This window comes from Phyllostomus discolor, chromosome 6 (genome assembly GCF_004126475.2).
Source record: "Phyllostomus discolor isolate MPI-MPIP mPhyDis1 chromosome 6, mPhyDis1.pri.v3, whole genome shotgun sequence".
NCBI lineage: Eukaryota > Metazoa > Chordata > Mammalia > Chiroptera > Phyllostomidae > Phyllostomus > Phyllostomus discolor.
Genome location: NC_040908.2, coordinates 29,561,115 through 29,705,293, shown reverse-complemented (window position 1 = coordinate 29,705,293; position 144,179 = coordinate 29,561,115). Strand labels below are relative to the sequence as shown.

Sequence of the window (144,179 nt, the reverse complement as noted above, 5' to 3'; positions counted from 1 at the left end):
GCGTCACTGGCTTATTACTCTCAGGTGTTATGCTCTCTACATACAACATAATGAGGACTCATATAATGAGAAAACACCTCCCAGAGGGTAATCAACCTGCAAGAGGGCATTTATTCAGCACTTTCCTCCCTGTTCAACAAGTGGGGAAGAGGTTGGAACTTTCTGGCAATCCTATCTGGACCTAGTCCCTCCCTTCTCCATGTTTCCTCCTCCCTCATTTCTCTGCCTGACAAATCTCAGTTGTTCTACTGCAAGGGCTTGAGTGGCTAAATGTTGAAACAGAAGGGTCTGCACACCGCCCCTGAGAGGACAGGCTCCCTCTCTGGGGCTGCAGGCCGCCCTCCTCTGCGGCCCTGGAGATAACACAGCCAGGAGTTCACGGGTATGCTCCTGGGAGAGCCAAAGCCCCGGGTTCTGAGGCCTCCAGGAAACCCCATGACAGCAGGGCAAGAGAGTCTGGAACAGAAATGGAATTTTCTTCAAACTCTGAAGAGAAATCTTGTAGAGTCATTCAAAGAAAGGTTTTTAATGATATCACCTCATTGTCCCTGAGCTGAGCGTCCAGGTCACCTGGTCATAATTGTGATTCTGCGGCAAAGAAGGGGATATTGGCCGGTGTGTCAGGCTCAAGCAATAGCTCACAGGTGGCGTGAAGGAGGGTGACTAGCCAAGGTCTCATAGCAAGTGAGTGGTAAACTGGCCCTGGACCTCGTTTTGTATTTCTTTTACCTTTCCTCGTGACTCTGGGATATGGCTAAGTATTTTTTCAGACTGTAACCCTATAAGGCCCATTTTAATTGATCCAAGGGCCCAAGCCCACAAATGCCACAGAACAGGAGACTCGTCCGGGAAGTCTGCTGAGCCTGCAAGTTCCCAGGACCAGAGCCCATATACTGAGCTTCTGCAGGTCTGGGCTGGGGCCCTAGGCACTGCATATTCGTGGGAGCCCCAGGAAACTTGGATGCAGAGGCCCAGAACCACATGGAAATAGAACACAGTCCACTTCAAGCCCAGCCAATCCAGTGGGCATTTGGGTTGGTGAAGATGCAAATGCAAATGCAAAAAAAAAAAAAAAAGAAGGAAAGAAAAAAAGAAAGAAAGAAAGAAAGAAAGAAAGAAAGAGAAAAAAGAAAGAAAGAAAGAAAATATTGCAAATGCACAGAAGTTGTCATTAGTTCTAATGGCCTCTCTGGGCCTAAGCTTCCCTATCTGCTATTCCAACTGCCCTCGAGGCACTCCCACCCTCCTTCCTGCTCCATCCTAAAATAAAGGCAACCTGTAATGAGTCAGAATCCTTAATAGAATATTGCCTGGCACAGGGTAAATGTTTAGAAATATGTGTTGCATAGGTGGAAGGAAGAAAGGGATGGAAGGAGGGAGGAAGGGAAGGGAAGGGAAGGGAAGGGAAGGGAAGGGAAGGGAAGGGAAGGGAAGGGAAGGGAAGGGAAGGGAAGGGAAGGGAAGGGAAGGGAAGGGAAGGGAAGGGAAGGGAAGGGAAGGAAGAGGGAGAAATAAAGGCAGACTGACCACACTCAAATGTTCATCTCCAGAGCAGACCTTCTCCCACAGGGAACACCGCTTCCCCGAGAAAGCCCTACTGGCTGACATAACACCTGGAAAAGCATCTTCAAGACTATTTCCCCACCCCATCCCCACACTCTATTAATCCCACCTCTCTGGACACCAGCCCCATCTCATCCCTCCTCCAATCTCCCTACCCACCAAGGCTCATTTCTGGGCTATTAGCAAGGGAAACAGTTGACTCATTTCCCTGTCAATCCTTTAAGTTGAATGTAATCTGTGCTGTGATCCATCTTCAGCATAGGAGATTTAATTTTTGTCTAATGAACAACTCTCTTGTCTTTGCACATGTTTCACAACCCATAGACAAGTTAATAATGTGAAGAATGGTCTGGTTAAAAGAACAATTGCTTCCAAAAACTGCCTGGCCTCCGATGCCGCCTTCCGTTCCTTTCTCCTCTTGGGCTCCACCCTCTTTCTTCGAGTTGCCTAGCTAAAACGAAGGCTCTAATCCCAAAGACCAGTGCAATATTCTTAGACCTCTGACTCATTTGAACAAGGAGATATTAGCTGGCAACCCCAAAGCATCTTTCTCTTTGTGCCCTCCCCTTCTGCTTTGTTTGTGCTTGTATTTCTGGTAACCTAGTGTTTTCAAATTTCAAAAGTTGCTGACATTTCGGTTCTCCCAAATGCAAGAATATGGAAGGATCAGGTGGGGAGGAAAAAAAGACTTCACAGGAAAGTCAACCGTAATGAGACCACAGGGCACAGACACCCGAGAGAGAAGGGGGGCGGTGTTGGGGAATGAGAGGGAGAAATTGAAATACATGAAGGAGCAGGCCTGTCGCACAACATGTGAAGGTCTGAATTCTTATCACAGACTGATTTTAAGTTGGGACTTCTGAATATTTGGGATACTAATGAAAGAGATTGGGCAACAATGGATTAAACACATCAAGGTTAACTTTCCTCCATAAAAGAAGACTAGAGACAGGCTTTCCTCTGTTACTCAAGCTCATTTCATCATCCTGCTTCTCCACAATGTGGCTTGCATCTTCAAAGTCACCTCATGGTTCAAAATGTGATAGCTGGAGCCCCAGCCATCACATCCATATTCTAGTAAGCATGACTGAGGAAGGAGAAGTGGTAAAAGGGCAAAAGGGCACCTCTTCCTGTGGAATTAGCCTCCTTTACACAGCCTTCCTGGAGGTCCCACCTAATATTTTACCAGAACTTAAAAACACAGTCTCACCTAAGTACAAGGCAGGCTGGAAAATGGAGTCTTTTAACTGGGCACATTGACACCCCAAATGACATGGGTGTTCTGTTGCTGAAATAGAGATGGAGAATGGATTTGAGTGGGAACCAGCAGTCTCACTGAGAAGCCAAACCCAAACATTTACTGATACTTTCATGGGGAAGGGAAGAGTAATGAGAAAAAATACAGGGGAGAGGAAAGAAGAGAAGGAACATAAAAAAATCCAGGGATAACTACAATGTGAAATTTAGCTAAAACTTCCCCTGGAAAGGCACTATACCAGCAAATAATACTCTCTCTACATATTAAAATAATGTAAGATCCATGATGAAGACTCAATCCCAGGTACCTGGAACCATTCTTGGCCCATAGTATGTGCTCGACAAATATGTTTTAATTGAGATATTTTTGAACAACCTATAATATTAAATAAAAAAGTAAGCCAAAAGCATACTGGGTATCACATGGTTGCATGCACTGAAGTCATATTGAGAGGCTGAGAGGCCAGCCCGTGAGGTCATGGGTCACAAAAGCCAGAACTCTTCCCTCTCCTCTCACCCACACCCCTCACTTGAGGGGTGGCTGCCACAGTCACTTGAGGGGTGGCTGCCACAGTCACTTGAACACAACATGCTTCTACATTTGCACCCACGTCAGTTCTTCTCGCTGGGATATTCCTTCTCTCTTCCAGCCCATTTGAACTTTGTCATGCCTTCAGGACCAACTGACACCTGCCTTTGGCCTGCAGCTGCTCCTGACTCCCACAGCCCCCACCACAGATGCCGTTCTCTGACCTCTCACGATCAGCTCCACACAGTCAGCTCCTGAGTGTTTTTGTTATGTCATAGTTCATGCTGCTTCATAGATGTGTGTCTGGTCTCCTCAACCAGACTTTAAGCTCTTGCAGGAAGAGCAGAGCTACACACACACACACACACACACACACACACACACACAACACATACACACACAATTTATAGCACACTTTTTTTACCTGATAAGTTCTCAATAAATATCTATTCTTTAATTATTTGGAAATATACCAAGAGGTGATTGCATCTGACTTTACATTTTTCCTGGTTAAGACTCCGACTATATTTGGAAATATATTTGGAAATATATTTGGAAATATATTTGGAAATATACCAAGAATAGTATACTTATGAATAACATTGCAATGAACATCCATATCCATGTATAAGTTTTTGTGTGATGTGTATTTTGACTTATTTGGGGTATATTTCTAGGATAGAATTGCCAGTTGATTGCATCTGACTTTACTTTTTTCCTGGTTAAGACTCCTGCCATTGTGTTTTCTTTCATAGGAGAGAGAGAGGAAAAGGCTGTAACTACTTACGTGTCATGTCTGAAGTGCTTGAGTATTTGAGGGCATGGCAGAATCAAATGAAATGATCTTAGGGTGGCAATGATCGCATCAAAGTGATTGGGTCAAAATATCCTACAAAGAAAAGTTTAGCCCTGGCCAGTGTGGCTCAGCTGGTTGTTGGAACATCGTCCCATAAACTGAAAGGTCGAGGGTTTGATGCCCAGTGAGGGCACATGCCTTGACTGTGGGTTTGGTCCCCAGGTGGGGAGCATAGGAGAGGCAACCAGTTGATGTTTCTCGCATCAATGTTTCTCTCCTTCTCTCCCCCTCCCTTCCTCTTTCTCTAAAATCAATAAGCATATCCCTGAGTGAGGATTTAAAAAAAGAAAGAAAAGGTGTACTGGCAAAAAGCTCTAACCTAAGCCGAGCCGTGTGTGTGAAGAGCTAGAGAGAGGAAAGAAGATGGCACTCCAGCAGGGGCCACGACAGAAGCAAAGGGCTGCTGATTGGGCTGAGTGTGCAGTATGTGGGGATGATAGGAGGCAGTGATTTGTTGGGAATCACCACCTCAAGGGTTTAAAGACTGAATTTTGTATCGCTTTGGAAGAGCCATTGGAGACTGTGGCCCAGGGACATCCGTCATATGATCAGATCAAACAGGCATGGTCACAGCAGTGACAGGCAGGTGCCGGCAGGACGGACCTATGAGTGGAGAGAACTGAGAGAGTAAGCCCCTATCCTCAGAAAGCTATACTAGCGATTCAGGGCTGAAGCAAAGACATTAAGGATAGCCAGCTGGAATTCGGTGACTTAAATATTGATTCAGTGGACAAAAGTGTCATTCATCATGGGGCTGATTCCCCAAAGGACCTATGCCTATGTGCAGGGAACTCATCATTTTGCTATTATAAAAATTCATTCAGTCATTCAGAGTGGAGATTGATGCCAGGGGTTTGCTGCTAATCAGCCTAGAATAACAAGCTGGGGGAGAAGACAGGAAGGCCCTCTGCCAGCTGGGCAAGGAGATGGCCCAGAGGCACAGAACACTGCAGCGGAGCACTCTGTCCCTGCCCTGGGAGTCTGGGCAAAGAAAGCCACTGAGAGGTCTGGCAGTGCCCTTCTGGAGATTCCAGAGCAAACTCCTGGAATGACACTTCTCAGGGCTTCTGTCAGAGCTTGACTAGTCAGGTGGAATCCGGCCTCGGAGGTCCATGGCTGGGCTATCCTCCCTGCTGCAGGAGCTTGAAGAGATGAGGGTACGTATGGACGGGGGAGCAGGGGCGTGACACCAGTGGAGAGCCTAGGGGAGGCAAAGTCTTGGGGAGGAGGAGGGAGGGAGAGAGAGAGAGAGAGAAGTACATTTGACAATAACAACAATAGTCTGCAATGGCAAGAATTCGTGCTTGTATAAGATTCCCACCATGGATGGGATGTTCTCTCCCTCACACAAATGTTCCCCTGCCCCTTCCTAAGAAGATCGTTGCAAAACTAGCCACATGCCACCCAGTGCCCAGAAGGCTAGTTCCGAGTATGGTGGCGCTGGATCTCTCCCCATCTGTCCCCTCCCTAACACAGAGAGACTGCAGCTGGCTCCATCTACAAATTGGAAAAGCATTTCTAAGATGACCCAAGACTCCAATGTGTCCTGGTTTGGGAAAATCAACATCCCAAGTCAGATGCCTTTCAACTCTGAGACCGCTCCTGTCTCAACCCCGCTGTCTGCACTCGGGGCATGGGGTCAGAGGGCCCAGTGAGTGGTGGGCGCTTGTTCAGGGGCCACTTCGAGCACCCTGAGCCTTAGGGGACTGTCGCTGTGTGGCCACTTTGGGTGGATCTTAGCTTGAGTGCTCTACGGTGGAGGCCAGACAACCAGGTATTTGGCGCGGGAGGCCAGGACTGCATTTTGCCGCACTTCACCCACCCAGGATATCTAAGCAGTCACCATTTATTTTGTCATCTATGTCGTCTCAGCATCATCAGGGTCCCCCTGTCCTGTGGAAGGGGAAGAGACGGAGAAGGGGGCTGGCTTCCGGAAGAGGACGGCGTTCCGTCTGTACCAAGGGCATACCTCACCGTAGAACCTGGTGGCCCAGCCTGCGATCCACCAGCAGAAAAGCTCTTGCAAGAGCGCGGAGTACCCGCAGGTTTCCCGGTGGCAGCAGGGTGTGGGGGGGCGACGATCACTACCCCCCCCCCGCCCCCGCTCAAGAGCGTACCCACCCACACACCTGCACGCGCGCGCTGGGGCTGGGGGGTGGGCGGGAGCCAGTGAATGAGTTCCCCCTACACCTCCTCCACCAAACCTGCCGCGTCCACGTTCCTATCCAGACTCCCCGACCCTGAGCTGCTGGGTTCGGGGAGCTGGGGTGGCGAGAGGAGATCCAAACAGCAGGGTGGGCCTGGACGCTTCCTCCTCCCGTGGCACCTCAGTCCCCACCGGCTCTTGACTCCTCCCCTGTCGCTGTACCGCAGCATCCCCGCCCTGTCAGCGCGCGGCTTCAGTGACCGCACCTGCTCCCGATTGGAGGGAGACGCAGGAGGTGGAAAGGGAAAGAGAGCGTTTGGGGAGCTCAGCGCAGCCGGCTGACTGGCCTCGCCCTGCGCCGCGGCCCCCGCAGCCCTAGAGTCGCCCGCCCCGCGGCTGCTGCCGCACCGATGCGCTGTCCGCGGTGCTGACGCCGGCGCCCCGTTCAGTGGAGGGGGTGGAGACGCCCTCGTTCCTGTCGCCCCGACGCCTTCCCAAGCGGGATCACCCCCACTCCTTCCAAAGCAGGACAATTTCCTCAAAGGAACTCTCCGAGACCTAGCACTGCGGATGGATCCAGGAAGAAGCGAGCGAGTGGGAAGTTAAACTTCGGATCGGAGCCCGAGAACCCGGTGCCAGGAGACGCGAGTCTGGCGGCCCCCAGCCCCTGAGACCCGAGGGCGCCATCAAATTGAGCAAAGTTTGGCTGCAGCTTGGAGATAAGGGAAGGATTCTGGAGCAGAGGCGCAGTGAGGGGCCGGACCGGGTTCCCTGGCGGGGTGGTAGCAAGCCCCACATCCCGACGCCTGCTTCGATGCCCGCATTAGTGGATCCGGGACGACTGGGAGGCGGGAGGCGTAGCGGCAGCCCAGCTCCCCACTCCTTTCCTCCCTTCCCGACTCCCCCCACCCCCACTCCAACTCCCCGCCCCGGGCGCTGGTGACTCCGCCTCTCCGTGCCCGGCGGCTCTCCCGCTGGAGCTGGAACGAGTGCGCTTCCCCGGACTCAGCTCGCTTCTGAGGCTCCGAAGCCGACGCCGCTAGCTCAGGCCCGGGGGCGGGAGCTGGACTGCCCGCGCAGCCTGCGCCTGCAAGCTGCCAACTCTGGAGCCCCTCATGGGACGCCCCCAGGGGCTCTGTTCGTGCCCTGCTGCCCAGTCCCAGTCCTAGGCGCCCCGGCTCACAGCCCGCCCGCCCGCAGCCCGCGGCCTGACTGGACAGGAGTATGAGGCCCGGGGCCCCGCGGACGCGGGCCACTGGGCGGCAGGGGCCTAGCTGCAGACCCCCGCGCCCGAGGGCGGCGAGTGGCGAGCCGCGGGAGCCGGCGAGGCGTCGGGGCACGGAGAGAAGCGCCCCAGTCCGGGCGCTGGAAGGGCCGCGGGAGCCGTGTGCGGCCTGAGCGCCGAGTAGGAGGTGGAGGCGCCCCGCCGTTCGGGGGAGGCGGTGCGGGGCTCCGCGGCGCCCCCGACCACTGGCCACCATCCTCACGTTTCTGCTCCCGCGGGGGGGATGTCGCGGCCCGGGCCACGAGCGCCGCCCCGGCCCCGGGGCTGAGCTCCGGACCATGTCCTCCCGCAGCCCCCGGCCCCCGCCCCGCCGCTGCCGCCGCCGCCTGCCGCGCCCCTCCTGCTGTTGCTGCTGCTGCCGCCGCTCGCACCTCAACGAGGACACGGGGCGCTTCGTGCTACTGGCGGCGCTCATCGGCCTCTACCTGGTGGCGGGCGCCACAGTCTTCTCAGCGCTGGAGAGCCCCGGCGAGGCGGAGGCGCGGGCGCGCTGGGGCGCCACGCTGCGCAACTTCAGCGCGGCGCACGGAGTGGCGGAGCCGGAGCTGCGCGCCTTCCTCCGGCACTACGAGGCCGCGCTGGCCGCCGGCGTCCGAGCCGACGCGCTGCGCCCGCGCTGGGACTTTCCTGGCGCCTTCTACTTCGTGGGCACCGTGGTATCCACCATAGGTGAGCGGCACGCCCCGCGCGCGCGCTTCCTCTCCGAGCCTTTCACCTGGCGCCCTTTTCGTTGTTGGGTAGCTGGGTCCGCGTCCATCTGCTACCTTCTCTTTTAATACCCCATTGCCCACTTTCGTCCTTCCCTCTCCTCTTCGCGGTCTCCCTCCTCCGGCCCCTTCTCTTTCTTAACTGGTATTCAGTGCGAGAAGTGATCAGAGAGGCCCATTCCTGGTGCTTACCCAGCGGTGACTCACCTGGCGGTGTCGCCAAATGGGGAGAACCCTCACCCGGGCGCTGGGCAGACCTGGGGGCCGTCTGCGCTCCCGCACTTGCCAGCCCCAGGACTGAACCTCTGGGCGACTCAGCTTTTTCCTCTGTGAAAGGACTTGTGAGCAGATTTGTCAAGGGCCTTCTGCTTCCCTCCTATTTCTCACGCCCCCTGGGCCTCAGTTTCCTCACACAATCGATTTGGAAAGCCTCTTCTCTCCACTCAGGGCGTTTTTTATCTGTTCTTACGGCTCCTTTTAAAATTTTTTGCATGCATTCTCCCTCAGCATCCTCTTCCTGGGGTGTCCAACCTTTTGGTGCCTCTGGGCCACACTAGAAGAGTTGTTGTCTTGGGCCACACATTAAATACATTGCGACATTTAATCACAAAAAAACTCATAATGTTTTAAGTAAATTAACAATTTTGCGTTGGGCCGAATTCAGAGCCATCTTGGGATGCATGCGACCCTCAGGCTGCAGGTCGGAAGCCCCTCGTAGCCCTTTTACCTGAGGGAGTGCGACCATTTTCCCCAGATTCTCTTTCCTAGATTCCCTTCCCACCTGCTTCTCCTGGAGTCTACATGGGCCCCTCTTCAAAGAAAAGCTGGTAAGACTTGGAGGCCGGGACTGCAGCTGCTCCTGTCCTGGTCGCCCCTTGGTTTTCTCCCCCTCCTCCACATCGCCTTCCCCTCCAATTTCCCGGCCTCTCTTCCTTGTTACCTTGCCATTTTTCCCAACCTATAGTGGCACCAAGGGGTAACTTGGGCCGGGTGGGGGTATTTCTATACTTTCCATCAACCCGTCTGTTTTTGGTGTAAACGGCTCATGGTTTCACAACCTTACAAAAAAATGCTTTGTAAATACTCCTTGAAGCTCCTCGCCCCACTACTCCCCTCCCCCCTCCTCTGAGCCTCTTCCCTAGAGATCCTAGAATCACCACTGCTCCCCATTTCACCCCTACCCTCCCTTCTCTGCTCACCCACTTTCCACATCCCCATTTCTCCCTGGGCCGTGGGTGTCACAGGAAACAGGCCCCCTCCCCAGTTACTGTACAGCCTGCAGAATAAACACAAGATTCTTTCACTTTGGCAACATTTTGTGAGTGTCCCATCCACTCCTGTTTGGAGTCCCAGGGTGAGAGAAGGCACTCAGCCGTTCGGACTTCTAGCCACCCCAAGTCTGGTGGCAGTTTTGGAGAAGGGGGCTGGACTCACTGGGCTGAGGAGTGAGGGATTTCATAGACACACCTTCCATGGGTGGGTTCTGCTCTGGCTTGGTAGGCCAGCTTAGAGACAGGGGCATGGACTAACTGACCCGCGTGAGCCGTCACACATGGCTGCTGGGAGGCCGAGAGCAAGACGGTGTCCATGTGCAGGGTATGGGCAGCTAGAGATGTCTCTCTGAGTGTGTGTGTACAGTTTACTAAGGGGCTTCCTTTGCTTCAATGATTTTTAATGTGTCATGCTTGATCTGATTGCCTTAAATTTAAAAAAGGCAAATGTGGCCCAATTCCAAAGCACAAATTGGATTAAAATACCCTTTAAAAGCTATATCATGTTGTTATGGTGATTGAAGATATAAAATGACCCCCTCAAAAAATCCCCTTTGAAGAGCTGCATCAAGTTGCCATAGCAACTAGAGGGGTTTTTTTTTTAAGTGCTTTAAAAGTACTAAGGATGTTTAGTCCTGAAGGATGACATCATGTGTTCATAGCTCATTATTGACTTGGGCTCTTCCTTTTGTAAACACACCTTTTTGCTCTCTTCCACCTAGATGCACACCTGTGCACATATTGGAAGGCCACAGCTTCTCTCTCCCAGTGACAAAGGAAAAGGGGTTAGCAGTGTCCTCTTCCCCTGTGGGCCGTGAGTTCATGCAGACGGGACCCCATTCCAGTGACCTGTCATCTCTGTGCCTCTTTGATGAGCTCCCATCATTTTGTTCATTCATTGCCCAGCCATAGCTTCTAAAGCTTCTCTCAGCTCTTTGCACAAAAATCAAGTCAGTGCGTTGGCAAATTGTTCCAAGCCCCAGCCTTTAATCTACTGGCAGGAATGGCTGTTCCTCAGTCAAGCGGAAAAGAACTATGTTCTCTTGCTTGATTTGTGTTTTTGGATGTCGGCAAGCAGTGTAGGAGGACTACACTGAAGCATGTGGCTGTGTTACGAATGACCCAACACATTGTTTTCCAAAATCAGCTACCGAAAACATTAATCTCTGAGAGGAGCTGCACTCGGGGAACAGAGCCAGCCTGTGGACAGCTCTGCACGGAGCTAGTCCCTTGCAGGGTGCCAAGGTGGCAGCTGGAGCAGCAGGGTCTCTGCTGTCCACCTCCTGTCATGGTCTGGGGCAGTGGTTCCAACTGGTCAGATGGGTTCTGCTGAATCCCAGATAGCACGATTGTCATTTCAGCCTTCTTTTGCAAAGTGTACTTGGATGAGATTTAAGTAAAGACCTACTTATGTTAGCTTCTCTTCTGCTTACATAGTTCCTTCCCCTTAAATGCCCTGCATCTTCAAACACAATAATTACTATTCTGGTGCTTTTATGGATTCAGCAGCTCAGGGAGCCAAAACTAAGTCCAAAATGGGCATCAGGAGTCTCTATCTGCTACCTCACCCGGTGAAGAGGAAAATTAGCATGCACTCAGTTATATCTGATCAGTGAATATCACAGTGCGAATGGTCCATGCAGCAGTGTGAACTTTGTGTGTGTGTGTGTTGTATAGGGCCCGCTAAGTGATTCATCTGGACTTTAGTATAAAAACCCGTCCTTTATTCATGGCATAAAAATGAATTGTGCATGTCAGGTCCGGCGCTAGGTTTTGAAGAGAGAAAGCTTATTCTATAAGGCAGAAGTGAAAGCACACGCCAGTGTGGGCCATTGGAGTGCAGCATTTCTGGGCAGCATATCTCGGCTTCCCTTACTAAAGATGATTAGAACAGGGAAAGGGGGACCTTCTGCCCAATTCCATGTGGCTCAGAATCTTAAGGGACCTGTCTTCAGTCACAGTTCATTATATGTTTAGCTGGATGCAGAATCCAAGTTATGCAGTGTTTGTTCTACCATCTTCATGCATATAATTGGTGGGTACATTCTTTTTTGAGATGAAGTATTTAATAATGGGGTGTGTGTGTGTGTTTAGGGGAGGGAAAGAAGGGGCAGAAACGGGCCTTTGTCTAGAGGGAGACCCAGAAGAAAAGTTCAGGAATGGCTGTGTGTACCAAGGGTTAGAGGGAACATCGTGATGAGATGGAGTGTTTGTCCTGGCATTTGGCGTGAACGGGGTTCCGTGTCCAGAACTAGGCCATTTGCAGTTGAGGAGACAATGTGGGTGTCCACATGGCACAGACCCAATGCAAACATTTGCCAGTGATTGTTCACCAGTAGCTAAGACTATATAGAAAGTTAATCTGAATAGCTCAAGCAGAATAAAAATCAACTTTGCGGTCTAATCATTCATATTGATTACTTACACAGAGCCAGAATCCTGAGTAATATTATTTCTCCCACTTACGCCAGGTCACGTATTCCCAAGGGGTCAAAATCAAGTTTACTTTAATAGGAAGGTATCCATTTGTTCATCCCTCATTTCACAAAATCCAAAGAAAGTGTAAGTAAGTGATCATAGATGCACGTGTGGCCCTTGGCATGTCCTTGACTGTGTGCCTGTGACCATATGAACACCTGAGGATAAAGATGGCGGCTTGTGTCCTTTTAGTACTAAGCAATATTCTTGGAGGCAGTGCTCTTGCTCAAAGATAGTTAAACAATCTGAAGAGTATTAATCCATCACTTGACATCCTAAAGGATGTTATATTGGCTTACTTTGAAAAGATTAAAAGGAAACTCTCCAGTGGGGTTTTAATTATGCAACTGCTGTCAGATTTACACATAGGGAAGAACATATTTAAGTCCTTTTCAAATGGCAGCTCGATATAAACAGAAATCTTTTTGCTTCCTTTTATTAGGTTTTCTGGCAGCATATTTCAGCTATAAAGCTAAAACCATGGCTCTATAGACGGGATGGTGTAGGTATGAGACTTGTCACTTTCGGCACTGAATAATTTAGCTTGCTACTTTCAGAATTAGGCACACTTAATTATTCAACTGTGAAATTAGTAACAAGTCCTAACTTTTTCCCTTTTTAAAAAAAAAAAGATTTTATTTATTTATTTTTAGGGAGAGGGGTAGGGAGGGAAAAAGAGAGGGAGAGAAACATCAATGTGCAAGAGATACATTGATCAATTGCCTCTCACATACCCCCAACTGGGGACCTGGCCTGCAGCCCAGGCATGTGCCCTGACTGGGAATCGAACCAGTGACCCTCTGGTTTGCAGGCCAGCACTCAATCCACTGAGCCACACCACCAAGGCCTCCTTTTTAAAAAACAAAAACAAAAAACATGGATTTTTAAATATATTTTTGCTTCAAAAGAAACATTATGAGACCAAAATGTCACTACCACATTTACAATGGACTTCATTCTAACATGTATGTAATCCAGCTGGAAGTGGTTCAGGATGGAAACACATTGCCCAGAAGGAGAGGAGCACCTTCCCTGGCTTATTTCCCTCATCAACTATTTTTTTACTGAAAAGTGATGCTATGACAACTTAGAAGGACATTTAGGAAAAAAAAAAAAACCTGTAGTGTTTGAGTTGAAGCTGTAGATAGAGCAGGAAATGCATTCTCATTCGTTGCTCCATCCTCAGCGCCCTGCACTGGACCCGGCACAAAGTAAACACCCGGTCATTATGTGTTCACTGAGTGAGACAACAAGCCACTCATGGCCCAGCTTCCCCAGCCCGCTCTTCATCTCTGCAGGCTCCCCTGCAGTTGTCTGGCATACCTTCTGTAGGAAAAGGGGAGGCGACGAACTGATCTGTACCAAGTTGTTAAAACCTTTTTAATGGGAGATTTTTTAAAAAATGTATTGATGTTTAGAGAGAGAGAAACATCAGTTTGGTGTTCCACATATTTATACAGCCATTGGTTAATTCTTATATGTTCTCTGGCCGGAGATTGGGGTGATGCTCTAACCAATTGAGCTACTCGGCCAGGGCCCTGAGTTGTTAAAATCATCATCAACGTTCCCATGTTTCCACATAGCCTTCACATACTAATTTTAGTGGGTGCATAATACATATTCCATTTGGTTGATGTTCTATAATTTACTACCCCTACTGCTGCGGAGCTGGGCGGTTCCCTTGGAGCTATTTTTAGTAACGCCACCGTGATCATCTTTATGCAGATGGTCTTTTCTTTCCGTATTGCCTCCTTGGGTTGAATTCCCAGCAGGAAAATTGCTGAGTCAAAGGATACTGCTGCCTTCATAACTCTTGTGGCCGGCCCCTTTGAAGTGAGGGACTTCCTGGTCTCTCTCCGCCAGAGCCTGTACCTCTACAAAGCCTACCGGAGACTGGGCAGATACCCAGCCAAATGTTTCAGGGAAACAGGCCACAGATCCACTTGGTTCTCTCCAGGACTGCCCTCAGCGCCAGGGGCTGAGCCGCCCCTCATTCCACTCCGTCCTCAGCAAGGCTGTGCCTTCAGCGTCCTCGGCCTTCCGTGCTCCGATGAGAGCCGCTTCATTCGGGGAGTTTTGGATGAGTGGAGAAGGGCAGGAAGGAGCAGCGGACTGGAACAGCTTCCAGGCCATCGAAACTGAGAGAGAAGGCTACCAAGACCCTCTTTCCTCCTGTCACCTGTGCTTCCAGGTTAATCTGCCCCCCACTCCTGGGTCAAGCCAACTGAGGGAAAGCATTGTCCCCGAGGTCCTGACAGTGCCCAGGTGCCCCAGCCTGGAAGAGCCCAGAATTGTGCCCAATGGAACAAAGATCTACTCCTAGAATATCCCACCTGGATAGCACCTGGTTGCTGTAGGAATCCTCCAGAAATGTCCCCGGGCATTTCAACCAGGGGTGTCCAACCTGCGGCCCGTGGGCCGCATGTGGTTCAGAGTGGCTATGAATGCAGCCCAACACAAAATGGTAAATTCACTTAAGACATTATTGAGATTTTGTGTTTGATTACATGTCACAATGTATTTAATGTGTGGCCCAAGACAACTCTTCTTCTTCCAGTGTGGCCCAGAGACGCCAAAAGGTTAGACACCACTGAGCCATTTTGCCAACAAAAGCCAGCACGTGGCCCACTGAGAAAACAGGGGAGCAGAGCTGCTCTGGCTGGGGGTACGGGCCAGAGCCCTGCCTACCAGGTTCTCCCCCGAGATGCCGCATATTCCCCAAAGGCTTCTCTGAGGAGCAGTAGAGATCCTCCAAGACCAATCTGAAAAGCCTAACTTAGCTTTGTTCCTCGTTTTACATGAGATTCAGAGAAGAGGAGAGGTTGCCCAAGGTTACATAGCAAGTCAGAGGGGCATTTGCTGCAATCGGAATCTTACCCAGAACTTCCCTGTGTGGATTCTGAGGTCCTTGACCTCAAGGTTTGAGCTCTCACTCTGCCCTGGAAGAGTGTCCTGAACTAGACGCAGCCATGGTTCTTCTGAGCAGGTTCCAGGTGTCCCAGCAGGGGTGGGCATAGACACCCAGGAGAAAGGGGAGGAGCTCGTAGATAGTAGGTGGGGCACCTGAGGAGCAGCAAGTCAGTGCCTTGGAGGTGTGTCCTCCAGGGAAACGCTCCTGCTTCATCTTAAGGCAGTGGCAGAGCCTCAGGTTTGTTTGGAGGTGGAGACCAGTGCCCCCGCCACCCTGTCAACTGCAGTGGGACTCTCCTTGCCATTGTGTATCTGCCTCAGATTTAGAGGAGCTGAGAGACAGAGCAAAGGCCATTGTGTCCCTGTGGTCGCCCCCCACCCTGGGCTCCCTCAGTCGTCTGGCCACCCGTCGCTTCTGCCCAGCCCCACCGACTTTCTCAGGATCCAGGGCTGGGACAGGGGCTGCCAGCCAGCAAACCAGGATGTGGGCAGTGGGGAGATGGGGGAGCTGAGGTGAGCACATTGGGCAGTCTTGGCCTCTGACCTCACCCCGGGCAGTGGCAGGACCTTTATGCAGGGAAGGTTGGGAAGGAGAGAGTCTTGAGGGTCTTATGAAGGCATAAGACTTTCCATGGGGCCAAGAAAAGCCTTTGCACAGCACAGGGCAGGTGTGGGAGAGGGTGGCCGCAGCCCAGGCCGCTCCTGGTTGCTCCTGCTGCTGTCAGGCCCTGGCCCTAGAGGTTCTATCCTAAACCCTGCCCTTCCCCAGCCAGCCACCAAGTTTAGATCTCCTTCAGGGGAATCTAGGCTTCCTCTGCCATCCGCTTGTGGTTTTGTTGGAGGATGTTCAGGACCCTGTCTGTGAGTGTCACCTCCTCCCTGGGCTTGGATTCCAGTCCCAACTCTGCCACTTACAAGCCATGTGTTCTTGGTAAGAGGGTGCACCTACCCTCCCCGGAGTGTCTTCTGCAAAGTGAGGGTGACAGTGGCTCCTGCCCCAGGGGGTAACTCTAAGGACTAAATGAGCTAATCCATGTGCAGTGCCTGGCCAGCCCTCAATAAGCACTAGCCGCTCAGAACTGCACTAAGCCGGTCGGTGAGCCCTGTACCGCCTCACAGCACAGGGGGGAAACCGAGGCACTGCTCATCGTCCCCCTCCCCCCGCCGTAGCTCCCTGGCCACACCACTTTGTGCACAGCCCTCTGAGTCTCGGCCACCCCTGCAGCGTGGCATCTGCTGCACTGTCATTGGCCACTGTCTCTGGGGCATGTTGCTGTCGTATGCTGTTACATAACTGGCCTGGGAGAGTGCTTTTAAAAATGCATTTTCTTTGGTTCATCAACTAGAATGTCTTAATAATTCCTCACATGTGCGTGCTCTTTTATCTCTTTAAAGAACACATTTGGCAAAGAGCTGATGAGTGATTCAGTGGTGGGTTAAACCAGTGTCCCCAGTGCTTCTCTGTTCCCCACCCCCAGAACCGAGCCTGGGGAGGCCACCCCTGCCCACCCTCTTGGTTTCCAGGTGGGCTGGGGCCTCTCGGCTGTGCTTGGACTTAGGGGGAGGTTGTGGAGCTGAGACCAGCAGAGAAGCCAGAGGTGGCCGAGGCCAGGCCCTGCCACACCTCTGAGGTGGATCTGGTGTCAGGACTGCAGTGAAGGTCGCTGGAGGACGGCACTGTGGCAAACAGCCCCCTTGGGACGGGAGCTGAGGTGCTGGCCTGGGGCCTCCAGGCCCGGACTTCACCCTACACCCTTTGTCCTGGGGCTAACACGGCCCCCAGGCAGAGGTTTTCCGGGGTGGAGGAGGGGAGGCTGCAGGGCCCGCCAGCATCTCCCCTCTCCAGATTCCGCCATGCCGGCGGCAGGGCCTTTGTTTTTGGAAGTGGGAGGAATGACCAAAGTATCAGTGGTCTCATGGACTGTCCCCCCCCCACACACACATACATGTGTGTCCAACTTGCCAGTTTACTGAGTTTTCACCTGTGCTTACTCAGTAACCTCCCCAAAACCCTGGGACAGCAACCAGGATTCTATTATCCCATTTCACAGATGAAGAGATAGACTCAGAGAGGTTAAGTGACTTACTTGGGGTCACACAGCAAGTGAGTCAACGCCAGGATACAGAATTCAGGGTGCCCAGCATCTTCTCTGCTGCCCCTGAGCATTACCACCAAGGGGGCAGAATCAGGTCTGCTGGGTGGGAGGGGTGGAGGAGAACATGAGGGTGTGAAATGAGGGCTCAAGTGCAGTTTAGGGACTTGGATTTGGCTGTGCTGTGCCCCGTGCAGCCCCAGTGGCTAGACTGAACTGAAGGCTGCCTTCTTTCCATCCTTTACAACCCTGCACCTGTCCCCGAGGGAGGCTGCCAGGCAGGCAAGACAGGGTGGAAGAGCGAGGTGCCCTGTGCAGTGCTCACTGGCGCTCTGGAGCCTGTGCTGAAGCGAGCTTTGGAGGCCCCCTGCACCAAGCTCCTGCCCAGAGGAGGGACCCTGTGACTGGAGAGCTCTTGGCCTTGCATCTAGGGTAGCAGCAGGGGACATGGAGAGGGAGGAACAGAAAACCAAGTAACCAGGAGGTCTGCACTTGAGCATACCAACCAGGAAAATCTGGGGACCCAGCCAGCTCAGGCCTGGGCCTCCCAACAGCCAGCTGGTTTGTGAGAGAGGCTGCCCAAGGTCATGTGCTGGAGGCAAACCTGCCCAGATGTTAGGGGAACACAGGAAACCAAGCACCTGCCAACGCACCACTCTCTCTAATCACTCAACTTCTGGACATCCCCCCTTCACCCCAACCCCTCCCAGCCACCTCCACACCCCCCACCCCTAGACCCTAGGCATCTTAAGCCGCCAGGCCATTGCTCATGCTGTTCTTTCCACCTGGATTGCCCTTCCCTTTCTCTCCAATCTTCTACTGAGTGGACTTGATCTTCAAGGCCCAGCTCAAATGGGGCCACTAGAGAGAGCTTCGGTGAATTACTTACAGTAATTTTTTGTTTCTACGCCAGCTTCTCTGGCAATCACTTAAACCCCCGTTCTGTGGGGTAAGGTATGTCAACAGCTGGCGCAGGACCCAACACATCGTAGGTGTCAGAAATTCCTTTCCTGTCTTCCTCGTCCCGGTCAGGAGCTGTGTCTCTTCGGTGTCTGTCACTGCCACAGCCGATAACAATAGCAGCCCTAATGGCAGCAGCCACACACTGAATGACTACTATGAAGTGGGCCCTGTGTCTGGCAGTGGAGATAATTAAAGCAAAGAGGTAGTTTCTGTAAATCATGGAGCATAATGCTTGGCACAAAGTGGTGATTAATCAACGTATGGTGAATGGTTGGAATAAATACATGAGTGTGACTGCTGGAAATAATTTTAAAAAGAATGGAAAAGGCTGGGTCCAGGCTGGGCTCCAAGAACCTCTCCGCACCTCACTCTCCCTCTGGGCCCCTGGATCCAGAAGGGCTGTGCACCGGCCCCTCTGCTGGACAGTTGGTTTAACAATCTCTCAGCTGCTGGCAGGTGCGCAGCAGGCAGGCAGCTCATTCTGGCTGGGACTCCCCTGGCTGCCAGTGCTGTCTCCGTGGCTCTCTGAGTCAGCTTGGTCCTTGTCCCACCCTGCCTGGGGCCCAGCAGAATCCTTGCAGTGAAACCACGTCAGTAATTCTGAGCCTCAGCCCCTATCGCCCCAGGAGTGGTGGGAAAGGTCCTGAAAAAGGCCAGGCTTCTGGTCCCAGGTCTCCCACCGACTCAGACTCCGCATCTGGCCCTGGCCTTGGCCGAACCCCCCAGCCCTAAGGAGCCTGCTGAGTTCTACCTCTTAGCCCAGTAGTTCCACCTTGTCCCTCACCTGTCCTTAGAAACCAGATGTTGGCTCACAAATTGGACAGAAGTTTTATAACTAAACACAATTCCACAAACCAGGAAATACCACCTCCACCCATGCAACCCAGCACCACCACAATGCCTCCAACAGTACTTGGGGAGGCTTTTATTGGAATCGGGTGTCCTGGCTTTCTGGAAAGTCACGGTTGAGATAAACACAAACCCCGAATCCCACTCCACGTGACTTCTCCCAACTCCTTTCCAAATGGCCACAGTCGCATTCCTGGCTGCCAAGTGCTCTGAATTCTGAACTGCTAACACCAGGACCTGCCAGCAATGCTGCAGGGACTGCCCAGGCCGAGAGGGAAAGGAAACCACCACTCTCTGCCCGTGCTGAGTTGGTTGGCATTTCCTATGGAGGCAGGGTGCATTTTGGAGGCCACGCAGTTTTTCATTATTGGACTCTATTTTTAAATGGAGAGGGATGAAGGAAAGCTGAGATGGCACACGAGCCAGTTCTGAGGGAGGTCTGTAGGCCCCAGGAGGCAGGCAGGAAAGAGGACGCTGCCTTTGTGAGCCTTGGGGTGGAACTGCGGAGCCTGACCCTCCCAGCATCCAGGATCCTGGCTCTTCTGCTTTCCACTGTGTCTCCCAGCGCCTGGCACAGGGCTTGGCATATGCAAGGGGCTCCAGGAATTTCTGTGGAATGAATGTCTGTTTCCCAGCTTCTCAACTTTCCCTAGGCACCCACTTAAGAAAAAGTAAAATGTGAAAATCCCCATTTACAAATCATGATTCACTTTGTAAAAAAGCTTCATTTTTCGGAAGAATTCATTCCAGGGCTTCTGTAAGTAGCCAGGCGCCCAAGGGAGGTGCGACATGCAACCAGTGTGTCAGACACCCAGCAGCTGCACACAGTCCCCCTGACGGCCATTGCCGCCTTCACACAAACCTCGAATTCCTAAGGCAACACAGTCCCTAATGTCAAGGGATTGTGGCTTAATTAGTAAGGAATACATGTGACCCAGCGGGCAGTTTAGAAGCGTGCAGGACAAAACCTCAAGGAGGTGGAGTGCCCTGCACTGGCTGCAGCTGGTCAGGCAGCTGGAGCAGACCAGCACACTGGGTTGTGTGCTAACCTAAAGCACTGGACAGAGGCCAGGCAGGTGGGTATTGTTCATATCTCCATTTTAAGAGGAAATACATCTGCATCACCAAGAGACAAATTGCAGCGTGACATAGCCGTTCAGAAGAGGTGCGGGGGTGGGGGGTGGGGCCTGGGCCTGGCTTTGAATTTCAGCCCTGTCACCTATGAGCAGGGCTGCCAGAGCAGAAGTCGGGCTCTCCGCCTTCCCCTGGGCCCCTCTCCAGCCTCCCATGTGTGACCCGTCCCGGACCTGGAGCTCACGTTCCTGGACCATCTTGCCCACAGCAGTGTTTTTCTCCAGGCCACTCCAGGAGGCGCTCTGTTCTACCTACATTCTCTCTCTGACCAGTAACTGCACTCCCTTCAGTGTTTGGGATTCCAAACATCTCTCCTTCTGACTGTCCCCTCCCACCTCTGCAGCTCCCCAATGCAACAACTCTTGGACCTCAAGACCTGCAGTTTTCTACTTTTATGTTTCCTTCATCTTTTGGGGGCCCTTACTTCTTTTCTGATCCAGCTTAGACTTACTGTATTTCCTCTGCAAGGACCCCCAACTTCCTTGCCCTTCTCTCCTGTGCCATACCTCTGTCCCTACTCTGCCACCATCAGAACTCCAGCTTTCCACCTGCTCCTCACCGGCACTCAAACTGCTGAACGTGGCTGGAGTAAAGCATGCACAGATGCTGACTGGTGCAGAACTAAATCAGTGACCCTGGGTACCAGCTGGATGCTCCAAGTGGCAGGCCCTCTTATTACCTTCCTTCTATGTACTCCCTCTTTCCACCTCTGGCCTCCCGTACCCCTCATTCTCTGCTCAGACTTCATTGAGAAAATTAAAGTAATCAGACAAGGGCTCTTATCTTCACACCCCTAAGTCCACTCATCCTGTGGAGTGGTTTCTCTCTTATGATAGCAGATGAATTGTCCACTTTCAAAGGCCTGCTTCACTGGGTCCTACCCCTGCTTACTTCTCAAGGACTCTGTCCTTGTCATTGCCCACCCCCATGCTTTGTTAATTTGTCCTCCTTTGGTACGCAGACATGTTGTATTCTCTTTCTTCTTAATGGAACCCTCTCTTGACCTCTGCATCACCCTGTAGCTACCTCCCTATTTCTCTGCTTTCATTTACAGGGAAACTTCTTATAAGATTAGTCAACATCTCCCTTCCCTCACTTCTCTCCTGGATCCACATCAATCAAGAGTCCACCCCAGCCCCAACTGGTGTGGCTCAGCTGGTTGGGTGTCACCCCACAAAGCAAAAGGTTGGTAGTTCAGTTCCTGGTCAGGGCACATGCATGTGTTTGTGGGTTCGGTCCCCCACCAGGGTGCATACAAGAGGTAACCGATTGATGTTTCTCTCTCACCTCAATGTTCCTCTCCCTCTTTTTCTGTCTCCCTTCCCTCTCTCTAAAAATAAACAAATAAAATGGTTTTTTTTTTTTTTAAACAAAAACATATAGGAAAACGTTAGGGAAAAAAGAGTCCACCTCACCTTTCCACTGAGTCTGCTCCAGTGAGGTCCCTAATGGCCTCCTTCCTGCAGACTCAGTGGTGACCTCCTTGTCCTGCCTTCTCGGCACTTCAGTAACATTTGACTCCGCAGACCATTCCTCCTTCCTGATATCCACTTTCCTCTTGGCCTCTGGGACTCCGCACTCTCCTTAATCCTCGCTGGCTGCCGTCCTCAGTTTCCCTTGCTGGACGCCCCCGTCGCTGGGACCTCACTGTCGGGACGCCCCGTGCTTGTTCCTCAGACTCGTTCCTTGGGTGAGAGGAAGAGCTTTTTTTCTCTACCCTCTCAGGTTCCATCTCTGGGGTCCTGCAAATTAAACTGACAAAAGCCAGAGTAACAGAAAAAAGGTCTTATTGTGTGGATATGGGAGCCTTTATAGGAAAGAATTGAATACCCAAAGAAATGGTTAGGTCGGGGGCTTATATACCAGCTTAACAGAGAGGAGTGAATTGTGGAGAAATGATAAGACAAAGGAAAGGGGGTTTGAGCTCTGAGGAGTGGTACATTGTGGAAGGGAAAGATGTGAGGAAACTAATAAAAAACAAGGGTTGTTTCAGTAAGGTTTGTTTTTCAGACTTAATCTCACTCAATCTCAGGGCGATTTAAGTTTTCCTCTTCCTGGTACAGTTGAAGGGAGGGGGACATCTTTGCAAGGGGAAATTTTTACCCTACATTTAGGCAGACGGGGAGAGTAGAGAGCTTTTCCTGTATCTGCTGTTTCTCCACTGCCTTCAGCTCAAAATAATACTTATGCCAAAGCTATATATTTTAGGTTGGCATATTTTGATCCCTTCACACCTGTGGTTTTAAATCTCATTTATCTGTTGATGACTTGCGGGTGAGTTACCCCAATCTTCCACAGTAAACTTCAAGACCATAGGTCTAGTTGCCTACTTGATATCTGCGTGGAGATATCTAATATGTGTCAAAACTTCAAATGACCAGAATAGAACTCTTGACTCTTGTTCTATCACAATCTTCCTCATTTCAATAAATGGCACCAACAAAAGGAATGGTCTTGATTCTTCTTCCTCCCAAATGTTTCGTATTCAATCCATCATCAAAATCTCTCAGTTCAACCCGCACAATACATTCCAATTCCACGCACTGGTCTGCATGCCCATCGTGCTGCTCTCCTCCAGCCATCACCGTCATCTGTTGCTGGGGCAACTACATCAGTCCCTTAACCAGCCCTTAGCTCCCTCTCTGCATCCTGACAACCTCTTCTCCACACAGCAGCCAAAAAGATCTTTCAAAATATAAATCAGATCAAGTCCTTCTTTTACTTAAAAACTTTTGGTGACTTCCATCATAGGAAACCTGGCTCCTCACCACGGCCTGCAAGGCTGTGCAGATCTGGTCCTGATCCCTTTCAGCCTCATTGGCACTGCTTTACTTTTGCCCAACTCGCTACAGTTTAACTGGACTTTATAGACCCCAGGGCCAGCAAGTAGGAGCACTTGCTGTTCCTACTCCCTAGAGCACCACTTCCTGACTCTTAGCATGACTGACTTCTCAACTGCATTCAAGCCTCAGCATCTACAACTAAAACGTCACCCCTTGAGGAGCTTTCCCTGACCACCCTGCCTATAATAGTATCTGCCACTCACTTCCAGCCACTGTCCATAGTGCATAGACTGTTTCATTTATTTTTATTTTTACACCAAGGGGAATGGAGGGAGAAAGAGAGAAACATCAATGTGTGGTTGCCTCTACACACCCCATACTGGGGACCTGACCTGCAACCCAGGCATGTGACTGGGAATCGAACTGGCGACCCTTTGGTTCACAGTCTGGTGCTCAGTCCACTGAGCCACACCAGCCAGGGCAAGAAAGCTTCGGTTTTAACATCTGCAAAGTGGGAATAATAATAGTGCCTACCAGAGCAACCCTCCCAAACACCCAAAATTTATTAAAATTGTGCATTCAGTCTTAAATGTTTAAACTTCAGTCACCTTCAAAGTACTCACCATTTGATGCAATACACCTATGGAGACGTTTTCTTCCACTGCTCACAACAGTTTTGAACTGGCTGATTTTGATACCTTTTTGTGCTGCTGACATTTTTGTTTCACCTCTTCCACATCAGCAAAATGTTTACCTTTAAAGACTTCTTTCATCCCGGGAAACAAAAAAAGTTCCTCAGGGTGAGATAGGGTAAATAGGAAAGGTGGGGCATGGGGGTCATGCCATTTTTGGTCAAAAACTGCTGAACACTCAGCACGGTGTGGGCAGGTGTGCTCATAAATCACCCATCATGAAATGGGCAAATGCGTTGAAAGAGTCTTAAGAAAAAAATTCATTGAAGCCGAACACAGCGTCTCACAACAATGCCAGCTGGTACACTGATTTAGATGGGTTCCTAGAACTCTCACCTAGTGGGGGAAATTTGTACTGCAAGGGGCCCAACCTCCAGTAGATGATTCTGGGGCTTTTTTGAGGGATGCCCCTCGTATCTGACATGGTTGTTGGGAGAATTATATGAGACCATGAATGGTCTGGCCCTGGCATTTAATAAGCACTCTAATGTGAGCTAGTGTTTTATAAATAAATAATTTGGGTGAGGCCACAAAGTGAGTGGCAAATCTGGACCCTGAAGTGAGGTCCCTCATTCCACTTGTCTGATGCCCCCTCTTGGGCTGCAGGGTAGGTAGGCCTGGGGAAACGGTATGAGCTAGGTCAGGACCAGCCAGGCATGTTAAGGAACAATGACAGGTAAAGCAGCTTTGGTAGGTTCAGGTCAGATCAGAGGGCCTTGAGAGCCAGACAGAAATGTTTTAACTTGACCATTAGGAGCAATAAGGCTTAGCTATTCCTCTTGAGGAGGAGTGTAATGTGATGATGAGTGTTTTAGAAGAGCATTCTGGCTGATTAGTCACTATATAGTTACACCATTAAATCAGGCATCTAGTAAGTCTGAATTGTTGGTCAGAGACTGCCTGGAAACAATGAGGCGATAATTGTGAAATCCTTCATTTGGGCTGTCCACCTCGGACATTTCAGTCAGCCCACTACCAGCTGTCCTCTCCACTTCACAGGAGCTCATGTGTCTCTATGGGTGGTAGATCCTTGAGGAGTGCATACTCACCTTGTATATTCAGCTCTGAATTGCCATCTAATTCCAAACTCATTCAGAACGATTACCAGTGTGTTGTTACCTCATGAGCTCTAAGTAGCTCATGTTCTATGATAGTTATAATTTTATTTTATAGCTACTGGCGTACGCACTTGGAACAAAGAGCAGAATTTGGCATGTTAGACTTAGTAGCTACATATAACTCTTTCTCACAATGATGTATGCCTCACAGGGTCATGGGGAGGACCCTCACATAGTAGACTGAAGGTCAATAAATAAACAAATGTTCCTTTGTCTACATGGAAACCCAGGATGCTGAATGTTTATAATGCAGAGTGATTGGACAGAGGGGGCAAGGAATGGGGCCAGGGATCCTGTGGCTTTTGGAAAGGAACAGGAGTGAAGCCATGAAAGATGTTTCCAGGAGCCTCATGGCAGGATCTAGTGAATGGCCCTCAACAGGACTCCACACAACCTCCACTAATCTCGGGTCTTCTTGTTCTCTGCTCCTGCCCCATTTCTTGATATCAAGGCCCTCATACAAAGGTCCAGGGAAGGGGGCTGACTGTGGGCGTGGGGACCTCTATGACACATCCAAGGACTTGTTTGTGCATCTAATAATGGCAGTTGAGAAGGCTGCAGCCACACAGGAGGTGGGGGATGAAGCCAGGTTGATGCTGGAAGAGAGAGCCCCTCCCCTCCCCTCCCAAAGGCTCAGAGATTGCTGAAGACAGCCCCTGTGTGCCGAGGGAGAGAAAGGCACTGGGGGAGGGTGGCAATAATGCAATAGAGGTTGGTATATAAATAGCAGTGATCCTTAATTCATGGCATCTTTGTCCCCAGAATCACCTTCACCTCCAACTGAATCCTGGCTTTATTTCCTTTTTAATGTTTTTCTGTAAAAATTCTTCTTAATATAGCTGTTTATGGCTGAAGGGCACACTAGCTGCAGTCTTAGAGCTGAGTACTGATTAATTCCATCCCAGTTCCTGACCCTGTCTCCCTCCCCAGGGCAGAGGAGGAAGGAAGGAGGTAATTCAATTCATAACCTGCAAGGGGAGGCTCAACTCATCTATGTAACATGATCCAATGAGCCAGCATCTGCAAGGCCCTAGCTCTTCTCCCTCGTAATGTTTCCAGGGTTTCCAACCCCAGACCCGTGGCCACTGCAGTAGTGTAACACATGTCATTTAGAGCTCCTCCCAGCCCCTTTGAGCTATGCACAGGGCACCAAAACGCTTTTATACATCAAGGAGTCTAGAACTGATGAGTTCCAGAAAAACTTGAGGTATAGATGCTGCATTGTGTGTGTGTGTGTGTGTGTGTTTCTGATTTCGCATTGTACATACAACGGTGAACAAGTAGACCCATTCCCCACTGTATGGAGCTAATATTTTAGTTGGGGGAGATGTTCAATAAATGAATAAACGAACATCCAATACTGATAAATGCAACAAAAAGAAAAAAGCAAGGTAAGTGAATGGAGAGTGGTGGAAATGGAGGTGTTATTTTTGATAAGGCGATCTAAAACAATCTCTGATGACATGACCCTTGAGCAAAGATGTGGCCACCTGGCGGAAGATTATTCCAACAAATGCCAAGGTCCTAATGCAGGAGTTTGCTTGGTTTGTTACAGGAGCTAGGAGCCAGTGTGGCTGAGATAGTGTCTGGAGAAGGCTCAGGCGGGAGAGTGTTCGAATATGAAGTCAGAACAATAGCCAAGGACTAGATCGCGTAGGGCGTGTGGCCCATGGGAAGCCTTCGGATTTTATTCTGAGCCAAACAGGGAGCCCCTGGAGGGTTTTCGGAAGAAGAGTGAGATGATCTGATACACTCTAAGGTCGCTCTGTCTACTGTTGAAGGAAAAGTCTGTATGGCAGCAAGTGTAGAAACAAGGAAGGCTTTTGAAGTATCCTAGGTGAGAGATGGTGGTGACCTAGACCAGGATGTGACTGGCAGAGCCAGGGACAGATTATGGGATCTTTCAGAATATCCTTCAGACAAGATATATTTACTGAGCATAAAAATCTAGGGTGAAGTTTTTTTTTTTCTCTTTCGGCATTTTCAAGACTCCCTCTGGCTTGCATAGTTTCTGACAAGAAGTCTGTGATTCTTATCTTAGTGTGTACATAAGTAATGTGCCTTTCTTTTTCTCTGGCTGCTTTTAAGATTTTCTCTTCATCCTTGATTTTCAGCAATTTGATTTTGATGTACTTTGATATTGTATTCTTTGTGTTTATCCTGCTTGGGACTTACTGAACTTCTTGGATCTGTGTTTATAAATTTTATCAACTTGGGGAATCTTTTGACCATTATGTCCTCAAATATTCTTATTGCTACCCCACCATCTCTTTTTGGACTTCAATTACACATATGTTAGACCACCTGATATTGTCTCACAGGTAACTGATGCTCTTCTCTTTGCTTTCTATCTTTTCAGAATTTTTTTCCACACTGTGCTTTACTTTTGGATAATTGCTATTACCATCTCTTCAGGTTTAATCTTTTTTTCCCCCTACAGTATCTAATCTACTGTTAATCCTATCTGGTGACATTTTAGTTTCAGATATTATATTTTTGTATCTCTAAGAGTTCCACTTAGGTCTTTCTCATTTTGTCCATTTATCTCATTATGTTTATCTTTTCCTTTATGTCCTTGAGCATATCTAACATATCTAACATATTTATAACCACTGTTTAAATGTCTTTGTTGTTAATTTTCTAATCTTTAGCATTTTGGAGTCTGTGTCTATTGAGTCGTTTTTCTTTCCTCTTATTTGTGAATTACATCTTCCTGCTTCTTTGCATGTCTGATTTATTAGAGACATTGTACATTCTACATTGTTGACTCTTGATTATGGTGTACTCCATTCAAAAGGGTTGGACTTTGTTCTGGTGGAGAGTTAGGTTACTTATAGATAAGTCTGATATTTTACAGGTTAGTTTTTAAGCTTTTTACAGGCAGATCTAAAGGAGACTTTTCACTGGAACTAGTGTGGTCACACTATTAAGTCATAAGCTTTCTGGGGTCTCCACTATTCAGTGCATTTAGTGAAACGTGGGCACCCTGGCAGGTGGGAACTCGGGTGATTTCTGGATCTGTGAAATTTCTGGGAATTGTTTGGCTCACAACTCTAGCAATTGTTCTTTCCTGGAAGTTGTTTTTTCTTGGTCTTGAGGAATTTCACCCTATACCTGCACAGACTGTTATTTAGCTAAAGATTCAAGAAAGCCCCTAATGCAAGTCTCTGGAGTTCTTTCTCTGGGTGGTTTCTTCCTTTCTGTTACTGCTTTTGTTACAGCTGCCCTGTCCTTCTTGAACTCAAACCTCTATGTCCTCAGTTCAGTGAGATTGCCAGACCCCTCCCTCTACTGCTGTCTGAAAATTGCCTTTGGGCAGAAAATCAGGGCAATCAAAGGCCTCAACTTTTTTGTTTCCTTTCTTTCATGGATCATAACCCTATACTAACTGCTTTTCAGTATCTGAAAATCATTGTTCAGTAGACCTTGTCGGGTTTCCTGTTGTTTATGTTAAAGGGAAGCCTGGATCCAGTACTCCCTCATGGCCTGAGGCGAAGTCCGTGGTTAGATTCTGGGCCTGCTTTGAAATTAGATTGGCAGGATTTGCTAATGGATCAGATATAGGAACAAAAAAGGACTCTTGAGACTTTTGGCCTGAGCAATTGGAAGGATGGATTTGCCATTTACTGAGACGAGGACGGGGTGGCTGGGAGGGAGATGAGAATCAAGAACTTAGTTTTGAAAATATTAATTTTGAGCTGGCCCTTAGACTTCAAGTTGGATGTCAGCTGGATAGCTGGATATGCCAGTCTGGAACTTAAGGGAGCGGTCAGAGCTGAGATCCAAATTTGGGACTTTTTAGCCAGTAGACCACTGGTTCTTAACCCTCACTGCAGTGATGTTAAAATCACTCAAGAAACTTAGAAAAAAAAATCAATATCCAGACTTGACCCTAAGCCCATTCAATCAGAATCTTTGGGGAATCAGACCATGGAATTGATATTTTAAGAAGTTCTCCGGATTATTCTAACATGCAGGCAGGGGTGAGAACCACTCATAAGTGTGATTTAAAGACCCACCGAAGATCAGCTAGGACAACCTGGGCAGCAAAGTAAAATTACCTGGGGAGTTTTAAGAAGTCTTTTTTTTTAAATATCTTTTATTGATTATGCTATTACAGTTGTCCCATTTTCCCCTCTTCACTCCCCTCCACCCTGTACACCCTCTCCCACCCACATCACCCCTTTAGTCATGTCCATGTGTCATATTTATAAATTTTTTAGCTTCTACATTTCCCATACTATTCTTACCCTCCCCCTATCTATTTTCAACCTACAATCTATGCTACTTATTCTCTGTTCCTTTTCCCACTCTCTCCTCCTCCCACTCCCCTGTTGCTAACCCTCCATGTGATCTCCATTTCTGTGATTCTGTTCCTGTTCTAGTTGTTTGCTTAGTTTCTTTTGGTTTTGTTTTGGTGTGGTTGTTAATAATTGTGAGTTTGCTGTCCTTTTGCTATACATGTTTTTTCTTTATCTTCTTTTCTTAGATAAGTCCCTTTAACATTTCATAAAATAAGGGCTTGGTGATGATGAACTCCTTGAATTTGACCTTATCTGAGAAGCACTTTATCTGCCCTTCCATTCTAAATGAAAGCTTTGCTGGATAGAGTAATCTGGGATATAGGTCCTTGTCTTTCATGACTTGGAATACTTCTTTCCAGCCCCTTCTTGCCTGTAAGGTCTCTTTTGAGAAATCAGCTGACAGTCTGATGGGAACTCCTTTGTAGGTGACTGTCCCCTTATCTCTTGCTGCCTATAGGATTCTCCCCTTCATTTTTACCTTAGCTAATGTAATTATGATGTGCCTTGGTGTGTGTCTTCTTGGGTCCAACTTCTTTGGGGCTCTCTGCGCTTCCTGGATTTCTTGGAAGTCTATTTCCTTTGCCAGAATGGGGAAGTTCTCCTTTATTATTTGTTCAAATACGTGTTCAATCTGTTGCTTTTCCTCTTCTCCTTCTGGTACCCCTATAATTTGGATGTTGGAATGTTTAAAGATGTCCTGGAGGTTCCTAAGCTTCTCCTCATTTTTTTGAATTCTTATTTCTCCATTCTTTCCTGTTTGGTTGTTTTTTTCTTCCTTCTGGTCCACTCTATTGTTTTGAGTCCCAGTTTCCTTCCCCTCACTATTGGTTCTCCGTGCATCCTCCTTCATCTCTTTTATGGTAACCTGCATTTTTTCATCTAATTTGCACCCAAAATCAACCAATTCTGTGAGCTTCCTGATCACCAGTGTTTTGAACAGTGCATCTGATAGATTGGCTATCTCTTGGTCACTCAAAAGGATGAGTCCTGGGGCATTGATCTGTTCCTCTGTTTGAGACATATCTCTCTCTCTCTCTTTTTTTTTGGTCTGGTCGCTCCTGTTACAGTGAGGGGTGGAGCCTTAGGTGTTCACTGGGGCTGGGCACCCCAGTTGCTAGATTGTGACGCTGTATATGGGGGTGGGGGGAAAACAATGGCAGTAGCTCTGTTCTCCTGGGACCTCAGTCCCTTCTCTGGGATCCTGGGTTGTGCGCTCTACCCTGGTCCACAATTGCCACCTCACTGGGTCTGCCAGCTGCCACTGGCATACTCAGGGTCCACCCACTGTGATCTTTCGCACCCCAGATGTCTTACGCGCTCCCAGTTGCCTTAGGTGCCCAGTTCTCCCTGTTCTCCGTGCGCCGCCACCCACGCCTGCTCCTCTAGCCCCTCCTACCGGTCTGGATGAACAGGTCTACTTCAACTTCTTGGCTGTCTGACTTCCATTCAGATAAATTCTCTGTCAGTTCTGGGTGTTATTGTGCCTCTAAATTGCTGTTGTTCTAATCTTGGTTGTGCGTGGAGGTACGGTGCGTCCACCTATGCCTCCATCTTGCCAGAAGTCTCAGTTTTAAGAAGTCTTAATGCCCAGGTTCTCCCCTCACCATCCAATTGCATCACACACTCTGGGGATGAGGCTCAGGAATTAGTATTTTGTTAAACTCCTCAGATAACTCCAATGCACAGCCAGGTGGGAACCACTGGGTTCCAGGGAGCCATCGTGGGACCCAGAAGGGAAGAGGTCTGAGGACTGGGCCTCAGTGTCTGAAAGATGGAGCGGCTACGCTGGGGGGAGAACCGAGGGAGAGACATGGCGGGCTTTCCTCAGATGTCTGCACTGTGGCTGTCCATTCATGTTTAAGAATTAAAAATAGAAGATTAGACTGGAAACCCAACGTGCACAGGTGGGGCTTGTGGAGTCGAGTGTCTCCATAGGTCAGTGGGTGAGCAGCCAGACATCCTCCCTGCGGTGTTGCTTCCCTGGGTTCCTTGGGCACCTCATCACCTTCCCCTCCTCAGCTGTTACCTTCTCTGAACTGCATGCACCTTCATCAGTCGCCGCTCTTCCCCCTGCTGTCCGCCTTCCAGAAACATGGCGGAATTCCTCATCCACCAGAACCCTCCCACCCCATCCTCGGTGGTGCTGTTGGTTTGCACCTTTATGTCCCTTTGCCCTCATCATAGTGGGGTCTTAGAGGGACAGCAGATAAAGTCAGGGGATGAGATAATCATCTGGAACCCGAAGTCTACCAACCTTTCATAATCTGAGGATCACTTTAAATGCTAGAAATATTTTTACACAATCTATATGCTAGAAGTTACATATACTTTCAGTTTCCATTAATAGGGAAAGTACATATTGATAGAAAGTCCTCTGAATTAATTCAGCACCACTTTTAAATGCACTAATGGTTTTACATTTACATATATTTGGAAACTAATAGCACAAGCATGTAGGAGACAGTTATGGCTGAGAAGTATGTTCGGCGAACAAATACATCCAGACGCCTTTGCAGTAACTGCAGAGTCGTGGGAGCCAAGTCAGATAACTGGGCCTCGCAGCTCCAGGCCCTGGGAAGCCATCGGAAGTTTTTGAATGGGGCAGGGGCTGTTCCCAGGGCACTTAAGTGCTTGCTCCCTTTATGGCTTTTCCTGTCCATCGTGGCCTCTTTCTCTGGGAGATGAAGGTGAGGTGGGCTACTCAGGAGAGCTTGTAGATAGCGCCAGCTGGCCTCCAGAGCAAATTACCTACCAAAAGAAAACAAAAGAATTTTCATAAAGTTGAGTCTGGGGTTTTTATTCTCCCACTTTCCTCTTCTCCGTTCTTAATCCGATACCGTCAGAAATTCTGTTCCTTCTTCCCTAGCAGGACACGTGGTCAGCCTTTCCCAGCCCTGTGCAAAGCCCTTGATGCACCTTATCACGTTTACTCCTCACCACCGTCCTGTGGAAGTGGGTCCAATTCACATGCTTACTTTACATATGAGGCAACTGAGGCAAAGAGAAGTTAAAGGGCTTTCTCAGATGAAAGAGCTCGTGAGCCCTAAGGCAAAGTTGGTGCTGCCCCAATGATGAGAAATTTAGAGATAAAACATACTTAGTAAATGACTGAATCGGGAAAAGACTTAGAGCTGTACCCAGGCCTACCCAAGGGTCCACCCTCCAGCAGCAGCCTCCCTGGTTTCCTCCAGCATCCCACACACTGGCCCCAGACTCTCCGGCCCCAGACTCTCCGAGCCTGAGTGCAGTTCACGCTCCCCTGAGCTCTGGTCAAACAAAACCTGGTACTGTACACCTCTGGGTCTTCACTTATAGCATGGCCTCTGCCAAGAACACCCTCTCCTGCCCTCTCCCCTTCAAGTAACCAAGTTCCATGTAGCATTCAAGGGCCACTTCCTCCTCAGGGCCCACCTCGATGATTCAGGCTCACAGGCCCACCTTCTTCGTTTTGTTCTGCCAGTGGAGGCCCGACCACACACTTACGACTTTGCTCCCCACCAGACTGTTAGACTCTGCCTTTGAAAAAAATGACAATACCAAAATGCCAATTCAAAAGAATATATGCACCCCTATGTTCATAGCATTACTTACAATAGCCAAGATCTGGAAACAGCTCAAGTGCCCCTCAGGAAATGAATGGATAAAAAAGCTGAGGTTCATTTACAACAAGGGTGTCAAACTCATTTTCACCGGGGGCCACATCAGCTTTGCAGTTGCCTACAAAGGGCTGAATTAGTTTTAGGACTGTATAAATGTAACTACGCCTTAACTGTCAAGGATTTGAAATTATATTTGGCCCTTTGAAGGCAACTGTGAGGCTAATGTGGCCCCTAGAGAAAATGAGTTTGACACCCCTGATTTACACAATGGAACGCTACACAGGAATAAAAAAGAAGGAACTGTTACCCTCTGCAACGGCATGGGTGGAACTGGAGGTTATTATGCTAAGTGAAACAAGCCCGTCAGTGAAAGATACCATGTGATTTCACTTATAGGTGGACTCTCATTAACAAAATAAATGAATGAGCAAAGTGGAAAAAAATAATGACAAAATAAAGTATTTAAGATGTCTATAATGAGCAGACATTATTTCGATAATAATGTCTGCTCATTATGGAACATCTGAAAAGAGAAGCAGAAAGAAGTGGAAGGAAACACCTATTTCCACTGCTAAAATAGAACTACTGAAGAGATTTTCCTACAAGTCTTCTTATGGGGATGAAATTGGGAGTCTTGCTTTTCATGTATGATATGTGATGTACACATGAACTTTTAAAGCATCCCTGCTGTTGGAAGCACTGTATTCTTGGAGAAGATGCTCCACAGCTTGTCAGAAACACAACTGCATCCCCCACAGGACTTGGCCCGGGGACCCCAAGGAGGGCCCTGCTGAAGACCATGTGAGTGACTGAGTGAGTGATTGGGTTGTCTGGGGGTGGAAAGAGGGTGGGTTATGTTTGGTACATGGTACGTGCTAGTTACCACGTACCATTTAGGGGGTTGGAAAATTACAGAGTACTCGTTACCATGTACCATTTAGGAGGCTGGAAAATTACAGAGCACTCACGGACCCATGTCTGCCAACAAAGAGCATTTAAAACAAATCTCGTGAAATTATAGCTTTTGCGATCTAGGAGTTACACAGGCAGGAAAGTACATAGGACTGATGTGTTCAGGGAGAGCCCTGGGAGCAGTGGTGTAGCCATCTTGAGGGTCTGGGAAGGTGGGGTCTGAAAGAGAAAGGCTTTCCCAGCTCCTTTCCCAGGGAGCAGTCCCTGTCACTCAGAGATGACAACATGGAGGCCCCTCAAGGAGGAGCCAGGGCTTCCGCAGGGTGCAGAGGCCTGACTGAAGTGCAGACCGAGAACTGACACAAAGAGAACTCCTTGGGCCTAGCTTTGTCCCTGAGACACCATGTGCATGGTAAGGCGGGCAGGGCACAGGGCAGTGCAGGAGGCGTGCTGTCTGTCCTCTGGGTGAAGGTCAGTCTTTGCTTTCTTCTGAAACAGTAGTCAGTCCAAACGAAAGAGAGGTGAAATTGGTGGTGGTGGTTCTAGAATGTTGCTTGGCCTTTCGCTGCCGCCGGGAGCTGACAGAGGGCAGGCCCTGTGGACTCGGCACCACGTCTGGGGGTCCCCTGCTCCCAGGAGCAGTGATGGAACATCTCCCTGCCTTGGTGGTGGGAAGAGCCCCTGCCCCCCTCCCATCAGCGGCAGAATCAGCTATGAGAATCAAAGCTGAGTGGGCGATGCTTCATTCCTTGGCAGAGAGATGCAAAATAAAGACTGTAAAGACGTTACACATCCTTTTACAGACCTCCAGAATCCCAGCAGCAGGGAAGAGGAGGAGGGACTGACCCATCCCCCAGCCCAGCTTGCTGGCACAGCTCCCACGAGACCAGACCATGGACAGTGTCCACAGCCATGTGACTGTCCTGACCCCCCAGTGTCCTTTCTCCCCAAGAGCCAACAGATCACACGCCAGGCTGGGGGAATACTCCCCACTGCCTTTTGGGGAGTCTGTCCAGCCATGGGGCAGGAGCACCTAGCAGGACAGCTGAGCTTCTGACACATTTCTACTCTGAAAGTCCTGGGCAGTGTTGTCAGAGACCAGAGACCTGCAAGGGAAGGGTCAGCCCCTGTGGGGTCACCGAGTCCTGTTCTGACACCGCCTCCCCCACTTTCTCAGAGCAAGCCTTTCATGCACAGGCTCAGATCGTGCCTCTGAAAGCTGAGGATAATAGCACCTGCCTCATAAATAATTAGGAGGAAAGGTAAATAAACTGTGTGTAAAAATGTCCTTTAAAACCATAAATCCTGCCCTGGCTGGTGTGGCACAGTAGATTGAGTGCTGGCCTGCAAACCAAAGGGTCGCTGGATCAATTCCCAGTCAGGACGCATGCCTGGGTTTTGGGCCAGGTCCATAGTTGGGGGTGTGCGAGGGGAAACCAATTGATGTCTCTTGCACATTGATGTTTCTCTCCCTCTCTTTCTCTCTCCCTCCTCTCTCTGAAAATAAGTAAATAAAATCTTAGAAAACAAAAAACCACGAATCCCACAGAAGCCTAGTAAGGAAAGCAACACGATGCAATGATCAGAGCTGAGGAACGTGGTCGTCGTCCGTGCCTGTGGCTGTGGAGGTGGCTGTGGCAGGGGCCGTGATGCAGTGCTCTGGCAGCCCTCTTTTTCAGATACACTGACACACCTACTCAAGTAAATTCAAGTCCCCACCTCGAATAATCCCTTTAACAACGTCACTCTGCATTTCAGTGTGTAGACAGACCCCAGCTCTCACCCACCCAGGAGTGTGAGGCGTTTCCACCAGCCAGCACTGAAACCCTGCAGCTTTTCTATGTCCTCTCCGGCTGGCCACCGTGACCTCACTGGCCCCCGCACACTTGAGTGCTCGCAGGCAGCAGGAGCCTGAGCGCCTGGCTTTGGTGCTCTCACTGTACACACCGTCCCTGCGGAGGACCTGGAGTCACTGGGTGGCAGTGGTTTTCCTGATAAAACAAGAGATCCATGCAGTGCGTGCGGTTAGGGTCCAGCTGAAACCTCCCACAGTCTTCTGAAAGCTCAGCCTGGCTGCAAGACCCCCAAGCAAGCCCAGAGTGGCTGGCCCCCACTCCCAGGAGATCCTCCCCTCAGATCTCCCAGGAAAGCAAGGTGGGAGGACAAGGGGCAGAGACACCACCTTACAGTTTATAAAGGTACGAATCTAGACTACAGTGGCCCCCTCTTATCACAGGGGACATGTTCCCAAACCCCCAGTGGATGCCTGAAACTACGGACAGTATTGAACACTGTATATGCGATGCTTTTCTTCACACCTGCATCCTTTTCACTTACAGGAAGCACGTTAGGACTCCTCTTTGTCTTGTCTGAATTGCCAGCATCACCACTCTTGCACTTGGGGCCTTTATGAGGTAAAATAAGGGCAACCTGAGCACAAGCTCCGCAGTGCCCTGACAGCCGGGCAGATAAATGAGAGGGCCGCAGCATGGTTGATGGGCAGGTAGCGAGTACAGCCTGGATGTGCCGGACGAAGGGCTGATTCATGTCCTGGGCGGGACGGAGCAGGATGGTGTGAGATTTCGTCATGCTACTCAGAACGGCGTTCAATTTAAAACTCATCAATTATTTCTGGAATTTTCCTCTTAATATTTTCAGACAGTGGTTGACCACAGGGAACTGAAACATTGAAAGTGAAGCTGTAGATAAGGGGGGACAACTGGAATTTTAAAAATACCAAAACCCTCTTTTTAAGATATTTTTAAATTTATTCTTGAGACAGAGGGGAAGGGAGGGAGAAAGAGGGAAACATCAATGTGTGGTTGCCTCTCACATGCCCCCCACTGGGGACCTGGCCCCCAACCCAGGCATGTGCTCTGACTGGGAATTGAACCAGCAACCCGTTGGTTCGCAGGCCGGCACTCAATCCACTGAGGCACACCAGCCAGGGTCCAAAACCCTTTCTTATTCTGCCTATTGAACACCTACCAAATACCCAGTATTGTGTTGGATCTGAGAGAGACTAGAACTGTGACTCGTTTACAAAGGTGCCAGTCCCCGGACTGCGCACACTCTGGAGAGCTCGTGAAGAGTGGTCGGCCTCTATGCAATCACGCTGCACTGAAGACTAGACTCCACCCTGGAGCCCAAGCCCAGTGTGGGGATGAGGGGAGCTGGCATCAGAGGGACCTGAAGGGAGGTGGCCCCTGAGAACCAGAGGGGCCTGAGCGGGCGCGCCCGCCCGTCTGGAGGAACCCAGCAGGCCTGACGGAAGCAGCTGGTTCCTTGGCTGCCCCCATCCTGCCTGGAAGGTTATTGCTCTGGATATAAATAGTCCCCTGCAGTTAGCAGGATAAATATAAACACAGCCTCCTGATCAGGGCTCAGAAACTAAGCTTTGCTTCTGAGCTCCCTGCTGCCACCGCTGCTGTAAAACACAGAATGAGCAAGGGGCGGCATGCGGGCTTCTGCAGGCAAGCCAGCGGGCTGCATCAGTCAGCCTGGGCTGCCATGAAGAAGCGGCACTGCCAGGGGCGTGGGGGCGGCTTCTTTACCACAATCCTGGAGGCCAGAAGTCCAAGCTCAAGGTGTCGGGATTGGTTTCTTTTGAGGCCTTTCTTCCTGACATGTAGGTGGCCGTCTTCTCCATAGTCTTCCCTCTGTGCATGTCTGTGGCCTAATCTCCTCTTCTTAGAGGAGGACCAGTCATATTTAGGGCCTAGTTATGTGACCTCATTTGACCTTAACCAACTGTGTAAAGGCCTTATCAACAAACACAGCCCCATTCTGAGGTACTGCAGGGTTGGGGCTTCAACATATGAATTTGGGGGGACAAGAGGTCAATAAGGCCATCCCTCTGCCTTCAGCCTGAGACATATCAGACCTTCCTGGGCGAAGGAGAGTCAGTCTGCATTTTAAAGGCCACCCTGGAGAAAAAGGTTCCGTATATTTAGTGGGACTAGGATGACTTGAAGATTTCTGGAAATTGATGTTGCTCATTACATATGACTAAAAGCCAGTTTACTTCCACAAAGGATGTGAACAAATTTAAGTGACAGAACTAGAATAAGCCGACTGTAAGCCCTGAGAGGTTGGGGCAGTGTTCTGGCTCAGCTCTTGCACATAGTGGGGATGCAACGGATCTTGTGGACAGGAGAAAGGGGTAGGGAGGAGTGATGGAAGCTTAAAAATAATTGAAAACTGGTAAGAAATGTGCCAACCGCTGGGACACAGTCCTGCAGCAATTGATCATACCACACCGGCTCTGAGCTTCCTCCACTGAGCAGGCAAACCTGGCACTCGGTGCTCCAGACAAGGGACCCGGGACACGAGTCCCCTAGAAAACCAAGGCTTCAGACCCTGAACTGGAGGAAAAATGAATTCCATGCATCTTTAAATAAAGGACCTGGGAAGTGGTGTGTCCCCTGACACAGACATCATCTTCCAAACGGTGCTTCCACCAGGCCTTCCTGAAGGCAGGAGGTGAAGCATTAAATCACAGGGAAGGCGTTTCAGTCCGTGGAGAGCAAGGATGACAGGGTCCACGGCTGCTATTTTCTGATGAGCTGACTTAATGTAGAGGTAGCGTCTAGAGTCATCACTAGAGAGGACTTGCTGCTTAGGGTCTCCAGGCTCTCGTTCAAGGCCCCTAACGGGCAGAGCCTGTGCCATCCCACATCCCAGGTCAGAGGGGAAGCTCCTTGGCATGGCAAACACCCCTCATAGTGGCACACAGTAAGCGCTTCATGACTTTATAAAAGGGAATGAGCAGGCGAGTGCGCATGTCAGTGAGGGCCTATGGTCTGCATGTTTGTGTCTCCCGCACAAATTTCTATGTTGAGACCTAACCCTGAAGGTGATGGTATTAGGAGGGGAGACCTTTGGGAGGTGATTAGGCCAAGAGAGCAGAGCTGGGGTTCTGCTTGTCTTGCTCACCTCGTCCCCACAGTGCCTGACACGGAGCAGGCTTTTGTACTGGGCAAATGAGTACGTATCTGTGAATAAGTCAACCCTGGCTGGTGTGGCTCAGTGGGTTGAGTGCTGGCCTGCGAACCAAAGGGTTGCTGGTTCAATTCCCAGTCAGGACACATGCCTGGGTTGCAGGCCAGGTCCCCAGTAGGGGGGATGCCCAAGAGGCAACCACATGTTGATGTTTCTTTTTCCTCTCTTTCTCCTCTCTTCCTCTCTCTAAAAATAAATGATTTTTTAAAAAGTCTGTGGGGGACCCCTGAAGAAGGTTCAAAGAGGAAGGACGATGCTAGCAAAGCGGGTGAGGGCATTGGGTGCCCGTGTAAGAAGCTCTAGTTCCTCCTGTCACTGGGGAGCTTGCTGTGGCTTGAGCAGGAGGGGGATCTTGGTAGAGCTGTGCTTTGATGCAGTCGATTCGGGACAATGTACAGAACAGACCAGAAGGAGAAAAACTGTTTCCAGAAAACGCGAGCCTGGGATCCTGGTCAACAAGGCCTCGTGGTGCAAACAGGGGGAGGGGCTAAAGCAAGGTGATGAGTGGCAGAATGTGGGACTTGGAGTCAGGCAGACTCGAGTGGGAATCCTGGTTGCCATTTTCTGTGACCTTGGACAAGGTCGTTGACACCGCTGAGCCCCAGCCTCCATCTCCTGCTGCCTGAGATCTGCAGCTCTTGTGCCGCACACCCAGGGCAGGCTTTTTGTGCAAGTCTCCAGCTTGGTGCAGTCACTTGCAGGTTTCAGAGCAAAATCACAGTTGTGCTCTCTGAACCAAAGGCTGAGCTGGGCCTCAGGAGGAGGACTGGAAAGAGCTGTGGGTGTGTGGTTTGGGCCTGCTTGCTGGTGCTGTTCTTTCATTCGTCACTGTACTTCTGGGCTTTGGTTTCCTCAGCTGAATAATGAGCATGACCCCCACTGGCCAGGAGTTGCTCTGAGGAATAATACATCTGTGAAAGTACAGTCAGAGTGCTGGGCATGGGCTAGGGGCTCCCTACAGCCAGCCCCTCCATCCCTCACTTCCTGTGAGCTGGTGGGGGGGTCAGGAGGGGGCGTCCACCTCCCTTCCCTGTAGGTGGCTGAGAGCAGAATGTGCAGTAGAAACTGGGTCCCACCCCATTTGGAGAAGGAGGTGCCCCTCACCCCCTTAGCATCAGTCCAGGGGCCGCAGGTCCAGTCCCTCCGGACCCAGTTAGGCCCTAACCAAGACCCTTAGGTTCACTAGCCTGTACAGCAGGGGGCCTGTCGGCGGGCCACCAGGGCAGACACAGGGTTCTGCAGAGACCGCTAGAGCACTTCCCTGTCTGCGACTTTAAAGTGTGGGTTTGTTTGCATTTTGTCTTCTCATCTTTATCACTCCACTGGAGCAGCCAACCAGGCTGCCTTCTGTGAGAAGAGGGGAGGGGAGGAGGCGAGTGCCGGGGACAGCGTGGATAGATCCAGAGCAAGCACAAAGGCCCCTGGGCCTGAGTGAGTCCTCCTGAACTTCTCAGGCACTTGGGCCCCTCTTCCTACCCCTCCCTGCCGCCCGGGCACAGAGCCCTCCTTCCCATGGGCGGGGATGAGGGGTGCTTCTCCAGGCGTGTGAAAACTAAACTGACAGGGAAGTTGGAACTGTCCACATGACAGCTGGAGTCCCTGCTTTATGGGAACCACCACAGGTTGCCTTTTTAAAAATCTGCTCCTTTATGATAAATGATTTGAGGTAAAAGTGATTCAAGTGACATGGTGTTGACAGCTCCAAGCTGAGGTGGGCGGACCTGCCTTCTTCCCACAGCCAGGTCTCTCTGCTCTTCTGAGAGGTGACCGGGCCTATCACAGCCCTGTGTTGGGGACCCGAGGTGGGGGAGCAGGGAACAAAGCCAGGGTCACATCGTGGTTTTCCTCCCCTCATTCCAGCTCCTGTTGGCCAGGGCTTTGCCCCAACAGCGACTGTCCCGCCGTCCTTGACCCTGGATTTCAGTCTTCTCCCACAGCTCTGGGCTGAAGCTAGGGCTCTGCTCTTGTTGTGGGGGGCAGGAGGAGTGGTGATCTCACTTCTGAATTAGTCATCAGAGAGATGGGGACAGATCTGCGAGGGGAGGGGCCAGGACAGAGGATGGGCTCTGTGTAAACGAGCCCTCTTCGACCTGTCTTCCGGCAGCTGCAGCTCCCAGGCCTGAGCTGGATGGACAGCGACTCCAGGGCGAGGAGAAGGAGGAGCTGCCCTGGAGGCAGGAGCCATTAACCAGCCTTTAATAACTCATTTGGCTGAATGATTTCTGGTGAGGGGAGAAAACCTCAACCACACAGATGAAGCGCAAAGTCGGGAGAGGTTCAGGTCACTCCACCGGCGAGGAGAGTAGTGTCAGGTCCAAAGCCGATTCTCGGGGCCACCTGCCCATTGCTCATAGTTTACCCAAACTTGTCTGATGTGAAAAATCACCAGCCTGCAGCCTGTGGCATTCAGTCTTCTAGACCCTGGCCTCTCAGCCACCACCCCCTGCCCTCCTGCCCTCTTCAAACAGAGTGCATCATCCCAAAGGCCCCCACAGAACAAGCCAAAAGCAAGCAGGAAAATGGTGAGGGGCCCACTTTTTCCATGAGTCTTGCTGGCCGCTGCCTCTTTGGCCTCAGTCACGGAGCACCCAGTGTGGGCCTGGCCCACACCGGCTGTGGAGCAATGGAAACCAGGCACGCGGCCCTCAGGGAGCGGTCCATCCACTAGCTTGCAGTTTAGACCAATCCACGAACACCAACATGTACAGCAGCCCACCGTTTCAACTCTTCCACAACAGCTCCATTTCCCCACCCCGCTGCCACTCCCAATTTAGGGATTGGAGGAGGTAGAGAAGGTGGCGCCCCCTCACCCAGCCCAGGGGCCAGAGCCTGAAGAAAGCTCAGAGGGGTTGTTGCCACTCACCTGGAACCACCGAGGAATCTGAGGCCCAGGGAGGAGGAAGGACAGCAAGTCAATGATAGACTCGCCCTTGCGGGTGTATATATACAGGAGCTTTTCCTTGTCACCAAAATTCCTAGTCATGGCCTGTCTGTATCTTGCCTCAGGTGAAACCGTAAGGTACTTCAGCTGTGACCCAAGGGCCACACCTCACCCGTGGTGTTTCCCAATTGAGCCTGCTTCATTTTGAGCACTTACCCTGTCCTGGGCACTGTGGAAAGCATGTGGGAACCACCTCCTCATTTATTCCTCACAACAACCTTTCAAGCAGGCAGTCCCCAGGCCATTTTTAGGGGAGAAGTAACCCATTCACATTGCTCCACCAGCAAGGGAAAGCACCAGGGTGTGAGTCCACAGCTCCTGCTCTTAGCTTCTGCTCTCGACTCTCCAAGAAAGGTGATGTCAGTGCTTCCCAAGCTGCAGGAATGGAGACTTGCTGAGTTTATCTTCCGCAGCTGGAGGTTTCCAGTGCTTGTCAGTTTCTAAAAGGCAAAGCATGTTGCCAGACGCCAGGTTCAGGTGCTGGAAAATCTGCTAGAGAAGCCAGGTGAAGCTCCCACTCCCACAAAGCTCCCTTGAAGTTCAGCCCCAGGACGAGATGGAGGGGGTAGTTCCCTCAGCCTTGTCCTCTTCTTGCACAGGTTTGCACAAGCCATCAGCGAGTGTTCCCTGCGCACTGTGTGTGGGGGAGGCACCAGGCTGCAGGTGGGAGCCAGCCAGACTGAACCACCCACATGGCCAGCCCTGGGCACTCTCGCAGCGGGCCACGCCTCGCTCAAGCCACGTCTCCACTCCTCCCTCTCAAAATCTCACCCACCCTTCTGGACTGAACCCAAATACCTCTTCCTCTTCCTCTCTCTCTTTGTCAGTCATTCTACCAAAAGGACTTCAGCCCTGACCCTGATCCTGACGTGAGCTGGTCTGGCTGCGCCTAGGCCTTGGGGATGGTTCTGTTTCCCAGGTGATTCTGTTGTGCAGCCGGAGTGAAAAACTGCCATACCAGCCGGAAGCCACCCCCTTCTTTCTCTTCCGAACTCTTTCGCGTTGGACTTCTCCCTCATCTCAAGCTGCTTCCTCTACTCTCCAGTCTGGGCCCTGCCACTTGCTTGTTCTGTGATCTGTGATCTGAGCAAGTGATTTAACCTCAGTGTCTTTATCTATTAACTGTGACTTCATTTACTAATCTCACAGTTGGGGATGATAATAACTCCTCTGTCATTTGTCACATCTCCATCAATTATACATGTACCATTATTGCCTACCATTAAGAATTCAAAATGCTATCACATACACTGTTGGGTCATTCATTGTAAAATCTATCCTGATTTCAGGGAGGTTGAAACTCAAGGGAAAAAGGTGTGACTTAGAATGAATGAGTGTTTCACAGAGCTGTAGTGAGGGCGAGATGCACTGGTATACGTGAAGCCTTGGCAAAGTGCCTGGAAGCAGTGAGGGCTCCACACACGTCAGCTATTATTATCCCCTCCGCAGTCTCCTTCCTCACCGAGCGCTTTCACGACTTTCCCCAGCCGTTCTTCCAGCCCCACTTCTCCCGAGGGGTTTGGGACTTCTCCAGGCTGGATGTCTTCCCCTGAAGGGTGACTTGCACAAGGACACGTGGACAGCGCCGAGGTTCCGGGGCTGGAGCTCATGTCCTAGGGAAGGCTCACTGGCCCAGTGTTCTCTCAAGTCCAGCGGCTCCTCCACGGAGCGTTGCCAGAAGCCCCCCTTTTCCTCCCCCGCTGTCAGTGTCTGGGCTCCGGTCACGGAGCAACCCGACGCCCCATCCTTCACCCCACAGCCCACCCCACAGCTCCCCCTGTTCCATGTTTGGAGAGGGAGGGGCACTGGCAGGCCGGGCTGCGGACTGGGCCTTGGGTGTGAGCTTCAGGCTGCTTCATTATTAAAGTGAGGCTGTCAGTCCCTCCTCTGGCCCGTCAGGAAGGACGGGAGGAGATGGGAATGTTGGGAAAGGCTTCTCAGAGGAGTGCGCCTTACAGACAAGTGGGCCCATGGCAGGGTTGCCAGACTTAGCAAATGAAAATACAGGACTCCCAGTCAAATTTGATCTTCAGATGAACAACGAATCACATGGGAGACACTTATACTAAAAAAAGAAGTCATTACTTGAAGTGATAGTAATATTTAACGAAGCATCCTGTATTGTATCTGGCAACCCTAACACTGCCTTTCCCCTCCCCCGCTCACTGACGGCACATTCCAGTTTTCCTGCTCTTTCTGGTATTTAACTCCCAGCCTTTAAAGTTCCTAAAGTGTTTCCTTTCAGTCATTCAGTCAGCACGTAACTATCGGTGCCTAATTTATACAGCATTTCCTCATTGCCTGGAGAGTAGAAAGATTCCTGATAACAATAAACCTTTAAGAGAACAGTGCAGGGCAGATTTCACCCAGGGAGGTCATCAGGGATATAATATTCTCTCTTAAAGGAAGTGTGCCAGCCCATTTGCAACAGAAGCATCAGGAGACAGTTGCCAAATGCAGGTTCCTGGGCCCCTCTTCTGACCTGGCAAAGAGCCTGGAAATAGTGAGAGCTCAATGTACTAAATAAACCTCTGGAGTGGGACTTGCCTTGGAATGTGCATTTGAATCATACATCCCAGTTGCTTGGAACAGCCCTGGTTTATACGTGCTGTCCCCGGGGAACTGTTAGCAGCACCCTGTTACTCCCACAAGTATCCTGGATTGGACCATCAGCTATATTTCTCCCCTCAGAGTTGGTGCTACAGAGGTGGCTGAGGTGATGAACCAAGACTTCCCATCTTCTGGTGCAGCGGGGAGGGCTTCAGGGTCAGCTCAGAAAAAGCTTTAAAGTTATGACTTGGGCGAGTACCGTCAATGCCCTTGACCCGAGTCCCGGCCCACATTGTTGGGGTTGATGATGCCTCCCTCGCAAGGTGGCTAAAGGGACTGGATGTGCCACCAGAGGGATGTGTCACAGAGGCTCCACCCACAGCCCACCATACAGTTCAGTGCTGGCCTCCCCATCTCGATTCCAGGCTCTCCGAGCTGAACTCCAGAGGCCCTGTCACCAGGGCCCCCATTTGCAAGGGCGGCACCAGACAGGCTGTGGGAACGAGCTTAACAGCTTTTGTCAAAGTGGCATAATAAAGCCCCCAAGTGTCTGCTCTTTGCAAACGGGAATGGCAGATCAATTGTGGCATAAACAAAAGAGCAGGCTTGGTGCAAAGCTGGGGACGGATTACGCCTCTGCAGGGTATGATTGGGGAAGGAGAGGATTTTCAGGGTGGCCGGGTTTGTCTTTTCTCATCCTGAAGCCTCGAGGCCCCTCTCCAGAGCATCCTGCATCCTGACTCCCCGCAGATTGTCAGAGCATGGGGGGCTAGCCAGATGTTTCCCACACTGGGAAGCATCTGGCTAGGCAGCAGCCCAGGCAGGGACCCCAGCAGGAAGCCTGACCCCGGGGCCTTCGCATCCCCCAGAGTTCTGAGTCTATTAGTGGGGAAGGAGGGGACACCATGCCCCCTCCACCTGTCTCCTGAGCTGAGCTGACAGTGTGGCCTGGAGGGAGGCAAAGCGGGCACAGGTGTCAGACCTCAGCAATAGGAGCAGTGAGAGGGACATTTGCATTGAGTGCCTTCTGCATTGTCAGAGAACCTCGTGACCTGCCTGTCCACTTCTGGGAAGAGAGTGCCACCGCTGGTCAAGCATTTGGCCTCATTTTGGGCCTGCAGTCATGACCATGAGGAGACCCCAGGACAAGTCCTGGCCCAGACTCTCCTCGGGGGCAGAAGGGCAAAGCTGTGCCCTGGCCCAGGGATGAGCTGCTGGCAGCAGAGGGCTGAGCATCTGTGTGAAAACTCTGAGAAGGCAGCCCAGAGACTCTATGAGGGCAGAGACTGTCTCTCTTGTTTTCCACCGTATCCCCGAGCCTAGTTGGTAGGAAGCCTGCCAAACCATGTCACTGTCTGCGGAGGGATGAATGGTGGATGTTGGTCTCGCAGCTGTGTATCTGGTGGCGCTGCGATGTAGGGGCCCTAGCATAAGGCCATACCTCTATGGGGAAGGAGAAAGGGGAGTAGAGAAAAAGGTCTCATTCTGGTTCCATCTTTAGGGACACCCAGGGGGACACATGCTCAACAAGAGACCCGACTCCAAAGGGAAGCCTGGGGTGGAATCCAAGAGTCCAGACAAAGAGGAGTTTGCAGGGATCTGAGGATGCTCTGGGAGAAGGAAGAGATGACCTTTGACTCAGAGGGTGGGTCAGGCAGGGGCAGTCCTGTGGGGACTCCAAGGGGCAGATGAGAACCCTGCTTGTGAGCAACCAGCAAGCCTCTTAGCCAGAAACAGTGGTGCCCTCAGCGTCTGCTCCTCCTGCTGTGCCCAAGCCCTGGGTCAAGTCTGGTTTGAATGGCCCCGCCTGTCCCAGCTGTGCCGAGCCACAGGTGATGTGTCCACCTTGGTGGGAACATTCAAGCAGGAGCAGTGGCCCCTGTCCCCAGCAACAGGCTCTGGGAAGAGAGCCACAAGAGGAGAGAGGACTCTTGGGGATAGCAATCATGACTGAGCCTCAGCCCTGGAGGACTGCAGTTTGGTTTTCTAAGAGCAATGGCGGCTTTTGTGGTGCTCTCGGGAGACAGTCCTGGTTACATGGCTAATTTGGTCTTTCACTCTCTTGTGGCCAAATTCTGAATCTAGGGATATAATCCATCTTCCTCAACGTGGGTTCACAATCATAAAATTTTCTCCTAACTTGAGCCACTAGGCATAAGATCAAGACCATGATCAGGTAAGTGGGCATTTCTTCCAGGGAATCTAGAGACTGATTAGCACACAGGTTTAAGGAATTATTCTGAAAAAAATATTCTCTCGGGCCCTTTTAAGGAAATACTAAGCCCAGAGAGACAAAACTCTACTTCCTCCTTCCCAGGGCTGCCCCACCCCACTAGCAGTGCACAGGTAGCCCTCTTGACATTGGGTACGAATGAAAGAGGGAAGCCCCTGACCTTTTGCTGCAGAGGTGTTGAAAGGTGCCATAGTGCTACTCAGGCAGATGATTCATTTTCAACGCATACTCCAAGCAGCAGTGAATCTTCCTACCAAGAGATTAACCCCCTCTTAAAACCAGAGTCAGGCCGCCACGAGTGCCACAAAGGAACTGAAGCCAGTGGCAGGCTGCGGGCTCCAGTGGGCGGGGGCACAGCTCCCGCTCTGTGCTGCGCTGCGTGGCACGGGCTGAGCCTGCTGGTGGGAAGCCAGGCCTTCTGCAGAAATCAGTTGATAAAGAATCTCCTTTAAAGACTGTGCTTTGAGTAAGTGGGTGAATTAAGACTTAATTATAAGAGTTCGAAGCAATAAGCAGCTGCCAGGCACAGAGCCGAGCTGCCAGGACAGAAGCAGCACAGGACCGCACTGGACCAAAACCTTTCCATTCGCAGGTGAGAGCAGGGGTGATGGCTCCTTGGGTGAGAAGAAGCTGACACTCAACAGCAAAACATGTTTACTCTCTGAAGACTGTGGACTCACTCTCAAACAATCCTTTTGTCGGTTGCATAAGCCTCTTTTCAGAGACCATCAAATATAGCTCTCTGGACTGAATACACTCTCCCTGGTCCCCAGAAATTGAAATTCCATAAAAATGAAGCCTTTAATGGAATTCTATCCTGATGAGGCCGAGGCATGCCACTGGTTACATTAAAAAACCGATTTGAGGAATCAGAGAGCAGCTGACACTTGCTTTGTAGGCATCTCCGTGGTTTGTACTGGTGCGGTGGTTTCTGTTTTGTGTCCTGATCAGTCCTTCCTAGTGACCATCTTGCCCCACCCATTTTAAAAAGGTTTTGTTTATTTTTAGAGAGAGGGGGAGGAAAGTGAAAGAGAGGGAGAGAAACATCAATGTGCAAGAGATACATGGACTGACTGGTTGCCTCTCGCAGGCCCCCAACTAGGAACCCAGATGCAACCAATGCATGTGCCCCGACTGGGAATTGAACTAGCAACGTTTTGGTTCCTAGGCTGGCATTCAGCCCACTGAGCTACACCAGCCAGGGCTTGGCCTACCCATTTTAACTTAAGATCCCCAACAGGAGGGGCCATGTCTCCTACAACAGCCTATGGGCTGACAAAATCAGGAATAATGTCGAATGCCACTACGGGAGAGAAATGTCTACATACTAACTCCTCTCCACCTGAGCGATGCCACTCAAGGTAGAAACCATGTCATCACCTGCATAATCAGAGCACGCACCCAGTAAGGACCTCCTGTCCAACCAGGACCTCACTAACCCTTGTCCTGTCTCTGCAGGTTTCGGCATGACCACACCCGCCACTGTAGGCGGGAAGGCTTTCCTCATAGCCTACGGGCTGTTCGGCTGCGCCGGGACCATCTTGTTTTTCAACCTGTTCCTGGAGCGCATCATCTCGTTGCTGGCCTTCATCATGCGCACCTGCAGGGAGCGTCAGCTGCGCCGCAGTGGCCTGCTGCCCGCCACCTTCCGCCACGGCTCGGCGCTCTCGGAGGCCGACTGCTTGGCAGGCTGGAAGCCCTCAGTGTACCACGTGTTGCTGATTCTGGGCCTGTTCGCTGTGCTGCTGTCGTGCTGCGCCTCGGCCATGTACACCAGCGTGGAGGGCTGGGACTACATGGACTCACTGTACTTCTGCTTTGTCACCTTCAGCACCATCGGCTTCGGGGACCTGGTGAGCAGCCAGCACGCCGCCTACAGGAACCAGGGACTCTACCGCCTGGGAAACTTCCTCTTCATCCTGCTCGGCGTGTGCTGCATCTATTCTCTCTTCAATGTTATCTCCATCCTCATCAAGCAGGTGCTCAACTGGATGCTGCGAAAGCTGAGCTGTCGCTGCTGCGCCCGCTGCTGCCCTGCACCCGGCGCACCCCTGGCACGGCGCAACGCCATCACCCCCGGCTCCCGGCTGCGCCGCCGCCTGGCTGCGCTCGGCGTAGACCCCGCGGCCGGCGACAGCGACGCCGAGGGCCGCCGCCTGTCAGGAGAGCTCATCTCCATGCGCGACCTCACCGCCTCCAACAAGGTGTCGCTGGCGCTGCTGCAGAAGCAGCTGTCCGAGACGGCCAACGGCTACCCGCGCAGCGTGTGCGTCAACACGCGCCAGAACGGCTTCTCGGGCGGCGTGGGTGCGCTGGGCATTATGAACAACCGCCTGGCCGAGACCAGCGCCTCCAGGTAGACTGCCCGCCTGCCTGCCCTTCTTGCTGCGCCAGGGACCCTCGCCAGGCTGGTGTACCACCAGGCGTGGCTTGCTTTTCTTCTCTCAGACGCTGGCGCTTTCTTAATCTTTATCCAATAAAATGAAACCAAAAAAAATTTTTTTAAAGAAATACTATTTGGCCAGGCCTGATGTTATCAGTGGCAGGTTTTGGGGGAACCTATTTTACTTGTGGGTCCCCTCTTGGAGAACCGTGACCCCGAGTAGATTCTCCTCCAGGGAGAGAAAAAGTGGCACCCAATCCCTCACCTGGTGCATACCGCAGCGAGGAGAGTGCCAGCCCTAGGTTTTGCAGACTGGCATGAAACTCGGGCCCCATGCACATAAGCAGCCGGCAACCCCAAAACATATGGTGCAACTTTACATGGCTCTGAATTACCTCCGCAGCATTTAGAATCCTGGCCCAGCCTAGCAGCTTCCTTCTGGTCGTCAGAAGTGATATAGTCACAGTTTTGACAGGTGGGGGTGGGGAGAGCCATCTGGTACCTCCCGATGTATATATATAGCACAGCCGCTACACACAGAATGGTGTAGTATTACGCAATGAGATGAAACACAGAACCAACTTGCGGACTGCGGCGTTCCCCCGAGATTTGGAAATTGCAGTGGTAAGGGGCTTAGCTGGCCTTTCTCAGCCTGTGGTTCACTTAGCGCAGTGCACATTCAACTACTTTGGATGAAAGAAACCCAGGGTGGCCTGCCTGCCGGGAGGGGAGCACTGGGCTGCAGGAGCCCTGCTCCGCTTCAGCTGCCTGATCTCAGAGGCTCCCCTTACGTCTCTGAGTCTCCCAACCCTCCTTTCTTTCACGAGCATCATCCATTTTGCGTTGCTAGTGTGTATTTTTTTCCCTAACTCCCATTGATCAGTTCAACGTTTTTCCCTTTTAGAGAGCCTGATGGTGCAGAGCGCAGCCTCCAGCCCTCCCCTCCTTCTCCGACTCAGGGCTGCGCCAGCTGCACCCTTGAGGCACCAGGGCCCGCAGCACCAGGAAGTCAAAGCAGCCGTCCTACAATGTCAGAGAACTTGACTCCAGAACCCACAGTGTTTTGAGGGCACATCCCATTCTAAATCTTATTTGGCCCCCACTGGTAATCAGGTGAAGTTGTTTCCTCCACACACGGTGTGTATTGGAGGTAGAGGAAGGCAGGAGGGAGGGAGGGAGCTGGTGGAACAGCAAGATGAAAGCAATTTTAGGATTCAGGTTCAGGTCTGAATGATCCTCAAGCTGACAGACAGGTTCTCCCAGACTCACCCTCTGCCACATGGACCTGGGGGAAGGTCAGATGCCCATCCTTTATTGAAAGGATAAGGACCTTGGGATATGAAGGAACAACACTCTTTCAGCCCATTTTCTCATCTGAAAAGACAACGATTCGAGGACAAATGTGATAGTCTAGTCAGACACACATATATTATATTTATATATATATACACATATGTATCTTCTGACAGGAAGTCTTAGAAAAGCACTGGACACCTCACACCACCGAAAAGCATCGAAAGCCATGAGATCTCCCTCCCTGGCAGTGAGGGAAGCATATGAGCCTGGAATACACACACACTACTATTAAGAGTCACACTTAAATGTCAGCCTCTTCATTCCCCTTCTAGTTCATGGCAGAAAGAAAAAAGATAAGTTGGGATCTCAGTGACTCTCCAGCTACTTTGGGTAATTTCTAGTTTGTGCTGAAATAGGTTTGAAAACACAAGCCCTAGTTGGGGTGAAGCCAGTGAGGCAGAGCGGAGGGGAGAGAGGTCAGGCTGCTTCCTCTGAAGGGAAGGAGTCCTGGGAGCCCCGCCTCCAGAGGATCCATTGGGACTGTCGGGCAGCTCCTGAGCCCCGCCCCCCTCCCCCCTCCCCCCCCCCCACCGCCCCGTGTCTCAGTGATGGCTGTGGTCTCGCTGAAGGGGCTGCACACACAGGCACACGCTTTCTAGGGCCGGGTCCTCTCACAGGACCTAGAAATAAGGTGTCAAATATATCCCTTTAAAAGAGCGAAAGATTAAAAGGCATCCAATTAGAGGTGTCACCTAGGCAATGAGAAATAACTTGGGGATCTGAGCCATCCAGATGGGGAGGTAGAGATCCCCATGATAGAGGCACCTGGACCATGAGGTCTCAATAGCAGGCCAAACAGCAGCCCACCTGGAGGGAGTGAGCCCCCACGACAGCACAGGGGGCTTATGACCCAGCTGTCAAGGCTCTTTGAGCTAGATGGGCCAAAGAGGTGGCCAGGTGATCCCGCTGACCAGCACATAGGACTACCCAGAATCCCATCCCCACAGGAGGAACCAGGACCTGCCTCCCCAGAAGAAAAATCTCAAAACCTTCTTTGGCAGCAGTTCTTCCTAAAGTCTATCCTAAAGTGCTCGTGCCTCAGCCTTAGCTGCTGTCGCTCCATTTCCTTTGCTTTCCTTTCCTTTCCTTTGCCTTTGGAAGGAGGAGATTATGGGCAGGTTGGGCAAGCTTCTGAAGGAACCAGAGTTGTGGTTTGAGGAGGCAGGGAAGGGACCGTTCCCTCTCAGCAACCTCCCAGAGAAAGACCACGCTCCAACATACAGTGGTAGCTCAGGTAGCTCAGCGGCAGGCGTGTATTTCTGCCCAAGTTCTCCTGGTCCCTCCCCCATCACTGTCCATCACCTCAGGCCAAAGAGCTCAGTGCCCCAGATGCCAGGGAATGCTCCTAGGGAAAGCCAGACTCCCAAGTTTGAGGGGATTCATGAAGCCTAGACCCACACCTAAAGGGCTTGTTTGACACCCTGCTCTAGGGTGGGCATCGAGAACCAGAACTCCTTAACGAGCAGGGGTGGGGTCTTCCTATCATTTCAGGAACAGCGGTATTGATAAGGGCCCCCTTCTGTGGTGCAGATCCTTCAGAACCTCAGGCTAAGAAAGGGCTCCATTTTCTTAGACGCTGTGGCCTTGCCCGCCAGGTGGGGGTCTCCGGTTTGACCCGCAGCTTGCTCACTGCAGTCTACAACTCCCCAGGTGCCAGGCGTTGCTTCCTAACCTTAGGCCCACACTCACCCCTCCAGTGCTGGGGCCATGGGGCAGAGATGGCATGGGCTTTCATTAAATAATTATATATATATATATATATATATATATATATATATATAACTATTTTATTTTATTTTATTTATATTTTTAATTTTTTATTTTATTTATTTTATTTTGGACACAAGCTTTTAAGAAGCCCTTGCCACCCAGCTGTGGCCATGCAGAGGCTGGGGTCTTAGTGAATAGCCAGGCCTTCTCAGAGCTGAGCAGGCAAGTAGAGAAGCCACCCATGGGGTCCTTGCTTGCTAATAAGGCCAGGTGAGGTCCTGACTCGGCCCCCTATATCCTCTGATTGAAGCCAGAGCCTCCTGGCCTGGTAAGAGAGGCAGAAGTCTCAGGCAGCCTTGGGCACTCAGCTTGTGGAAAATGCCTGATGGGCCTGAGCATCACACATCACAGCAAAACACACACTCATTGGCCTTACGAAGAGCGGCTAGTCCCATTCCCCAAGGAGAAATTCTAGTCTGGGCCACTGTAAGAAGAGAGTTTCCATTTTTAACTCACTGGAGATCTACTAGAGCCTGGAAAATTCTGCTCTGCCTTGGGGGAATTTTATGTACACTTTGCATGATGTTTTACACAGAAGCCCGTGTCCAAAGCCAAGTGAAACCCCCACAAAGGGCTGCTAGTTTACCCGAGCTCCCGTGCCCCTCAGTGAGGCTTGCTAGCAGAGGCCCTCTCCCTGCGTGCTTTGGGGTGAGGGGTGACTGCGCTCTCAGGGCCAAATGAGAAGCTTCTGGGGACCCGAGGCAGATGGCAGCTCACAGAGGCAGGGACTGGAGGGGCTGTGGGTCAGGTGGTTTCGTCTTACTGTAACTTTTTACATTCTTACCAAACAAAAAGCACAATTCCACATGCACACCGTCTGGAAAGCACATCCAGCAGATCGCCTAGGGCACTTCTGAGTCCAGAAGAGGAGCTGGGGCTTCCTTGTTGCAGTGGTTACATGATGTAACAGGCGCACTCCATGCCATGGGGTGGGAAGGGACGGAGGGCTGCTGAAACCACTCCCGACCCCAGGACAGCGCATCAGCATGGACTTGGGGCCTGGACTCTTGCCCCTGGAGCAGCTCTGGCGCCTTCAGGTGCGTGCAGCGTCACAGCTCCATCGCAGCCCCTTTGCAGCCCCGCACCCAGCCGGTGTCATTGTGCATTGAGAAGTGATGAGATTTCTGCACTAACCTGACCCAAGCCCTGTGTCCCCTATCTTCTAGCCTCCTCCCTCCTTCCCCTCCCTAGGAAGCTCCCCCTGGCTTTACAAATTATTTTCTATGCCAAATGTTCTCTCAGGAGGGGTGGGTAGAGCATGCGGGGCAAGCCTGCAGGGTTTCTTAAATAATACATTTATTTTTCTGAGCAGCACTCCAAGAGAGGACTTGAAGGGTGTCTGAATTAACCATGAATAAAATGCAGCCTGCCACCCCTTGAGCTGTTTGCTTTCTGTCTGTCAGAGCCACCTGCCTCCCCATCTCCCGGCTCAAACCTCATCTCAGGGGGCCCCAGGGGACTTCAGCTTGGAAGACTGGGCTTAAGTGGCAGCTCCCAGAGGGGTTGTTCTGCAAAACAACAGTGACATCCATAGGAGTTTTGGGGGGGTGGTGAGGGGGTTCCTTCCCCTCCAAGGAAGCTCACAGGCAGCCTGGCCAGACTGGGCCAAGGCCAGTTTCTGATAGCCAGGGCCCGAAAGAAGGCAGAAGGGTCCAGAAAACTGGAGCTGGGGTGGTTGGGGGATGGGTCCCCACTGTGGCCCTGGTTTCCAGCCCTGGCCGTGCACTAGCCTTTCCAAAGGCGGCTTTAAAGACACTGGTGCCCAGGCCCCCAGCCCCACCCTCCACCCCTGAGATTCTAATTTCAGTGATCTAAGGGGAGTGCAGGAGGGCGCTGGCATATTTTGAAACTGTTAAGGTGATTCTAACCGGCAACCAAGGTCTTGAACCTAGACCCTAAACACAAAGCACTCACACTGCCGTGTGGGAAGGGCACCCACTCAGAAGCTGAGAGGTCTGAATTCTAGTCCCGTGTCTGGCAGTCACTCTGTTTGCTCAGATCCTCAGTTTCCCCATCTCTAAAATGGGATAATGATATTGTTCCCCCCCCCCCACCTCTAAGGAGTCTTGTGAAAAGTAGTCTTGAGGCTTGAGGCTGGGAACTGAAAAGTGTAAAATGCTCCATAAATGCAGTGTTACCATTAAAAGAGGCATTTCATAGACTAAGGGACCAGGTAGCCCCCATCACTTCTGGTGGGGACCCTTCCTGCAGGGCCAGCTGGGGAAGAAGGCCCCACCCGGATGATTACTGCTGTCCACAACGCCTTTGCGAGCCTCTCCTTTTTGACACCACCTTAATCGCCATCACCATTGTAATAGTGCAAGCCCCACTGAGGCTGCCCCAAGTCATCCTTTTCCTTCAGGTTGCCCTAGAGATGAGCAGTAATTGTCAGGTCACTCAAATCCTGACCCCACCCACCTCAATCTGCAAAGTCACCCTCTAGCCTCCCCAACCCAAAAGATTTCCTTCAGCTGCAGCGACATCCACTCTGGTCTTCTGGTCTTTTGGTCTTTTTGGTCTTTTTAATGTTGGTCAAAGCTATTAAATTGATTTCACGACCTGCCTATGAATCACCCCCAGCAATCTGAAAAACACTGGCCTACAGTCTTTCGGGAAAGAGAGCTTCCCATTTTCCTGCTTCTCCTAAGACTCATTAGCTGGCTGCCGCTAGCGGGGTCTGGGCTCAGCCCACCCACCAGCCCTCTTCTCCCTTGGGGTCTCCCGGCCCAGCTGTGTGATCAGCTCAGGCAGGCGTTTCAGCTGCATGAACTCGTGCCTGCCTTCCTTTCAACTTCCAAGGCCTGCGATTTCTATGACGTTTTAGACCGCCAGCCAGCCTCCCCGAATGGACTGCCCACCCTCTCCCTTCCACGGCCAGTTACCTTTCCGTGAAAATATCTGTTTTCCTAATGAGAAGATAAGAAAAAGGAACTTACCTTTACCCAGTCAGGCCCTTGGACAAGAGATTTGCATATTTACCTCACTATGCCCTATCAACCCGAGGAATTCAGTACTTTTCTCCCATTTTGCCCTGGGTCAGAGAGGTTAAGGAATTTGTCTAGTTTGGGGCCAGGCACCCCACGTTAGAGGCTGGAGAGACGGTGAGAAAGCCAGCCCAGCCCTCGCTGTCCCTGAACTCCAGACTCAGGAGAGGCCGACAGGGCACCGAGTGTGGCAGGCAGGCAGGCAGGCAGGATGAGGGGCAGCCTGGGCTGCAGACAGGCCATCAGGGATGTCAGGGAAGGCTCTCAGGGGCAGGCTGTCCAAGCTGAGCCGGGGAGAGAGCCCCCTGTGCCTACTGCGGGGGCGGGGTGGGGGCGGAGCAGGAGTGTGGGGGCAGAAGGAGCGGGAAGCCACGGAGACGGGAACTGTGTGCTGATCCACAGGACTGGCGTCTGCACAGTGCTTCCTTGTCTATGAGAATGGGAACCTTGGCAAAGAAAACCACATCCCTGGCCCCTTCCCACTCCATTTTGAGGGAAATGTTCACAGGAGGGATGTTGGTGGAATCTCTAAAGAAAGGCTTAACCACAAGGCAACCGACACTGGGTAATGAGAGGTTGCTTCTGCTCACTTCTGGGGCTGTGAGCAGACCTCTTCCCCTCCCTGAGGCTCCTTCCCGTGCCAGCAAAACAAGGGGCTGGCATGTGATGCTCACTCGGGCTCGGGAGGGAGGGGAGGAGAACTCTGAGAGTTCCGTGGGGTTCCTGTGAAGAACCTCCCTTAGAAAATATCTGCCAAGTGCCTGACCCACCATGGACAACTTCTTTCTCTGTGGCCACTTCTTTCCCCAAGGACCAAGCTGAGCAGGACCTGCCATCTGGTTGCAGGAGGGAAGGACATGTGTCCCACTGGGGACTGGCCAGCTCCCTGCCAAAAGCTGCAGATTCAACACACGTACCAAACCCTTGCGACTCAAGGTCTCTGCTGTGGTTGGTCTCTGCTTCCTCTGGAACAAATAGAGTCCATTCTCTACAGTAGCCAGTGGCCCCACACAGCTATTTCATTTTAAATAAATTTAAATTAAACTTCAAAATTTAGCTCTTCCACCCTGGCTGGTGTAGCTCAGTGGATTGATTGCTGGCCTGTGAACCAAAGGGTCACCGGTTTGATTCCCAGTCAGGGCACATGCCTGTGTTGCAGGCCAGGTCCCCAGTAGGGGGTGTGTGAGAGGCAGCTGCACATTGATATTTCCCTCCCTCTCTTTCTCCTTCCCTTCCCCTCTCTCTAAAAATAAATAAATAAAATCTAAAAAAAAGATACTTAAAAAAATTTAGCTCTTCCATTGCACTAAGCACACGTCAAGTGTTCAATCAACATCAGAGCTTCTAGACCTTTTTAACTCACACTCCACCCTCCCTGCGCCTCCACCTAAAATTGCCCCAGATCAGCTTCATAAAGTCCATCTTCCCACAGTACCCCTCTGCCAGGTGGAGAGTCTGCCGGCAGGAAGGCAGGAGGCCACCATGCAAAGGGAAGCAGAGGCAGGCCTGCCTACCTGCAGCGCTTCCTCCACACCTGGGAGCCTCCTTAGCTTTCTTCCCATCAGTGTGAGCTAGCCAGCAATTTCCACCTTTGTTATTCCTGTGTTACTCCTGTGGACTGAGTTAGGTAAACTTGCAATTGGAAAATGTTGGCTAACATTGTTTCTTTACCCATAATAAACCCCTTCCTTGCTCCTTGAGGGCTGAAATGCCTTTTACAGCAACAGAAATTTGGGGGGAAAGTTCAGTCTTGGAATGCAGACATCTCTGGGAGAGAGTACAGCTACATATTCACACCAAAGTGTAAATGACTGAGAATTTCTGATGGCTGCCAGCCAAGGGAGACAGGAACCACAATAATCAGATCAAGGCCACAGGGAAGCCCATTTGAGCACATCATAGATCAACCCTGATGACTCCGTCTTCAGAGAACTGAAGCTGAATAATAAGATCTAACACTTCTTCCCTAAAAAACAATTTTCTAGCCATCCCTTGACACATTTCTAAGAAACGCCTAATATTTGTTGACTTAATATTTATGTGACAGGGTCTCTACCTTCTCCACCAGCTTCTAATATTATTAACCAAACACCCCAGCATTTGCAGGAGCCTCTCAATCTGTCTGCCTCTCTCACATCCCAGCTCCCCTCCCTTCTCTTCGGAGCATCCAGAGAGAGAGGGCAGCGGGGAGAACAGTACTGGCTGGAGAGCCAGAGAGCGTCTCTGATCCAGAACCTTGGAATATGTGCCCCTCCCAGCCCACCTATCCTCATCCCTCTCTCCCTAATAAAGGATTTCCATTTCCATTAGTTAAAAAATCAAAATAATAAAAAGGGGAAAATATTATTCTGGAATTTTATTCATCCAATGAGAATGATGCGAAGGCTCTGGCAGAATCAAGTTTTGGGGCCTGGACACGTGTTAGGGTGCAGCCTTCTCTGCACGTTGCAGTCCCCCTCAACCTCTTTCCCTGAAGCGCCGGCACCTCCCCCGCCTCCTGTGAGCCCCTACCCCCACCTGGGTCCTTTCTGACTTCTGACTGCAGCCCCAGCCCGGCCCGCACACAGACTCCAGGCCGGGTTCACACCTGGCTGCTCTACCACTGATGCCATTTAGGGCTTCGCTCCTGCGGCAGAAACTCCAGAGAGTTGCTGCCATGTCTCAGTGCCCCCTCAGAGGCGGTGGTAACATAAGCCATCTGGCCACGGAAAGGGCAAGCCAAGCATCACTGGCCTCTCATTGCCTGCTTGGGCTCACCCAGCCAGGAAGCCGCTTATAGCCACACAGAAAAGCAGCCTATGGACATGGCCATATTCCACCTGGGTCAGCCACTCCTGTGTTACCGGAAAGGGGGCCTGGCCCTTAAGGGGTCTGCCTTGGACTACTGGTAGTGTGTGGGTTCTTGACTACATACAGAAAGATTTCACAACGTGAGTCCAGGTGACTATGAGGATACATTTATTAAAGCTGGGGACAATGTAGCAAGGAAGGCATGAGCATAGAAGAAGCAACTGGAGAGCCTAGTGGGCTGCCTTGGCTTTCTGAGAATGTTATAGGGAAGAAAGCAGTCTAGGCAGGGCCGCTTTAGCTCACTGAGAAGTCAGAGAAAAGGGGGCCTTGCAGACAGGTTCAGGGGTTCCCCAGATGAACTGTTGCTGCCCATTGCTGTCCTGGTTACAAGCCTTGCAGGGTTTCCCAGAGTTTAGGAGCTGCAGGTTTGTGGGAGAAGAGGGGAGGGAAAAGGTGTGAGTGTGCTCCCAGGGCGGGGAGGGAAAGCATGCCCTGGATCCTCCACCCTAAAAGCTTTCGAGGGTGAAGAGCTGAGGGGAGGTCCCAGAGGAGGATCCGAATCCAGTTTCATCAGCTTTGCAGGTGAGCCCTCTCAGGGTGGTTGGTGACCTCCTCTAATTGATTGGTGGGCTCCAGGGCAGGGGTGATGCAGCTGGTCCTGAGGTCAGCTGCAGTGTCTCTGGTCTGGTTTGCTGCTTTTCTGGGCCTGGAGTAGAAATACAACTGAGGTCTGCCTACCTGTTATCTCCTAGATCTTATCTAAAGGAAGGAAAGGCTGGGGGAAGGAAGGGTACACTAAGGGCAAGGTCCTGGTTTTCCCAGTTTTGCCCCCTGCAGGGCCCAGGGGCCTTCCACCCTGGTGACACTGTCTGGCTATAAACTGCTTGGCCATCTGTCTCAGTTTCCCTATTCCACCTGCTAAGCAATTTTCCTAGCTTTTTACTAACTTGCCTCATTTTTCCCTCAGAGACTCACATCCCCAAAGTCTTTTAGGGGTGATTTGGGAGGTTGGTCAGTGGATCTTCAGTAGTTGCTTCCTGCTGACAAAGGTCGTGGGCCCTGCCCACACAGGGTGTGGATGCCTCTCCCTGCCTGATATGAGAGAGACAAGGGGCTGGGGTCTGAGACTGCAACAGGGAGGCTGCTGGGTGACTCTCCCCAAGCTGGGATGGGTCAGAATTCCTGCAGCATCGTCATCGTGATATGGAACTGTTGTATCCTAGAGGTGACGGAGTTGACAAGAAGGTTAAACAGACATGGTCCAAAGGTGAGGAGGACTATAACTGTAGGGGCCCGAGGAGGAGTAGAAACCAGGCAAGGGAGGGGAGAGCAGACCTCATGGCATCCCAGACTGAACTGGCAGTAGGGTTCCTCTTTCCAAAGGTATGAAGCCAGGCAGCCTGGCCATAGGTAGTTTTGATGTCTTCATCTACCTGACCTGAAGAGTTGATATAAGTGCAGCAGGTTTTCGTGATGACTGCACAAACCCCTCTCCCTGACGCCAGCAGGTCATCAAGGGCTGGTCTGCTATCTAGCACCACATTAGTGAGAGAATCTAGAGACCAGTGTAAGTTTCTGAGGGCATCACTAGTACTTTTTTCTAGAGCAGCTATGCTGTCTGTTAAATTCCTTAAGGCGGCCTCACGGTAGACAAACCTTCCCCATGGAGCTGCTGGGCTATTGGCTACCCCTATGCCAGCTACTATGTGACTGATTGCCCTTTTCTTTTGAGGGTGAGTGGCACTGCAAATAGTGACAGAAATCCCTCAGGGGGCCAAGAAAATCTAAGGCGTGCTGGCCTTGAAATTGTGTGCTGCCAACACATGGGTAGGCTAGAGCAGGTAACGGTGGGTGGAACTCGGTATAAGGTCTGCTATAAGGCCGGCTACTTTGGGGGTGTCCCAGGGGAAGAGGTATCCACGAGGGGTGCACGCCTGCTGGGAATATGTTGTCGAACACCAGGCTCATAGGGCCCAACCTTACACCAGTAGGTGTCTCCCCTGCAGTCAGGGGAGAAGGGCCCCCCTTTTAGGAGGGGGTCCCTTGGCTCTGAGGGGGCTCTATGTGCTGTGGCGACTTGGCACACAAGTTTCCAGTTGACATTACTTTCTCCCTGCAAGAGCTGCAGTGGTCCGGGGTCATTTCGAGACTTAACTTCCTAGACACCTGATTGGCTTGGTGAACACCAGTGGGCCACATGAGGGGTACAAGAAACACTGTTAGAAAAAGTCTCTGGATGTATCAGAGATGGTACAGAATCACCTAGTTCGGGCTTATTGACACACAGTAATTGGGCGTAAAACAATGACAGTGGGGTTCCCTGAGGACCTTGCATAAAAGCCTCGGTACCGACTGGTCGTCAGTCTGATTAATGACCAAGGTCAGGCTGGTGCAGGGGAAGCCAGTGGGAACTGGAGGGAGGTTTAGTGAAAAAGGACTGACCTTTTCAAAAGTGTGGGGGGATGCTGAAAATAGAGTCAGATTTGAGGGGAGGGTCATAGTTTGAAACTGAGGTGGGAAGGGCCATTGCACTCAGGACCATCTCCCTGTGGCAGATCCAGCAATGAGAAAGTTGATTTCTGGTAGCAATGATATTGGAGAAGCTTACTAGTATACTTGCCTGCCATTCTCCTCACAAAGGTCCCAAGTACAGTAGGGATGTAAAATCAAGAAAAATAAATGTTGGTTAGTGGAGGGGGCACTGGGACCCTATCTGAAGTCCAACAGAAATATGAGAAATATCGGGAAGACAATTATATTAAAGGCCTAATCACCACTTTACTTCTCTGTGACAGGTTCTTGTTTCTTGAAGAAGAGGTTGGGGTCCCCGATGGGTTCACAAGCCTAAGCGTCTGGCTGTGGTTCCCGTGGGGACTCATTTAATTTGAGAAAAGTGGACCCAACTGGCTTTTCCTGTAAGCTTCGCTACAGTTGGGGTGCTTAGTAGGACTGAAGCGGGCCCTTCCATCCGGGTTGTGGCTGAGACGCAGGACAGCTCTCCAGGCTCTTGGATAGACCTCGTCTCCTGGTTTAACTTGTTTGCGTTAGCAGCCTGTATCGGGGACAGGTAGAATTTGTCCCCATACTCCTGTAATACTTTTTGTACCTGTCCCAGATTCGTGGTGCAAGGTAACAGCTGGAGGGCTTCCTCGTCTACGAGCGGTCAGATCTGAGAAAGGGCCTGCCACAGGGCAGCCCGAAGGGGCTCACTCGTAACTTCCCTTCGGGTGCAGCTCTCATCCCCCTGGGGCTGGCGGGTAACACGGACTCCCAGGACTCAGCGCTTCCTTGGCACTGCTTGCCTAGGGTCCTTCCCAGGGTGTGATCAGCTTCCTCTACCGCACCCAAGGATTGGGGTCTGTGTGATGAGTGTCAGTGACAGTCGATCCCTAGAGCTGGAGCCAGCTGCTGTGTGGTCCTGGCTACGAGAGGGCCCATCGTCGCTCTGAAAGCTTCTTGGAAGAGCAAACCTAGGTGAGATTTCTTTTGGCAAGTATTTGGCCACCTCAGTTGCCTTTTCTGTTCTGGTAGGAAAGGTTTCCATGCATCTAGGGAAAGTGTCTGCAAACAGGAGCAAAAATTTAAGTCTAGCCTTGGGGACATCTGAGTGAAATGGATTTGCCAATCCTCCCCAGGAGAGCTGCTCCTGCCTTGCATTGGCATCAAGAGGGGAGGAAGAGGAAGGTGACTCTGGGGGTTATTTTGGAGCACACTACACATCCTCGGGTCATTTCCTGTACAGGTTTATGAAGCCCTTGTGTCACAAACGGCTGGGAGACGAGGGTGGCAAGGGCATCTCTCCCCAAGGGGGTGTCTTCGTGGAGCATTTTAATGCATTTCCATTTTAAGCTTTGAGGCAATAAAAGTCTGTTATCCCTTAACACCCGCCTATCGGGTCTCCAGTGTATTATCTCTGATCCTCTCCGTGTTTCCCCTTTGGTGGCCCTGGCAGTGTATTACTGCCGCTTGCTGGGGGAGCGTTGTAGCCACCAGGGATTCTAACATTTCTTCACGGTGTTTCATGGGGGAGTTTTTAGCTGTTAAAAGTCCTCTTTCCTTCCAAATAGCAGCACGGGCATGCAATATTACAAACCCATATTTTGAATCAGTATAGATATTAACCCAGAGATATTTTCCTGATTGTAAGGCCCTAGTGAGTGCTAGGAGTTCAGGTTTTTGGCCTGAAGTAGTGGGGGCAGGGGCTCTGCCTCTGCTACTTCCTGAAGACCGACTCTGTCTTGTACAGAACAGCTGCCGTCTGCAAACCGTTCCACTTCAGGGTTATGTAAAGAAAGGTTCCTCTTGTAGGTCAGATCTGCTTGAATATACTTGTTCAGTTGTCTGTATGCATTGATGTGAGACCTGGGTTTCCTTGTTTATTTACAGGATTGAGAGTTTGGCAGACCTTTAGGGTTAATTTAGGAGAGTCAAGGAGGAGAGGCTGAAACTTACTTAGCCTTCCCCCCATGAGCCATGGATGTCCCGTTATTTCCAGCACAGCTTGTACCTGACGGGGGCTCGCACTTCGAGTGGCTGCCCTCGGCTAAGTTTCTCAGCCTCTCCTGTTAGAGCAGAGGCTGCTGCAACTCGTAACCATATGGTCAGCCAGCTGCTACAGGACCTAGTTGTTTTGAAAAGTAAGCTCCTGGCCTTGGAGTCAGACCTAATTTCTGGGAAAGGACTCCATGTGCTGTGCCTTGTCTCTCTGCGAGGTACAGGGTAAATGGCTTTTCTAGATTGGCACTCAGGGGTCCAGTCTATAGGGTCTTCGTTGTCTCCCTTTGAAGACTCATAGGGAGGTTTAGCAATGAGCCCGAACCCTGGTGTCCACGGGCTACAGAAACTAGCCATCCCTAAAATCCCTCGCAGCTGTTGTTACTCCGTGGGACTCTGAGGGCCAGCCTGGTCTGATTTCTGCGGGGTGACAGGGTCCTGGCTGCTGGAGTGAGCAGGAACCCTAGGCAGTGGGCCCACTGGGATGGTGTTTGGGCCTTTTTGGGAGAGACTTTATGTCCTCTGAAGCCCTGAGGGTGCATAGTCCACATGTACTGGTGTTTCCCTAGTGCGGGGGTTAGGCCTTTCCATGTGAACAAGTACCGAGAACCTGGACAGAGGGGGGTGCAGAAAAAGGCATCCTTTAAATCTAATACAGTGAAATATTTGGCTTCTCCTGAGATTTGAGTTAAGATAGTGGGGGGGGTTGGAGCTATAGGATGGACCAGAGTCACAGCCTCGTTCTCTGCCCTCAGGTCTTGTACGAACCGGAGCTCTCCGATCAGCTTCTGCCCTGGGAGAAGGGGGCACTGCACAGAGGGATGGGGAGGGGAGGGGGGCTGGCAGGGTCTGAGGGGCCCACACATGGAATGTCTTTCAGTGAGAGGTTCAGTCCCTTGTATGGCCTCAGGTTTTAGGGGGCTTTGTCTCTTGTTAGGGTAGGACGCCCCCGGTTTCACTGATACCTTGACAGGGTAGGTTTGTGGCCCTGCCCGGTATTCCAGTTTGCCGTACCTCAGGGTTGACGTGCCCGAGGTCAGATTCTGGAGTATTATTACTTTCGGGTTCAGGGTGAGAAACTAGATTGGCCGTCAGGCATCACAACGCGGGTTCATTATGTTTTATGGCTGATGTTCCTAGGGTGATGGTAGCTCCTCCACTAGACAAGGTGTGCCTCCCGAATGAGTAAATGGGGCACCCTGGAACCACAAGAAAGGTGTGACTAAAGGTGAGATTTCCCAGGCTGCAGCGGGGGCCAAGGGAGTGTTGAGTGAGATGGTAGCGTTGAGGACGTCCATGCACCCCAGTGATGAAACAGGCTTTGGAAGAGGCCCTGGTGAGTGAGTCAGAGCAGAGCAAGCAGCCCCGTGTCTAATAAAAATGTAGAGGCCTTACCTGCCACATCCAGGCTCACCTGAGGCTCCTCTGGCGTGATGGTCAGATGGTCAGCGGGGCAGTAGGAGGACTGGGGCACCGTCAGTTCTTGGGTCTTGGGTGTTCCGACCATCATTGCTTTATGGGCACCAGGGTCCCTTTGGAGCCTAGGACACTCCCTTTTCCGATGGCCTCCCCTCTTGCAGAGAGGACGTGGTCCTGGAGGTCTAGGCAGAGCTGAGCGCATTGCGGGCTCTCCCTTTCCTGGTGTCCTTCTGGCGCTTGGGAATGGCATCGCCCCTTTGTTGTTCGTTGTAGCCTGGGGGCAGGGGGACCCTGAGCTGGTGTAAGACTGAAAGCCTAGGCTAACAAGTGAGCCTTTGTTTCCACGGGGTGGTTTTTTGTTCTTCCTCTGCTCCGTCTGCGTTGTTAAAAATACTGAAAACTATTTCTACCAGTTGTTCAGTGAGGGGTCAGAGGTCCCAAGTTTATAGCCTTGGTGATTTTCTCCTTATGTCTGGAGCTGCCTGCAGGAAAAGAGGCAGCCCCAGAAGCGCTCCCCCATCAACAGGGTGGTGTTGGTGTGCTTTCGTAAAGCTTCAGTGAATCGTCCCCAAAAAGGGCAGGATTTTCAACCTCTTCTTGTGTGGCCTCTTTTATTTTGTCATAATTAACAGGCTTAATGGTACATTTTTTCATCTCTCCTCTGAGACCAGTAACCATTATGGGTCTGGTGAGCCCTTCCCTCTCATCCTTCACCTGTCCCAGTGGGATAGGGCCGTCACCTGGTTAGGGTCCCGACCTGGGATTGCATGTTCCCCCGAGACGGATGTGATGTTGAGCATGACAACCGCTAAGTCCCCGCTTTCCCTCACGGGGCAGCAGCGGGAGAGGACCCTCTGCAAGTCACCCCCAGTCAGGTCATACGCCAGTGGTGAGAGATTAAACCCCTCTGGGACTGTGCTAGGATCTTCCAAAACCAACCGAGTTTCTCTTTGCAAAGTGTCAGGTCAGACACAGAGAAGGGAACAGGTGCCGGGACACTCCTAGGCCACCAGGTCCCTGGTTTGCCACTTCCCTCTGAGGGACCATATTAGGATTTGGGTGATGGGGAGTTCCGCTCCTGGTAGCGGCGGGACTTCCAGCTGGGCGGATGCCTGCTGCTCTGGAGTGGTGCAAGGATTATACGGTGGGGGCTGCACTTTGGGAGATGAGAGGGGACAAGCTGGGAGGCAGGCCCTTGGGCCCCCGGGGGTGGGTTCTGTTTGATCCACCACCGAGGGCAGAGTCTGGAGGTGTCCTGCCGGGGCTGCGAGGAAGGTGTCTTCTAATTCATCTGACTGTGGCACACGCATCCCACAGGACTTTCTTAAGTCCCTAACTTGGTAAAGGGCTGTGAACATCTGAACGTAAGGTATTTCACTCCATTTGCCTTCATATTCGCAAAACCAATCCAACTGGAAAATAGTGTTATAATTCAGAGCCCCATTTATAGGCCAGCCCTCCCCGTCCCCTAGTTTGTACTGAGGCCAGATGATATTACAAGAGAAAATGAGGCAGGTTTTTTTTTTATCCTCACCCTTAAAAAGTGGCCCGATTATTAAGGAGACACCCTAAGGGGGAATCTCGGGATGCTTCCTGCGGCGCCCATTTCATCTCTTTCTGACCTGGTCCGTACAGCTGACACCGATTATGAGACCCCCAGAACCGGGAGGTGGGGCATGGCCGAGGCGTCCCTTGGTTATTTCTTAGAGTGTCTACATGTCTTCGTCCAGGTTAAAGGTGTGACCTAAAAAGTTACTTATTATTGTATGTATAATTTTTTAAATTTTAGAGTAGATCAGAGTTCTTTTCATTGATTTTTCCAAAGATAAAACATATTTGCAGATGCATCGGAGTGAGGCATTGTCTGTCTCCTGTGATGGAAACCTTGTAATGACACGGCTATCAGAGTACAAGGAAATCCTTGTCTTCCTAACAGAGTGAAGAAGAGCCAAGTTCCAACTCTGTTTCAGCTTAAATTCACTGACTTAAATTTATTATCCGCTTAACCATATGACTTCCTCTCAAGATCCTTCATCACAGATCTTCCACACCCTTTGCAACTTTCGACAACTTTCACAAATGATTCAGAAATAATCGTCTTTAGCACATCATGCTTTCAATCCTTGTCCTTCAAAAATGCATTTCCAGCCCTTCCTGTCTCCTCGACCATCATGGCTCCCGTGAAAAAGCTTGTGGTGAAGGGGGGAGCAAAAAAGAGAAGCAGGGTTCGAGGTTCTCCCTGGACTGCACCCACCCTGTGGGAGGTGGAGGCATGGGTGCTGCCAGTTTTGAGCAGTTTCTTCAGGAGAGAATCAAAGTGGATGGAAATTTCGCTGGGAATTTTGGTGGAGGGCTGTAGCCATTGAAAGACGCAAGAGTAAGATCACTGTAATTTCTGAGGTACCTTCTTCTCAGAGGCATTTGAAATACCTTACCAAAAATATTTGGAAAAGAATAATCATCGTTCCTGGCTGCATGTAGTTGCTAACTGCAAAGAGTTATGAATGTAGGGAAAGAAAAAAATAAGCTTCTAGAAGGACTTTGGTTTATCTTTCAGCCTTTCAAGAGATAAATAGGGGAGGTTCGGGGAACGCGAAAGGGTTGGTGGGTTTTGATGTTCTGCGCTGCCCTTGGCCCAGCAAACCCCTCGTCTGCAAAACAGGGACGGTTGTTTTCAATGCCCTAATGGTTGGGTCAACTCTCAAATGTCTGTAAAGGACTGACAGACTCATCCACTTATTTTTGAAATTTTTTTTGTCATCTGAGTATATATTTCTAAATACAGTTTACCCTCCTGGTAAAAGATGTTTGGGCATTATTGGTTTCAAGAAAATCTCACTCAGGTGAATCAGAGCAGATTCGATTGGTAAAAATATATGTTGTCCCATAATATTTCCAGTTGGAAGGGAACAGGCTCTGATTTAAAAATGGACAGTGGGTATTATCTCTACCATTTGGACAAGCTTACCCTGAGGGAGAGCAATAGTAGCCACAGGAAAAGGGGAGATTAGGTGAGTAAGGTGAAGGGATTAAGAAGTACAAATGGGGCCCTTGCTGGTGTGGCTCAGTGGATTGACCGCTGGCCTGAAAACCAAAAGGTCGCTGGTTCGATTCCCGGTCAGGGCACATGCCTGGGTTGTGGCCGGGTCCCCAGTTGGGAGCCATGAGAGAGGCAACCCACCGTTTGATGTATTCCTTGCACATTGATGTTTCTCTCCTTCCCTTCCCTTCCCTTCTGTCTAAAAGTAAATAAATATAATCTAGAAAACAACAAAAAAAGTACAAGTTGGTAGTCACAAAACAGTCCCAAGGATATAAAGTGCAGCATAAGGAATATAGTTAATAATATTATAATAACCATGTACAGTGCTAGCTGGGTACTTGAAATATTGTGGGGATTGGTTTATGAAATATATGACTGTCCAACCACTATGGTGTGCACCTGAAATTAATACAAAATAATACTGAATGTAAAACTGTAATTTAAAAAAAGAACAGAAAAAGTATGTATAAGGGCCTTAGTAGTTTTCCCTTTTATAATAATTTCAGCTTCTCCCAAACTATTAGTAAGGAGAAGGGAAATGCCCCTGGAGCAGCCCCATGCCGGCCTCCGCCTCCCCTCTCCTCCCAAACCCCACTTCCGCCTCCTACAATTCCTCCTCCAGGGCCCAGCTTTCCTTACAGAGGCAGACTCCTGCACAGAGTCCCCAGTAAACCCCACCCAGCAATTCCGTTGCCCCAGCCCCAGGAAGCAGCAGGTACGTTCCTTGGAAAAGTCAGGACCATTCTCTCTGAAAGTTAAACAGACTCCTTTGCAAACCCATCAGGGTCCCAGAGAAAGGTATGCACACAGTCCCTGCTGATGGGAGCCTCGGCCCTCACGTCCCCTAGACTGGGCTTCTGTGAGGCGCAGGCTCACTGCCAGGGTGGGGACAGACGGCACACCAAGGACTCAGTCTCCTCACCCGAATCCACCATCTGGGCGTCTGGGCTCCCAGATCCTGCTGCCTGTTGGCTCCTGTCCTGTGCCCTTGGATAGTGACGTCCATTGCGACCAGAACTGGCAAATATTGCTCCTGGGCAGCCCCCAGCACCCACAGTGAGGCCTCATCTGCCTCCTCCTCTGAGGCCTGACCGTTCAAGCAGCGCCCACTCTCCTGCTCTCGCCTTTACACTTGGGGACAAGCGTGAGGAAGGGTGGGGTCTGCTGCCTGTGGGGCAGGCAAGTCTGGGGGACATGAGAGCAGAGAAGGGCCAAGTTAGGCAGGGCCAGCTAGCCGTGGCCAGGTCTCCACCTGCCCCAGCACATGGCATTCTAAAACAGGTCTGCTGAGAACGTGGCCACACCTGTCCTCAGACCCTCTGGAACTAAGGAGGGGAACAGTCTTCCGAGGCTGACACTTGAGTTACCAGGTCATGGGGAGGCCAGCTCTTTCCTCCGCCTCTACAGCCGACCCTCAGTCACGCCCGAGCCTGCTCCACTTTAAGCCACTTTAACTCAATATCCACATGCTTTCCTGAGTAAACATCATAAAAATCAACTTTTGGTGTCTGCTTTGTGCTGGGTTGACTTTTAGAGCAGGGGTCCCCAACCCCTGGTCTGAGGACCAGGATGGGTCCCTGGCCTGTTAGGAACCAGGTCACACGGCAGGAGGTGAACTGCAGGGCGCCACTGAAGCTTTGCTGGCGTTACCACCTGAGCTCCGCCTCCCGATCCCTCTCCATCGCCCCCCGACCCCTCTCCATCGCCCCCCTCGTCTGTGGAAAAATTGTCTTCCATGGAACCGGTCGCTGGTGCCAAAAAGGTTGCGGACTGCTGTTTTAGATCGTGGTGGGTTTTTCCATTCAGACTGACCTAGATGAGGGTCCCATTAAGCAAATTCCTTAAGCTCCCTGAGCATCCGTTGCAACATCTTGAAATGGAAAAGCAAACCTACCTTGCTTCATTAGTGTGAGACTTAACTGAAATGATAGTTATAAAGTGACAGGCAGTGTCTAGTACAGACATTCAAGTGCAATTTGTTCTTCTTCCCTCCCTTTATCAACCCATGAATTCTACTCTTCCTGTGTCAGTATTACTATCAGGGGCTGTCCATCCGTCCGTCTGTCCGTCCATCCATCCATCTCTTCCTCCCTCCTCCCTCCCTGCATTTATATTACATCATTGGTTGAGCACCTTCTAGGTAAAAGCTGCTGCAAGTTGTCCACAGACATAGATAATAGAAACATACAATCTAAAAGCAAAAATTAAATGTTGAGACCAGGATATAAATAATTTGGCAGAAAGCGAAAAGTATCATAAGGGAGGTACAGAGGAAATGGGAGATTAAACACTGCCGATCTCTTGTCAGTCTCCAGTAGAAGAAAACTGCCTGGTTCACGTTTTATTTGATGAAACATCTCTCTTGCACTAATGGTCACCACCAGGCCGATTTTTCCCCCTTTCACGCAAGGAAGAAGCCTCAGATTCTAATTATCCTAACACAGGCAATGGCTCTGTCTCGCCTTTCACTTGACTGTTCAGCAATTACTTGCTCCACTGGGTACCATGTTCAGAACGCAGATTCCTTCCAAGATTTAAATTGGACCGCCCACGAGGGATTGCAAAGCCAACAAAATGAGCTAAATGAGGAGATGATGGATACATTAAAGACAGCTGCCTCGGGCCCCACGTTGCCGACACAACACAGTGCAGGTGAGCCAGGCAAGTGCGGGCTTTGCGGCGTCAGCAGCCAGCTTCCGCCCCTGAAAGATCTCTCCCCGTTGCCTGCGTCCCGCTCGTACTTAAGTCAACCCCAGTAAGAACTGGGAGGAAAATATCTCCCTAAGAAAGTGCCTGACAAAAAGCCTGGAGCTGCATTTCTCAGCGGATGAGAGAAATTTTTTTGCCACAGAGAAGCTAGGACCCGTCAGCATGATGAATGAAACACTGCATGGTCTCCGCACGCCACTCCTCACCTCCGCAGGAGGACACTGGCCGCAGGATTCCTGTGCAGACGTTGCCAAGAAAGTGCTGCTGGTGCCACCAGTCGAGTTGCTGGGTGTTGTGGGTTCAGAGACAGAAGACCCGACTGCCGCTTATCAGCCGTGTGCGTTTCGGTGGGCTCTCCAGCTAGCTGGGTCTCCATTCACTAACGCGCAGGTAAGTGGGGTGGCCACCCCCTTACCCACTGGCCAGCTTATGTGACTGTGACTGTGCTCTCTGGGAGCACAGGAGGCACAAGGCATGGTGAGAAGCCAGTCCTTCTGTTCGGCAAGACAGATAGTAAACCAAGGCAGAGACGGGGAGGGACACATGTCCCACCCATTAACTCAGAGGTCCTGAGCCTGGTCCCATAAGATTGCCAGTTGTTCCAAAAATCACAAGAAAAAGCATGATAACACAGGAGGAGGGGAGCCCTTGAAATTCTGTATGTATCATTTCCACTATCTGGGAAAGAAAGCCTTTGTAACTGTGTATTAATATCCCAAGGTCTGGAGAGGGAAAGAGGAGGAGAACCTAGAAGCTGGCTGCAAGCATAAAACCCCTAAAATCCCAATGGCCGGGGCACTCGGACTAACTGGGGGCCTGCTTGCAGATTTGTGCTCGGGCGTACTTCATAAATAAACTTACTATCTCATTTCCACTACGTGAGTCGTCTCTCGCCTGAATTAATCTCTAGTGAGCCGAGACAAGAACCGAGGAGGGGGAGCCCCCAAGTGTTACTTGGGTCTCGCCAGTAACACTTCCATCATTCGCTAGCTCAGGCAAGTGACTCCCTTTCCTGAGCCTCCAGTCTGCACCTGTATGGAAGACGGGCTTGTGTGTGGATTAAATGGGAGGGCGCATGCAGAAGCACTGGCGCAGACCAGGTTGCTCCTTGGTTTCTGTTCCCTTCCCCTAGTAGGGGTGTCCAACCCACAGCCCATGGGCCGCCTGCGGCCCAGGATGGCTATGAATGTGACCCAACACAAAATCGTAAATTTACTTAAAACCTTTGTTTTGTTCGTCAGTTTTCATTTGTGTTTGTGTATTTAATGGGTGGCCCAAGACAACTCTTCTTCCAGTGTGGCCCAGAGATGCCAAAAGCTTGGACACCCCCGCGGGCCTAGAGCTTTTCTGTCCACACTCAGCAGAGTTTCCGTGGGTCTGGGCGAGGAAGTACAGGGTCTCCTTTGGCCCCCAGGCTACACTCCATGTCCTTCGCTGACACCTGAGGCTCGTTCACTTCACCAGCAGGCACAAATCCACACTGCACCTCAGCACGCCTTTACAAGAGACTTCAGGGTCATTTTCCCAGTGCTGGCTTGTGAGTTCAGGGGTTTAACCCGTTGGGCCTCAGCACAGAGATACTCTTCTTCCTAAGGCCGTTGCTAGCTCATACAGGGCCTCCATGGGAATGAGAACCAGGCACCCCACTGAGTAGACAAAGCCCGCGCCAGTGCACATGGTAGAGGGAAGGCTGGAGTGTAGCCCACTCAGCCACCAGCTGGACCCCTTGTGCAAGGGGCAGCCACACCATAAACCTGCTCTTGTGACTAAGAACCCGCAGGGACCCAGTTAGCGTAGCCAGCTCATTTTGCATGTCCCCCACCCCCACCCCTAATACTCTCCCCTCTCTGCATGCTGACTCGATTTGTTCCCCACTGCTGGCGGGCTCCCTGTGATGGGTGGGCAGGCTGAAGCGAGGTGGGGGGCATACCCACAGACAGCTCCAGGCAAACAATGTCCCAAGTTAACAGTCTCGGAGGAAGGACAGCCTATCAACTGGCAGCACAGCTTGGCTCACTGGTCCATCTCTGTCACCAGGACAATAGGCCTGTGACTGGTAGCCCCTGCAGATCAGCATGGAAGGGCTTCACCAAGAAATGTGGAGGGGGTGGTGAACAGACCAAACATCAGCTATCACCTCACTGTCAACGTGGATTAGAGTCTGAGGAAGGCTTAGTGGAGGCCATCCAGTCCAGCTTCCTGCAGACACACAGGCCCTCACCCTCATCATTCTTGGAAATTCCCTCACGCCACCTGGGTGGCCTTCGGTGCTTGATGTCCTCATTTCTAGCCGAGTATTTGAATTTGATGGTGGTGTCTGAAGACCCCCCCTCCCAGCTCTGATCATCCAAGGACTGTCATAGCTACAAGAAATGAAGCCTTCCTGGTCTTGAGCCCCAGCCTGTGCAGGAGCTCGAGCTAAAGTAACCAAAGTAACCAGAGGCAGCCAGGGGAAAGGACTGAAGCCAGGGCAGGAGGAGGCCAGCCCCAGCAGAGTGAAGGTCAGGAAGTCTCTGGGCCTGGGCGTAGCTGGAAGATCAAACTGCTCGTGAATGAGAAGGAGCTGATGTCAAATCATTCGAGTGGTCAGGGTGTTCCGGGAACTTGGTCCTTAGGCTGCCTGGCCTACTGGGAGGAGTATGAGACTAGGGTGGCAGGGATTTGGAAGCTCCAGAAGAGGAACCAGAGAGGGTAGACGCTACATGTGGAGTGAAAGCAACTTAGCTTCAAGCCAAGGAGGTTGGGCCTTACCTTACTTGACTGTTGGGCTACCGGGGCCCAGGTGGGATGCACAAGTGAACATCTTAAAGCCAGAAGAGGCTGAGTCCCCAGCATTCCCAGGGGATGGTGCCCTCTCTTGAGCTGTCACCTGGGACCTCTAGTGACCATAGGCTCTGGGCAGGAGTCACCATGGGAGACTAGTTCTGAGGTGATGCCTCCATAAGCTCACCAAGCGTCCCTGGCCATGTGGATGGGATTGCTCGCTCAGCCCTGAGAGACTTGGAGGAAGGGCTGCCTTTGAAACACATGAAGCCAGCTGAGGACAAACAGGAGCCTACCTCACAGAAGGAGGCACCGAGGGACAGACGTGGACTGGTTCCAAGCGGTCTGAGAGATAATGTTATTAAGAGAGCCACAAATATCTACTGAGAAAACTCAGAAGAAAGCAGAAATGGCCTCAAAAAACCCTATGAGGTAACCCTGAGACGGTCAGCAGGATTCTGGGAAGGAGGGAATTTGGCCAATGGCCACGCAAGTCCTGAACTTGTCATTCGTCCCCCACTTTCCTCTCCAGTGAGGTGTCCTTGAGCGCGACTCCTTCTCCAAGGCAGTGTGTTACTTAGGGCGCTGCCCTTTAGAAATACGATACAACTCCTAGAAAAAAGAAACTGTTCGTTCTTCCAGCTCCTTTATTTTCTGGTTGTCAGTTTTCATACCAAGGGAAACGCTGGTGGGAAACGATGAGAGAACAGGATCATCTTAAGTATTATGGTCTTCTGAAATCTCCAAACAAGGTACGGGCTCAGCAATTACCACGTAGATCGGGTGCTCAGAAATCAGTTCAGGTTCATAATTTCCCACTAAGTTAGCCAATCCCAAGAGGAGGGGAGAGAAACAATTTCCAAACACATAAAAATTTATTACCAATTTCTTTAAAAACTTGTTTTTAATTCATTGGGGCAACATTAGTTAACACAATTGTATAGTTTCCAGGTGTACAGTTCTGTAAAACATCACCTGTATATTGCATTGTGCATTTACTGCCTCAAGTCAAGTCTCCTTCCATCACCATTTACCCCTTTACTCTCTCCTACCTCCCCCACCCGCTTGCACACTGGTCATCACTGTACTGTTGTCTGTGCCCATGAGGTGTCTCCTTTTTTTTTCCCCCCTAAATCCCTTTGCCTTTTCCCCCAGCTCTGCAACCCCTCTCCCCACTGACAAGTAAAAGCCCATCAGCATCCATGCTCGAAGTGTGGGTAGTCCAGGTCTGCAGGGAGTGGACGTGGCACCAGACAGACAAGGTCCTGAGTTTTTAGATTAGTTGGATTCCGTGGAAACAGTGATCACAGAACAGAGTGGAGTCCAAAGAAGTTAATTATGAGGAAAAGAGAAGCAAAGAACAGAAGCCAAACAGTGCCCTGAGGGGAAATTACACTAGGTGGGAGGAAACATCATCATCCCAAATCATTTACTAAGCACCAAATTCAAAATCCCTCACCATTTCCAAACCATAGTTGTCAAAATGAGTTGTGGTCAATTGCCCCTACGAGGTAGGGAGGGCAGCTAAAAGGCTTCATTTCCGGCCTGTCTCCCTGTGGACATGCAACTCCATTCTGGCCAAGAAGGTGCAAGTGGAAGCAATGTGTATGAATTCCATGCTTTCTCAAAGGTATGAAGGAGCATCCTGGCACCTTCCTTCTTTCTGCTGCCTAAAAATGTGAATGCATTGGTGGGAGCCCCTGCAGTTGTGCTGGGCCGTGAGGAGACCCGGGGAAGAGAAAGCACACACAGTGCAGAAACCAGCTCCGAGGATCCAGGTTCCCCAGTGCTCACGGGAGCCTCCTACCTACACACTTTGACACAGAAGAAAAAGAACGTCTTTCCTAATCTGCTCATGAATGAGGGTCTTGGGCAAGTCACTTAGCTGCTTCTCCACACCCTGGTTTCCTTGTTTGTAAACCAGAATGATAGTGTCTACCTCACAGGCTGAGAAAAAACCGAGTGCCAGACACATCACACAATAAAAGCTGCTATTTGAGAGACTATTTTTAACAGTTTTATTGAGATATAATTTACACACCATACAGTTTGCCCATTTAAAGGTACAATTCAGTAGTTTCTAGCATATTTACAGAGTTTTGTAATTGTCACTGTAATCTAAGTTTAGAGCATTTTTACCAGCCCCCCAAAGTACCCTTGTACCCGTCAGTAGTCAGTCACTCCCCATTTCTCTCTTCCTCCTCGCCAGCCCTTACTGTGTGTGTTTTTTTAAATAGTAAGTTCTCTTTAATCACAATTTTAAGGGTGTTTGAAGATATTTTGTGGTATTAGACACTCCTTGATTCAAGACAGACACATTTTTCCTATTTATCTAGATCATCTTCAAGAGAAGGACCTGACCTTAGGCAGTAATGTAAACCCAATTCACACGTGTTTGCTGGATTTTTCTTTCGATGTTAACATGCAAAATAAGACCATGATTTAAATACACCTTTAGACAGTTTTCTTTCTGTGTCCATTTTCAATTTGATACTGATTTTTACCAAAGTGAGAAACATAATTTTAAAAAATCTAATGTAGTATCGTGTGGTTTGCAATGACAAACAGCAGCTCCCTCCCAGGGCTGCCCCCGCCCCGGCCCCCGTCAGTTCTGGGAGCCCTCCCGCCGTGGGTCCCACATTTTGGAATCGCATGCTTGTATTGCAGTTCGATAACTTCTAATGTTAGACATTATCTTACACAGAGAGTGGCAGATTTATTCTTACACCCTTTCCCATCCCAATATACATAATTGTTTACTATTTTTCTTAAATCACTTGTTGGTGTTTAAATTATAACTAAATGAGTAAGTCATAGTTTACTATCATGATATTTACTTTTTAAAAATAATGTTCTGCCCTGGCTGGTGTGGCTCAGTGGATTGAGCGCCAGCCTGCAGATCAAAGGGTCACTGGTTTGATTCCCAGTTATGGCACATGCCTGGGTTGTGGGCCAGGTCCCCAGTAGGGGGTGTGCAAGAGGCAACCACACATTGATGTTTCTCTTCCTCTCTTTCTCCCTCCCTTTCCAACTCTCTAAAAATAAATAAAATCTTAAAAAAAACATTTTGATATTCCTGGAGTTAATGACCCCACCTACACCCCTCTTTGTCCCAATTGCTGTTTCTTTATAGCTATTATTAACTCAACCCCAAACTCCTCTTACTGAGCTCAAACACAGCAGTTCCATTTGCTCCCTTTGTGACTGTGTCCATCCTTCCAGGGATTCCTATCCTCTAGTTGGTTTGTCTAGACTTGTGAAGGTTACTTGTGTCATATGCAGTTCTGAAGGTCACAGGTCCTCCCTCCTTCTGTTTGCTTGAAATTCATTGGGTCTTTTTTCTCCATCTGATTCCAGTGAATGGGGCTACCAAAGTGGTTTCAGGGAAAAACATTATCAGTGGATATTTCCCAGCCTCAGTATACTTAGATCACAGTTAATAATACAAAGTAAAACATTGGCGTGCTCTGTTGCTGAGACTCAGGAATTGGATCATTAACATGATACTTAAAAGGGCAAGGATGAGGTCGGGGGCCACCCCAGGTGCCTGTTCGGACGCTGGCATAGACTGATTGCAACAGAGGCTTGAGGTTTTCTTTTTTTTTTTAACATCTATGGAAAAATCATTTCTTATAATCATGAAATATTAGACTCTACCTCAGAGAGCACAAACTGGTGGCCCTTGGACAAAATCAGAAATGCAGACAATTTTTCTTGGCCAGCAGTGTTTTTAAATTTTTTAATGCTTTTGGGTTGGGGCATTCACCTTAACTGCACTGTTCTCTGTACCCCATACCTGCCTTGCCCTGAAGGTGTGACAAGTGAGAATCCTAACAATCCAACCCCCTTAAATTATAGAGGAGGGAAAAATCCAAGGAGGGGTAATTTCAAGACATTAGCTAAGTGACAAAGCAAGGACTAAGCCAACTCAAAAAGCCTTCCTGATACACTGCATTGCCACTCACTTTAACTCCATGTGTCCAGGCATGGGCCGGCTCGCTGAGCACGTACTCAGAGCAGAATGATGGAGAGAACCTCTAGGGTTATTCTGCATAGGTTGGATAAAACATTCCTGTCCCAAGACAGGGCATAACCTCCAAGTCAAGCTACCAGATTTGAGTGCACCAGCCTTAGTGTCTTGCTCCAAATACTACTGACATTTAATTCTAACTCGTTTCAGGCTTCTGGCTGACCATCTCTCTTCTCACTTAAACATAACCCTTGGTCCAAACATGGTATGATGCAGTCACTTGGTTAGATGTCAGTATTTGGTGACTGGTGGACTCCTGGGACAATGCAGCTTCTGAAGTGCTTGGTTTCCCAGGTGGGCAGCAGGGGCCCAGGTGAATGCCTTTCGCAGTGTCCATGACAGCCCGGGGACAAGCCTTCCACAGCAGTGCCAGCTTCCACAGCAGAATCAGAAATACTTGCTATCCGCACCACACCTCCACTTTCTTTAACTCGTGTTGCATTGCCCACACCACTCGTTTCGACATATTTAGAAAGATTAAATTTATCACATGTGTACATCTTAGATTCCTAACTGTATTTTAAGCCTCTGAATGAAAAGAAAAAGACAGCTCTGAGACACGTTGCTGGGGTTCAAATCCCAGTTCTGCCACTTACTGGCTGTGCAGCCTGGGCAAGTTACTGGACCTGAGCCTATGGGTTCTCATCTGTGGAGCACAGATAATACAAGTACGTACCTACCTTTTAGTATTAAGAGGAGTTGTCTTTTCTGGACCCAGCACACCACCTTACCCTCAGATGCTAGCAAAGTATTTAATGTGGCCAAATTGCTTATCCACATTATAATATTAAAGATTCAATGCGGAAAGTCATTTTCATGATTGATTTGGCTGAGCAATAAAACATCACATCAGAATTGATACATAAATACGAAGTACTGATCATTACATGAAGAAAAATGATAAGAGACATCCTGTTGGGCAGACCATGCATAATAAAGTTTCGTATCAGTGGCTGGACTGAAAATAGTATTAGATTTAACTATACCTAATTTGGTTATAAGCTATCTCCATTCAAAGTTATTCATAATATAAAATCAATAATTATAACTGGTGTCAACACAAGTGGGATAATACCAGTTAATTGCAATGGTTGTATTTACTGGTTGACTGTGAACACCAAGGAATTCACTGCCATTGTTCTTTTGTTGGAATAAGACACTGTCCAGACAGAATTTTCCTTCTTTCTAAATTTAACCATTTAAGGGAGCTTATAACTTTTCTTTACCTCTTTGAGTGAACCAAAGACAGCAGCAATGTAGTCTTCTAGTCACCAAATCTAGAAATAAGCGCAGGGTGGTCCAGCGAAGGCCACCAACCCCTCTCTCTCGTTCACGCCACTGCTGCGTTCCCCATATAGCGGGATGAGAGATGTGTGTGGGCCCTTCTGTTTGGACAAACCACATGCCAAAGCAAAAATATGCTAACGTACATTGAATTTGGACCATGTTCTGAATGTTGTCTGACACCACGGATGCTATGCTTCCAGGGAGGTGGATAAGCTGCTGTGCAAAAGCCAGGCGAGAGCGCCCCGTCTCCTCCTCAGAGGACAGGAGGCGCGGCTACCAGCAAGGAGCCGTGTTCCACCCGGCACTGCACCAGAATGCTCAGACGCCTGCACTGGCAAAACAGGTAAAGTCCGAAGCAGCACTGTCAGACAAAGCAGCAGCTCTAGGTGTCAAGGAGAGAAGGGAGAACAACAGGCAGAAAACTATTAAGCTGGGCTGCACTTCCAGCTTAATCTAAAAACATGTGTATCACTCTGGGCATTTTCATCTTCCCCAGCCACACCCTGTCTCTTTAACCCAAACACACTAGGAAGGCAGTAAGAGCTTTTCTTCGGATGTGGCGATTCTCTTTGTTCTTCCCCATAAACTGATCAACATTGTTTAATTTCAGACCAGAGACTGGTTTTTCTCCTAACTGGCCTGCACACCCTTTCTTCTGCGCCATTTTAATCAGTAGAATGTAACTAACAAGCTTAAAGAGCCGCTCGGTCCTGAATCAGCAGCTCATACCATATGCTGTGGGTAAAAACATACTTCCCAAAAAAGCTAAATGCAGAAAGACTAAGGATAGAAGATGCGTTTGATACTCAAGAAGTCTAACAGGATGTGCTTAGTATATGGAACATGGAGATTTTGAGAAAAAGTTATTTTTCAAATGTATCAATCCTAAAACATCTTTCTTCTCTTGTTACAAAAAGTTATTTTAAGGAAAAAAAATCAACTAGAACAATTGCATCTTGGATGGATACTTAGTGCTTTTTTCTTTTTTTTTTTTTTAAAGATCTAAACAAGTTATTTAAAGCTTGTAATTGCCCTATAGTTTTGAAAAAATATATATTTTATTGATTATGCTACTACAATTGTCCCAACTTTTCTGCCTTTGCCCCCCTCCCCTCAGTACCCATTCCCTCTAACAGTCACCCTTCTCAGTTCATGTCCATGGGTCGTGCATGTAAGTTCTTCAGCTACTCCATTTCCTATACTGTTCTTAACACCCCCCTCTATTCTGTAGCTACAATTTGACCTTTTTTTTCCTTTTAAAGATTTTTATTTAGCGTGGAGAAGGGAAACATCAATGTGTGGTTGCCTCTTGCACACCCCCCATTGGGGACCTGGCCTGTGACCCAGGCATGTGCCCTGACTGGGAATTGAACAGACCCTTTATTTTGAAGGCTGGGACTCAATCCACTGAGCCACAGCAGCCAGGGCACAACTTGACTTCTTAATACCTGTATCTTTTCCCCCATTCTCCCTCTTCCCCCTCCCACCTGATAACCCTACAAATGATCTCCTTATCTATGATTCTGTTTGTTTTGCTTGCTTATTTTCTTAGATTCAACTATTGATAGTTGTGAATTTATTGCCATTTAAATGTTCAGTTTTGCTCCTTTTCTTAAATAAGTCTTTAACATTTCATATAATAAGGGCCTGACCTTTATAAACTCCTTCAGCTTTACCCTTGCTGGGAAGCACTTTATCTGCCCTTCCATTCTAAATGATAGCTTTGCTGGACAGAGTAATCTTGGGTGTAGGTCCTTGTTTTTCATCACTTTGAATATTTCTTGCTAGTCCCTGCTAGCCTACAAAGGTTCTCTCAAGAAATCAGCTGAGTCTTATGAGAACTCCTTTGTAGGTAACTATCTGCTTTTCTCTTGCTGCTTTTAAAATTCTCTCATCTTTATTTAACCTTTGGCATTTTATTGATGCCTTGGAGTGGTCCTCTTTGTGTCCACCTTGTTTGGAACTCTGTGCTTCCTGGACTTCTATATCTATTTCCTTCATCATAGTAGGGAATTTTCATTCTTTTTTCAAGTTCTCAACTTCTTGCTCTTTGTCTTTTCCTTCTGGCACTCTTGCGATTTGGATGTACCAGAGGCCTTAGCCTTTTTTTTTTTTAATTCTTTTTTCTTCTTGCCATTCTGATGTGTGTGTATATATAATTTTATGTTCTAAGTCATTGATTTTTCAGCATCATCCACTTCATTGTTGGTTCCCTGAGATGTTTTTTTGGTTTTTTTTTTCACTTACTGTAACCTTCATTTCTGCCCGGGCCTTTCTTATGCTGTTGACATACCCATTGACTTCCTTGAGCATCCTTATAACCAGTGTTTGGAATTCTGCATCTGACAGATTGCTTATCTCCATTTTATTTAGTTCTCTTTCTTGGATTTTGGTCCGTTCTTCCACTTGGGCCATTTATTTCTGTCTCCTCACCTTGGCAGCCCGTTTGTTTCCACGTTTAGGTACAGCCATTTTGACTGTCTTAGTAGGGTGGCCTCTTGTAGAAAAGGCATAACTGAAGGTCTGGTTGGCTCGTTAGCATATCCATGTGATAAGCACAGCTTACTGTGATAGTCACTTAAAGTGGGGAAGAGTCCTGAGGGGTAACCAGCATGGTTTTCATTTTTCTGACTGGTGATCAAAGACCTTTTCATGTGTATGTACTACTTAGATTTCCTTTTGAATAAAATCCCTCAACTTAATGAAAAACAAGTTTTGAGATATAATTCACATACCATACAATGCACCCATTAAAAAGTGTAAGATTCAATATCTGTTAATATAGGTAGTATGTGCAAACATCAAAAGTCAGTTCTGGAATATTTTCATCTCAAAAAGAAACCCAAACCCTTTAGCTGTCACCTCCCTAGACTGCCAGCCCTATGCAATTGTTACTCTTTTGTTTCTGTACTTTTCCTGTCTGGACTCTCACATGAATGGAATCGTATACACACTTTTGTGACTGGCTCCTTCACCCATTTCCAAGTTCATCCAAGTTGTAGCATGTGTCAGTACTTCATGTCTATTACGGCAGAGTAGCATTCCATTGTATAGATGTCCCACATTTTGTATATCCATTCATGGGCCAATAGGCATTTGGGTTACTTCCACTTTTTTGCTATTATAATACTGCTGTACACATTTGTGTCCAAGTTTGTGTGGACATGTCCACTTCTTGATATAAACCTAGGAATGGAAATGCTCGTAACTGTTGTGATAGCTCACTGTAGTCTTGGCCTGCATTTCCCTGACGACACTCTGCATCTTTTCATGTGCTTATTAGCCATCTGTATATCTCCCTTGGAAAAGTATTTGTTTAGATCCTTTGTCTTTTAACTGGGTTAATGAGTTGTAGTAAGACTCTTTTTTTTAAAGATTCTTAAGTGTCCGTTTTCTTAGTGATGTTACAGGAGTTCTTGGTATAGTCTGATATAAATCCTTGTATCTTTTATGTGGGATTGATGTGTTCGCCTGTTATGGGTCTAGTCTGTTTCACTCTGTGATGTCTTTTAATGAGAAATTCTTAATTCCAACATAGCCAAGTGTCTCCAAGTTTATGCAGGGTGTTTGTGACTTAAATCTTCCCCAAAGTTGAGGTCATAAAAATATTTTCCTGTATTATTTCCAATAGAATTAAACTAACTACTAAAAGCTTGGCAGTTTTGTCTTGTACATTTGGGTCAAAAATTCATGGGAGTTGATTTATGTATATATGGAGTAGGGATCCAACTTCATTTTATTCCTATATGAATAAGCCATCATCCCATCACCATTTATTGAAAGACTGCTCTTTCCCCCCTATTCACAAGGCTAGTCACTAACTTTTAACCTCTCCATCTCTTTCCTGTAAAACAAGTAGACTAAGTCAGGGTCCCCAATATGAAAGGTTTTGTTAAAATCCAGATTTCTAAGTCTCACCAGAGACTGGGTGGGAGAATGCAGACAGGGTGGAGGATCACTCTAGTACTGTGGACTGGTAGGTTCCTTGGCTAATGTGTATGCAGCTGACCTGGCCCCTGCCAACAAATGGACACTTTGGGTAAACTACTGGGAATGATTTCCACAGTTTCTTCTAGTTTTAAGATCCTTCAACTCACAAAGTCTCTGTGTCACTTATTTCTTCCATACCACTTCGGAATGAATATATGTTTAAGTCTTACTAACAAGAAATACAATGCATATCAAATTTCCACAAACTACATGATTTTATTTATAAAATTCAACATATTGCCTACTATTGTTGCCCACATACATTTAGGTATTCCTCAGTTACGGCTATCATTTTTCAAAATAAAGATCTCTGAAAAGGTACTCAGGTAGAGCAAAGTATTACTAAATATTTTATTAAGTTGATATCCCATGGGTATCATTTGCCATCACTAAGGAAAAGGATTAATATAAAACAATACAAAAGTATTCCAGACAATAGCTTATCAATGTTATCTTCAATCCATCAGTGGGATTTCCTCACGTAGTAACCTTTATCCGTGAAATGATTTCATTCACAAACCCGTTATTCTTTGCCACCACCTCTGCTTTCAGCTGTTTTAACTTCATCGTGATGCTTTCTCCCGACATTTCAGAAAAGGGTATTTGCTTCACCTTGGATAAAAACTCTTCAATAATTTTTTCACCTTGCTGGAAAACATGTGAACGTTCTGTTAGTCTTTAAAACGTCTTTTCTAAAAGTCACAATAATAATGAATTAATTAAATTTCCATCTAAACACAGCACTCAATATTTAAAGAACATTCTTGCAATTTTAAGTGTGCACTGTCTAGAATATAGAGTTGGCCCTTGAACAGAGCAAAGGTTAGGGGTGCTGACCTCCCCGGGCAGTTGCAAACCTGTGTATAACTTCCGACTCCCCCAAAACTTTACTTTAGGAATATTGTATAGAATACATATAATGTAAAAATGTGTGTTAACTGACTGTTTATGTTATCAGTAAGGCTTCTGGTCAACCATTAGGCTATTTAAAGTATTTATTGAAAAGAAAATGCACACATTAGTGCTCCTGTGCAAATTCAAACTCCTGTCGTCTGTGGGTGAACTGGACAGCAGAGCCCTTCGCTGACCATATGTCTTTCAGCAAGACATTAAAAGGGTACTCGTAAATATACGTTCAGCGGCTAATGAAAACGGGGCTGGACACTTCAGCATTCCCAAATTCCTCAGTTTTTATAATTGATATATATAAAGGTAGTCTTCTCGGAGAAAAAGAACTCAAGGTTCACAAATACTTAAGGCATAAACACTAACTGAAAATTTAATACTCATATACAGGATTTTTAAAAAATTTACTTTAATGCCCAGTTATTCTCATTCTACAGAATGCTTATTACTAGCCCCGTGGGCAAATTCTTTACCCGTGTTCCTCATCCATGAAACGAGAATACTGCTACCACCAACCTCACAGGACTGTTTTGAGAATTAAAGAGTAAGTATGTGTAAAGCGCAGTGCCTGGGGAAGGGTGAGCACCATGGAAGTGTCTCCTGCTGTGCATGAGGCAGGTCTGCATGTCACACAAGGAACCGACTGCTAATAAGTACCTTGCAGATGAAAGAAAGGTAGATATCGCCCTGGCTGGCATAGCTCAGTGGATTAAGCACGGGCTGTGAACCAAAGCATCGCAGGTTCGATTCCCAGCCAGGGCACATGCCTGGGTTGCAGGCCATGGCTCCCAGCAACCGCACATTCATACATTGATGTTTCTCTCTATCCCTCCCTCCCTCCCTCTCTCTCTCTCCCCTCTTTAAAAATACATAAATAAAATCTAAAAAAAAGTACACTAAAAAAAATAAAATTAAAAAATTTGCTTAAAAAAAAAAGACAGGTAGATATCCAAGTAAGATAAAGGAAAAAATACTTCTCTATTAAACAAGTCCACTTTTGTCTCTCCTGGCATGAAATACAGTGTACATTTTCAAAATACATTGTAATTAATGTTACCAAAAGTGCATGACTTCTGTTCCAGTAGGAAACCAGGGGCTTCGTGAAAGAGCATACCTAACCCCACATCACCGAGAGCTGTGGTGCTGATACCAGACCACTTCATGTGCAGGGTACAATCTTCCTCACTTAAAGCCACTAACAAGTTAAAACACATTTCTCCTGCTTATACAAGTACAACAGATAAATCATACTTTTTAGCTCAAAAACCACACACATCATCGATTATGGTAACCATCACCTATCCTTCAAGACCAAAAAATTCACTGGTAAAAGCTAAAAATGTTAAGAAGTAAAAATTTGTCACAATGCATACCACACAATAAATGTTGCCAGAACCCAGCAGTGAATAAGATTCATTATTAAAAATCCTTTAATTTTTTAAAAGTACATTGGGCATAGGCTTGTACCTCTCTGTGTGAACCTCTAATTTTTACCCATTACTCAGAGGGCCCATTTCTCCCACGAGAATGGAAACACCCGCCCACAAAGGGCCTGAGCTAACATTTGTCATATGCCACTTTATCCTCTAGGCCCATAACATCTTCATTAGTTTTCTCTCGCCAACTATGTTCTGAACAACTGGAGGACAGAAACTAAGCATTGAGTAAGCATACAACCTAACTGGACTTGATCTATTCAGATCTGTTCACTTATGAAGTAATCAAAGATTTACTTGGACATCTATTAACTTCTCCGAATTACTTGTTTTAAACCTGGACTAACAGCCCTACCCACTCCTTTTTAAATCTGGTACTTGAAATGTTATCCTCTGATCATGCAGGTGGTATATAGTGCAGAAAGTAAAATAATACAGACAAAGCAAAGAGATGTTAAGTGAACTCCAATAATGAACAATTAAATAAGTAAACATTATAACCATAGGGGGAAAAAAGCCTCTATCTTGGTGACAATAGAGATTAAATAACTACAGAGTTGTTCTGACAAACCTCTCTTTCCAGATAGCACCTCTTCGCTGCTGGCTCCATTTCATCCTCTTCTTGTGGTTCTCTGATATTCTGAAACTCCTCCAGCTCCAGGGCTTTCTGTTTAGCACACTCTATTACATGCCTGGGAAAATTAGCAAGCTCGGCAACGTGAATCCCGAAACTTTGATCACAGACACCTAGAAGAAATTGGGGCGGGGGTGACACGGTGAGAGGCAGGGTAGGAACAAACAGCAATTTATGTGAATGGAACTTACATTTCTTACCTTGTCATTAGAAAACTCAATGCTGTGTTAGTTCAAACACATTAGCTAAATATTTCAGAGTAACTTAGATAGAGGAATTTTAATTAGGTCTCCAGTAAATAGTGATTACGACTTGGCACCATGTGATATTTTATCCTTGAAAAAATGTAGTAGAAAAATAAAATAGCAGAGAAAAGGCTTGACAATCCTCAAAGACCTAGACAAATGTATGTGAATCTGAAATTAACCAACTCTGTCTCTCTGAGGTTTTCTCCATTTTATAAGGGAGAGATTAAAAGTACTAAGGAAAATAAATAAATGGAAAAGTGTCACTAACTAAAAAGAGCATTTAATTCAAAATATATTGACTTATTAGTGATTGGTCTATCCTCTGGGTCTGCCTACATTATTTTCTAGAGATGCTGATTCCAGAAAACTGGCTGGATAAATATTTATAATACTTCTCCTAAAAAAGTTATTTACCGTTCGTTCTTACACAATCTCATTCTGATTCTAAACTACTACAAATTAATGACAATGAAATATTTTGACCCAAATCACTAATAAATTCATAGACTAAGAAGACGATCTTCATCTTCATTCGCAGAAAATAAACTGACTTATGACATTCCTTCCAAATGTTCAATACAAATGATGCTCACAGTTACAGAGCTTCCATTTTTGCCTCAATTACTTATCAACTATAGATTGTGGGGGGCCTGTTTTTACATCCCATGCACCCTTGAGCTGGATACTTGGCACAACTAAGAGAAACAAATAAAAAAACCCAGAAGCATACGTTTGATAAACACCCACAGTGAAGGACAAACTTATTCCTGCAAATCTTCTCTGCATTTCATCTGATCTTTTAATATGTATTGAACCCATTTTTATATCCCACAAAACACAATTTAAAAGCAAAATCTCAACTTTATGCTGACTGCCAGGTCCAACTAAATGCATCTATAGCTTATGTCAATAATAATAATAATAATAATAATACAAACACAGTCACTCAAAAGAATTCCTACTAAAACATAAAAAAAAGGATAAAAGAAACAAAAGTAATAACTCATTTATGTGCAACCAACTGACACACAGAAAAACCTGTTCGTGGAAAATCAGAAACATCTGATCAAGTTATTCTGATGATTGCTGAAATGTTTAATAAAAACATTAAGAGTATGTTAATCGTATCAACTCCATAGTCTGATTAGCTGCAAGATCCACAAATGACAAAATTTTCCTGAAAGGATAAAATGCCAGCACAGAGTCCCAGCCAAGATGGAGGCGTAGGTAGATGCACTTTGCCTCCCTGCACAACCGGAAGAAGGAAACAACCAATTTAAAAACAAAAACCAACCAGAACTGCCAGAAAATTGAATTGTGTAGAAGTCTGACAACCAAAGAGTTAAAGAAGAAACACTCATTCAGGCTGGTAGAAGGGGTGGAGACGGGCAGCCAGCACAGAGGGGACGTGTGGTAAGGTGGCGGCTGCAGCAGCTGGTGGACTGCGTGGTCCCACACTCATGTTCAGACAAACCAGCAGGAACTGGGGAGTGAGACAGACAGCATAATCCAGGGTTGCAGCGTGGGCAAGGTGAGGTCTCAGCACCTCTGGCTGTAAAAACTCGTGGGGATTGTTGTGGTGGGAGAAACTGCTTGTTTCTTGAAAGTGGGGCAAGAACCAAGCAACCAGCATTGTTCCCTCTGACCCCTCCCCCACATACAGCACTGCAACACAGCAAAATGGGTTGCCCAGACCTAGTGAATACCTAAGGCCCTACCCCTTACAATGTAACAGATGTGTGGAGACAAAGAAATATGACCCAAATGAAAGAACAGATCAAAACTCCAGAAAAAGAACTAAGCAACATGGAGATAGTCAACCTATCAGATGCAGAGTTCAAAACACTGGTAATCAGGATGCTCACAGAAATGACTGAGTACAGCAACAAAATAAAGGAAGAAATAAAGGCCACACAAATTGAAATAAAGCAAAATATACAGGGAACCATTAGTGAAGGGGAGAAAACTGGGGCTCAAACCAAAGATTTGGAACAGAAAGAATAAATATGAAACAGAAGGAAGAAATAAACATTCAACCAGAACAGAATGAAGAAACAAGAATTCAAAAAAAAATGAGGAGAAGTTAGGAACCTCCAGGACAACTTTAAACATTCCAACATCTGAATCATAGGGTTGCCAGAAGGAGAAGAGGAAGAGCAAGAAATTGAAAACTTATTTGAAAAAATAATGAAAGAAAACGTTCCCAATCTGGCAAAGGAAATAGAAATACAAATCCAGGAAGCTCAGAGAGTCCCAAATAAGACACAAAGAGAAACATGCTAAGATACATCATAATTACATTACTCAAGATTAAAGATAAGAAGAGAATCTTAAAAGCAGCAAGAGAAAAGGAGAGTAACCTACAAAAGGGTTCCCATAAGGCTATCAGCTGATTTCTCAAAAGAAACCCTGCAGGCAAGAAGGGGCTGGAATGAAGTATCCAAAGTCATGAAAGGCAAGGACCTACATCCAGGATTACTCCATCCAGTAAAGCTATCATTTAGAATGGAAGGGCAGATAAAGTGCTCCCCAGATAAGGTCATGAAAAAGGAGTTCATCATCACCAAGCCCTTATCATATGAAATGTTATAAGGACTTATCTAAGAAAAAGCAGATCAAAATTATGAACAGTAAAATGACATTAAGCTTGTATCTATCAACAACAAAAACAAAAATGAAAACGAACAAAGCAAACAACTAGAACAGGGACAGAATCACAGAAATGGAGATCGCACGGAGGGTTATCAGCAGGGAGGATGGGGGGAGCCAGGGGGAAGGTACAGGGAATAAGAAGCATAATTGGTAGGTACAAAATATAAAGGGGGAGGTTAAGAACAGCATAGAAAATGGAGAAGCCGAAGAACTTGTATGTTATGACTCATGAACATGCACTAAGGGGGGAATGCTGGAGGAAGGAGAGGGTGCAGGGCAGAGGGGGATAAAGGGTAGAAAAAAAGAATGGGACAACTGTAATAGCACATTCAATAGAATATACTTTAAAAAATAAATAGAATTGTGCAATGAAAAAAATGCCAACAAATCACTCCTTATGTGATAATTACAAACAATTTCAGGATTTCTGCAAACCCCAGCTTCAAATGAACCTGTTCATGTAACATACCTTTAACATAATCAAGTAATTATAATAGTTTATTAAACAGTAACAGCTAGAGCCTTGGAACATCCAAGCTATTCTTACTATGTATTAGCTAAATTGACAAGAAAAGATATTGTCATGGGAGATAGCATAAAATTCCTCTGCGAATACATTCAAGAGCATAAATCATTCTTTCTGTGACTGTTTTAGAATGACTGGTCCTACTATACGAGACACAGAAATAACGTACCATATCCCCACCCCTAGACTGTGAATTAAGAGACAAACGTTTCTGTAAAAACATCAGTAATTCATACTAATTTAGACTGAAGCAAACTGCTGATGTTTCAAAGGTAGGAAGTTTCCCCCTGTCACACTCTGAATTCACAGTATACCAGTGGTGTATACTCACCTTTCTTCACCTGGTAAAGCATAGTTAAGGTATCTTCAGTAGTTAGTGCTGTGACATGTAGATTATTAACAGTTGGAATCTGACTGGCCAAGGCAGTAAGTTCGTGAAAATGGGTTGCAAACATGCAAAAAGCACCGATTTTTGTTGCAATGTACTCTGATATAGCCCATGCTAACCCAAATCCATCGTAGGTAGAGGTTCCTCTTCCCAATTCATCTATGATTATTAAAGAATCTTTGGTTGCAGACCTGAAACACACAATTACGTGAAAATTCCCCAAAACATATTCATGCAAAAAAACAAAATTAAGAAAATATAATAGATGTGCCACAAACATAACAGATTCATTATTTTAATATATTAAAATTTCAACCAAGTAAATAAAAAGCACTAAAACTTCAGGAGAAAAAAGTAGGCGTGGACACGAACAAGGAATAGTTGCTGGAAGAGGAAGCAAACGGTGAACAAATCAAATCAACCAAGACTGAGAAAAACAACATTCCCCCCCCATGAAGACGGGACAAGGGCACAACGAGGAGGACGCTGGGCTGCACGGCTGGCGGCCACGACGGCTTGTGTGCAGTACTTAACTGGATGGAAGGAGGGGGCATTTTTCTAAATGAGAAAATTTGACAGTTCATTTACTTATTGGTCATTTATTTACCTTTCTGTGAACTGCCATTGATACCTTTTTCTTATTTCTTTAATCTGTAAGTTTTGAATATTAACCTGACTAGTTACTATGCTAAACAATAATCAACCCACAATTTACGGAGCACACCAAAAACCAAAAGGCTCCACCTCCGTGCCTTCAGAGAAGCTCCTGAAATGTGAAATAAAGAGATGAGATTTCAGTAACCTTTACAATAAAAACCTAATAAATTTCAGACAGGCAGAGAGTTCTCTGAGGAAATACCCACAACCTTATGCTCACCTGACCAAAAAAAAAAAAACAAAAAACATCGGAGAAGTGGAATTTCCGTCACTCAGGCCTGTAAAGACTGGAAGGGATGGGAGTGAAGGGCAAGAGGGAAGCAGGTACCATTCAAGGTGTGTGAACAGGGCAGGTAAAAGCACGGTAGTGGGGGAGTGCCGGGTCAACAACTGCCAGAAATCTTAAGACAACATAAAAACTTGATGCTTTCCCCAACTACCACAAATCACCTTTTCAAGAAAATACAGTCCACAAACTATTACACTAGATTAAAGTTCTCAGATGTTTTGTAAGTGAGCCTGCAAGTGTACTTCTCAAAGGACAGGAACATTCATTTCCTTTCTCAGGGGGCTGGGCAATGCACTCACCTGAGAATAGAAGCAGTTTCCAACATTTCAGCCATGAAGGTGGAGACTCCTTTCAACTGGCTGTCACCAGCCCCTACCCGAGCCAAGATACAGTCCACAATGGACACTTCTGCCGACTCACACGGCACAAAACACCCAATCTGTGCCATGAGAACGATCACCCCGGTCTGGCGAATATATGTTGATTTACCTCCCATATTGGGGCCTATAAAAAAATCATATCAAAAAGCAAAATTATTCACCTATTTCTAATCAACTGTTGGTCCTAAATCACACATTGGTGACTAGTCGCCTAGGTAATGTGATGTGACATGAAAGAAGCAGAACCATAAGCTGCCCAAGACGTGGCCAAAGTTGCTGGCAATACTATTCCCTGAAGTAATGCTGTTTTCTCTTCGAACAAACCTACACTGCTCCCTCCAGAGAGAGGACCCTTAGAAAATATTCCTTACCTACAACCTGACTGTAGCCTAAAAGGACCATACAGACCCTTTCCCACGGCTCACAGGGCTACGTGCAGAATAATGTTACAACATCCAGAAAAGTAGTACAGGCCTAACTCACTGAACAGTGTAACGCATTAACACATGGGCTATTGTTGTGAATGGACCAGTATGGTCAAATCTTCAAACCACTCAAAATCCACATGGAAATCCTAAGACATGAGCATACTTTTGGAAAATGTACAATTGACACGTCTGGGTTAGATTATGTAAACGACTTGAAAATCCATTTGGGGGAAATGGAATACATTGGCCCAAAGACTCCTAACTCCCTCCCCTCTGCCTTTGGGATCTGGGTAGGATCTCTCCAACACTCTCTAGTTTGAGACACGCTACATTAGTCTATAAACGTGTCTACCTTTTCCTTGAGTTTCACATGAATACAGTGCCATGTCTTGAAAAGAACGGCTACCCTAAACTTGAGTCATTCCAGCAGCCAATTACGCTTGGTCTCCAATGACCTCATTTTTGAAAGGTCTGTCTCAAAGGTTTGCTTCGAGGAGGAAGAGTTGTTCATTTTCAAATACTCTGATTCCCTGGAACAGAAGTTTCATACAAATACAATATTCTCCCATAATCCTCTACCTCTTCCAAATCTTCCCTCTAATCCAAATGTGAATACATTACTCATTAATATGGATAACATGTTCTTTTTCTAATGTCAAGAACTAGAATTTTCTTCATCAATTTCAAGCATATTTCCACTCCAACATTAAAAAAGGAAACATTACCCAAAATAACCCATAAACTAGGTTTTATACCAGTAATGATGTGAAACATCTGTTTATCTTTTTCAAAGTGAACATCATTGGGAATAAATGCAACTTCATCTTGAACTTCAACACAAGCATGTCTGGATGCTTTCAAAATAATTCTTCCTTGTCCTTTCTCCAAAATGACTGGTCGTACATATGGAACAGGTGCTCCGTTTGACACATGAGCAAAGCTGACAACAGCATCTAGCTGAGCTAACACATCATTGAGCGTCTGCATTGGTTCCACATAGCCTGTATAAAAAAAATGTGCAAAGTAATACTGAATCATAAAAACATACATATAAGCAGCTATGAGAATAAATTTAACTTCTCCATTTGGGGATTCAAACTCTATTTCCTAATTTATGTAATTTAAAAAAATTAATAAAAGTTTGCCACAACTAAACTTGAAAATAACACCTAAAACTCAACATGAGGTTAAAATGTGTTACCATGTCTTAAAGAGCATGATGCCCCCCTCTTACTAAAATCCAGTAAGATAGAAAAGCACACACCTGATGCTCTAACCAGCGTGGCTCAGTTGGTTAAGTGTTGTTCTGCAATGTGAAGGGTAGCTGGTTCGACTCCCAGTCAGGGCACATGCCTGGGTTGTGGGGGCCCACCCCTGGTTAGGGTGCGTGCAAAAGGCAACTGATCCATGTTTCTTTCACACATCAATGTCTCTCTCCCTCCTTATCTCCCTCCCTTCCATTCTCTCTAAAATAAATAAAATCTTTAAAAAAAAGCACACAGCTGCTTATAAAGAAATTAAGTAGATTTTTAAAAACCTAATAAGGAAAAGCTATCCTAATTTATTGATAAGGAAAGAAAAGCAGGGTACAGTAAAATCTGAGGCATACCTACAATTTTAAGATACATCTTTTTCTAAAATGTAAGAGTCAAAAACCAAAATGGCATTTCACAATTATTGTAGAAAACATGCCAATACCAAGTAGTCAGATACAGTGTGACCACCAGGGCCTGTGCATGTAAGCCCATGATTTTACTTCAGAACTTTATCCCATCAGTTATCACACACTTAATTTTAGCATAAATTTAGACCCATTACTGTCACTTAAAATACTTTCAACAAGATTCTACTTTGCTACAGCATTTAAACTAAAAGCTAACTAATTGAAGAGCATAATGACAGTAACAGTAGATGTGTTTCTTGCTTCACTCAAATATTCATTTGATAAAATATGACTTCTTTTGGGAATTTGTAAATAAAACACTGCTCCCATTTAACAGTTCTTGTTTAGTACTAAACATCAATCTGACACTGATGAGCTTAAGGAACTTTTCATTATAAACAAAAGCAGATCGGAAACCATGTCTTATGTTTATGGGTGAATAGAATTGAGGTTCAAAAGTAGCTATGACCTGAGTTTTTATGGCAGTGATGTCTGCATTGAAACTTTCAGTATTTCTTTAGAATTATTTTTATTCCATGGAGACTAAAATCTTAATACATAAAATGAAAAAAAGACAAACCTAAAAAGCTATTCAATGTTATGTACATTAAAAAGTCCCTGAGCCCTGGCTGGTGTGGCTCAGTGGACTGAGTGCCTACCTGCGAACCAAAGGGTCACCAGTTTGATTCCCAGTCAGGGCACATGCCTGGGTTGCGGGCCAGGTTCCCTTGTGTGGGGCGAGCGGGAGGCAACCACACCCACTGATGATTCTCTCCCTCTCTTTCTCCCTTCCTTCCCCTCTGTCTAAAAAATAAAATAAAATCTTAAAAAAATAAAAATTAAAAATGAAAAGTCCCTGAAACATGTTTAGGCAATAAAAATGGTCGAGATAAGAACAGATTCTAGAATTTTAAGCGGTTGAAGGGGTCGGCGTAACAGACCCGCATGTCCTGTAGAACTGCCACCCAGACGTCAATGTGTCAAAAGCTTCAAGGGATAGTCAAGAGAATGATGTCCAATTTTAGAAGAACACAAAATTAAGACTATTCGAACAGCAGAAAGTTTGACTCACCTCTGATTCCTTTGTTCCCCATGAAAGTGATAAAATGTTTTGAAAATAAAAATTAACACAAATGGCCAAATAAAAATAATTCTCTTACTCTGTTTTATCACTTTAAAAAAAGGGCGGGGGACAGAGTTCACAGTACCCTATCATGCAGCAAATATGAACCTGTGAGAATTAGTTAAACTTGAGTGGAGTGCTTACTGTAAGTACTTTAAAACTCATAAGACCTCTAAGTATCAATTAGAATAGGCCTATAATAAAAAAGAAAACCAAAAGCCTCTGAAGAGTCCATATTCAGTTTCTTAATTCATTTGGCTCTTAACAGCATTATCTTTTTTATTGTTCAGTTATGGTCTCCCTGCCTTTTCCCCAATTGCTTACAACTACCCCATATCCCCCACTCCCACAGACAATCCCCTTAACAATATTATCTGTTTCAAATGCAAAATATCTGTTTTAAATATTATCTGTTTTAAATACAAGATAGAAAGCTACAAAAATGGCCCACTATATATTTAAGATTTTATTTATTTACTTTTAGAGAGAGGAAAGGAGGAAGAAAGAAAGGGAGAGAAATATCAATGTGTGCAAGACACATCGATCAATGGCCTCTCACACGCCCCTAACTGGGGACCTAAAAACCCAGGCAAGTGCCCTGACTGGGAACTGACTTTTCCATTCTCAAATTGGCGCTCACTCCACTAAGCCACACCAGCCAGGGCTGATCCACTATATTTTCAAATAAAGATAGTTTAAAATGTAACATCTAAAATGTATATGTTAGACCAAGAAGAGGTTTCATTTAAGTTCCAGGTGACTTCAAATACAAGACCCTCAATTTGAAAATGTTAAAATCTAATAGCTTTAACCTACTTAGTGCTTAATGAATATTAATAGTTTTTTTGAGGAAGGCTCATAGTTTGTATATATAGTGTTTAGAGTGTTCTTAAAAATATAATCACTGAGAAAAATAATTGAACAAGATTATCACAGGATAGTTATCTGTTACCAGCAAGCAAAAACATCATCTTTATAAATTTTGTTCATCTCAAAACTAATGTATAAAGTGTATTAAAACCTTTGTTTTGTTTCTGATTTACGATAAAAATTCATAGTAGTAAAACAATTTACAGAATTATAAATGCACCTAAGTTTTTAAATGACCTTTACCCCTAAATAATTCAGCATGCACATCCTGAGAACAAGGACACCCTCCTATTTAATCATAATACACATCAAGGGATGCAATACCAATACCATATTATCTCATACTGAACTTTGCCCCAATGGCGCATTTTATAGCTATTCCCCAAATCTCACCCCTAACCCTTGATCCAATCAAGGATGTCTACAGCATTTGACTGTCCTGTCACTTTAAGTCTCCTTTAATCCAGAACAGATCCTGCCCATTTTTTTGCTTCCATGACACTGACCTTTTTAAATAGTTAAGGCCTTAAAAAGAATGTCCGAAAATCTATTTACCTCCTTTTTTTCTCCTTATAATAATCTCGTTAGACATTTTTATCAAGAATATTACATGGGTGATATTGTGTCCTGCCCTCGGCATCACATATAATGTCATTTGTCCCATTACCGGCAGTGCCAGCTTTGATCACTCGGTTTCAGTATTTCTTTGGTATATTTGTGCAAGGCACAGTAAAGGCTGCAGTCACTATCAACATGATGATGGGCAAAGCCTCCCAGCTTCACACACCCCCATCTACCCTGCGTGTGCTAAACATTCATTCACCCACGCTAAGGGAAATACCATGGTGCCAATCATGCTATCCCTTTAATTATCAAACAATCGCCTCAGACAATGGACTCTGAAAATCTGTAAATGACACAGAACTTAAAAGGGTTTGTTTGCTTCATGTATAATTTCTATTTGCTTCTCAGTGGTTTTTATTTCTATAACCTAGAGCATGAGCCCATAGGTAACAGACCTTGGTGTTTCTTTCCCTTGTTACAACTGCAGTAAGTTTTGGGCTTTTTGGCACATCTTGGTTGTTCAGGGTATTCCCACTCCATAGCGTGCATGAGCTCACCTTCCTGTGTATTGGAGTCATTTCCACTTACTTCTCCTACTACAGTGCAGCATGCATTAAGTGGTAGGTAGTCTAACATAACTAACAGTGTAACAGTTTTTTGTAAGACCACTCTTCAAACATCCTGATATTTTTTTCTATTACAAAACCAGGTCATATTCCGAATTTTCTGGTTCTATTAAATTTACCTGAAGAAATATTGATGATTTCTTTAACAATGGCATTCTGGGCTTCCTCATATTCAGTCTTATTTTTGGTATATTCTTCATTAAGAGAAGTCAGAGCACTGCAAATCAAGATAATGATATTATTTTAAAAATGAAAACATTACTAAAGGTAATGTACACTACATAAAATATATCCAGAATATCCATCTTACAAAGTATCAAAACAATCATTAAAATGGAAGTATCAGGAGAAAATAAATGAGCAACTCATTAGGGAAAGATGTGGTTGGAATTTAATGCATTAACATTTATGTTGTTTGCAATAGCCTACCAGCATAATTCTTCCTATAAAAATTATCCCATTGGATAAAATTCTGATCTGTGACCTTTTCTAGAATACTCGAATGAAGTAAGTCTTCTTCTTCCCTTAGGATAGAGGTCACACCCCCTTTAAAATACACACCCACACACAGTTTCTCCCAATACTGTAATGTAATTGTCTTTTGATACTAAAAGTTGTCAAAATAAGGAAAGAGTTCCAAAAACTAAACCTTATTGAGGAATTTAAAAAGAAAATAAAAATCAAAGGTTGAGAAAAAATTGCAGAAGATGAGAATAAAGTGCAGAGAAAGGATTCATTCACTGGTGTCAAAGGAAGGGGCTGAAATTAAAAACCAAGGACAAGGGCGCAAAGAAAAGAAGAGGTGGAAGCACTTATCAGAAGAAGGGCACCAGTAAACCGAGACAATAATTGTGAACTTGATGGACTTAGCCCATGACATAATATACACAGACAGCTTAAGAACAGTACGTGGGCAAGCGGCAGCACAAAAAGACTGCCACAAAACACACCCATGAAAAGAATTACAGAAAGAAAAGCAAGAGGCAAAGACACTAGGAAAGTGAGACTGCTGTGTGAAGGAGAGAGCTGCCGGAGACGGAAGCACAGGTGGGCCAGGACCAGACAGTGCAGGCTATAACAAACATTTCAGTTTCCTGAGTGACAGATACACATTGGAGCATTTGAAGAAAGAAAATTAAATGATCAGAGCCAGATACAAAGCAAGCAGTCAATCTATTGGAGGAGAAAAAAAAATCAACAAACGAATTCTTTACAACTTTTAGAATCACTGTTATCATTCAGTTCAATTTTTTATACATTATAATTAACAAGTGGGTGATTTAAAGATGATTATAACACCCCAAAAGTTCTAGCTCATTTAAGCCAAAATATATATATATTTCTTTTCTTTTTTTTAAGTTTTTTTTAGACTTTTATTTATTTATTTTTAGAGAGGGAAGGGAGGGAGAAGGAGAGAAGGAGAAGGAGAGAGAGAGAGAGAGAGAGGGAGAGAGAAACATCAATGTGCGGTTGCTGGGGGCCATGGCCTGCAACCTAGGCATGTGCCCTGACTGGGAATCGAACCTGCGATGCCTGGTTCGCAGCCTGCACTCAATCCACTGAGCTACGCCAGCCAGGGCAAAATACATAAATATATATATATTTTATATATATATATTGGGATATATATATATAAATTCACTTAAATTGGGATACACTGTGGTGGAAAAACAATAGCTACTAAATTTGGCAATAGAAGATCTAGGTTTGAGTATTTAGCATTTCTATATGTCTAATCCTGGGGAACTGAGTTTCAGCTTCTTCATCTAAAATATGAGAGAAATATACCCAACCTATTTATTTCAGAAAACTGTTAAGAGGAACAAACTAAACTGACTGCTCATTACTGAAGTGTCTGAACACCTACAATAATAACTACACATAACAGACACTCAAAATACTTCTTAAATAAATTCTAGTACGAGAAAGGATAAATGCCTTTCCCCACCCAAGTCACAGATTTATTTTAAAATAATTGTTTCTTCAACTATGAATAACTTGCCCGGGAACTTCCTAACATCAGCAAGGGAAAAGCGGAACAAAACTGGTAAGATTTTTTTAACATGGAACATGGTTTTTTAAAAAGCTATAATCTAATGGGTGGTCTCATTACGGTTGGTAGACATCTCCCTAAATTAATATACCATTTGATACACCAGAAGAATTTTTTTTACTTGTTAAGGATAGCAAAATTTTCTTAGAAAAAATAAACATGAGAAAATAAGTAAAGCAGAGGTTTGAGGGGGAGCTACCTCTGATAAAGAAACGTACCATAAAATAAATACAAGCTTTTTCATACTGACAAAAGAATGGTGAGACAGGTAATGTGAAAAAATAATCTTAAAAATAAACACAAAGCACCATTTCAGTTAATAAGAAAAAGGGTGATTATTAAACAAGTGGTGTTGGGACAGCTAACTAGACTTTTGTAAGAAATAAAGCTTCAATCTTACATTATGCCTTATTTCAATTAACACTAAATATAGCAAAACTTCCTTATCACAGAACATTCACATTTTATCAGACAGTAATTTAGTTTTATGGAACTACTGAAGGCTTAACAATATACAGGCTTACAAACCTATTGGTAAATTTAACTCCATTCTTCTGGATATCTACGGTACTGAAGTTTTTATTGTTACGAAGCACTTTTTCCTCCTTACACGTTACGCGAAAATAATATCCAAACTGTGAGTTGGAATCCAGTTTAATCTGTTTGCCAGACTCCAAACCTTCATGATCAGGAAAAAAGGAAAAAGTGTGTCATAGATAATATCAATACCCATTATTCCATATAAGTGTTTAAAATAATTAAACCTAAACTTTTATTACATGATAGCATACTGAAAATTAACATTATCCAAGAAAGATACAAATCATATTTTCACTCAAAAATTACATGAATTAAGGATATCTATAAAACCCTTTAACCCCCTTATTAATGTCAGCTGCTGACGTGGAAGTGCTGCTTGGGTAAACCTGACCAGGGCTGCAGGCCACCGGCGGCGGGCAGCGCACACTGTTCTAGATGCTGGGGCCACGACCATGAGCGAGATCTAGTCCCTGCCCTCTGGGAGTGCTGCACGAGGGCTCTTTAGCTAACCAAAGCATTTCTCTGGAAGACAGAGCATATTAAAGTGAACAAATATACTTTTCAAACAAAAATATGAGACTGACAATGAAACCTGAGAAAAACTAGGATATTTTTGTTAAATGTAGGAAACTTCACAAAACAAGCAAAGATAGATCAGCTAGACTTGAAGCAACAAAGGTTTTTGAGTTTATAAAAAGATTCGATTTATTTTTAGAGAGACGGGAAGGGAAAGAGAAACTGTGACTGGATTCTTCTCACACACGCCCCAAAAGGGACCGGGCCACAGCCCAGGCATGTGCCCTGACTGGGACTGCACCTGGCGGTCCCAGGTCCTGCACCTCAGGTCCTGACCTTGTGGGTCAGCATCCAATGAACTGAGTTTTTGTAAGTCTGTCCTCTCCTTATATCTCATTCACCAATGTGAGCTTTAGACCACAAACCAGAAGACAGACAGTATCTACAAGTTTGCATGCTGAAGCATGGCTCCCCAATATTAGTAGCAAACAACTACAGAGAGACAGACTCCACCTGACTGGGGAGCAGAGGGACTGTGGAGAGCTATGGTGTGAGGAGGGTAAATTTCAATACTCTTCAAAGGCAAAGATTCCTGAATCTAGGATCTAGTCCACACATGGACTCTCCATAGAAACTACATGTATATTTTTAAATATGAGGATATGGGTGTATTTCTCCAACAAGGATCTATAACCTTCCTCAGATTCTCCAAAAGCTTAAGTATTACTGCTCTGAGGAATCTTCTAGTTCAAATGTTAAGATTCATTTATTCATTCGGCACACATGTGAGTGATGTTCAAAACAAAGAGCTTTACAAATTTAGAACAAAACAGTGTGAACAGTGTGAGAGGGAATTAATCTAGTAGAGCAGGCTGACATGTTCAAAATTGATATTAATGAAGTGCTCAGAACCCCAAGCCAAATCAATGAACTATTTCTAGTAGAGTAAGGCTATATAGAGAAGCTGACATTTAAAACAGTTCTTATTTAAAAGACATGATAGGGCCTGTTGGGTGATCTGTTGGCTGAAACGTGGAGTCATCCTGGGGTTTGGCGGAGTTCGTAAGAAATGAGTCTGGAGGAGCAGACAAGGCTGTGAATGTAAAGCATCCTGTTTGTCAACTGTGTAATTTTATTCTGTACGAAAAGGGGCTGGCACTTTAAATAAGGATGCTGGCACAATCAGCTGTGTCTTCTAGGAAAGTAATTCCCACACCAGTATGAATACTGTGTAGACAAGAGAATTATTCAAACCTCTAATAGTCCATTCTTACCTAGATCTCTAGCTGTACTTATTAATGTTGATTGCATCTTCTTTTCTAAATCATCCATTATTTCTCTTAATTCACTCAGATTAGGATCAAATGAAGGTTTTACAAGGAATTCATGGTTTTCCACCTATAGACAGAACAAAGAGTAGTTCAATTTTATTAACAAAGGATAAAGATGAAAGTCATTTACTTTTATACTTATTTAAATTTCACTGATGTTTTGAGTTGTTAAGTTACAACTGTAAGAAGCATCTATTTAATAAGAGATGCAAAGATCTTTTTATCAGGATCTTTGAGTTCTTGAGGCACAAAATTATACATATGAAACAGACACACAGTGCTATTGATGCGTATGTCACCATCATTTTTATTTACATTTCCCCTTAACAAAGTTCAAAACAGTTTTTCTAAACATTACTAAAGAATGTTCAGTGTTCAGCTCTGGCTGGTGTTGCTCAGTGGATTGAGTGCCGGCTTGCGCACCAAAGGGTCACTGGTTCTATTCCCAGTCAGGGCACATGCCTGGGTTGTGGACCAGGCTCCCAGTAGGGGCCTCTCAAGAGGCAACCACACATTGATGTTTCTCTCCCTCTTTTTCTCCCTCCCTTTCCCTCTCTCTAAAAATAAATTTTTAAAAAAAACTTTTTAAAAAAGCTCTACTACCCTAGAAATAACTAGATAAAATATACGCTTTTTTTTTTTCAAATAAATGTATAGTTGAATTGGAGAAAACCAGACATCTGATTTCCTGCAAAGTAAGAGAGCCCACGGTGTAAATCAGGCCAGGGTTAGGGTATTTAAAACACCCACCTCGTGATGAAGAGCAGTAATAAGAGAAACCTGCCTGGGCCCTGGGAAAGGGGAGGTGGGGGTAGAACATACTCCCTGACAGTGTGTGACAAAAAGCCTGCTTTCACCCAGGTTTGGAATCCAGACGTGCTGTTTGTTTTGGCAGTGGAAAAGTCTGCTGGTTTTTGGCCATTTCCATGATCTCCTTCTACAGCAATGAAACTGACACATTTTCACGGGAAACATAACTAAGAACAATGAATACATTTTGAGGCTAGGTGTGGGCATTACTAAATTCTGGCCATTAGAATGGGAGAAGAAAGAATGTGTCCTCCTCTTCCCCTTGTGTCCTTGCCTACTGGCTGGAATGAAGATAAGGTAGTAAAAGCCAACCTGGACCTTGAAGATGAGGGCAACCCACTAAGGGTGCCGGAGCAACGAGGGAAAAGCCCGGACCCAGAGAGAATGGGGCTGTCCTGCCAGCCCTGTGCCGCTATACCCACACTGTTCTACCAGAAACATTTTAACCCTTATTCTTATTCAAGCTACTGTTTTATCTATATGGGGTTTATATTTTAGCAGCTGAATCTTCACCCTAACCAATCTAAAAAGCTCCAGGCCGAGCAATTAACTTAACAGTGTTCCTGAGTGAATTACACATTGTAGATATATGGAAAAAGCAAAAGCAAATGCAAATTTTCCTGCCCTGGAAAAACATTATTTGCTTGCATAATTTGCACAGATAGAACCCAGATAAACAAGAATTCATAATCTAAAGATACATAAAAGGCAAGGAAACAAGACACTAAGTCGAAACAAGGAGCAGATTTAAACCCAAGAAATTTTTGATATGTAATATTAAGTATATTTTTAAAGTTTAAATAAATATAAGTGAATGGAACACATGTACAAAGAATAAGATATTACTTAAAGAAGACTAGGAAGGGTTAAAAATTAACCAAATATCTTTTATGAATGAAAATTATAATTATTGAAAAAAAAACCTGACTGGTTAAACACTGTATCAAGAGCTGAGGAGATACTCAGTAAATCAGAACATCTGAGAATCACAAAGAGAGCAGCAGACACATGGCGGAGAGGATGTGAAAGTCTAACATATGCTCTGATCGTAGTGTGAGAAAAAGATAATGAATAAGCACAATATTCAAACACATGATTGATAATTTTCAAGAACTGATAAAAGACATGAACTGTCTGATTAAGAAAACAGCAGTCTAAGTAGGAAAAATAAAAAGAAACCCACTTACGGACATATGGTAATAAAAAGAATCAATATCTGGAACCAAGACTTACTAATGCAAACCGAAACAGAACAACACAATCTCGTGGGTACTAAGGAAAAGATAACTGTCAATCTGGAATTGTACACCCAGATAAAATATCCTTCAAAAACAAGGGTGAATTACAGACATTTTCAAACAAACAAAACCCGACTAACTGACCCCCAATAATGGAACTTCTAAAGACTATCCAAGGGGAATGAATGAACAGCAAAGAAACTGGTAACTATACAGGCAAATCTAAACTTTAACACTGTATAGAATGGAAATCTAAGGGGGTAAAAAGACAAAACTAAAAAAAATATGTATCAGCCAATGATGAAGAAATGTAATCTGATATTAGGTATCCTAACATCCTAGTGTTTAGGGGGCAAAATAAAAAGATACTGATAGACAAATCTTTGATGAGTTTAATACACATATTTTCTTAAAATTTGTGAAAAATTTCCAAACTAGTGCATGTGTTTGTTACAGGATGACAGAGGCAAAATAAAACTTAAAAAACCCAATCAAGAGGGCCTGGCTGGGTAGCTCATTTGGTTGAAATGTCATCTCTCCAAGGTTGCTGGTTCAATCCCCGGTCAAGGCATATACAAGAACCAACCAATGAATGCATAAATAAGTGGACAAACAAGTAAATGCCTCTGTCTGTCTGTCTGTCTGATCTTTCCTTTCTCTCTCTCTCAAAAAAAATCAATTAAAAAACAAAAACAAAAACCCAATCAATACGATAGAATGGATAAGGGCCCTGGCTGGTATGACTCAGTAGACTGAGTACTGGCCTGAAAACCAAAAGGTCGCTGGTTCAATTCCCGGTCAGGGCATATGCCTCAGCTGTGGGCTGGATCCCCAAGTTGGGGGTGTGCAAGAGGCAACTGATTGATGTTTCTCTTCTCTTTCTCTCACCCTTACCCCCTCTCTCTCTGAAAAGAAATAAATAAAATCTTTAAAAAAAAGAAAAAAGAAAAGAATGGATAAGGAAGGCCAGGAAGAACTGGAATCACAAAATGATTTGGTAAGATATCCAAATTGCCACTTTTTAAAGAGATTAACATATTAAATTTAAAAATAAATAAAATCTAGCTATAGCTTTTTTACTTAAACCACGAAGACTAAAAAGGATGAAAAAAATAGTGCCATGTACAACACTAAAAAGGACTCTGGCATAGCACTCTTACCATCAAACGAAATAAATCTAAGGCATAAAGCATTACTAAAGATAATGTCCCTAAAGAATAATGAAAATCCAAATCACCAAAACCAAAGAGCTCTGTGCCTTAAAAACATAGGAAGCAAAACTGGACAGAACTATATGGAGAAATATAACTCATAGTTCAAAAATTAATAAGCATACAATGTGAACAAAACAACTACAGCTGATCTAGTGGACAAATGGAGAACTCTGCAACCAAAATTAGGGAGCACACATGATCCTCAGGTACATGGAGAATGTCCATTAAACTGACACATACGAAGCTTAGAAATTTGAAGACTTACTTGTAAACAAAAGACAAACCAAAGAACCAATGATAATGGGATAAACTACTTAAAACTGAGTAAGAAATTGTACCTCTCAACACTTATGGGATGCATTCAACTAAAGCAACAAAAAGAAAAAACCAAAAAACCGTAATCTTAAATGCTTACTGAAAAAGAAAAGGCTGTACCCTGACCGTTGTGGCTCAGTCAGGTGGGCTTCATCTGAAGCAAAAGGTCACCAGTTCGAATCCCAGTCAGGGCACATGCCCAAGTTGCAGGTTCGGTCCTTGACTGGGGCACCCAGGAGAGGCACTACTGATTGGTGTTTCTCTCTCACATCAATGTTTCTCTCCCTCCCTTGCCCTCGCTCAAAAAAGAAATAAAATCTTTAAAAAGAGAAAAAGAAAAAAAAAGGCTAGAAAAATAGTGAACATACAATTAAAAAACAACCAAGAAAAATGGAATATATATACAAGAATTGAAATTAATGAAATAAAAAGTGAAGATACAAAAGAGGATTTAAGAATCAACTGATGAATGCATAAATATGTGGAACAAATCAATGTTTCTCTCTAAATCAATCAATAAAAAAATTTTTTAAAGGAAAAAATAAAATTGGGTTCTTCATTTTTGCCACATCCACAGCGAAGATAAAGACTATGCTTAGCATCAGCCTGTCGAAATTCCAGAAAGGGCCCCAGAGGCAACCTGTGAAGGGTCTTCAATCACATCGATGCAGACCTCAAATCTGTCTAGAAAGAAAAGAAGAGGCTCAAAGGAGCCTCACAAGGTCGAAATTAAACACTAAAAAGAGAAATCTGAGAAGTTTAGATATGCCTTTGCTTTTCAAAAATATCCTGCTGCTTAAATTACAGAGTATATTACATACCTGATCCATATCTAACGTTGTTTCTATCATTTCCTGAAACTTGGAGAAATCAGAACGAAGATCAATAAAAGGAGTCACAAAAACTGCCAACAACAATGACTGATGTTTTCCTAAAAGAAATAAAAAAAAAATGCACATATAAAAAAGTCCTTATTTTTAAAAATAGACTACAGATCATAAAACTTTGACTGGATAATGAATATCATTTAATCCAAATGGAGAAATCGCGCATCAGGTTTCCAAAGTTACTTTTTACCCAGGTATTCCAAGGTGTCTAGTCCTTATTTTTTACAGAAAGGGGAGATGATCTGGCACCCAAAGCCCCCTGCTAACAGAACACTGTCTCTCCCGTCTGTCTCCCTCATGAGGTGTACTAGAGATGTAGAGATGTGACATTAATTATAACTAAACTACATTTCTTTGGATTTTTAACTTATTTTTTATTAAATTCTTTTAAAAAAAACAGATTATATTTATTTATTTTTAGAGACAGGGGAATGGAGGGAGGAGAGGGAGAGAAACATCAACGCAAGAGAGAAACGCTGACTGGTTGCCTCTCATTGGCACCCAACCCAGGGATCAAACCGACAACCCAGGCCTGTGCCCTGACCAGAATCAAACAGGGAACCTTGTTTGCGGAGCGAGGCCCAACCAATTGAGCCACAGTGGTCAGGGCTCTTTGTAGATTTAATAACTCAAAAGTCATTAAAATTAAATACCTCTAATACATCTTATATCCCTAATTTCCATTAATAATACTAGTGCTCCAACTAAGATAAATCAAGTCAAGTATTCACACTGGAACTTTGCTTCCTACTATTAAGAGTACACGCTGGGGGATCATGTAAGGAGTAAGTGAAGTAACAAAGTCTACAGCATGAAGAGCATGAGTCAAGATCCAGGTGTCAGCCGCGCAGTTCAGTTGGTTGGGCATCACCATGCAGAGCAAAGGGTGGCCGGTTTGATTCTGGTCAGGGCACATGGGTTGTGGGTTTGGTCCCTGGTTGAGGCGCATGTGAGAGGCAGCCCGTTGATGAAGTTTCTCTCCCTTCCTTCCTCCTTCCCTTCCCCTCTCTCTAAAAATAAATAAATCTTTAAAACATCAAAAAGATCAAGGTGTCAATCCCAGCTCTGCCACCTACTGGCTTTTGTGATCTGAAACATATTTCTGAGCCCCCTTTCCCTTGTCCATTACAGTGGGAATAGTAACAATAGCTACACAGAAGGTGAATAAATGAGATAACTACACACAACACTTAGTAAAGTGCTTCACGCTTAAGAGAAGCCCACCAGTTACCATGTATTATCATCGTTATCCCACAAGCATTCTTTTCCTGATCTGCAATAAATTCCCTTATGAGAATTCTGCAAGTGACTGCTAGCACTCTGCATTTCACTCCCAAGCAATAGTTTCCAACCTCTTTCAGGAATATGAGTAGCTCCTGAATGAGAAAATAAAAAACTACTATGAAGTCAACAAAACTGTTGTAAGAATTCATTTTATTATTAATCACGACAGCACCTACATATAGTGAGAAAATAGTACATATGTGTGAAACATTTCCACAAACAACACTTTGCCCACATAATGTCTGTGCTACTATGCCCGGTTCTTTATTCTGAATTAGCTCCCATACTACTGGTAAATAGGGGAATGATGGCAGCAAAACAGGTAGCACTGGTTCATGAATTATTTTTTCCCCAGTCCACTGTTTTGAAGTGATCAAGAGCAAATTCACACACAACTGAAGAGTAAGCTTAGCTACATATGAAGACCTCAGAGTACCTGGATTGATGGCCCATTGCACTTCCCGGTATGTTGAAGTGCAGGGAAGCTGGGTACAGATAAAGGGCGCAAGAACATTTCCAAGTGTGTAATTATTTTTCACTAAATTCTACACCTTAGTTCAGATCTTTAACTTTGATCAAACTGACCTTTATTAGAGACAAATGCCTTCAAAGAGCATCCCAAAAGATGAAATAAGAGTCACAGACCTTAGGGTTGCAAAAACAGTATCTGATGCTGGTGCTGGGTAAAAATGCAATGGAGATTTATGCAGGTTGCTGTTTTCTTAGTTTGTTAATGCTTTTGTTAGTGATTTTTTAAAAAGATTTTATTTATTTATGTTTAGAGCGGAGAAGGGACGGAGAAAGGGAGGGAGAGAAACATCAATGCTGGCTGCCCCTTGTGCACCCCCTACTGGGGACCTGGCCCACAACCCCGGCATGTGCCCTGACTGGCAATCAAACTAGTGACCCTTTGGTTGGCAGGCTGGCACCCAATCCACTGAGCCACACCAGCCAAAGCATGTTAGTGATTTCTAAAAAATATTTTATTTTTTAGCCCTGGCTGGCATAGCTCAGTGGATTGAGCGCAGGCTGAGCATCAGAGCATCGCAGGTTCGATTCCCAGTCGGGGCACATGCCTGGGTTGCAGGCCACGGCCCCCAGCAACCACACATTGGTGTGTGTGTGTGTGTGTGTGTGTGTGTGTGTCTCTCTCTCTCCCTCTCTCTCTGCCTCCCTCTCTCTCTCTCTCCCCCGCCCCCCCTCCCTCCCTTCCCCTCTCTCTAAAAATAAATAAGTATGTTTTCCCTTTCTTTTTTTTACAACAGCTTTACATTTTGTCTGACATCCTGGCAAGGCTGCAGCGGTAGCAGCTGCTCTCTGACCTTCACTATGCAGCTCAAAGACAACGAGAAGAAAGATGTCAGAAAGATGGTCGAGAGAGACAGTCCCAGTGAACAAATCTAGGGGCAAGGCCAAAAAAGAAAAAGAGGTCCAAAGGCAAAGTTCGGAACAAGTTTAATAACCTTGTCTTATTTGACAAAGCAACATATGACAAACTGTAAGGATGTTCCCAACTATAAGCTTATAACCCCAGCTCTTGTCCCTGAGAGACTCAAGATCTGTGGTTCCTTCAGGAACTCCTTAGTATACGAGTTATTAAACCAGTTTCACAAGCACAAGTAATTTTACATCAGAAACACCAAAGGTGGAGAGATGCCCCAGCTGTTAGCAAAGATGCATGAACAACAGATCCCATCAGCTGTACATTTTGAAAAATGAAACTTTATTAAATTTAGAAAAATGGCTTTATGGGCTATGATTCATATCAAAACAACTATCCATTTTAAAGTGTACAATTCAGTGATGTGAAATACATACAGATCTGTGCAACCATTGCCACAATCTATTTTATTAGGACACTGTAATCGCTCCTAAAAGAAACAAGGGACCCTGTACCCATAAGTAGTGACTTTCCATTTCCCTCCAACCTCTTGCCCCTCCTCTAAGTCTAGGCATCCACTAATCTATTTTGTAGATCTAAAGATTTGCCTTTTCTAGACATTTTCCATAAAAGGATCATGTGATACTGTGACAGCCTTCTTTCACTCTGTATGTTTTCAAGGTTCATTCATGCATATTGTACCACCATGTATCAGCACCTCATTTCTTTTTATTGCAAATAATGTTCCACTGCATAGACATACCCTTTTATTTATCCATTCATCAACCGAGGGACACCAACTAGGTTTTGGTAAAGCTCCATTCTGCAACAGTCATTTCCATCTAGAAAGCCGTACACAATCTATCTCAGGGTCTTAACTCAAGGACCACAGACATTTGAATTCAGAATAGTTGATAAATGAAATCTAGCATTTCCACCATTACTAACAAAGGCAAAAACCACAGTCAGCACCTATGTCTTTGTCATCAATAAAAATCCCAGATAGACTGGCTGGTGTAGCTCAGTGGACTGAGTGCAGACCTGCAAATCAAAAGGTTGCAGGTTCAATTCCCATTCAGGGTGCATGCCTGGGTTACGGACCAGGTTCCCAGTAGGAGGTGCTTGAGAGGCAACTACACATTGATGTTTCTCTCCCTTTCTTTCTCCTTCCCCTCTCTCTTAAAAAAAAAAAAAATCTCAGATACACTTTCATATCATGTTATAGTTTTGGGAGATAACAAGTATCATTTAAACTCATTATCAGTTCAAAACTGAACTTAGTAGAACTTCATTCAGATCATGTTATTAAATGCAATAATAAAAAACATTTATCAGTGGCCCTTATTGAAGCTGCTGCTGTTTCCACATAGCTGCTGCAGTCAAAAAGGGGCCCAGACTGACAGTTTTCCTTGACAGTCACCATTCTGTTTGCTGTAAATGATCTGCAACATTTTGGGGAAAAAGATTTTTTTTAAAAAAACATTTATTGAGCCCTGGTTGGTGTAGCTCAGTGGATTGAGCACGGGCTGCCAACCAAAGTATCGCAGGTTCAATTCCCAGCCAGGGCACGTGCCAGGGTTGCAAGCCACGGCCCCCAGCAACCGCATATTCATGTTTCTTTCTCTCTCCCTTTCTCCTTCCCTTCCCTCTCTAAAAATAAATAAAAATACATCTTAAAAAAATTTATCAAATAATTTGTTTTGTAAAATGTACTTCAATATAGTTGGTTTCCTTTCCAACTCTATGTTTCATTTTATGCACTTAGAAACACCATTCTGGAAAGATGTGGTAAAAAGTAATTTTTAAAAAATGAAAACATTCTGAGAAGGGGTTCACAGGCCTCATTAGACGCCTAAAGGGCCCACAACACAAAAAGGTTAAAAACCTCATACAGGCCTTCCCTCTTTGGCCCCAACTTCTACCAACATCTCCCTCATTCTCTGTGCTTGACCACCCTAGCTCTGTTTCAGTCCTTCGTGTCAAGTCAAGTCTGCGTGCCAGCCTTAGGCACTTGCATTAACTGGGCCCACTAGCCTCCCCACAGATATTTTTTTTTAGATTTTATTTATTTATTTTTAGAGAGGGAAGGGAGGGAGAAAGAGAGAGAAACATCAATGTGCGGTTACTGGGGGTCATGGCCTGCAACCCAGGCATGTGCCCTGACTGGGAGTCGAACCTGCAGTGCTTTGGTTCGCAGCCTGCACTCAATCCACCGAGCTACACCAGCCAGGGATCCCACAGAGCTTAACACCAGGCTTCTTCTCATCATCCAAGTTTCACCTTAGACAACTGTTCCCAAGAGAGAAAACCCTTGACCCCCCCAGACCTCGTGTCTTCCTGGCCTCCAGCCAAGTCACTAGATCACATCAGTATATTCCACTTTCTTTACTGTACTTATTACTACCTGAAATTCTTGCTCATTTGTTTGTTCCTTTTCCTCTCTATCCTTCCACTATTATAAAACCTCCATAAGCATAGGGACCTCATAAGTTTCTGTGACTGTACCTCCTAGAACAATGACACAGCCCAGGCAATCAATAACTATTTGTTGAATGAAGGACTTCACGAAGGAAGGGAGCGAGGCACTGATGGAGCAATCAATCACTGGTCATTAATTAGCTTTGATATGCACAACACTCATCCAGCAAGGACTCCAAAGATCACCCAGGAAGTAACTGTTAGCTTCTTAAAAGCATTAAAATGTGAAATCCCAAGTAAGCTAGTCATTACATTAATTTTTGTAATTAGTACATTGTAAAAACTCCGGCTTCATTGTCAGCCCCTAGATTCATTTATAACCCCTTGAAGACTTCCCTTTTTAGGAAGGGTGGTGTGCCTCGCCAACACTGCAATGTCTAAGTCAGTAAGTGTTAAGCACTTACATTTCTACAACAACCTAAAGCATAATTACCCACTGTTAAACATTTCATCATCATTTACTATGATACAAATTATAACAAATTTCAGGATTAACTGAAAGCCCATGAGTCTATCGAGAGTAAATGGCCATTAAAATACACTCCTGGAATGCTGCCCAGCTCAGCTTCTAAGTCCAAACCTTAAGTGTATCATCAGTGTATCAACACTCATTCTGGGACTTTTATTTTCCTCCATCTTATCTATGTTCACACCTTATTCACAGATGGAGGGAAATACTAAGGAGAACGTCTTTAGTAAATTTAGAAAGATTAATTTGCAAATGGTAAAACACCAATAAAAATTACTATGGCATATGCTTTACCAAAAAATAAAATGTTGCACTTTCTTGATATACCACTTCAGAATACTGTTTTTACTTCTATAACTTACCTATCAAAATTATATTTTCAGAAGATATAATGTACAGCATGGTGACTAGCTAATAATACTGTATGGTCTAACCTCTGGCTTAGACAGAGGTGTAGGTAGACACACTTTGCCTCCTCGCAGAACCAAAAGAAGGACAACAACAAGTTTAAAAACAAAAAATAACCAGAACTTCCAGAAAATCCAACTGTATGGAAGTCCAACAACCAAGGAGTTAAAGAAGAAACATTCATTCAGACCTGTAGGAGGGGCGGAGACATGCAATGGCACTTGGGACGGTTGCAGGTCCCCAGCAGCCAAGGTGGCAGCTGGTGGACTGAGCGCTCCCACATTTGCATGGAAAAACTGGGAGGAACAACTAGGGAGCGAGACAGACTACTTCCCTCACTGGAAAAGAAAGGCTCAAGACCTCTGGCTGTAAAAACCTGTGGGGGGTGTGGTGGCAGAAGAAACTCCCAGCCTCACAGAAGAGTTTGTTGGAGAGATCACAGGGTCCTAGAATGTACAAAAACCCACCCACCTGGGAATCAGCACCAGAAGTGCCCAATTTGCTTGTGGGTAGCAGAGGAAGTACTGAAAGTCAGCCCAGAGCTGAGCAAGCTGTATTGTTCTCTTTCAGATCCCTCCCCCACATACAGCACCACAACACAGTGATGTGGGCTGCCCAGCTCTGGCGAATATCTAAGGTTTTGCCCGTTACAATAGGTGGGCTGAGACAAAAAAAAATATGGCTCGAATGAAAGAACAGATCAAAGCTCCAAAAACAGAACTAAGCAATGAAGAGATAGCCAACCCATCAGATGCAGAATTCGAAACACTGGTAATCAGGATGCTCAAAGAAATGGTTGAGTATGGTCACAAAATAGAGGAAAAAGTGAAGGCTATGCAAAACGAAATGAAGAGAAATGTACAGGGAACCATCAGTGAAGTGAAGGAAACTGGGACTTAAAACAATGATTTGTACCAGAAGGAAGAAATCAACATTCAACCAGAACAGAACAAAGAAACAAAAATTCAAAAAGGGAGAGGGAGAGGGAGAGAGGGGCAGAGGCTTAGGAACCTCTCGGACAACTTTAAACATTCCAACATCCAAATCATAGGGGTGCTGGAAGAAAAGGAAGAGCAAGAAATTGAAAATTTATTTGAAAACATAATGAAGGAGAACTTTCCCAATCTGACAAAGGAGACAGACTTCTAAAAGTTCAGGAAGCTCAGAGAGTCCCAAAAAAGTTGGACCCAAGGAAACACACACCAAGGCACATCATAATTGCATTACCCAAAATTAAAGTGAAGGACAGAATCTTAAAAGGAACAAGAGAAAAGGAGACAGTTATCTACAAAGGAGTTCCCATAGACTATTAGCTGATTTCTCCAAAGAAAGCTTACAGGCAAGAAGAGGCTGGAATGAAGTATTTGAAGTCATGAAAGGTAAGGACCTACATCCAAGATTACTCTATCCAGTAGAGCTATCATTTAGAATGGAAGGGCAGATAAAGTGCTTCCCAGATAAGGTCAAGTTAAAGGAGTTCATCATCACCCAGCCCTTATTATAAGAAATGTTAAAGGGACTTATCTAAGAAAAAGATGATGATCAAAACTATGAACAGTAAAATGACAACTCACAAGTATCAACAACTGAACCTAAAAAAACAAAAACAAACTAAGCAAACAACTAGAATAGGATCACAGAAATGGAGATCACATAGAGGGTTAACAGGGGGGAGGGGGAAGAATGGAGAAAAAGGTACAGGGAATAAGAAGTATAATTGGTAGGTACAAAATAGACAGGGGGAGGTTGAGAGTAGTATAGGAAATGGAGAAGCCAAAGAACTTATATGTACAACCCATGGACATGAACTAAGGGGGGCAAATGCTGGGGCGGGGAGATGTAGGGGAATACAAGGGAGAAAAAGAATAGGACAACTGTAATAGCATAATCAATAAAATATACTAAAAGAAATAAAAATAAAAAGTATATTAGAAAAAAAGATAACTATGAGTTCATTGAGAAGCATGCGGAGACCAGGGGAGAAAAAAGATCAAATGTGAGGTATTTAAAAAGTATATTAAACAGCAACACATGATTCATTTGATATGAGGAGAAGAATTAGGTACCTCCGTATGGTAACTGTTACAGTAAAATTCACCAATAAAATAACCTGCATATTTAAGAGTTGTTTTAATCATTATCGGGAATTTGTGCCCTGACTGGTATGGCTCAGTGGACTGTGTGCTAGCTTGTGAACCAAAGGGTTGCTGGTTCGACTCCCAGTCAGGGCACATGCCTGGGTTGCAGGCCAGGTCCCCAGTAGGGAGTCTATGAGAGGCAACCACACACTGATGTTTCTTTCCCTCTCTTCCTCCATTCCCCTCTCTCTAAAAATAAATTAATAGAGTATTTTTTAAAAAAAGAAAAAATTTGCCTAATTGCATAATACCATTATCTTAGGTTTTACATCAACTTGTTAACTTTAAGAGAAATGAGGAATAATGGAGGGCAAGTGTATTTCTCAAATAGCTCTCTCTGACAGGAGAAAGACGATGTAGAGTAAAGCTTTTACCAGTCCATGTAAATGGACTTTCTGCACTGTTGCTGCCCTCTGCTGTCTCTTGAAGGTTTTATTTTTCCTTCAGGAATAACATTAAGATATCACTAAATCTAGAGTTAACCAAATACCAAAAATATCACAAGATATCAGGAGAACATACACAATTTTTGTCTGTAAACTAATATATTTTTAAAACTTTTAAGTCATAACTTCGCTTTTCAAGGGAGCACATTTGGTTTATTCTCTTTATAAATTAGCCCTACTTTTGGCTTTCTCTATGAAATCAGTAGGATAATTATGGAGCTATGCTGAATGCTGCAAAATGCCATTCGGATGTTTTTTTTTTTTTTTTAAAGAACTCAAGACAGGACCTGGCTGGTGTGGCTCAGTGGATAGAGCGCCAGCCTGCTAACCAAAAGGCTGCCAGTTCAATTCAGGGCACATGCCTGGGTTGCAGGCCAGGTCCCCAGGTGCGTGAGAGGCAACCACACATTGATGTTTCGCTCCCTCTCTTTCTCCTTCACTTCCCCTCTTTAAAAATAAATAAAATCTAAAAAACACACACACAAACAAACAAACAAACAAAATCCTCAAGACAGGTCAGTTAGGCACCCAATAACCAAGGTACACCTGAAGTCTCCAATATCCACGTTGTAAAAAGAAAAGAACAATGCTCTTAGCACCACAACAGCTGAAGTCTTTCTCCTCTAGTATTTTCTAGGCTGAGTGACTTCAAATATCTGGACATCAGTTGCCAAACTACTGCAAAATTCTCAGCAAATACATTAGGCCACATACACATAGAGGATGTGGAATTGTTGGATCATATTCTATTTTTTGCCTTCTGCATAAGTGGTACCTCCTGAGCCCCCAAAATGGGAGTAAGAAATTCTGCTCTGCATATTCCTTGCGTGATCTTTATCCTTCGCTTGGAAAATCATGGAAGTTAGAAACTGGGGTTGGGTCCTGGCTGGTGTGGCTCAGTGAACTGAGTGTCAGCCTGTGAACCAAAGGGCCACTCATCAGTTGATTCCCAGTCAGGGCACTTGCCTTGGTTGTGGGCCAGGTCCCCAGCAGCTGACGTGCAAGAGGCCACCACACATTGATGTTTCTCTCCCTCTTTCTCCCTCCCTTCCCCCTGTCTAAAAATAAATAAATAAAATCTTTCAATAACCCCTCCCCGCTGCAGATTTGCAAGCACTCTCATTTTAGGTCCTGTGAGCATCCTTTAATAACTGAACCCTGTTCAACTGCCACTGTTGATGCAATAGGCCTGTTAATAAACTCAATAACCCTAACATTCATTTCTAAAAAGCAAAAATTCTACCCCAACCAGGACAGCTCAGTCAGTTCGGCATTGTCCATAAAGCAAAAGGTCACCAGTTCGATTCCCAGTCAGGGCACATGCCTGGGTTGCAGGTTCAGTCCCTGGTTGCAGCATGTGCAAGAGGCAACCAATTGATGTTTCTCTCTCACACTGATATTTCTTTCCCTCCCTTCCCATCTCTCTATAAATAAATAAATAAAACCTAAAAAAAAAATAACTGAAGAGCAAAAGCTCTAAGTTGTCTCATGATTTATGTGATAAGCTATAAGGCAATACAAATCTGTTTTTAGAAAAACATAGCAAGTCACCAGAATCACATTTGCTATGTAAGGACAGCACATTTGCCAAGTATGTCAAGTATGAAGGAAAGGAAACAAAAACAAAAATCATTTTGTTACCTTCGTATTTTTCCAGAGCCTGTATAACATTAGGGAGTTGATTTATGCCCTGATAGAGTCGGTAACAATCTTGTAAGTTTGCTGCTTGTCTTTGAAATTTCCTGGCAAGTCGGTTAAGATCTGGGAATCGTCGAAGCAAATCTTCTTGTAAACTCTGTCTCAATTCTGCATCTTCCATGAAAGCTTCCACTAAATTCAATCTGAAATAAATTACACTAGAATTAACCTTAAATATTTCAGTAGAGAATTAAAATTTGTCAACTAGGCACATAGTCTCAACTAAATGAACTAAAAAATTCCATGTAAGGATCTTAAATCTATTCTGAAATGTTAGGTTTTTATGGAGGATGAAAAGCTCCATTAACACTGTAATGTAAGCAGTTTCTAATTAGTTGTTAACCAAAGCAATGTTTAGTTGAATGGTATAGCATAATAAAATACACCCAATTTTCTTTAATGTCATCAGACTGACATTTCTTAAATAGAAGAATTTCATATTGCAACATGTTGTTAGACACACACTGTACATATAAAATAATAATCTTTAATATAAGAGAATTACAATTAAAGAAGGTTGCCAAATCCAGTATTTATTCAATCAGAAGGTTGAATAAATCTTATAAATTTTCAAAATGCATTCTAAAATTACCTGACAGTACAAAGCCAAAAATTCCTAGTTAACAAACTGAAATAAGTTTGTTGCTTACTAAAGTCAATAAAATCTTCTCTTGCTTCAAGAACTATAAAACATGATGCCCATATTGCTTTTGCAATTTACTGGAATCGGCGGCTTTCCTTTTTTTCCCCCACTGCAACCCACAGGAAGGGCTTTTTACATCATGACCCAGAACAGACATGAATAGATATTGTAGAAGGTAGAATATGCCACCTTGAAATATCACACTTTGGCATAAGAACTACTTTGAGCTGAAAGCAACTAAGCAGCAGAAAAAAGAAAAGCTGTCTTCTCCCTAACTGCATAAAAAGCAGGACATAAATTTAGAAAAGTGTCTCCCCTCTTTCTTCTTTACCAGGAAGGACCAAAGTTATTCACCCTAGATGACGTTAGACCCTTATCAGCCTGAAGATGTCACCAGGGGAACCTACATAAACTTTAGTAACTGGTTTCTCAAATATTTGTCTCCCCACAAATTAGCCCTACAAACTCAGTCTTGTCATTTCTCTAAAGTTTTATTGTTTCTTTGCTAAAATGTTATATATGTAAGTTCAAGTTCTAACCAACACTCTTGTTACTCCTCTCTGAGTGTTTCCATAGTTAAACATAAATTTCTGTTTTTCTCGTTAATCTATCTTTTGTCAGTCCAATCTACAGGGCCCCAGCCAGATAACCTAGAATGATGATAAGATGAAGGAAGTATAAGTGTCACAAAACAACACCTACTATATATGATGCAGTGTTATTTTTCTATCATATTTGACTTTTTAAAACTGCTGATTATCACCCACTACACTAATTTCACAACCCACTATTGGGTCACAACTTGAAGTTTTAAAAAAAAATGTTGTAGATATTACTGAATTTAATAGCTGAAAGGTAAATTTTAATAATTGAAGGTAGAGAAAATGGCCATGGCACAGCAAATGACTGAAGGTCAGAAGGCTACCTATCAGATGAGCAACCTCTTCCTCATATTTGTAAACTACATGAGCAGTAAATTGACCCACAGGGGGTTACACAGGATCAAGGTAAGGAAATTAGCATTCTAAATCTCTTAACTATTTACTGGTCTCTCCATCAGCATTTACAATTCCTACATCATCAAAATGTTTGTCCAATATATTATATGAGGGAAAAATATGCGGTCCCTAGAGTAATTACATGACTGCACACGAGGTCTGTCCAGAAATAGTCCAGCCATTGTTAATGTAAGGAGAAAGGTCTATGTGACATTGATGTAACCTGGCAGCCAAGGAGAGTAGACTGGAATGCCTGTGTGAACAACGATGACTTCACTGTACTAGTTAGTGTGGGGGGCGGTTACTGTTGAAGGAGCATCTGTACGGTGTAGCTGTTGCACTCAAAATGACTAAGTGAATAGAACAACTAATGTGCGTCGAATTTTGCATTAAGCTTGAACATTCTTCCGCAGACAATATTTGGATGATTCAGAAGGCCGCAGTTATGGGCAACTAGTGATTGGCAGCTTCATCACAATAATGCACCCATTCATGCATTGTGTCTTAGGCAGCTTTTTGCCAAAACATCAAATCACCCAAGTGACTCTGCCCTGCTACAGCCCGGGTTTGGCGCCCTGTGACTTCTGGCTTCTACCAAAACTAAAATCACCTTTGAAAGGGAAGAGATTTCAGACCATCCATGAGATTCAGGAAAATACAACAGGGCAGCTGATGGCAATTGGGAGAACTGTGTGAGGCCCCAAGGTGCCCACGTACCATGTGCCTTGTATTTTCTTCAATAAATGGCTCTATCTTTCATATTACATGGCTGGACAACTTCTGGACAGACCTCGTATATTTAAAGGATTTCTCAGCCTCAGCAATATTGACATTCCTGTTGTAAGGGGATGTTCTGTGGTGTTTAACAGCATCCCTGTCTTCTACACACTAAAATGTCTCTAGGAACTGTCAAATGTCCCTGGAGGAAAACACTGCCCCAGGTGCCACTGGTTTAAAGAAACCTAAATAAAAACTCACCCTTTAAAAAATGAAAATAAAGACAAAAATAACTCAAACTCTATGGAATATCAAGATATCTAGGCAGCTGGCAGCAGATATATTTATTGTGGCAAGTGGGAAAATAATCTGCTACCAAGCTTATATTATAAACCAGTCACTGGGGCTATAAACAAACACCAAGAATAACTCAAGGCACTTACTGCTCTGGAAAAAAAACTTCTATTGCATGTACTCTAGATTAAAAAAACAGAACAGATGCAGCTGAATTACAAAATCTAATAAAGCAAACTGGGCTTTCATAGCTAAGCTGCTGGGCTCTGCCTGCACTCTTCCAAGTTTGGTCCAAGATCGTTAGCATCAAAATCACTGGGAGACGGATAATGTTACAGAATCCCTGGTGGGGATTGAGAAATTCTATGAAATTTCAATGAGCTTCTCAAGAGATTCTTAGGCACACAACAGTTTGAGAAAAGGCTGAGTCCTAAGGATCACAAGCAATTCCTGAGGTGTAAGGGGTGAAGAGAGGATGAAAACTGACGCTGACTAACACGCCCCCTTCATCTTTCTTTTTCTCTTCTTTCCCTAAAGTCCCAAATTCTTAGGCCACTCTCAGGTAAATGGTAATAATGCACAGAAAAGGTATTTCTGATCAAGAATCTTCCTATGCTTCTCCCCTGTTCCTTGCTATCCTATCACTGTTTCCTCTCAAACGGACCAGAACACGAATCATATGTAATCAACACTGTTCAAGAACACAGAGTTCCAGTAAGAGTATTAAGAAGTTAAACATCAAAGAAAGGAAAAAAGCTTCTAAAATTCACTGTATAAGACAATATACTCAGCCCCCTCAATCTTTGGTTTGGATATCATTAAAAGCCTAATAAATTGCTAGTTTTACAAGTCTACGCAATATGCCATTTCAAAATTAATTACAGTGTCAGTTTATTTTCTAGCTAACAGACATATTGTTAAATGACTGATCTGCTAACTGCTTCCATGACAGTGCCATTTTTACATCACAATTTTAGAAGTACTAAGATGAGAGAATAGACATGTATTTTTGCTTGTTTAGCCCCAGACTTTCCACGAGAGGGTACAGGGCAGTGGTAGCAATTCACACAGAGTACAATAAGAAATGTGTTCCTGGAGACGCAGAGGTCCTAAGGAAGGGGTCCTGGGAGCTAGGAGACCAGAGTAGGAGACTTATTACTGTATATCCTTCGTTCTGAATTCTGACACACCTAAATGTAGTTACCTACTCAAACAATTAAAATTAAAAATTATAAACTGCCTTATTTGCAAATACCCAATCCTTCCTATTTCTTGTATTAAGTCACTAACTAAATCCCATTCTACCTTTCTTTATTTATTTTTACAGAGCGGGGAAGGAGGAAGAAAGATAGGAAGAGAAATATTGATGTGATAAAGATTAATCAGCAGTGAACCAAAGTGTCGCCGGTTTGAGGATTCCCAGTCAGAGCACATGCCTGGGTTGTGGGCCAGGTCCCCAGTGGAGGGCATGAGTTGACTCATCAGTCGGTTGCCTCTCACTCACATGCACCCTGACCAGGGACCAAACCCAAAAGCTAGGCATGTGCCTGACCAGAAATTGAGCCAGTGCCCTTTCACTGTGCGGTACAATGCCTAGCCAACTGAGCCACACTGGTCAGGGCATTACTGCCATTTTAAAAGTGAAAAAACTGACACAGAGGTTGAGAAACTTGCCCAAGATAACAGTTAATAAGTGGCAAATCCATGTTTTGAACCAATGTACTCTGGTTCCAGAGTTCATTCTCTGAAACACTATCCACACCATCTTTCCAATAAAATTTTACTTTTATAGTGGAAAAACATAATTAATAAAATATTTAATCTAAATAATTACTTTATTATTATAATTTAGCACTCTGTAAAGTTAGATGCTATAATATAGGTACAAAATTGCATGTAAGAGTAAGTGGTACCATGCCTGGTGTGGCTCAGTGGATTGAGCACCAGCCTGTAAACCAAAGGGTTGCTGGTTCAATTCCTAGTCAGGGCACATGCCTGAGTTACTGGTCAGGTCCCCAGTAGGGGGGCACGCAAGAGGCAACCACACATTGATGTTTCTCTCCCTCTCTCCCTTTCCCTGTCTAAAAATAAATAAATAAAATCTAAAACAAAAGGAGTAAGTGGTATAATTAAATGGAGTAACTACGTGTTACTTAAAGCTAACAAAAGAATACACTAGTAATATACCTCTCTTCTATTCTGTTCTTATCCATGAGAGGCTGCTTAATCCACTGGTTAACCAATCTTTGTCCTTGAGGGGTTTTGCACTTATTCAGCAATGCTGCCAGAGACTGAGTGCCCGTGGTATCTTCAACAGAACCCTAGTAAACAAAAATTACAAAGAATGGCATGCTCATTAGTTAAAAAATATTACTATGCTATGAAAAATAATTTTGAGAACAAGAACATTTAATGTTCTTCAAATATTAAATGAGAAATTTGCACAAAAGTTCTTTCTAAAGTCAAATTTTCAACCGGTTAACCTGTATTTTGCTGTATATTCCCCCAAACCAAAAGCACTTTATAATTACTGCAGTTTTAAGACATAAAACTTATTAGAACGTAAACCTTAAAAGTTGCTATAATATAAAAAAGCATTCATAAAGCCAGAAAAAATACTCTTTATGTATCTTACAAGTAGAAAAATACAGTAATTCAAAACTACTTAACTATTTCAAAATAGTTAAGCTCCTTAGTGAGATTTTTCAGGATATATCAGAGGAAACTTTTTTTAACCATTCCATGTTTTTATTTTATTGAGAAAATTTCTTTTTTAATAATCATCTGTATATTGTATTGCGTGTTCACTACCCCAAGTCAGATCTTCCATGGCATTTAACCCCACCCCTTTACCCTCTTCTACAGCCCCCGACTCACCTTTCCCTGCGGCAATCCCCATGTTTTTACCTGTGTCTATGAGTTTTACCATTCAGTGTTTTTAATCCACGTATTATTTTTTTACCTGGAAAAGGTTGAGGGCTCTGACTGCTGCAATATCCAATTTCATGTACTGGCTGAAGTCAAAAGTAGTCAGTTCAAACTGTCCAAAGTTTGAATCATCTGATAAGAGTTCTAAAAACTTGATAACTGCAGACAACGATGAAACTGCAACCTAAGATTAAGTATTTAAAAAGAAGATTGCTATCACTAGAATTCTAGAGATTTTTTAAAAGGCAAGTGGCAAAATAAAAATAAATTCCAAATACATCATTTTCCTTGCTGTTTCTTCCCAATTCAAACCAAGAAAATCAAAGTTTAAGTAAATCTCTTAACATTAGAAAATTACTTTTAGAAAATGAAAATATACTATAATAGCAGCACTGTTCATAAAAGTCAATAGAAAATACTCAAATGCCCACTAAAAGCGAATGGATAAATTAAAGTCTGACAAGTTTAATGTTCACCCTAAGGAATACTGCACAATGTAACACAATCTATAACTACATGCAATACAGATAAATCTCACAAAATAACACTAAATAAAAGAAATTAGACACAGAGAATACGTGTGTGTGTGTGTATACATAAAATGATTCCATTTACATGAACTACAAAAATAGGCCAAACTAACCTACACTGTCCGAGGTAACAACCAGGGTTACTCTGGATGGGCGTAATGGATCAAAGAGTATTTTCGATTCTCAAGTCTTATTGTTTAAGCAACACATTTTATTTTGTAAGGCTGTAGCTACCATTAATAGTGATTCCTCTGATGGATCTGGGCAAAGTAAACTGAAAGCCTTCTGGAAAGGATTCATTATTCTAGATGTCATTAAGTAATTCTTGGGAGGTGAAAAAGTCGACATTAACAGGAGTTTGTAGTAAGTCGATTCCAACCCTCATGGATGACTTTGAAAAGTTCAAGACTTCAATGGAGGACGTAACTGCAGATGTGGTGTAAACAGCAAGAGAACTAGAATTAGAAGTGCAGCCTGAAGATGTGACTGAACTGCTACAATCTCATAAACCTTAACGGATGAGGAACTGCTTCTTATGCATGAGCAACAAAAGTGGTTTCTTGAGATGGAAACCACTTGAGATGGTTTCTTCTACTCCTGGTGAAGATGCAGTGAAGTCTGGTGAAATGACAACAAAGGATGTAGAATAAATACTACATAAACTTGGTTAACAAAGCGGCAGAGTTTAAGAGGACTGACTCCAATTTTGAAAGAAGTTCTACTGTGAGTAAAATGCTATCAAATAGTATTGAAGGGTACAGAGAAATGGTTCGTGAAATAAAAAGTCAATCAATGTGGCAAACTTCATTGTGTTATTTTAAGAAATTGCCACAGCCAGAGTTAGCAGCCACCGACACTGAAGCGAGACCCTCCTCAGTAAAGATTACGACTCACTGCAGGCTCAGATGACGGTCAGCATTTTAGCAGCAAAGTATTCTTTAGTTAAGGTATGTACATTGTTTTACAGACAGTGCTTCTGCACTTCACAGACTATAGCACAGTATAAACGCAACTTTTATATACCCTGGGAAACCAAAATATTCACAAATTGCTTTAGTGAGATCATCACCTTTTGTGGTGGTCTGAACTGGACCTGCAATATCTCCAAGGTACGCCTGTACTGAACATAAAATAAGGAGTTCAGGACAGCAAACTGATAGCCCAATGATATACTATATTTTTGCTGTATATAATATATACTTTTTTGCCCAAATTTTTGAGGGAAAAAAAGGGGTGTACATTATACACAGCAAAATACAGTATTCTACTTATTAAAATATACTTGAGGTATACACTTCATGCGTGCTGTGTACACCCTCCTCTTTGTAACTGAGCCTTGGCTGCTGTTGGCAGATCAATGGGAGGGATTTACTCAGGCCAGTCAGCTGCAAGGATTAGCTGTGACCTCTTATACCACCAACCTTCACCCTTCGTGGAGGATCTGTGCAGGGGCAGGGTGGTGGTGCTTCAGTGTGGTCTGTAGCTGTCCACTGGGCTGGCCGGCCCTGGGGTTTCCAGGGTGGTGTAGGCCAAGATCAGCCCTGACCTATGTTTTGCCAGAGGCCATCCTGCCTGAGATATAAAGCCACCTGAGACGGTGGCTACTTGTGCTGGGCTTGGAGACCTCCAGGAGAAGCCAAGCTGTGAATCAAGACTGTTAGTTCCAGGTCTGGGCCAGCTGCTGCTTGTTTATTCATATGGAAAAGCAGCCTGGGTGGGCCAGGAAGCTGAGTGAAGCAGAGCTCTTCTCTGGGGATCTCCAAGGCGGGTGAAACAGTGTCAGCCAGGTTGTTAGAGCATCCAGCTTGGATGATAAGGAAGGCTGTGCCACTGGACCCTATAGGATACCTACTATATTAGGCCACACTACCAAGACACCAAGTCAAAGCAGCTCTACCTAATAACATGGAAACAAACACAGGGAGGCTGCCAAAACAAAGAGGCAAAGAAACATGACCCAAATGAAAAAACAAATCAAAACTCCAGAAAAAAGAGCTAAACAAAATAGAGATAAGCAATTTGTCAGATGAAGAGTTCAGAACACTGGTTATAAGGATGTTCAAGGAACTTAGGGAGGACCTCAATATACATAAAAAAGATCCAGTCAGAAATGAAGAATATACTAATTGAAATAAAAATCAATTTACAAGGAAACAAGAGTAGAATGGATGAAGCCAAGAATCAAATCAATGATGTGGAACACACAGAAACAAAAAACAACCAAGCAGACCAACAACAACAACAAAAAATCCAGAAAAATGAGGATAGTGTGAGCAGCCTGTGGGACAACTTTAAGCAATCCAACATCCACTTCATGGAGGTGCCAGCAGGAGAAAAGAAAGAGCAAGAAACTGGAAATCTATTTGAAAAAATAATGAAAGAAAACTTCCCTAATTTGGTGAAGGAAATAGACATGCAAGTCCAAGGAGAACAAAGTCCCAAACAAAAAGGACACAAAGAGGCCCACCTCAAGACACATCATAATGAAAATGCCCACATTTAAAAAAAAAAGAGATGGGGGTGGGACAATGGGTGAGAGGTGAGAGGATTAAGAAGTACAAATAGGGGGATTAAGAAGTTACAAATAGCCATGGGGATGTAAAGTACAGTATAGGAAAGGGAGTAGCCAAAGAACTTTCACACATGACTCATGGACATGACCAAGGGTGGGGAGATTGCCTGAGGGAGTGGGGGGTGCCACTTGGAGTGGGGCAAAGGAGAAAAAATCAGGACAACTATAATAGCATAATCAATAAAATATAATTAAAAAATACATATATGTACTTGATACTAGATTCATTATAAATTTACATATTTTTCCTAGTTACAACAGTAATCTATCTGCCCTTGCCAAACTGTAACAAATGTATAAAGCTGCCATAAGAATCTCCTGTTATGTCAGCAGGAGACAAAGATAAGAACGGTCCCTAATATCCCTTAAAGCTTCTTCATTTCCAGAGAGGGGAAGGGAGGGAGAAAGAGAGGGAGAGAAACACCTAAGTGATAGAAACATCGATGAGTCAGCTGCCTCTCACATGCACTCCAACCAGGGACTGGGCCTGCAACCCAGGCATGTGCCCTAACTGGGAATTGAACTGGTGACCTTTTGCTCTGCAGGACAATGCCTAACCAACTGAGCCACACTGTCAGGGCGCTTCTTCATATTTTCAACAGAGAGGTAAGTTTCTCTAATACTGGAATTATTGCTCATCCATATTGGCTTTTGATTATGTCACCAAAAAAAAGGAGTAAAAAACATAGTTTATAAGAAATTATTATGTGATAAACAAGCACTGCAAAACCATAATAGTCACAGTTCATTCTAGTTTGAAATCTACTTTGAAAATTATACTTTGTTTTGTCTTATTTAAATGTACAAGAGCCTCCAATGTTTTACCATAAAAATACCTTTCCCAAACCACACACACCTTGAAGAGTTGAATAAAATAAACTTTAACCACGGAAAATCCTGTAAAGTTACATTTGCATATCCATTTCTACCACTGGATATATATAACTAGTGCCAATTTTTGAGCCCAATTATTTAGATGTAACATTTATTATGCAATTATTATGTGCTGTATACAATTTCACCCTCATTACATACTAATCTCTGTAACAATACTTAAGACAGGTATTTTTAAACTTAATTTAACATATAATGAAATTGCCTCTCAGAAAGATGAAGTAATTTACAAAAGATTCCACAGCTTGTATGTTATAAAGCTTTGATAGGTCTTTCCCCCCGTCTGGTCAATAAACTGTCTCATGGATTTAAGTGACAGTAATCAGGCCCTTTCATATGGACCCAATAAAACTCTTTCTGTCCCAGGGATATGTGTTGTATAATTATGACGGCATTATATTTAAGGTTATATTTAAATTTTTCCAGTCATTTTGAGTTTTTCACAAGCTTTCATTGATAAAATAAGCTTAATATCAGTAATCCACAGTTTAGGTTTGAAATATATGTGACAGAAGCAGCCTTCTTAAAAAGTCACTATTGCCCTGGACGGTGAACTCGGTTGGAGCATTTTATTGTAACCAAAAGGTTATGGATTTGATTCTCATTCAGGGCACATGCCTTGGTTGCAAGTTTGATCCCAGGACCAAGCGCGTACAATCCCTAGTCTGGGCATGTACAGGAGGCAACCAACCAATGTTTATCTTTCACACTGATGTTTCTCTCTCTCCCTTCCTCTCTCTAAAAAAAGCAGTAAAAAAAATGTCTTCAGGCGAGGATTAAAAAAAAGTTTTTTAAAGAAAAAATAAAGTCACCATTGTAACTTAAAACAAATTCACATTCGTAATCCACATACCTGATTCTCCATCTCTGGCAAGACAGCGCTATTCACCTGTTCTCCCTTTTTGCCTTTTAACAACCGGTTAAGGTCCTGATAAATATCTCTTGTGGAAAAGTCAGTTCTTTTTCTTTCTGTGATCAGAATTCCTCCTCTCTGAATAACCTGTTTTACAAGAAATATTTTAAATTATTATGAGAAATGAGAAAAGCAGTAAAAGGAAAACTATAGCACTGACACATATAAAGTGACAACAGCTAACAAATTATTAACCAACCTTAAATTTTCCTACAACATGCAAGACATTACTAAAATATTTATGTATCAACATGTATTTTAAAAAATCTATAAACTAAAATTTCATGGATATTTAAAATTATGTTCACACAGAACTTTCTTTTTTTTTTAAAGACTTTTATTTATTTATTTTTAGAGAGGGAAGGGAGGGAGAAAGAGAGAGAGAGAGAGAGAGAGAGAGATAAACATCAATGTGCGGTTGCTGGGGGTCATGGCCTGCAACCCAGGTATGTGCCCTAACTGGGAATTGAACCTGCGATGCTTTGGTTCGCAGCCCGCACTCAATCCACTGAGCTACGCCAGCCAGGCCACACAGAACTTTCAAAAAATAGTCCCAACGGTTAAAAACTCCAAACAGAATAATATTCTTGGAAAGTTGTTTAGATACTATCTATGCTAAAAATGCCCATCACAGATTTGCTCTCTCAAGCAGTTCTTACAGTATTTGTGGCCCACAAAAACAAAAGAATCCTTGGGGAATACAGCATCCCTGAAGAAATATCTAATAAACAATATACCAATAAAATGGCACAATCGGAATTTTGTTAGAAGAATCAAGTTCCATTCAAACTTGCAAAATAATCTTGAAGAACTGCATCTCATTTATTTGATAAACCCATGCTAACTACAGTAATAAATTTTGGGGTTTTTTTTAAATGGCCCTAAATCACCTTGTTTTTCCCCTGAACTGTAAAAGCATTCCTTTTGTCAAATGTGACTCGATTTGAACCCTTTATGGCTTGCATTCTCTTACTCTTTGGGGAGGGAAGAAGAGAGGAGAAATGATCCGAAATAGAAAAGTCTTAAATAAAACACTACTATAATCACATACAAAATTTTTTACTTTTAAGTTTTTATTTTTCCTGAAATAAAACAGCATCATGTTAATTACAGCCTTTACGTGGCTTGGTTTTTCCTCTCTCACTAGACTAATGCTCTTACCTGCCTCAGTTTCCCCATGTCTCCAGCAATCTCTCCTCCTGGTAAAACACATTCCTTCGGTCCAATCTGAATCAGGAGGGCCTCCAGATTGGAGAACTGATCGTTATCGGGGAACTCGCACAGTCCTAGCTTTCTCTGTATGGAGTCAACGTACCCAATGCCAACCTGTCTTTGGCCATCAACTGTGGACATTTTAATGCCCACAACGCCAATGGAATCTGATGTATCATTGTTCCCGAAGAGAATGTCTTCAAACTGAGAAAGATTACCAGGAGAAGCCTAAGCAAAAATAAAGAAAAAGTTTAAGAACTGGTAAATGTACTTTAAAATTTTACTAGCAAATAAGAATTATCCAACCTGGATAAATTTAACAAAATCGTACAAAAAAAAATAATTGCCTATAACCAAATAATCATCACCAATTTTCTATAAAGTATTCCCTCTGCTTTTCCAATTATTTTCAGAATACCTGGGCATATCTAAAAATAATTGTACCAAAAGTGATTTTGGTTTGAAATCTGGCAGCTGGGTTTACACATACATAACCATGAAGGAACCAAAAGTGATCATCCTGTCCACACCAGGCTTCAGTGTCTACATTCTGCCCTACTACCCACTGGCTGCACACATCAGTATTTTCGCTAAGTAGCGTTACCACACAGGAGAGCAGTATTATTAGCTTAAATACTGACCTTGGAAAGTCTCTCTATATCAATATATTTATATATATAACAAAAATTGTTCTAAATCAGTGATTTTCCAAATAAAGGGCCCTTGACCTATTTTTAATATTTCAAAAATATTAGAACCATTCCTCTAAGATTACACAGAATAACTAAAGGGTCAAGTTTCTTTGCTTGTGTCTGGACAAGTCTGTGGATGACACTAAAATCTTTAACCTGATTAGCGGATAGGTTGAAGTTAACATAAGGCATTCTGGGGCAACTGACAACCATGGTACTGAAATATGAGGCAGTCACAAACAGTCTAAATGAGTAGAGTGACAGCCAAATTTAAGCAGCCAGTAGCCATCTATAATGTTAAATGTGATTAGCATAATAATCATTTAGCTTTTCACAATGATTCTGGATCTCCTATAGTTACAGACTGACTAAAATCTGGATCAAAAATGAAAAATTATTGCCTGATACTCAAATTAAAAAACCACTGATTCAGTCATAAATGTAAACATCATACTTTCACATACATGCCTTAGATTTACATGCATGGGTTATGAAGCACACCTTAAAAACTCTCGAAAGTAAACCAGTAGCTAACAAAAAGGACTTTGAGAATACTTGAAAATGGTATGACTGGTAATCCTTGAACTGATGGTATCTAAGGTCCTTTCCTGCTCCAATCATACTAACTACTAAGAACATGGAGAAGAAATCAATCACAGAGATCGATTATTTTAAATATCAATAACACTTTACAATAGAATCGATAAGGTAAAAATGTAAACATAAGTTAGTTTTAGCTTGTTATAATCTAAACTACTTTAAATGAAGATACCACCTTTTAACCTGATAAAGATACGTATTTTAACATGAGCCCCCCCCCTCACCTAAAAAAGAAGAAAGAAGAATTCATCTTGAAGGGTTCTGATATGACCTAAAGGACTGACAGACTAATAACCATGACAGACTGGTAACCATGGTAATCACTTGAACTTACGGTTCTTTTTGTTGTTACTGAGTTCTGTGAGGAATGAGAAAGGAAACATCACTTTGTGGTACCCTCAATATTCTCTTAACATCTTTCCAAGACATAGGCTAAAACGCTAAGTAAAAGACCCACTTTTCTTAGTATAGTAGCAATGAAAATTCCCAGAAAGCTCCATAATGTAGAATGCCAAATTCTCCCAGATATTGTCTTCAATAAATGTCTATTCTTACAAATGGGACAGGGGAGAAGGATATGGAATGAAGATAGAAAAATATTGTATTTGAAGCAGTATCAATATCGAATGTTTAAGTATGGCATTTAAACTCCACAAGAAAAAACTCAAAGGACTTTCAAATCAGAAAGCATCTTAAAAACGTTCTAATTTTACTGTTACTGAAGAAACAGATATAGAAGGTTGGGAAATTCACCAAGGTCACCCAGAGAGACAGAAGAAACAAAAAATGCTTGTAATAACTATGCACTGTGCCAAGTGGGTTCTTGAAATATCGGGGGATCACTTTGTAAATTATGTGACTGTCTAACCCCAGTCATATAATTATGCTGTACACCTAAAGCTAATATATAAAATACAAGCATAAAAAAAGAAATGAAAATGACTGACTACAAGCTCAGTGCATTGATCCCTTTCCCACACACACTTATTCTAAGATAAATCTCACATCCCCAAAACAATTTTTTTTTGTTATTCTCACTTGAGGACAAACTTACTGATTTTTAGAGGAAAGGGGAAGTGGGGGGGACAAACATCAACTGGTTGCCTCTCATACACACCTGACTGGGGACCAAACTGTAACCTAGGCATGCGCCCTGCTGGGAACCATCTGAAACTTTCCCACTTATAGGATGATGCTCCAATCAACTGAGCTACACTGGCTAGGACCCCAAAAACATTTTAACCATTTACTGAAAACCTACTGGGTGTGGGTATTATGTGTGAACAGACAAAACAGTGATTTTATAGACTAATAAGATAGCTATTCAATAAAGCAATGCAGCACTATCTCCTTGAAGGCATTGAAAGCATGCTTGTCACCCTGGCTGGTGTGGCTCAGTGGACTGAGCACTGGCCTGGGAACTGAAAGGTCACCAGTTAAATTGCTGGTCAGGGCACATGCCTGGGTTGCAGGTCAGGTTCCCAGTTAGGGGTGTGCAAGAGGCAACCCATGGATGATTCTCTCACATTATCATGTTTCTCTCCCTCTCTTTCTTTCTCCCTCCCTTCCCCTCCCTAAAATTTAAAAGAAAAAAAATCTTAAAAAAATAAAAAGCAAGCAAGTCAACAAGCCTTTCTAGACACACCACAGAACATAATCACCATTAAAGTTCCAGACTTATAAAAAATTACAATCTAGCCCTGGCCAGTGTGAGTTGGTTGGAGCTTCAAGAAAGGTCATAGGTTCAATTCCCAGTTAGGGCACATGCCCAGGCTGTGGGCTCAGTCCCTGGTTGGTATGTATGAGGCAGCCTATTGATATTTCTCTCCCTCTTTCTCTAAAATCAATAAGCATGTCCTCTGGTAAGGATCTAAAAAAATTATAATGTAATAGAAGAGAAAGGAACATACAAAGGTATAAACATGTGACAAATGTGTATAAATGAGATATTTGGAAAAGTGTAAATTTGTGTAAAATTACTTCAAAAACAGTAAAATCAAATCCTTATTTAACGCTGTATCCAACTTTATGTGGCAGCTATTTATCATTTATGTTTCCAGCACAGTGACCAACATCAGAGTGTTCACACTTAACATACGGATCTACTGAAATTCTAAGTTGCTATTAAATTGTAATTTTTTTAAATCACATGCCAAAGATTAAAATTTCTCAAGGCATTTTAGTATCACTTGTTTAAAAGATTAAAACACAAAGAATTCCCTTACATTTTAGTTTTTTTCTATGCTTAAAAAAATAGATCAAAAAGGAAGATGATTACCTTAAATGCCAAATACCAATCATTCTCCTTGGAAGCCTTATTTCCAGCTTTGTTCTTATAAACTTCAACTCTATACTGCTGAACTAGAAGAAGGTCTTTTACAAAAGACTCAAAATTCATTTTACTAAGCACAACACTCTCCAGAGTCTTTGCTCCTAAAGAAAAATATTTAAAATATGTTAGAAATTTGAAGATTTGAAGTAACGTGTTCCAAGTGCCTAACAATGTTTCCCCCCAAAGCTACTAGGTTCTCTGAGTAATTCCTTCATTCGATAAACTGTTTATCAAGCAAAAGTCAGATGTCCTAGGGACTTTGGTAGATGAGAAGTATAAAATGGTAAATAGACAGAGCCCCCTGCTCCCATGGAGCGGATGAATCAAAATAAAAAATTGAGAAGATACAAGAATAAAAAAATGAGTAAAAATAGACAGCTAACCTTTCTTGTTCTTTTTTATAACTTGTTTTCTACAAATTTGAATACAAGTCATGTATGAACTATATAGTATTAGGTTGACCAAAAGGTCTATGTGGCTTTTTCCATAAAATAAAAAACACACTTTTCATTTTCACCAATTAACTTCACTCTTCTCAATTAATGTCTCGAATTGATCACTATCAACTAAAACTGGTCTACCCAACCATAGAGAAATCTCAGCACAAAACTTCCCAAACCACTTCTGATAAGTTCCACCAGTCACAGCACCTTCTCCACAGACTGCACAAATCTGTGTTTCAGTTGCATTTTTACAGTTCTTGAAATAATAAAGCATTAAAATGGCAACATAAAAATTCACCAGTTTTGATGTTTTTTTTTTATTGTACGCTGATATGACAGCTGTCACAATACAATCTAACAAAATTGTTTCAAATGAAGTTAAAGACAACCAAGCACTACTAGAGCCATCTTAGGGAAAAATGATAAATGAACTTTTTGGCCTTTTTTTTTCAAAAGGTCCATAAAAATGAGTTAGTCATTATTAATTGCAAAATGTTCTAGATAGTATATTCACATAGCTAAAAATTCAAAGGTTCAAAAGGTACAGTAAAGTTTCCTTTCAACACTGTCCCTTACACATCTGGTTCACCATCATGGTGTTATCAGTACATAAGACATATTCCCAAACACAGTCTATGTGCACACAGCAAATATGAATAAAGCGTTACCTTTTTCCTTTTACACAGCTGCTTATTACACACAATATTCTGTATCTTGGTGTTGTTTTTAACTTTAATATATTTTGAAGATTGTTCCACCAGCTTCTTTCAGTTTAGAGCTGCAAACAATCCAGTGACTCTTAGGACACTCTCTAATTTAGTGTCTCTCACTGCTGGACAGATATACCTACATCTTCAGCCTCTGTTTTAACAATGCTACATGAACAGCTTTGTGCTTCACTCTCCAAACATGTGAGGATATCTGTAATATAAAGTCTTAAAACTGGGTTTTATCAAAGGCTATGTGGGATTCTGATAAACATCACCAGACTATCTCCCTGGTTGGCTGTGCCAGTTTACACCACCATCCACAATGTATAAATGCATATACTTCCCCCCACCCCACCCATTCAACACAGTTTTCAAGCTTTCTAGTCTTCATCTTAGATCACTGATCCTCAACAGGGGGTGATCTTGCTCCCCTAGCAGGCAACTGGCAATGTCTGGGCAGAGGCAGCGTGCTGTGAAACACGCAAAGGACAGCCCCTCGCAACAACAAATTAATCAGTCCAAAATATCAATATTGTCAAGGCTAAGAGCACACCTTAGTTGAAAAATAGTGTCTCAGCTTGGTTGTGATTTGCAAGTACAATTTCTTTTCAAAAATAAAATCACCCAAACTACCAAATTGAATCGAAACTCAATTTTCATATAAGTAATGCCAATTATTCACTTGCTGGCAATTCAGGATATACTTGTATATTATTCTGACAATTCTGGAACTTATGAAAAATTTAACCTAAATTTAACAGTAGACTGTGCCAAGTACACATATCAAATACAAATCAGCATAAAGATTAATTTTGATTTAGATGTTTTTAAAAAGAATTTATTTATTTGTTTCTAGAGAGAGGAAGAGAGGGAGAAATAGGGAGAAAAACATCGATGTGAGACTGAAACATCGACCAGTTGCCTCTTGTACATGCATGTGCTCCGATCTGGACCGAACCCTCAACGTAGGCATGTGCCCTGACCTGCAATCAAACCAGTGACCCCTCAACAGCCAACCAACTGAGCCAGGCCGGCCAGGGCTAGGGCTTAAGATTTGTTTTATACAGCACTTGAGACACAGCTGATACTTGGAGTATCAATTAGTTATAAGTATTAGACAGGAATCCCCACTGTCACAGATACCCTGAAAACTGGCTCAAATCTTGCTTCAGGTTATTTCTTATGATCTAGCACAGAACTGGCTAACAAATATCTATAGGGACCAGGCAGGTTAACAAATAAGCAAAGGAATCCAAAGGAAGAATTACAACAGAACTGACAGATGACACATGGCTTCATAAGAGACCATAATGGAATGGTGGAAACTGACAAAATGAGCAAAGCATCAGATAAAGAAGGAATCTAAACTGGTTAGGTCAGAGGGAGCAGCTACTCAGCTCCAGCCCGCTGCTGAGGTGCAGGGATATTTTTGCCCAGAGTTTGTAACTATGTAGATTTTTCCAAAATAAACTCGAAATCCATTTTTTACATGAAGTCTCCCAATTTTTAAGTTATAGGCAATTAATTAAAACTTTATCAAAATATCAGTTTTCAATTTGGTAAATTCAACAGGGCCACATTTTTCTTAAGTCCTGAATAGCTGCTCTATTTTTTTGCTCACATTTAAAAAGTTGAAAAAAGAAAAAAAGCAAGTTGAATGAAAATGATGTTTACCTGAGAGTCTCATTCAGCAAGGCATGTACTAACATTCTCACAGGACATGCAGGATTAAGGCCTATCCAGGCTGCAGCAGACACAGCTCCCAACACTCAAGATCAGAACCTCGATGTGAAATGGTAGACCCCATTTAAATGTCCCCCTCCCTTTTTTTTTGCCCTGACTGGTGTGGCTCAGTGGACTGAGTGCTGGCCTGGGAACCCAAAGGTCGCTGATTGATTCCCAGTCAGGGCACACACCTGGGTTGTGAGCTGCAATCTAGGTCCCCAGTTGGGGGCAAGGAAGAGGCAGCTGATGGATGTATCTCTCACACATTGATGTTTCTCTCCCTCCCTTCCCTTCTCCCTAAAAATCCATATATATCTTTAAAAAATAGTAAGTAAATAAATTCTTCCCTTTTTTTGCCTAGCGCACAGGGTGACCATGCTGGTTTGCCCAAGACTTTGCCAGTTTTATTATTGAAAGCCCAGCATCCCAGGAGTCCCTGAACCCCGGAGCAAAAGAGAATTATTGGCAAACCCTATCAGCCCACCTAGTTGAATACCCCAGAAATAACATTATTCCTATGATGAAATATCATCATCAAAAAGAAAAAAAAATTTACTCAAGAAAAATACTGAACCAGAGTTAATACAAAATCAGAGAGGACTTTCTCCCAGAAATACTTATAAGTGCCATTATAAATATAGTCAGCAACTTCCAGTGATACATGGCAGTGAGATTCGAAACATTGTTTTTCCTATCATCCTTCACTTTAGAAGGCAAAACATCAGGGGCAACCCAGCAAGAGCAATTCTGGGGAGAGGGGAAAAACACACTGATCTGACATAACTCTTAAACAGTTCTTACTTAAATTGGTTCAGCGGGATAAGCCAGCAGAATTGTCTAGCCAACAAAGTTTTTTAGAAACATTTGAATGTGAATGCTTATCATAGGATGAACAGGCCCTCTCAGATCTTCAAGCCCCACCACTCCCTATTTGTACACCTGAGTACTTTGCACATCAATATTAACAGCCTGGCCCTGAGTGAAAGTATACAGAGCAATAGTTCAGCCTTTTTACTGACACATTGAACAGAACAGAGGTTCACAATTGTGGTGATGTCTTAACAGTGGGTGAGGATAAAAGGCTATAAATGAGGTGATTTCCCTCTTTTCCAAGGCCTCCTCTACTTCCTCTACCCTCCCACAAAGCGAAATGCTGCCAGTTGGATTCCCCACCAGGGCACATGCCTGGGTTGCAGGCTTAGTCCCCTGCTGGGGGGAGTCCAAGAGGCAACAGGTCAAAGGCAACAGGCTGATGTTTCTCTCTCACATAGGTGTTTCTCCGCCTTTCTTTCTCTCTCCTTATCCCTTTCTCTAAAAATAAACCTTTTTTTAAAGATACTGCCTGTTTTTTAAAAAGTATAGGTTCAAAAATAATCCCCATATCATCAACTGATAAACAAAATATGGTATATCCATACAATGGAATATTTGGCAATAAAAAGGAATGAAGTACTGATAACCCAGATGAACCCTGCAAATATTGTTAAAAGAAAGAAGCCAGTCACAAAGACCACCTATTGTATGATTCCACTTATAGTCAGTCCTCTGTATCTATGGTTCTGTATCCTCAGATTTAACCAACCTCAGATGGAAAATATTCAGGGTAGAAATGATATTGTTGCTAATGTTTACTATGTGGTTACCTCTATGACAGTTATATCTGCATTGAACATATGCAGACTTTTTTCCTTGTCATTATTTCCTAAACAATACAGTATAGCTATTTACATAGCATTTACATTGTATTAGATAAGTAATCTAGAGATGATTTAAAGTATAAGGGTGGATGTACCAGGGCTATTTATGAATAGTACTATGACAATTTCTGTAAGGGACTTGAGCATCTGGATTTTGGTCTGGGGTGGGGTCCTGGAACCAATCCCCTGTAGACACCAAATCTAGCCATGGAAACTAGATTAGTGGTTACCTCACGGATGGAAGGATTGGGAAGAAAGGGAAGTAAATGCTAATGGATACAGTATTTCTTTTGGGGGGTGATGAAATGTTCTATAATTTGTTGTGTTATGGTTGCTTCATGTTGTGAATATACTAAAAACCACTGAAAGGGTGGAGCAAAAGTGGGTTTACAGTTGTTCATATGGCAAACAATACAATAAATAAAAGGAATACAAGAATAAACTAGGTGCCTCGCATACTCACAACAGCAAATCTACTTTTTCCCCATTCTATGCTTTAAGTAGGTAAATCATATTGTGTGTGAATGACAGCTCAACAAGCCTGTTATAACAAATGGGTCAAGACTAGGAGTAGGAGTGCAAGGGATCCTCACCAGGTTATCTGGGGTCATTTTTGCAATCAGCAATGCTGCTTGGAAACATAGCTAACATTCTTAGTCTTATCAGATTTCCAAAGCAGCAAAGGAAAAGATTTTGTTAACCCTTTACTCCGGTGGCATATTAAAATAAAATGAAAAATTCCTTCCAACAAACAAATAAGTTTGGCAGCCTTACATCAACATACATTATAGAAAATATCCTCCATCACACTTCCCCTTGAACAGTAAAAACTGCAAAACATCACCTTTTGAGATCCAAGATACTTTTTGTTTTTGAGCCTTTCCTTTTTTTGGCCACTTCAGCCAATTTCTACTAAATTATCCATTTTTTTAGAACTCTTATTAACCTACTCAAATAAATATTATAACAATCTTTTACCTAAAATGTGCCTTTGGCATAAACCTCTAATTAAGAAACAGAACCTTGGGAATAACTAACATTCACTTCTAATCACCTTTGACCACATTCTCAATTGGATTAAGACGAGGTGTCTGTCTAGGTTATTCTAGTTTTAGAAATGTCCCTGGTAAAACCCAACTTTTTAACTTTCACAGGCAACAAAAGTAATAACTCTGTGTTTTTGTTTTTGTTTTTTAAATCTAGCCCTAGAGGGTGTGGCCCAGTGGATTGAGCACCAGCCTGCGAACCAAAGGGTCATTCGGTTCTATATTCCCAGTCAGGGCACATGCCTAGGTTGTGGGCCAGGTCCCCAGTAGGGGGCACACAAGAGGCAACCACACATTTTATTTCTCTTCCTCTCGTTCTCCCTCCCTTCCCCTGTCTAAAAATAAACATTAAAAAAAATTTTTTTTTAATCTAAACTCCAACATCAAAAATTTCTGGATGTTCGCACTAAACTTCCTTCCCAGTAAATGGATATAATGCTTAGGATCCATCCATTATTCCATTCACAATCTAAATTAGACAGAAACATAGAACTATTTGGATTATTAACAGGTATTGAGAAAACCAGTCATCCAATTTATCTAACATACAAGTTAGAACTTCACATATTTTAAATGCTTAAACTATTCTAAACCATGTAATATAAAGATAAGAGTACTAGCCTAAAATAACAGAAGTCATACAATCACTTTAAATTAGGAAAGCAATTTAGATGGTCAATAACTATGAAGCCACCCATAACACAAGCTCTGGCTGGTCTTACTGGTCCCTAGACCTCTCTATTTTTGCCCCTTCTGCCCCATCCTCCACACTACAGTGGAAATGATCCAACATGCCACCTTATCTTTTCTTAAATTGAGTCTTCAAACCTCTCACTGCCTACAACATAAAACTCCAACATCTCTTGGCACAACATAAAAAGTCTTTCATCTTCTGACCCCACCTATCTGAGCCACTCTCCTCACTCATCGTGTTCTGCTTCAGCAATACCAATCTAACCTCTTTTCAGGCCCTCTCCCCAGCAAACTCCTTGTTCTTCAAGACTCCAGTGAAATGTAGCCTCTCACACAATGCCTCTTCTGATGTCTCCAGCCTTTCATAATCTTGCCTCTTATGCCTCTTCAACAACTTATTCCAGAGCATGTAAATCCAGTTGTCACCTTGAATCTAATTATTTATGCCTTGCTCTTAACTACAGTGAGCGCTGGGAAGGTAGGGATATTGCCTTTTCATCTACTACTCCCAGTGTCCATAACCCTGGCTGACACACCAGCACTCAATCAGTTCCTACCTAATGAATGAAACATCTTTTGTCAGTGACATCCGAGTTGCATGGGGCAAAGACAGGAGAAACCCACAACTCCTTACTCCCCCTAGAATGCTCTTTCCACTCTCACAATGGAGCCAGGGAGGAAAGAGATCAACATAAAACACAAAGCCCACAAAGGGTGACAAGTATGTAGCTTTCCACGGAGTGATGATGACGCTGGAGAGATGGGGCCGAGTTACAGAGAGCACTTGAATGGCGAGTTGAGGCACAAACGCACACAGCTGCTAAATGGAGGAGCTGCAACTTTAATCCAGGCGATCTGGCTTCAGAGTACGAGGTCCTGACCACCTGGCGGGCGACACTGCTTCTCAACAGTCTACAGGTCCCCGTGCTGGCCCAGCGATATAAATCGAATGTGAGCAAAATAATAATGTTGACATAAAATGGTTTCCCAAAACCCCTTCTATTCTAAGTATCACTTCTGATCTGGCGTTTGTAATAAAAAGATTTGGCTTTTGATGAGATTCACGGGGCCCAGGCGGGGCCGTAGAGCAGAGACCAACGCGACTACTGTTAAACTGAACAATGTATTAAAACGTCTCGCACGACGTATGAACGCTCCCTACGCATTCGTTATTAGTTCAGCTTCGGAGGCAGGACCGGAGCGGGAGGTGGCACCCCACCTGGCCTGGCGGGGGCCAGAGAAAGCACAATTTCCCTCAGGGCACACACATCCCCACCCCAGCTTCCCTCCGACCAAGCCTGCTAGCCGCCCACTTCCTGAGAGAAGCCCACTCCTTCCCGATCCTCACCCGCCGGCCCCATGTACTTGATCACGCCCTGGGTCTTGAACACCTCTCGGGCGGCCAGCAATGCATCCTCGCGGTGCGCCGTGTAGAAGTCGCCCCGGTCGAAGAGGCGCACTGTGGTGGTCGGCTTCTCCGGCATGCTCTGGAAGAAGCGCACGAAGCCAAACTCGGCCACGCTATCCAGCTGCAGCGTCTCCTTCGGCTGCACCGCCATTTCGGAACCTCTCCACAGACTGGCTTAAGGGAACTGCACGACCCCACACCCACTAAGCTGTTTCCCGCCTCCCCTCCACGACCCCTGTGCGGCGTCCGGCCTCTGCAGCCCGCCCAATCAGCATCCAGCACTGCGTTTCTGTAGGTGGGGGTCCGCTGTCGTAACCAATCGTAAACGGACGCGGCCCATCTTCCCGCGCCCGCTGACGACTGTCTACTGCGCATGCTTGAGCCAGGTCTCGCGCATACCTTGGCTGGCTAGTCTAGTGAAAACGAGTTAGTTCTTCTGGTTTTCTGGATTGTGCGGCTGGGATTCGGGAGAGTGGGCATCCATCAGGGGAAGCGATCAGGCGGGATGTTAAGGCAGGTTTTGCATTTATTACAGACCCGGAAGTGGGGGGGTGGAACCAGAAAGAAACTTGAAAACAAGGGAAAGCTAGCTTTCTATTCTTATTCTCAGTAGTTTTTAAAATCTGAACACACACCTCTCTTTCCTGCCTCTCTTCCTTTTTTAAGCAAACTGCTAACATCAAGGTTTATTCTCTACAACCTCCTAACTGCTTTTTACTAGCTAAATTACTTCTCGTTTAGTCCACTTCTTGATTAATTCATTACAAAATGTTTACATAACCTCCTGTATGCCAGACTCTTCTAGGATCTAAGGATCACTAGTTAAAAAAACAAACAAAAAAACACTGCCTTTGTTCACCTTACGTTCTAATGAATGGTTCAACTATATAGTAAGTAAACTAAATGGTATGTTAAAAGATAAGCGTTTAAGTAAAATAAAAAAAATATATATATAGGGTTGAAATTTTTCAAATGTTAACCAAAGACCCGAAGGAGGTCCTGCACGGTTACCTGCCTTAGACAAGTATTGTACTCTCCTGTTTGGCTAACCCTTCTAAAGAAGCTGCCCCAAACCCTAATTCAACAAGCAGAATGACCCCAGGGGCTTTTCAAACTAACTCCTGGCCCTCACCTGCATTCAAGGGTTGGAATTTCTGAAGGTAGAATCTTGGGATCTTTCAAAAAGCTCCCTAGATATACCTGATAATCAGCTTAGTTTAGAAATCACTGGCACACAGTTTAAAATTCAAATACCTTCTGAGGCAGAAAGCAAAATTTGGATCACCTGACTGTTGACTACTCAGCAATGCTACATCCAGCCCTGCCCCTTCCTCTCACTCAAATCCTATGATCTAGGAGGACAATAAACTTCCCCTTTCCTCTTAACACTTGTGACTTCAACACAAAATTGTCTCTCTGCTCTGGAACAGCTCTTCCTAGCCCTTACAGGCACTTTGTGTAGCAAACTCCTAGTCATCCTTCATACCTCTGCTCAAAGGTCTTCTCAGAGAAAGCTGCCCAGTCTCCCACAGTGTAATTAGTTGCATTATCTTCTGAGGTTTCACTTTATATGTCTTGCTGCATTATTTTAGAAATATCTTTTCACCTGTCTGTCTTGGGAAGGACAGGGATGGGTATTTTTGTCTATTTGTAATTGATAATAATGGGTAATGTTCATCAGCATTTATTGACTCCTGGATATTTTCTTTATTTTCATATGTTTTCTGTGTTAATCTGTTGTGGGAAAAACTTGGTTCTTCTTGCTGAGGCAGTAAAGAATTACTAATCAGCAAGTCTGTTAGCATGCAAGCAAAGTTTATTAATGATACGTTCTCATGGGAAAAGACTGGGGGATGGGAGAAAGGCATAGGTAAAGGGCAAGGCAAGAGCATCAGGTCCTTTGTTCTGAGGGCTTACATATGTAGTTGGCAGGAGGGGTGAGAGAGTTACATATTGATTGGTGGGTAAAAGGTGTTGCCAGCTTCCCCTGGGAAAGATTTGATCACCTAAACATAGGTATGTGTGGAAGGCTGTTAATCCAGAATTCTTATCTTGCTCCAGACCACATTTGGTCATCTCATTGGAAAACAAATATGTGACAGGAGGCAGTTAATTAGAGTTGATGCAGTTACCTAAAAGTTATTTACAGGCTCTTTCTGTAAGCATTAGGGACCCCTTTGTAAAACAGACAGTGACCAGAGGCAGGCAATAAACCAAAGTTGTTTTATGGGCTTTTACTTTGGGCTCTGTGAACCTCTTCTTCCCCCTTCTAGACCTTGGGATGAATACACAGTTTCAAAGGCTTTCTCCTAGATAGTGGAAACAATACATAAAGAATTTCAAGGACTTCTCTCATGTATTTCTTGTGATGTTGGAACACCTGGCAATCTTACCAGACCAGGCTCAGGACTGCTGAGTTAGTGAGTCAGACAGGTCTCTGTCTTCCTCCCTGCTTTGGTTTACCATTTATCCTACCTAACAAATCTTTGCATCTCTAAGTGTTAGGAACTTTCCTTTTTTACAATAAAAAACTAAAACTTGGAGATGCCTAAATCACAGAGCGAGTAAGTGACAGAGCTAGAGTTCAGTCTTGTTCCAGATCCTGTATGCTTAACCATCTGTGTGCCATAAGGCCTGGCACATATTAGGTATGCAAGAAATGGATGTAACTGAATGAGCTGTGCGTCACAATAACTGCTTCTACATGATAACCTAAGCTTGAGTGTCATCCCATCACTTCCCCTTTCTAAAATAGTGAGTTCAGAGGCAGGCAGCATTATAAGAAGAATATCTACCTCTAGGGTTCATGTGGGGATCCAATGAGATAATATAGCTTTGAAAGTATTTTTTGCCCTGACTGGTGTAGCTCAGTTGCCTGGAGTATCATCCCATAAACCAAATGGTGGCAGGTTTGATTCCCAGTCAGGGCACATACCCAGGTTGCGGGTTCAATCACTGGTCGGGGTGTGTACCACATGGCAACACATGGATGTTTCTCTGTCACAGCAGTGTTTATCTCTCTCCCTTCCTCTCTCTCTCAAGTCAAGAAAAGAAGATGTCCTCAAGTGAGGATTTTTTAAAAAAGTATTTTTTAATATTTTGTAAACAGCCTTTACTTGTTTACCATCACATTTACCCCCACCCAGACTATATCTATTTAGTATTTATTTATCAACTGAGTCTATTCTAAAAATAAAAAGGATGTCCACACTTGCCCTGATCTTAGAGGGCAATTCAAAGTAAAGTGAAGGGCTACAGGGAATGTCAAAACAAACTTCTCATCCTGGCTGCTGTGGCTCAGTGGACTGAGCCTTGTCCTGCAAACCCAAAGGTTGCTGGTTCGATTTCCAGCCAGGGCACATGCTAGGGTTGCAAGCCAGTTCCCCAGTTGGGGGTGTGAGAGAGGTGACCAATCAATGTTTCTCTCCTCTTTCTCCCTCCCTTCCCCTCTCTCTGAAAACAAATGAAAAAAAAATAGCAAAACAAAACTTCTCAAGGCAAGTTAAGAAAGGGTTTATAGGGTGGGAGATGAGGGCCTTACGGGAGGACATTTATGTTAAGATAGGTGAGGGCAGTGGATTTTACTCTGAAATTTAAAGATAAACAAGGAAAAAAATCTACTTCAGGTTATGAGCTAGACACTGCACCCCCACTTTAGAATATTTGTACAGTTTAGGGTCATAGCCCACTGCTGATGGAGATGGGTCCCAGGTGTGAGCCTATTGCAAGAAACCAGTAACTGTGGTTGCTCCTAGGCAGCAGTACTAGAGCCACCAGCAAGAATGGGAGCTCTTTCTCTATATCCTTTGGTACTGAGAAAGAAAATGTGTTTCAAACCTGAGCGTTGTAGTCTGATGTTATTAGCTGCTCATTTGGGGAAGTTATCATTTATGATAGATTTTAATGGGCATAATGTCCAGAAAATTCATCTAGAAGACTATCAGTCTTGGCAGAGGACAATGACCATTAACCAGACTTCGAAGATAACTAATGATTCCAGACATTCTTTATTTTGTATCCAAACTAATAACAATAATCCTAACATGCTTTCTTCCTACAAAATTCCCTGGAAAAGAGGGACCTTTAAATCAACCTGCTTGGAAACAAATTTAAAATAAAAGTTTGACATATGCTTGTAATCAATTTGAGGGGTTGTTTTAACTTCTTTTTAATTCATGCGCATGGATTGAATAAGTGTGCATGATGTTAACAAAAAATTCAGTAGAGTCTACATTCAGTAGAGTACACTTGAAGATCTAACTGGCTTTACTGAGAAATTCATGAATTGGGGAGCATCTCATCTAGTAAGCCAAGAGGTGCTCTGACAAGCCACACAATATGGAAGGTTTTTTTGTTTGTTTGTTTGTTTGTTTAAGATTTTTATTTATTTACTTTCAGAGAGGGAAGGGAGGGAGAAAGAGAGAGAGAGAGAAACATCAATGTGCGGTTGCTGGGGGTCGTGGCCTGCAACCCAGGCATGTGCCCTGACTGGGAATCGAACCTGCGATGCTTTGGTTTGCAGCCCATGGAAAGTTTTTTATAGGCACAGAAGGGTAGCACAAGAAAGGTATTAGCAAAAGAAAAGAAAGGATCATTTCAGGCAAGATTACTTAAATTTAGGGAAAAGCCTGGTCTTTTAATTTTTTTCTAATAGTTTATTTTTTATTGTATTTTTCCATTACCATTTATCCCCCTTACACCCCTTTCTATCTCAACCCCTGTCTATCATGCAAATTAGCTCTGCTTCCATTGGTGGGAATGGAACTGGCTCAAGTGACAGATTAACTCATTGGTGTTGACCAGAATATTCCAGACTGACTGATGAGATTACATTCCTGGAAAAGGACGAAACTGCAGAACAGGAGGAAGTGTAGGTTCGGTGTCATGGGTTCAGCATAAGTGACTCCCTTTTGTGCCTGTGGTTTTCTCTTTTGTTAAATTCCAAAAGTTAATGTCAAATAGTCATACCTTATAGAAATTTCCTATGTTTTTCCATCCCACATGAGAAACTGAATTTCTAAAAATAACTGGTAAGAGTAATTTTGCAAAAATATACCTGGAAGACATGACATGATTGATAGGGGGCAATAAAATATTTATCCAATATGTGTTTTGTGGTTTTTTTTCAGATTTTATTTACTTTTAGAGAGAGGGGAAGGAGGGAGGAGAAAAAGAGGGAGAGAAACATTGATGTGAGAGAGAAGCATCAGTTGGTTGCCTCTTGAATGTCCCCCGAGAGAGGACCGAACCTACACCACCAGGCCTGTGCCCTGACTGAGAATCAAACCCACGACCTCTCACTTTGCAGGATGGCGCCCAATCAACTGATCCACCTGATCGGGGCCCAACATGGTTGTTTTTCATTTTCTACTATATTTTCCAAATTCACAATAATGACTGTTACTTTTTTATAATCAGAATAAGTATTGGACAAAACAGTCCATCCACCTACCAAAGAGACTCTTGAAAGAAATAATAATTAAGATTTTAAGCCAACTAAATCTAGGATGGTATTTAGTGAATTTTGAAGTGCTTTAACTAAATCTAAAATTATGATTGTTAATTCAATTTTATATGAGGAATGCATATTCAGCACTGGCTTTGCTACCACTCTAGTTTCCCAAATCTTTGTAATGTATGTGTATTATTCCCTGATTCAAAAACGACGACACATAAGGCTCTGTCAACCGCCTCAGAAGCTGCAGTTTCAGAGAAAGAAGGCCTTTTGGACTTGAGTATTAAGTAATACACTTTTAAAACAATGCTGTGGAAATATAATCAGATTCTGTATAATTTGCCCATTTAAATTTGTATGTAATTTAATATTTTTAGGTCTATTAACAGGATTGTATAACCATGGCCACAATCTAATTTTAGTACACTTTGTCACTCCAGAAGAAGCTTCGTCCCCATGAGCAGTCACTCCCCATTCGGAATACACTCCCCACCCCAAGCTCCTGTCAGCCGCTAATCAACTTTCTGTCTCTATAGATTTGCCTCTTCTGGACATTCTATATAAATGGAACCATATAAAATAGGCTCTTTAGCAACTGGCTTCTTTCACTTAGCATATGTTTTTAAAGTTCATCCCTGTAATTATATGTAACAGCACTTCCTTCCTTCCTATCACCAAATAATATTGCATAATGTGGGTGTGTATGTTATCTCTCCATCCATCAGTTGGTGGGCATTTGTGTGGTTTCAACTTTTGGGCCATCATGAAAAATACTGTAAATGTTTGTGTGAAATTTTTTATATGGATGTATGTGTTTATTTCTCTTGGATACATACATACCTTGAAGAGAAGTTTCTGGATTAAACTTTAATATGTTTAACTGTAATCTTGACATCTGACTATAATCCATATGTTTAACATACTATTTTTAACATTTTGAGGAACTGCCAAACTGTTTTCCAAAATGGCTGCAGCATTTTCCATTCTTACCAGCAATGAATGAAGGTTCTAACTTTTTCACATCAAAAAGACATTACTGGCCCCAGCTGATGTGGCTCAGTGGATTGAGCACCAGCCTGTGAAACAAAGGGTCGCCAGTTCGATTCCCAGTCAGGGCACATGCCTGGGTTGCAGGCCAGGTCCCCAGTAAGGGGTACATGAGAGGCAAACACACATTGATGTTTCTCTCCCTCTCTTTCTCCTTCCCTTCCCCTCTCTCTCTAAAAATAAATACATAGAATCTTTTTTTTAAAGGACATTACTGTCTTTTTCATTATAGCCATCTCATTGGGTGTAAATGGTATCTTGTTGTGATTTTGATTTGCTTTGCTCTAATGGCTTATGACATTGAGAAATTTTTCATGCACTCTGTATGTTCTTCTGAAAAAATATTTGTGAATCACATATCTGATAAGGGATTTGTATGAGAATATATATTAAGAAATCTTACATCTCAATGAGAGAAAGATAACACAAATTTAAAAATGAGCAAAGGAAGAGGCACAGAAACAGATAGCTTTAAGAGGGCAGTGGGGAGGGTGGGACTAGTTGAAAGAAGGTGAAGGAATTAGACAACATGGATACATCACTATGGACATGAACAACAGTGTGGGGATTGACTGTGGGAAGGGGGCAAAGGAGGAAAAATTGGGACAACTGTAATAGCATAAACAATAACATTTTTAAAAAGATTTATTTATTTTTAGAGAGAGGGTAAGGGAAGGAGAAAGAGCAGAAGAGAAACACCAATGTGTGGTTGTTGCTTGTGTGCCCCCTACTGGGGACCTGGCCTGAAACCCAGGCATACGTCCTGACTGGGAATTGAACTGGTGACCCTTTGGTTTGCAGCCCGCACTCAATCCACTGAGCTACACCAGCCAGGGCTAAAA

The 144,179-nt window shown here is 45.0% G+C and overlaps 2 protein-coding genes and 1 non-coding gene across 4 annotated transcripts; 2 read left to right on the top strand and 1 right to left on the bottom strand.

Annotated features, from left to right (window-relative positions):
* The first annotated feature begins 6,634 nt into the window (after nt 1–6,634).
* Nucleotides 6,635–48,690, top strand: KCNK12 (potassium two pore domain channel subfamily K member 12). The gene is made up of 2 exons (XM_028517316.2): nt 6,635–8,305; nt 47,633–48,690. The coding sequence occupies exons 1-2, from the start codon at nt 7,915–7,917 to the stop codon at nt 48,532–48,534; spliced, it is 1,293 nt and encodes a 430-aa protein (XP_028373117.1). The 5' UTR covers nt 6,635–7,914; the 3' UTR covers nt 48,535–48,690.
* A 32,824-nt stretch (nt 48,691–81,514) lies between these two features.
* Nucleotides 81,515–137,100, bottom strand: MSH2 (mutS homolog 2). Of its 2 annotated transcripts, XM_028515475.2 has the most exons (16): nt 136,776–137,100; nt 129,060–129,214; nt 125,439–125,717; nt 124,218–124,364; nt 119,403–119,552; nt 118,628–118,761; nt 113,732–113,931; nt 103,421–103,530; nt 98,966–99,089; nt 97,164–97,314; nt 94,702–94,799; nt 90,492–90,737; nt 89,228–89,432; nt 87,926–88,173; nt 84,106–84,281; nt 81,515–81,840 (listed from the first exon to the last, which is right to left on the bottom strand). In XM_028515475.2, exons 1-16 carry the CDS (start codon nt 136,984–136,986, stop codon nt 81,670–81,672), a joined length of 2,805 nt encoding a protein of 934 aa, XP_028371276.1. In that variant the 5' UTR covers nt 136,987–137,100; the 3' UTR covers nt 81,515–81,669. The 2 variants fall into 2 exon arrangements, with proteins under 2 accessions (XP_028371276.1, XP_035883828.1); XM_036027935.1 differs by lacking the exon at nt 129,060–129,214 and having other exon boundaries at nt 81,658–81,840; nt 136,776–136,913.
* LOC114501142 lies at nt 107,485–107,619 on the top strand. Its single transcript, XR_003684906.1, has one exon. It is a non-coding gene; the product is annotated as a small nucleolar RNA SNORA16B/SNORA16A family (small nucleolar RNA).
* Nucleotides 137,101–144,179: the final 7,079 nt, after the last annotated feature.

Bases quoted from the DNA above. Each gene is read 5' to 3' on its own strand.
- KCNK12 (XM_028517316.2), top strand. From the start codon at position 7,915: ATGTCCTCCCGCAGCCCCCGGCCCCCGCCCCGCCGCTGCCGCCGCCGC. The intron at 8,306-47,632 runs GTGAGCGGCACG...CTGTCTCTGCAG, and splicing joins CACCGTGGTATCCACCATAG to GTTTCGGCATGACCACACCC.
- MSH2 (XM_028515475.2), bottom strand. From the start codon at position 136,986: ATGGCGGTGCAGCCGAAGGAGACGCTGCAGCTGGATAGCGTGGCCGAG. The intron at 88,174-89,227 runs GTGAGTGCATTG...TGTGTGTTTCAG, and splicing joins GAAACTGCTTCTATTCTCAG to GTCTGCAACCAAAGATTCTT. The intron at 81,841-84,105 runs GTTTGTCAGAAC...CATGTTTTCCAG, and splicing joins GGTGCTATCTGGAAAGAGAG to CAAGGTGAAAAAATTATTGA.